Raw genomic sequence first — 137273 nt, 5'->3', positions numbered from 1 at the left:
GGCCAAAGATCTCTCCACAGCCCACAAGGCCCTGTACCATCTGCCCACACTCTCCAACTCACTTCATTCTGCTCCGGCTATACAGGCCTCTTCACTGTTCTCAGAAGACACCTGCCTCAGAGCCTTTGCACTTGTTGTTCCCATCACTTGGAGCGCTCTTTCCCAAGATGCACTTTTTTTTTTTTTTTTAACATCTTTATTGGAGTATAATTGCTTTACAATGGTGTGTTAGTTTCTGCTCTGTAACAAAGTGAATCAGCTATACATATCCCAAGATGCACTCTTAACTCCCTTAACTCTTTGCTAAAACATCATCTCTCAGTGAGGCCTTTTCCTGATTCCCCTATTTAAAATTGCAAAGCCTTCTTCCCGCCTTTATTCTTTCTCCAGAGTGTTACCGCCTTGTGACACGTGACGTAACTTGCTCATCTTGTTCCTTGTTCTCCCGCGCTAGAACATCAGCTGCATAAGGGCAGGGTTTTGCCTGTCTTGGTCACTGCTGCCCCTCAGGGCCCAGCACAGGCTTGGGTTTGTACACATTGGGCCTTTGCTATGCATTTGTTGACAGTGACAGCACCTGCTGTGGGTCCTTACCTTCACCCGCTTTCTTCCCTGCAGGAGCTCCTGCGTTCAGAGCTGTGCCTTGGCATCATGGGGGGCAAGCCACGCCACTCACTGTACTTCATTGGCTATCAGGGTAGGCCCACCCCATCCTGCTTCATCCTACCCCACCTTACCCTCTCCCACCCCTGCTCACGCTTCCTCCCCTGCAGATGACTTCCTCCTCTACCTGGACCCTCACTACTGCCAGCCCACTGTGGATGTCAGCCAGGCTGACTTCCCCCTAGAGGTGAGCTGGGATCCCCAGGGTGGGGTTGGAGGCCTGTGGAGGGTTCCCCCCGAGCCTCCCTTGTTTGTCTGCCCCAGTCCTTCCATTGCACCTCACCCCGCAAGATGGCCTTTGCCAAGATGGACCCGAGCTGTACTGTGGGGTTCTATGCTGGAGACAGGAAGGAGTTTGAGACGCTCTGCTCAGAGCTGACCAGGGTGAGCAAGGCATGCTGGAGGGTGGGAGGCAAAGGGCAGGGCTAGGGTAGAAGAGGAACAGAGGCTTTGAGGCCAGCAGACCTGGCAAGGCCACGTCCAGGCTTTGTTAAGATTATTATCCTGACCACAAGCTGCAAAAGCCCAGCTCTAATTAGAGCAAAAAGAGGCATGAAATGAAAAATTTAAGGGGACAGCTGCTTCCAGGGGGTCAAGTGGTAGGACCCTGCCTTGTCCTTTGGCTCTGTTTTCCTATCAAGGCTTTACCCTTATGGCGGCAAGAAGTGGCCACCAGGCTCCCTGGGCGCCTACGATTTAGTTCAGTGGAAAGGGAGCCCCACCTTCTCAGCAGAGAAAATCCCAGGGCTGAAAATCCCACAGCTGTGGTTCATTGGCTGCACAGGGTCATGTGCTCATCACTGAGCCAATCACTATAGCCAGGGCACAGAAGGTGCTGATTGGCTGGCCTGCATCACTGCCCTGGCGGGATGGGAGTTGAGTTCGGGAAGCACCTGATAAATATACCTGTTAAGATAATTATACCTACTAGGGTAATTAACATAGCTTGGGGGCTGAGCTGTTCTCTCTCCTCCCACCAGGTCCTCAGCTCCTCCTCAGCCACAGAGCGATACCCCATGTTCACCCTGGTTGAGGGCCATGCTCAGGACCACAGCCTGGATGACCTCTGCTCCCAGCCCTCCCAGCCGCCACTGCGGCTCCCTCGCACAGGCCGGCTTCTCAAGGCTAAACGCCCAAGCTCTGAGGACTTTGTGTTTTTATGAAGGGAGGGGATGAGGGAGAAGACACGACCCTATTTATTTTTTTATTTATGTCACGCTGGGTGCGGGAGCTTGAACTCCCCCCCTGACAAGTGCAGCTGAGAGAAGTCCAGGAAGCCTCCGGGCCGGGGCCATTCAGCCAGGAACAGAGCCCGCACACCTGCCTCCCACCAGCTGGGCCCTCCTCACCGGGCAGGGAGGGAGGGCCCCCGGGCACCCACTCAGGGCCTGACTCAGTACTGTAGTTTGCACTGGACCGTCCATGCCCCTCACTGGTCCCAATGCCCCCATCCTGCCAAGGGCTGGTGGGAGGGAGGAGGGGCTGTGACCAATGGGGGCTAATAAAGCCGTTTGACTTGACCTTGGCTATGGCTGGGCCCAGCATTTGAGGGATGGGGCTCAGGGTATGTCTCAAGGTGAGGTTCCAAGTCATCTGGGGAAGCTTACTGAGTAGGCCTGAGCTTTCACATCTCTAAGATGGGAAGACTCCCTTGCCCACAGGTAGATGTGAGGGTCTATACAGTCAATAAGAGGGGGCTTGATTGAAGGGGAGGAGCCCCAAGGCCCCTGCAGGCTCCCTTGAGCTCAGGGGTGGCTCTTAGGCCCCTGCTGCTTCCTCCGTTGCCGGCCCAGCTGGCGGAAGTGCAGCCGTTTGGGGTTGAGGCCAAAGGCCTGCAGTCTCTGGCGGCTGAACTCGCGTCCACCAAGTGTTACTGTGGGGCCCAGGAGACGTGCCTTCTTGCCCCTCCTCTGCCTCCGGGGGGCCGGCTTCTCGGTGGGTGTCGCAGGGGCTGCCTCTTCCTGTACTGGGGGGCTCTCAGGCTGGGGCCACTTCCCACAGGCCCCATCGGGTGCCAGCAGCTGCCCCTGTGGGCCAGCTTTGTCTCTCTGTGGCTTCCCTGTGGCTTCTGTGGGCATCTCTGTCCTGGAGGAGGAAGGCGTGGCTCAGCCCAGGCCAGTCACAATTAGGCTTTCCATCCCCCATTTTTATAGATGTAAAAAGGAGAGGCTCAGAACTCGGGGGCCTGGACTTCCTTGGCGGTCCAGTGGTTAAGACTCCGTGCCTCCACTGCAGGAGGCGCGGGTTCAATCCCTGGTCAGGGAACTGAGATCCCACATGCCGCACGGCGCGGCCAAAAATAAAAAAAAACAATTCAGGGGCCTGCCTGGGACTCAAACGTGGGTCTAATGCAATACCAAACTGGGAGTTTTCTACTGAACTCTGAAGCTGGATTGTGTCACTGACAATTTTGATCGTTGAGCCTGGGCCTACACTAAGCTCTTCACACAAATTAACTCACTTTAGCTTTACATCAACTCCGTGAGCTTTTATCACTCCTGATTTATAGATCAGGAAATAACAGGCATAATAACAAGAGCTAATACCTATCCAGAACTTACTGTTTTAAGCACTGTACCTGAATTAATTCACTTAATCCTCAAAAAACAGAAAAACCCAACAAGAAGTGAGCCATCTTTATCCCCATTTTATAAATAAGGAAGCAGGCCCAGAGGGAAAGTGACTTACCCAACGTCACACAGCTACAGCCCAGCCAGGACTTGATACCCAGGTATCAGAGAAGGGAAACCCCATTCCCAAGGTCATGTGACAGATGGCTGACAGAGCATGACTCAAACCTGGGCCTGGCAGGCCCCCAAGCCCACCCACCCCCTACAACCAGCAATACTTACTCCTCTGGGCAGAGTGACTTGAAGATCTGCCTCTTTTTCCATACGTTCTGGGCCTTCTGGCTGTACGCCCTCTTGTCCTGCAGCTCCTCCTGCTCCGACCTGCAGGCGCCCGGCAGACACACCTGTCACTGGGTGCTCTGGGTGGTGCCCATGCTTGCCTTCAGCCTGCCCGCCCCTCCTCCCGGGGCACCTGGCCCAGCCCCACCCCATCACCTGTACATGCAGGTCTTCTTCAGGGAGCACCACCGGTTCAGCTCCTTGTCATCGGCAGTGAGGATCTGCAAGGGCAGGGAGAGTGGGGTCCCACTCGTGAGCCTCAGGGGGCCCTGACTCTTAAGCCTTAGTCACCTCATGGGTCAAAGCAGGGTAATGCTAGTTCCACCCAGCAGAAATGTCATGATGGTGAGAAAGAACTGATTTCTGCAGAGGCTAATTGATTTTTTTGTTTTTGGGGGCATCGGATGGGGAAACTGAGGCTCAGAGAGGGGATCCTTGCCCCAAGTCACATGGCCAGGAAGTGGCTACTCTCAGATTACAGTTTGGGCCCTTGAGCCCTGACCCATGCACTGTGGTCCCAGCAGCCTCAGACCAGGGCAGGGGTCTCCATGCCAATGACTGGGTTTGCTAATTACAGATGAGGCCCAGGTTCCTCACTTATGAGTTGGGCACCCCCTTAGAACCTGCTGGAAGGTCGTCAGGAAGATGAAGTGAATGCAGATGTTATAAGCTCAATAAACATTGTCTATTTTTACTGTCAAGCATCCATAGCCGTTGTGGCTAAGGCGCAAGTGACATTCAAAGCATATTTTTTTCACATCCACATCCATGAGGTGGGGCTGTTATGAGGCTCATTTTACAGATGGGGAAACCTAGGCACAGAGGCTTAAGTCACATGTCCAAGGTTATACAGCTGGTGAGCAGCTGAGCCAGAATTTGAACCTGTGTCAAGTCTTAATGGTCACCCTGTTGCCGATATACGGTAACAGAATTAAAACTAATATTTACTGGGGCCTGTTGTGGGCAAAGCACTGTTTGAGCCCCTGCCTCACAGAAACCCTTTGAGGCAGGTAATATTATTAGTACTGTCATTAGCACTATTATTCCTATTGTTTTCGAGATGAAAAAACAGGCCGTGTCACAGCACAGATGGCCCCAGGCTCCCCCTTGCCTAGCGGGTGCCCCCAGGGTCCCACCTCCTCGGTGCTGAGCCCGAAGTCGCAGGGCACCACCGTGCGGTACTTGAAGCGACAGGGCAGGTCATCGATGATGTCCTCGTAGTCCAGCCGGTAATACTCGTCCAGGTACTCCTCGAATGTCTTGTCCCCTGAGCGGGGACAGAGCCAGGCTGCCGGGGTGTGCCGGGCCCCGTGGAGCCCCTGCCTGCCCACGGCCGCCCACCCGGGCCTCACCAGGGTCAAACACAGGCTTCTCCTGCCCCACGGCTGTGGCGAAGGGCGACTTTCGCTTCTTCTTGCCCAACGAAGGAGCCTTGCGCTGCTTCTTCTGAGGCCGGCTGGGGTCATAGTCGGCATCCATCTGCCAGGACGCGCAGGTCAGGCCTGCCCTTGCGGTCCTCGGGACCCTCTGAGGACCCCCAGATCCCCGCGCCCAGGGCACCTACATTGAAGTCGGGGTCCTCGCAGTGCGGCTCCTGCTGGCTCCAAGCTCCACCCTGCTCCGGCCCAGCCCAGGTGTCCCAGTTCCAGTCGTCTGATTCCAGAGCACAGGCAGGCAGGGGTGGGCTGGGGGGTCAGGTCAGGCCAAGCATCCCCCGCCCCCAGCCCACTGCCCCAGGTGACCTCACCTTCAAGCCCTTCCTCTTCCTCAAACTGTGGCTTCTCCTCCTCCATGGTTCCGTAGTACTTGTCCCCGAAGCACTTCTGCAGGGTCGGGGCCGGGAGGGTGAGCAGGGCCCACTCCCCCCAGATGGCAGTACTCCTGCACCTTACATGGCCTCCCAGCACCCCCCTCAGCTCCTGATGTCGGGGGAACCCTGTGTGTCTGGGCCCCTCCACACCCACTTTTGGCTCATCTTGCTCCCTTGACCCCCCTGCTCTCTGCCCCCTGTTCCACTGGCTGGCAAAGGCAGATATTGCTAACTGTGCCATTTATAAGCACCTACTACATGCCAGACGCTGGGCTGCATCTCACTATGTTCTCACAAGCTCCCCAAGAGACAGAAACTACTGCTAAATATTGAGAAGCTGAAGCTCAGGACTGAGAAGCTTCTAGAAAGTGAAGGCTGAACTCTGACCACACAGCACCTACCCACTCCAGTTTTCACCTGGCCCACCTATGCATCCTTAGTCTCCTTCCTTGACCTCCCAGGCTTAGTCAGGGGCAGCTTTGCGGTGCCCGTGGTCCCCACTGCTCTCCCATCCAGCCCTCATCGCCTGTTCCAATGGCCTGAAGCTGTGTTTCCCCAAATACAACAATAAACACTAACGGCTCAATAAATGAGTTTAAAGGAAATACCGCGACCCAAAGTTCCTTGAGCATTTACCAAGTTAATTAACATTTAGTATTCCTCTCAGGGTATCTTTACAACAGCCCTGACGTAAATGCTGCAGTTAGACCCACTTTATACACAGAGACACAGGGTCAGAGAGGTCAAGTCACTTTTCTGAGGCCACACAGCCAGGAAGGGACTGCTGATTTCAGAGCCACGCTCTAAGCACTCGGCTGCACAGCCGGGCTGGGGCTCTGGGGCCACACCTGCATGAGCTGGTCGTGCTGGGTGGGGTCAAAGTCGTCCTCAAGGTCCTGCTCCTCAAAGCCCAGTGTCTCGTTGCCTGTGACCTGCCGCAGCCTCTCCAGCTTGGCCAGAATCTCCTTCCTCTTCAGGTTCTTCAGCTGCTTGAGTTCCTCCTGCTTCCTCGCTTTCTCCTGCAGGCGGCAGTTCACGGGAGAGGGAGGGTATGGGCTCCCCCCTCCCCCGGCAGGCTGGGCCCCTCCTCCTCACAGCGCACCGCCCCAACAGACACTCACCCTCCTCTTCCGCTCCCGCGTCTCTTCCCTCCTCTCCTTCCTGCGCTCGTCCTTTTGGCGCACGGAGGATGTGATGTTCCGAGGATAGGTCTTGACCTGTGGGCAGCAGAGATGATTCCAGGCTCTCCCGGCCTGGGCCCTGCGGGCCAGGTCCTCCCCGGAGCTGGCACTGGCCACCCACCGAGGCAGAGTCTGGCTCCTCGAAGCGGAAGTTGTACTTGTGCTCAAAGTCCTCCTGCTTCTTCAGAAACAGCTCCCCCTCGTCTGAGGAGTCATCCACGGCCAGCTGGACAGGGGGGCCAGGGACCCTGAGGGGCGAGATGGGATGGGACTGGGGGCGTCAGCCGAGCTCCTGCACTCCTGCGTACCAGCATATTAACTCATTTAATCCTCACAAGAACCCTCTGCTAGGGTGCCACCATTACCCCCATTTTATAGATGGGAAAACCGAGGCATGGAAATCCAGTGGCAGGGCCCCCTGGCTCCAGAGCCCGCACGCTGCAGCTTTTCCTCAAGAAAGGCTAACTCTTGTGGTCATCCATGTACAATGCTTGGTGTCAGTCTATTTATGTCTTGTAAAAATAAAATACAGTGTGTGTGTGTGTGAATAAAAAAAAAAAAAAAAAAAAAAAAAGAAAGGCTAACTCTGGGGAATTCCCTGGTGGTCCAGTGGTTAAGACTCACACTCCCACTGCAGGGGCCACAGGTTCAATCCCTGGTTGGGGAACTAAGATCCTGCATGCCACACGGCGCAGCCAAAAAGAAAAAGGAAAGAAAAGAAAGGCTAACTCTGCTACCATCTGTGTGAAAAAGTGTAAACGCCTGGTGCCTCTTCCTTTCTGGCCAGTGCTGGCTCCAGGCCCCTGGGGGACACGGCTACTCACCCTTCTTCTTCTCCTTCCTCCTCTTCCTCCTCATCTCCCTCCTCCTCGTAGCGTTTGTTGAGGATGTAATCCCGCAGGAAGCGCTCCCCCTCATCCAGCTCTGGGTTGTTCCAATACTCCTTGAGGTGAGTCTAGGGGTGAAGGGGGGGTGGGTAATAGGACCCGGATCAGGGACTCCGGGACAGGGAAGGAGCACAGATGTGGGCACCCAGTGGATTTGAGTGACTGCAGCTTCACAGCCAGCCTATGAAGTAGGTGGGCTAATCCTCATTTTATAGATGTAGAAGCTGAGTCCCAGAGAGGGGCACACCCCATCTTTAGAGAATGTGCTCCTGGCTACCCTCTCAAGGGCCGGTTTCCAGGGAAAGGTTGGATGGAGGCAGACCAGGTAGTAGTGGGTCAGGGACCATGAATGGGAACTCACCAGTTCTTTCAGGGTGTCGGGGTTCTGAATCTCCTTCTGCCCCTTCAGCCACTCGATGTAATCAGCATCCTCCTGGGCCTGGGGGGAAGGCCAGCGCTGAGGGTCTGTGGGAGCCCCGGGGCCCCCTCTCTGCCACCCACCCCCGTCTAGCTGGGCCCCAGCACCCACCTTCTCCTCTCTGCTTTTAGCGCGTTTCTGCAGCAACCCGGAGCCACCTTCCCCGGCACTGTCCTCGTCCTCACTGTCCTCCACAAATGCCCGGAAGCTGCCCGTGTGAGAGAACAAGCCTCAGGACGGGTGGGCTGGCCCTGCCTGCTGCCCCAAGACAAGCCCTGTCTACTAATCCCTGAGCTCGTCCTGACAAGCCCAGAGCTGTGCTGTGACATAGAGCCCATGACCAAGCCCATTTCACAGATGCAGAAACTGAGGCCCAGAGCGAGCAAAAGACATGCCCAAGGGCACATAGCCATTAAGTGACAGAGCTGGACTTGAACCCAGGCCCGCCCAACCTCAGAGCCTCAACTCCTTTCCATCTGGCCACTCAGCCAGCCCCAGGGCTCACCTTTCCTTCAGCTGTTTCTGTTCTTCCACATAACTTTTTGATGAGGTCTGCTGCAGAGAGAGTGACATGGGCCTCAGGCCCAGCCCTGAGGTTCCAAGCACCCCCAAGCCCCCCACCCAGCCTCCACCCCACTCACCTGGAGTCTCTGATTGGAGGCCTCCCCATCTGAATTCTCCTCATCGACATATTTGCTATATGAAGAAGGAAGAAGGCTTCAGAATAGACTCCCCATGGCCTGTCTGTCCCCATGGGGTAGGGGGCTGTGAAGAGCAACAGCTGGTGGAGGGGGCAGTGGGGTGCAGGCAGGTCACCAAGGCTCCTGCTCTCCAGGGTTCCCTCAACTCTGGTGAGTCACCAGCTTCTTCCCACCCCTACCCCTAAGTGCCTGATGTGTCCACCTGCCCTGGGAAAGTGGGAGCAGAGGGGTCAGGCTTTCTCCTTACCCTCCCTTCTCCAAGATAACCTTCCTCTCGTAGTCCTTCAGGTACATGGACTGCACCTTCTTTTGCTTCTCTTCAGCTGCTGGCTCCTCCTTACTGTCCGAGGACGATGCTGCGGGGACACCAGAAGACACCTGCCATCACCCACATCCACAAACCCCTTCCTCCCCCAGGCAGACAGTAAGACTGTGCTGGGCCACAGTCAGACCGAGGTTTCAAATCCCCGAGCCACTGGTTCCCAGCTATCAAAGAGGCATCACACTTGCTACTACCTGGAAGTACCTGGCAGTGATCATTCAGTGAATAATTCACACTCAGAACAGGGCCAAGCACACAGCCGTTATTAATGACAACAGGTCATAACCTAAGACACTCTGCTAAGCGGTTTTTTTGTTTCGGTTTTTTTGCCTTGCCGCGTGGCATGCCGGATCTTAGTTCCCCACCAGGGATTGAACCCGTGCCCCCTGCAGTAGAAGAATGGAGTCTTAACCACTGGACTGCCAGGGAAGTCCCTTTGCTAATCAGTTTTGACCTGTGGAGATCCATTAAACCGTCAGAACCGCCTATAAAGCAATGAGGAATCTGGGCCTCAGGAGAAGCAGTCCCAGACCTGTTCTCTGATAGAAGGTGGCATCTTTCTGATAGATGCGCGGATCCTTCTTCTTCAGTAAGGAGAGGGTCCTGTAAAAGTCACGCTCCTGCTGAGTGTCAAATTCCTAGGGCAGGAAAAGGGGTGGGGACAGACTTCAGAAAAGGGCTGTGATGGGGGCAGTAAGCAACAGGGGCAGGTGGGCTGAGAGTGTGTGGGAATTAGTGTGCATAGAGGGGTATATGTTAGGAGGAAGGAAGGGGGGGAATCCGGCTGGGTAGAGGCAGGTGGGGGTGGAGGGCTGGATCTGAATGGGGGAGGTGGTCAATTAGGTGGAGGAAGGAGAGGGGCCCTCTTGGGGGTGGGCCACACATAGGTACGGGATATGAGACAGAGGAAGGTAGCAGGCAAGGGGGTGGGTGGTACTTTCTGGTATAAACAAGGGATGGACAACCTAGGGGCAAGTGGGCAGAGGGCACATAAGAACAGAGAGGAAGGGCTAGACTGCTCAGTGAGGCTGGAAAGATCAGGGCTGATATGGGGAAAACCTGGGTGCCCCATGTGGCACACGGATGCCCCACTCTGGGGACAGAGGCAGACACGGAGAAATGGTTAAACTGTTAGGGACGAAAATGTGGACAGAGGGTTCACACCTCACAGATCAAGATGGGCAGGTAGATCCGAGGTAGGGGAGGGGAAGTAGGGGAGATCTGCCCACTCCCTGGGGATGGGGAGGGCGCTGTCTGTCCCTCATGGAAATGGGGGGTGGGAGATGGACGCTCCCGTACGGCGCGATGGGGTTGGGGGTTAGCCGCCCCCTATAAGTCGGGGCCGGGATGCGGTGGGGGGCTTGGACACCTCCCGCAAGTCCGGGAGGGAGGCGGGGAAGCTCACCACGCGCTCGTCGCCGGAGTCAGACTCGGAGCTGGAGTCGCCGCAGCTGTCCCTATCCCCATAGCGATCTTTCACTGTGGGGCACAGATGGGATCCCCCCCCCAGCTCAGCCTGGGGAACCAGATCAACCCCCACTTCCCGACCGCCCTGCACTCGCCGGCGCCCCGCGCGCATGCGCCCCGCACTCACGCCGCTGCAGCTCCTCGCGCTCCCGGTAGCGGCCGTACCGCGCGGCGAACGCCGCGTTCACCCGCAGGGGTGACGACCCGCGCGGCTCCGGCATGGCGGTTCTACGACCCACTGCGCACGCGTGTGGAGAGCCCCCACCCCCAGGAGGCGGGGCTGCTCAGTAGCTAGCTTTAAATGGGGCGGAGCCTCGTGGGCCGCACCTAACCCCGCCCCCGGCCCTTCCGGGATCCCTAGCCCTGTGACCGCAATCCCCGCCCATGGGCCACGCCTCTGCGGGGAAGGCTGCAGCCACCGCCCACCCCACTCCCCCACCCGCCGGGGCTCCCGGCACCCAGCTGACATCTGGGGGCCCTTTCTCCACTCGCGGTTTCCTGCCTCCCTTCCGTTCCGACAGCGCAAACCGCTGCCCCACCCAGCTCACTCACCGTGGCGCCCTGGGAATTACCACTCTCTCCCCTCCCTCAAAGCATCCAGGATCCGCGACCCCGGTGCCCACTCCCACAAACATCCTGAACACGCAACTTTCCATCGCAGCCTCAAAAATCAGAAGCCACCGGCGCTGTGATCATGCACAAGTCTTAATTTAATGGGTAAAAACATTAAATTACACACACAATTTCTTCCATAAATCATAATAAATAGACTTTTTTTTTTTCTTTAACGCTGTACAAGGGACTGGAAACCAAGCTTTCAACAAAATATGAATGAACTCATACTACCCTTTTATTGATTTGGAACACTCCCCCCTCCCCCATGCCGGAAAGCAGTGTGCACACTTGAGGTCTCTCTCTGGGTACAGCCGGCCAAGGTCGACAGGTTCCAGGAGCCTTGGAAGCGATGACCTCACTCTAGGGCTGGGGCTTTAAACGCTCTGCCCTTGGGACTCGTCTGTAGCCCCAGCAGTCGGGGCGTGGAGGAAACCGAACCGTTTAGGTGGCTGTTGCCTGCAGGAGCCCTTCTCTGCCCAACACACCAAAAGGGGTGAGAAAAAAAAATGAGAAATGTACCTCAAACACACACACCCCAGAAATCAACACCAACAAGCCACAAACTGGTGCCCCTCAGCAGTGGGCAGGAGGAAGAAAGGGAGAAAGTGTTTCTTCCCTCCTCTTCTGACACAGAACCCAGCCGGGTCCTGCTGCCGGAGTGGGTGGCCCCAGGTCACAGTGGTGCCACCGTGTGCCACTGCAGTATGTCCATGAGATCCTTAGCGCCTCTCCCCCTTGCCAGCTCCAGAGGTGTGAGCCCCCTGGCGTCCCTGTGATGAAGATCAGACTCAGCAGCCAGGAAGCCGACCACAGCCGTGTGGCCCTCTCTCACTGCCAGATGGATGGGGAGGGCCCCGGTGCCATCAGGTGCATTGACATCAGCGCCATGCTCCACCAACACTTTCAGGGTGTCAAGGAATCCAGTGCGGGCTGCATCATGGGCTGGAGTGGTGCCGGAGGCATCCTGGACGTTGGGGCTGGCACCTTGCTTCAGGAGCTCCAGGGCAATGGTGGGGCTGCCAAACATCATGACCTGTTCGGGGGGTAGAGGGTCAGGGGGTCTCCAAAGGAGGAGGTCCAGGAAAATGGGTGACTGCAGAGAGGGGTCATTCAGGAGTAGAGAATGCCAGAGACGAGGTCCTCTAGCGAACGAGAAACTTCAGGGAACATAAACTCCCAGGCAGCTGTTGAGACCCCATAGAACAAGATCTGGGAATAAGGACCCTCAAAAAACTGGTCACCCCCCCCAAGGATAATACACTCCCCCTAGGATATAGCCCCATGGAAACTTTCAAGGAACCTGAGACCCTCCCCCAAGGAACCAGAGACACTTCTCTCCACAGATGGGAAATCATCAGGAAATATGAAACCCCCGCCAGGAAACAGACCTCAGAGAACAGCCCCCTCAAGGGAAAGGAGATGGCCAGGGAATTTGAAACTCCTTCTCCATGGAATTTCCCCCTCCCATATAGTGAGGATGCTCCCAAAGGTACCTGACCCTCTCAAGAAATGGGGTTCCCCTTTTGTAAATGTCCCCAAGGGAAGAGAGACTCCCATGCAATCTGTAACTATTCTCTTATTGGGATCCCCCCAATAATATGCCAATATGAAAATCCCGCGGGAATGGAGATTCCCCGCCCCCCAAAAACTGGATACCTCTCAGAGAACCCCCCCAGAAAATGGGGACACCCTGGAAACATGAATCCTTTCTTCCTGCGGTCGGATCCTCCATGCAAGCTCCAAGAAACCGGAGCCGTCCTCATGAAACCGGGATCCAAAGAAGCTGAACCCTCACCCAAGGAATACGAACTTCTCCAAGGAAACTGAATCCTCCGCAATCAGAGAACAAGGAATACTCCAAAGATGGAAAGTTCTCCCCTCCCCCAACCTAACCCCATCCACCATCCACCTAAGAAAGGAGACATCAGGGAGCCAAGTCAGCCCAGCGATGGAGGAACAGACCCCAGTCGGCTACCAACGGGAACAAGGAGAGAAGAAGGAAGGTGTCTGGGGTCCCGGTCCTCGCCCCGCTCCCCGCCTCGCCCTCGCTGCGGGCGGGCCGGGCCTCACCTGCAGCGCCGTCTTGCCAAAGCGGTTCAGGGCGTCGGGGTGCACCAGCTCGCGGTGCAGAAGGCGGCGCACCTCCTGCACGTCTCCCCGGGCCGCCGCCCCGCTCAGCCGGTCGCCGGCGCGGACCTCCTCCAGCAGCATGTCGATATTTGCGGCCTGCGAAGCCCCCCGCCCCACCCCGACGCGGTCAGTGCGGGGGAGCCCACCAGCGCTGGCCCGAACAACCCTCCCACAGCGTCCCCGGCCTGCGCGAGGATCCTGGTCCGACTCGCCAGTCCGGGGCTCCTGCGCGACCCCCGCCCTCCCGGCCGGCTCCTCCCCCTGTCGGCCGGTGGGCCCGGGCCCAACCCTCCGAGGCCCGCAGCGCCCGGCCCGGCGCCCGCCCCTTGGGGGCCGGGTCTCCCCCAACTCACCCTCCCTCCTCCTCGACGGGCGGGGTCTGTTCTGAGCAGACGCCGACGCCGCAGCCGAGCCGTCTGCCAGGGGGCGGAGCCAGCGCGCTCGGGGTCCCGCCCCCGAACGCCGCGGATTCGTTTTCTTAAGAACTCGCTACGTTGTAGCCCAGCTGCATTGCCCGGCTCTGGACCCTGTAGTGCCCCGCCCACTCGGCCAGCGCAGCCAATGGCCACGCGTCGCCAGGGGGGCTGTGCGCACCGGCGTGGGCGGGTCCGCTTCTGATTGGACGAACTGCGGCGACCGGTAGACCGCCGGCAATGGCGGGGTTTTCGGTTTTTCAAATGCTCGGGGCGGGCGGGAAAGAGGGCCGGTTTAACTGACCCAGGGGAGAAAGGTCAGGAGCAGGGCAACGCGGGCCGCTCCGGGACCTCGGCACCTCCGAGGGAAAAGGAGGCAGGGCTGGGGCCGCCCTGTTCGGAGTTCTACCGTGCGATAAGTATTTATTAGCTCTTAATGGGCTGAGCGCTTTATTTGATTCATTCACTCTGTGTGCAGGAACCGTTCTGTGTGTGCAGGAACCCGGCGCTGTGGAGCGCACATTCAAGAAACTAAATAATTTTAGATAGTCTTAAGCACGGTGAAGAAAATAAAACGTGGAAATGGGGTGGGTGAGGAAGGAATCACATTCGGCTCAGATGGGGCCAGCCGGGGCATAGCAAGTACAAGGGCGTGGAGGAAAGTTCACGCTGCAGGTGCCACGTGGGTGAGCCTGGGAGGCGAGAGTCGCGGTCGGAGGCTCTTAACAGAGGCCTTCAAACATTTACGGAGCACCTACTGTGTACTAGGCGGCCAAGTGGAGAGCAAGCTGGGTGCCTCCTGCTGCAGGACGCCTACCGTTTAGGGCTGGAGAAGACAATAATTACATATTTTCAGAATGGTATATACACTGTGGAGCTGACAAAACGGGATAAGTAATAGTCTCTTGGGAAAAGAAGGCCGTTGAAAGAGAGAGGTCAGAGAGGGCCACCCGGAGGAGGTGACATTTGATTTGAGACCTGAAGGTGAGGGAAGGAGCCATGTGGATATCTGGGGGAAAGCATACCAGGTGGAGACGCTGCGGATGTAAAGGCCCTAAGGTAGGAGCACACCTAGTAAGTCCAGGAAGAGTGAGGTATAGAGGGAGAGAGGGGGCAGGAGGTGAGGGCAGATAGGTGAGGGGGAGGGGTAATGTTGATCAGGCCTGTGGGCTGCGGTGAGCGCTTGACTTTTACTTTTTAAAAAGAATGGAGCCATGATCTGATTTAGGAGTTAACGGGCGCCCTCTGGCGGCTACGATGGTAACTGGCTGTCGTGGGGGAGGGAAGCCCAGAGCCCTGGGAACCAAAGTGGGGGCAACTGCGAGGGCCCAGATGAGTGACCATCGGGATGAGAAATGGATATGTGTTGCTCACGCTTATCCCAGCACTTCAGGGACAGCCCTGGCACCCCCAGCCCCCAGCCAAGAAACACATAACAGCAGCTAGATTCATTTTTAATGTCATCCGAAAACTCAGAATGGGCCAGCGGGCCTCTGGGCTCAGCAGCTGTGGAGGAGGGCCTCCCCACACCTCCTAAGGCAGGTCACTGCAAGAAGGCACTCATGAGGGGGACTTAAGCCCCTTTTCTATTTCTTCATATAAAATGGGAGGGGGGAGGGGCGGGAGCCTGGAGACAGGGAGACCATCCCTCCCAGCCTATGGGTAAAGGAAAAGGCTGGGAGCCAGCCAGCCCTTAAGAAACTGCTAATTCAGGGACTGCCGTCACACACACACACACACACACACACACACACACACACACACACACACGCACGCACGCACGCACGCATCCCATCTTCCCTCTCTCTCTCTAGAGTCCGCAGTCGGGGCCTGGGGAGAGGACGGCCCGTGTTCAAACCCCCACTTCTTCTCCCTTCTAGCTGGTACGAAGTTGATAATCTGCAGGGAAACAATGAGCGGGGACCATCTCAGAATTGGGGAAAGGAGACAAAGGGACAGGCCCCCCACCCAAATCCAGACCCTTCCCCAGCGCTCATGATCAACCCTACAGGTATGTAACAAGGCTGAGGACGGGCTCAAACATGGGGACTGTAACCATAGCAACAAGCCTGCTTCCAGGCAGTAGATGGGGGTGCTGTGTGTTCAGCCCCTCATCCAAACCCCACCACCACTACCCTGGAACTGGCAACTGTCCCCATTTTAAAGATAAGCAAACCGAGGCCCAGGGTGGCACACTGACAAAGACAGGGTAGACGTGGCGCCAGGCCTGTTGAGTTTTGGAGCCCTCTGAGACAGGATGTATTAAAGCCCCAAGACCATCCCCTTTCATCTCCTTGTCTCTGTCATCCCAGGGAGCTGGGCTGCCTTACCGCCACTCTGGGTGATATAGCGGACCCAGGGCAGGGCCTGGTAACCACTCTTCTCGATGATCTTCATGTATCGGACCTGAAAAGGGATAAAAGGAGGTGGCCCAGGCTAGGGGGAGAGAGCTGGCTGGGGCCAGGGGAAAATATATAACACAACTTCAGGGAATAAGAAAGCACAGGCTTGGGGACTTCCCTGGTGGCACAGTGGTTAAGACTCCGAGCTCCCAATGCAGGGGACCCAGGGTTCGATCCCTGGTCAGGGAACTTGATCCCACATGCATGCTGCAACTAAGAGTTCGCATGCCACAACTAAGGAGCCCGCCTGCCACAACTAAGACCCAGTGCAACAAAATAAATAAATAAATATTTTAAAAAAAAAGAAAGCACAGGCTGGGAGAAATGAAGTAACATGGCTCAGGGCAAAGATGTGGCAAGGACAGTGTGTGGGAGGGTTAGGGGAGAGGTGGTCCAGGACAGTGGGAAAGATGGCCCAGTATAAGGGAATAGACACAACACAGTTTAGGCACAGGGCAAAGTAAGAGGGGGAGGGGGAGGGGACCCAGGCTGAGAGCAGAAAAGGCAACACTGTTCCAGGAAAAGACAAGGATGATTGCAAAGGAGAGATGAGCCAGGCCAGGGAACGGAGGTGATCCAAGCCAAGAGACGGGAGAGCAGGGAACCCACTGAGGTCAAGGAGAGGAGCCACTCTGCCCACTTCTCTCACCTGGATCCCGGAGACGGTGAAATAGGGGATCTCAAACTTGACCCCGATGGGGGGCCGGCCCTCTACCTCCTCCTTCTCCACACTGGGGAGGCCAAAGTGGGCGCGCATCAGGTACTCCTTGCCCCCCTGAGGGCACATGGAGGTATCAGACACACTGAGAGGCCCCTCTATACCCCAGACCATTCTCATGGCAGCCCCTAGGGGTAGGCTCTGCTCTCAGCCCGTTTTACAGACCAGAAAGTAAAGGCTCCTGGCCAAGACTCACAGCCAAAGCTTTTGACTGCAAAGCCTGGTCGGGGACCTTCTAATGATCACCTCCCATTTTCCAGGCCCCGATGAACAGCCCCACCAATATCCCAGGGACAGACCAATCCTCCAGCAGCCCAAGGATGTGGGTAACAGGATATTGCCTATTTTACAGATGGGCAAACTGAGGCTCCATGAGAGGAAGTGGGATTCCCAAAGCTGTCTGGGATTGGGAGAATTTAACTATTATGCTGGTCTGCTTTCCAGCTTTATCATCCCCAAAGGATAGCCATGTGCACACGTAGGTGGCTCTCTGATTTATTCTCTGCCTTGCCCTCAAGAAGCAGGGGCAGGTCCCCCAGATCCGCCGCCCATCCCTGGTGCTCACCGGAAAAGACTTGATACTCCAGATAACGACGTTCTTCTCTGGCATGTACTTGGCACTGCCTACGCTGGTCTTGAAGCGTGGGGAGTCGGCATCGCTGGGTACCGGCACAGATATCTCCACGCTGTTGGCCACCGACTGCTTCTTAAACTGCCCCTTGGCCTGTCAGTGGAGAGAACATGGGGCATGAAGAATTCACTCATGCAAATATTCACCAAGGCCTTTTCAGGTGCCAGCTCATCAAGAGCCCTGAAGTGGAGACCATAATCCAGCCTATTTTCCAGATGAGGAAACAGAGGCACAGAGAAGTTAAAGCATTTGCCTGGAGACACACAGCCAACAAGTGGCAGAGCCGGGGTCCACACCCAGGAGAGACTCCAGAGGTCCTGATTTTGTTTTTTTGTTTTGTTTTTTGGCTGCACACAGAGCATGCAAGATCTTAGTTCCCCGACCAGGGATGGAACTCACGCCCCCTGCAGTGGAAGCGCAAAGTCTTAACCACTGGACCGCCAGGGAAGTCCCCCAGAGGCCCTGCTTTTGGTGCCTTCCGTTTGGAAAGTGTCATACACCTTTGCCTGGTTCAAAAGATCCCTCATTTGAGCAGCCCCTAGGGCAGGCTCTGCTCTCAGCCCACTTCACAGACAAGAAAGTAAAGGCTCCTGGCCAAGACTCACAGCCGAAGCTTCTGACTGCAAAGCCTGATGGGTCCTCAGCCCGTCACAGAGTTTTCATTTGAAAGCTGACATTTACTGACCCCCTACCATGTGCTGGGCCCTGTGCCAAGCAGTTAGCCCTCTCACTAATTCTCTAAAGTAGGAGTCATTCCTAAGGTCCATTTTACAGATGAGAAGACTGAGGCCCAGAGGGAAAGAGCTTTTGCCCGAGTCACGTAGTTGATAACCGGCACAGCAGGGATTTGACCCAAGCCTGTGTTTTCAATCCTCACATGTTCTCCTTACTGATGTTACAACATTATAGCCAGATCTAGATCTGTGTGACTTGGGACAAGCTTTTAACACAAGGACTCTAAGTGTCCATGTGCAGTGACTAGAATTATGATGACTGCTCTTATTTATGAATTTGGTGGTGGGGGGGAATATATGAGAGGTGGGATTGGGGCCAGAGGACCTGGAGGTAAAGCAAAGCAGGGGGTGTTCTTTCTGGAAGGCACCAGCTTTAAGGCCCTTTCCACTTTCCCTGCCTGCAGAGACGGGGACACTGGGGATGTCAACACCCCCGCCCCCCGCCCCGTGACCGTCCACTCCACAACCCAGCTCCCCGAAGACTCTAAGACTGGGGAACAAAGTTAAATCTGAGAACATAGACTCTTGAGCCAGGCAGACCCAAGTTCAACGTGCCCGCTCCCTTCCTAGATGAATGACATCTTAATTCTTCTGGGCCTCAGTTTCCCCATCTGTAAAAGGGGCTAACTATATGCTCTGTAAAAGGGGCTAACTATATGCTCTGGAAAAGCTCTTGCTTGGGGCACTGGGAAACAAGCACAGGGCTATTCAAGGCAAGGTGAACCACAGTAGCCAGGAACTGAAAACAACCCATGCAAGAAATGGGACAGAAGATTCTCACGGTGGAATATTCTACAGCCACAGAAATGGATGCACTAAGCTATGGCTGCTGGGATTCCTCTTAAAAATCCATGTTACCTGAACAAAGCAAATTATACAAAAAGTCATACAGCTCCAGTCCATGGATATAAAGGTCAGAAACCGGAAGAATGAAATATTTGTGGTTATAAATGCAGGTGGCAAAACTATAAAGAAAAGCAAAGAAATTATTTACAGGAAATTCAAAATTGTGATTACCTGCGGGCAAAGGAGGAGCAGTAATTGGAGGAGGGGCAGGTGGGGGTTCAGAGGAGCTGGTGGAGCCAGGCACATTCAAATAAGCTGTGTGGTTTATTATTAATCTTTAAACCATATAAATACACTCTATGGTTTATATATGTGTATTAAAGTAAATAAGTAAAACAGATCATGTGTCAGATGGTGGTAAGAAGGGAAAAACTACAGCAAAGAAGGGAGGTGAGGAAATCAGGGAGGGCTTCTCTGAGGAGGTGACATTTAAGCAAAGAACTGAAGGAGGTGAAGGAGCAAGCTATGTGGATATATGGGTGGCTGGGGGCAGAATGATCCAGGGGACAGCCGGGGACCATGCCTGGCATGTTTGAAAACCAGCCAGAAGACCCACGTGGCTGGAAGGAAGTGAGGAGCAGGGAGGGAGGTAGGAGATGAGGTTAGACTGATGCGGGGGGGGGGGTGCGGGTATGAAGGGGTGGATCCAGCATTGTGAGTAATTATTCCCCAGGGCCCACCTTGACCATGATCTCCACGCGGCTGTGGGAGAATTTCTCAATGACAGATTCAATCCAGATCAGCGGCTTGACCTACAGACAGAGGAAGAGGGAGTTCTCCGAGGCTCTGGGGTCAACTCTCACCCCTTGCCAGGGGCTTGACCCTGCCTTACCTGGGTGCTGAGGCGGTAGGACATGAGCTCGAAGTCACCGTCGGGCGGAATGAAGGAGATGGTACGGTCGTTGTCGAAGCGAGACAGCCGCACACACTGGTGGAATTTCACATCCTCCAGTTCCACGGACTTGTTCTTGCTCCCTGAAACTCGGAGCCGAGTTAGCAGCGTGATCCTGGAGCCTGGGGCGACCCTGGAACCCGGGGCACAGTCCCTATCCTTGTCTTCCCTTTCTACCGCTACAATCACCCCCATTTAACAGATGAGGAAACTGAGGCCCGGAGTGGATGAGTAACTTGCCCAGGGTCACCCAGCTGGCCAGGAGCGGAGCTAGGATCTGAACTACGGTAATCAGGCTCTTGCTGCCAGGTTGTTAAATACGATGCTATTCTGTCTCCTACTGCCGCTAGAATGTCAGATCCATGAGGGCAGGGATTTTTTTCTTCACTATGGTGTCCTTGCGCCTGGCACTCAATAATGAAGCAGTTGTTTGTGCAAGAAACCAGCAGCTGCAGTACTGGTCATAACCAGAAGAGGGCGGGCGAGTGCTATTTCAGAACTGACTGCAAGTCTCTCGGTACCACCCACCCGTGATGGGACGAAGTCTCAGGCTCCCGCTTGCGCCCCCTTCCAGAAACTTACGGCCAGTGAGCTCGAAGAGCACGCGGTCATTGAGGCCCAGCCTCAGCTCTGGCATTCCCGACAGAAACACTTTGAGCTTGATGGTGCCCACGATCTCACTCAGCAGGACACTGCCGTTGGCGTTGACCTGAGGATGCACACATGGGGGGGTCAACAGGCATAGGGCCCACTCTCCTGCCCTAAGGCCGTGGCAGGGGTGGGGAAGAGGTGTAGGGGCTCACCAGCAGGTTGATGGACTCTATGACATCGATGAAGACTTCGTTCTTCTTGTATTTGATGCCCTCCGAGCGCCAGGACACAGCATTGGTGACAGTGGGTGGCACTCGTGACTTGCCCGTCTCCAGCTTGTTGCCCTGCTGCGTGATGTATCTGGCAGGAAGGCAGGGAGATGAGCAGGTAGGCCCAGGGACACTTCCCCAGCCCTCCCCAACTTTCTTCCACCCATGGCCCACCCTGTGGTTGACCCATGGCCCACTCACTCCTGCAGGATTTTGCTGTCCGTGGTCTGTGGGAAGCCGAAGTCCATGAGCTCATCCAGCAGCTCGTAGACGATGACGAAGTTGTCTCGAATGCTTTCCTCCTCCAGCTCCTTGAAGTATTCAGAGAATACCTGCGGGTTCAGGGAGACCGACATCCACAGAGGTGTGGCTGGTGTAGCTGTGGGCTGAGTCCCCACTCACCCAGCCAGCCACCCAACAAGCAACTATTGAGCGCCTACTGTATACCACTGTCGGTATATTAATGGTGAACAAAGCCAACAGGGTCTCTGCCCTCCTGGAACAGACCCACCTCAGAACAAGGTTTGTAAATGCATGAAATAAAATACACAAGATGGGAATTTCCTGGCGGTCCAGTGGTTAGGACTCTGCGCTTTCACTGCCAAGGGCCCAGGTTTCATCCCTGGTTAGGGAACTAAGATCTCACAAGCCAAGACGCGCCACGCAGCAAAAAACAAAAAAAAACAAAAAAACCCGCAAGATGGCAAAGGAAAACTGTTACACAGAAATACGTCTCAGTTCATGGACTCCCTGAATTCTATCCAGGGGCCCTTGGGACTTGGGGGACCCCACGATGGGAGTCCCTGGGATTAATAGGTATCACCACAGCAGAGAACCTGTCAGTCACCCAGCATTGGAAACCCCATCCTTCATCCTGCTCCAGCCTCTCTGGCCTTTTTTCTGTTCCCATCTCAGGGCCTGTGCACATGCTATGCCCACTGCTTAGGACACTGTCCTCACAGCAGTCTCCTTGTGACAGGCCTCAGCTCCTCAGTGAAGCCACCACTATCCCTCGACCCCTGTGAGTATCAGGGTGAGACTAGCACCCCAGTCACTGGTTATCACAATGTCCCTTTGAATCTCCTTCTTGCCCTTTATTTTTTTATATACATATTTATTTATTTATTTATTTATTTATTTTTGGGGTCTTTGTTGCTGTGCACGGGCTTTCTCTAGTTGCGGAGAGTAGGAGCGGGGGCTATTCTTTGCTGCGGTGCACGGGCTTCTCTTTGCAGTGGCTTCTCTTGTTGCGGAGCATGGGCCCTAGAACGTGAGGGCTTCAGTAGTTGTGGCGCACGGGTTTAGTAGTTGTGGCTCGCGGGCTCTAGAGCACAGGCTCGGTAGTTGTGGCGCACAGCCTTAGTTGCTCTGTGGCATGTGGGACCTTCCCGGACCAGGGCTCGAACCTGTGTCCCCTGCATTGGCAGGTGGATTCTTAACCACTGTGCTACCAGGGAAGTCCCTCCTTCTTGCCCTTTAACTCCTCAGCATAGGCAGGGACCGTGCCTGTCTTATGCACAGCTGTGTCCCCACCTCTGCCTGGCAGGGAGGAGACAAATCAATACAGATCTCTTGTTTGTCAAAGTATATTATATTTACTAGGAATTTTTTTTGGCTGCACCGTGTGGTATGCGGGATCTTAGGTCCCTGACCAGGGATCGAACCCGTGTGCCCTGCAGTGGAAGCACGGAGTCTTAACCACTGGATGGCCAGGGAAGTCCAGGACTCTGTGCTTTCACTGCCGAGGGTGTGGGTTCGATCCCTGGTCGGGAACTAAGATCCCATAAGCCGCACGGCGACCAAAGGAAAAAAAAAAAAAGTATTTACTGAGCACTTTCTCAGTCAATGAGAATGGCATATAGTAAGGGCTCAATAAATTACTATATGATAGTATGATACAACATTAGTGGTAATGCTAACAATAATACCAGACCTTTATTGAGCACTTACTGTATACTGAGCACTGTTTTAGGTGCTTTAGAAGTACAAATTTGATTAATTTGTACAACAACCCTGCGGCAGGACTAAACCCAGTTTAGAGGCACAGAGAGAAGTGACTTGTTCAAGGTCACACAGCCAGGAAGTGGGGGAGCTGGGTCTGGAACCCAGTTCCCTCTGGTTCAGATTTGAGCACCGGAGACCTCCTTGGTTCCTACCCTATAGGGCGAGATGATCCCACAGCAGCTAATGAGAACACAGAGTGATGGGACTTTGATGGTGACACCCCCAGGGAAAGCTTCCTAGGAGAGATGGATTCCGAAAAAGGTGGGCAAAACAGGTAGACAGACAGACCAGCCGGCCAATGGAAGGCCAGGACCTACCTCCACTGTCTTGTAGAGGAAGGAGTACACGAGGGAGGCATTGGCGTTCTTCAGCGTGGTGGCCACCACTGCAGGCAGCGAGGTTAAGGAAAAGGTGCCATTTTGGAGGGTTCCAATGGAGCACAGACCCTGAACCCTCACCCTCCAGCCTGAGCCACTGCTGTATTGTGCACCTCTTGTCCCAGCCCACCACCTCTGGGCCTGAGCTGCCCACCACTCCCGGCCCTCAGGGATCCTCCCGTGGCCCCGGATACAGTAGAGGTTGCTGTATTTGATCCACAGGAAGTGGACCCGGCCGTGGCTCATCAGTGGGGCCAGGGCGCCCTCCTCCTCCCGCTGCATGAGCAGAGGCATGAAGTGCTCAATCTCACTCATGGCCACATCGCCCTTGTAGTTGCGGCTGATCAAGGGCTGAGGGTGGGCAGAGAAGGTCTGGTCACTGCTGGGATCCAGGGACTCTACGCCCGGGGGCATCAGAGTGCCAAGCTCTGACCCTACTTGCTGGCTGAGGGGGTGTGGGCAAGGCTCTGCCTCTCTGCATCTCAGTTTCCTCCTCTGCAAAATGGGCACGTGATAATGACAGCTAGAGCATCTAGAGCCCTCACTGACATCTACTAAAGCCTGGTTGTTTGCTGATTTTTTTTTTTTTAAGATTTATTGATTGATTGATTGATTGATTGATTGCTATGTTGGGTCTTCGTTTCTGTGCTAGGGCTTTCTCTAGCTGCGGCAAGTGGGGGCCACTCTTCATCGCGGTGCGCGGGCCTCTCACTATCGCGGCCTCTCTTGTTGTGGAGCACAGGCTCCAGACGCGCAGGCTCAGCAGTTGTGGTTCACGGGCCCAGTTGCTCCACGGCATGTGGGATCCTCCCAGACCAGGGCTCGAACCCGTGTCCCCTGCATTAGCAGGCAGATTCTCAACCACTGCACCACCAGGGAAGCCCCCTGCTGATTTATTCTGTTGTCACCACAACCCTATGAGGTAGGTGGTATCACCATCTCCATTTTACAGACGGGGAAACTGAGGTATGAACCACGCCCATAGTAAGTGAGGAAGCTGGGAATTGAACGAAGATGCCCCGGCTCCAGAATTCCTGCTCTCAAGCCAGGCTCCATATGCACCAAATCGGTGCGGTAGGGACGATGAAAGGAAAGAAAGAGAGAAAAAAAGAAAAGAAACAATTATATCCATATATCTCTTATAGTTCATATAGCTCTGCCTGGCAGGCGGCAAGCGGTCAATAATAATAATACCTACTTGGTGAGGTTGTTTAGTCCAGTGTTTAGAACAGAGAGGGCACCCGCAGGTCCTCACACACCTTAGCTCCCACTATGATTATTATCATATTATTTTCACCGCCACTGTTATTATTGCTACTGAATGACAAGATGAATGGGAGGGGGCACCAGAAAGGGACAAGACAGCCCCAAAGGGGAATTAGGGTCTCCGGCCCCTGCTGTCTTTCCCAAATATTAGTACTGTGGATGATGATGGTGACAGAAATAATAATTTCAATTGATTGAACGCCTAATGTTTGCAGCAGGGCTACTGTGCTAGGTGGTATACACGCACAAGGTTGTATTCGTTCTTCTTGGGTGGGGACTTCTGTTATTCCCATTTGTACGGACTGGGAGACTGAGGCTCAGAGAGGAGAAGCCCCTTGCCTCAGACACGCGGCTAGTGAACAGTGGAGGTGGGATTCGACGCGGGACTCCCAGGGATTGGGGGAGGGGTGTCCCCACGCCCCCAGAGCTTTCCGGGGCCTCGCTGCCTGCAAGGAGGGGCCGCCCCTGGGTCCGGGAGGGTGCAGCCTCACCTGTCCGTTCCCCACTCCCTGCGCCCAGCCTCACCTTGCCCTTGACATCGAGGATGAAGACAGCCGAGGCGGACATGGTGGCGGCCGGTGGACCTGGCTGGTGGGGAGGGAGGGCCTGGAGGCGACGGTGGCGCCGCTTCCTTCTTCCTGCGGAAGCGCCCGCGCGCAGGTGAGCACCCAGGTGAGCACGTCTTAAAGGGGAGGCCACCAGGTGAGCGGCGCAGTCTGCCGACGTGAAGACGCTGCGGGGGCGGGGAGGGGCGGAGCTTCGGATGGGACAGCTGCCCCGCCTCACTTTCCCTTTGCGCCCTGGAGGGCTGGTGGGTGGAGACCCCAGACCAACCAACTATGCATCCAACCAACCATCCACCCATCCATCCATCCATCCATCCATCCATTCATTCATCTATCCATCCAACCAATCAACCATTCATCCATCCACCCATCCACTCATCTTTTTTTTTTAATTAATTGATTAATTAATTTTTAATTTTATTTTATTGTTTTGGCTGCGTTGAGTCTTCGTTCGTTGCTGTGCGCAGGCTTTCTCTAGTTGCGGCGAGCAGGGGCTACTCTTCGTTGCGGTGCACGGGCTTCTCCTTGCGGTGGCTCCTCTTGTTGCAGAGCACCAGCTCTAGGCGCGTGGGCTTCAGTAGTTGTGGCACGCGGGCTCAGTAGTTGTGGCTCGCGTGCTCTCGAGTGCGGGCTCAGTAGTTGTGGCGCACGGGCTTAGTTGCTCCGCGGCATGTGGGATCTTCCTGGACCAGGGCTCGAACTCACGTCCCCTGCACGGGCAGGCGGATTCTTAACCACTGTGCCACCAGGGAAGTCCCCGTCCACTCATCTTGTTTCTTCTGTCACTCCCACATGCATGTGCGCCCCAATAGAGCAGGGACTTTGTCCTTTTCATGTCTGTGTCCCCAGGGCCCAGTGCTGTGTGCTCAATATGTGTCTAATTAATTAATTAATACCATAAATATTTACTAAATAATTTATTCTTTCACTCAATGACAGGAACTGTGAGTTACACTCTTAGCAGGACAAATGTAGCTGCCTTTTTTTTTTTTTTTTTTTTGGCCACAGCCATGTGGGATCTTAGTTCCCCGAGCAGGGATCAAACAAGTGGCCCCTGCCATGGAAGCTCAGAGTCTTTTTTTAATTTATTTTATTTTAATTTATTTTTGGCTGCGTTGGGTCTTTGTTGCTGCACGCGGGCTTTCTCTAGTTGTGGCGAGCGGGGGCTACTCTTGAAGCGCAGAGCCTTAATCACTGGACCGCCAGGGAATTCCCCAAGTAGCTGCTTTTATTGTTATTCTTAATGTTACTCTTTAAAATTTTTTTTAATTTAAAAAAATTTTTATACCGTTTTTAAAGGTCACACTCCATTTGCAATTGTTACAAAATATTGGCTATATTCCCCGTGTTGTACAATACATGCTGTAGCCTATCTTACACCTAATAGTTTGTGCCTCACCCCCATCCCTATGTTGCCCCTCCCCCTGCCACTGGTAACCATTAGTTTATCCTCTATATCTGTGAGTCTGGTTCTTTTTTGTTGTATTCACTGGTTTGTCGTATTTTTTAGATTCCACATATAAGTGATATAATACAGTATTTGTCATTCTCTGTCTGACTTATTCCACTTAACATAATGCCCTCCAAGTCCATCCATGTTGCTGCAAATAGCAAAATTTTGTTCTTTTTTACAGCTGAGTAGTAGTCCATTGTGTATATATACTACATCTTCTTTATCCATTCATCTTTTGACGGACACTCTAATGTTACTCTTTTTTTTTTTTTTTTTTTTAATTGGGGAATTCCCTGGAAGTCCAGTGGTTAGGACTCCATGCTTTCACTGCTGAGGGCCCAGGTTCCATCCTTGGTCAGGGAACTAGGATCCCACAAGCTGTGAGGCTGGCAGAAAAAAAAAAAAATCCCTGATAAAGGTGGGAGCCCTGAAGGCAGGGAGGGAGTTGGGGTGTGTGTGTGTGTGTGTGTGTGTGTGTGTGTGTGTGTTGGAGAATAAATGTGGGGCTGTGAGGCAGGGAGATCAGAGAAGGAGCTGACATTTGAGAAAGTCCTGAGGGTAAATGGTGATGTGATGAGATCCCATTATTGCCAGGGACTATTTGCTGATCCCTTAACTGTGTTGAGGTTCATGGGCTTCCCAACCCTGAATTTCCACCGTGATCTTCAGAGCAGGGGCAACCCAAGAGAAAGTCCCACTGCAGAGCCTGGCACAAAGCTGGTAGTAGTATTGTTTCTGTTGTTGTTCGTGTGTGTGCTGGTTGAGTGCATGGGCTCTGGACCCTACTGCTTGGGCTCAAGTCCTGGGTATGCAAGCAGCCAGCTGTATGGCCTCGGGCACCTGGCTTCCCCTCCCTGGATCTCGGTTTGCGCATCTGTGAAATACAGTTAAAACTGCACTTTCCTATAACCAACAAGGACCTACTGTATAACACAGAGAATATATTCAATATTATGTAGTAACCTATAAGGGAAAAGAATCTGAAGAATAATGTGTATGTATATATATATATATATGGAATAACTGAATCACTATGCTGTACACCTTAAACTAATATGATATTGTAAATCAACTATACCTCAATTAAAACACACACACAAATAAAATAAAAAAGAGAAAAACTAGGGAGGGATCAATCAGGAACTTGGGATTACATACACACACTACTATATAAAATAAGGTAGATAACCAACAAGGACCTACTGTATAGCACGGGGAACTCTACTCAATATTCTGTGATAACCTATATGAGAAATGAATCTGAAAAAGAATGAATATACGCATATGTATAACTGAATCACTTTGCTGTATACCTGAAACTAACACAACATTGTAAATCAACTATACACCAATAAAATTTTCTTTTAAATTTTTTTATAAACCTTGCAAAATGAAAAAAAGAAAAAAAAGGAAAAAAGGAAAAAAAAAACATAACAAAATAAAAACAAACACAAAAAAACACAGTAAAAAAACCCACTGCTCTTTCCTAATGAGGTTACAGTGCAGCTCAACTGAGTTATGACATGCAACACGATGCTTGGAACTGTGCCTGGGACGGAGCCAATGCTCAATAATGTTACTATTATTTGCTATTATTATTATTATTTACTGTATGGCAGTTAAGGATACAGGTGCTGGGTTTGAATCCTGACTCCACCACAGCTGTAAGGCATTGGGCTAGTGATGGCACCTTTTGTGCCTCAGTCTCCCCTTCTGTTAAATGGGTATGAAAGTCGTGGTTGCTGTCTCCTCAGGCTCCATCACTGAGTTACTAGGCATAACTCAATGCCTGGCACAGCACCTCCCCTCCCAGCTCATCAGCTACTGTGGACCCTGGGTTCCACCCCAAGATTGTTGGCAGGGAAGTTTGTAGTGGGGAGGGGAAAGGAAAGGGAAAATAAATCTCAGCCTGCCTGAGAATGATCGTGCTTCACAGAGGGAGGGAGGGTCCTGCAGGGCCTATAGGGGGAGACACTCAGCTCTCCCATGCTTAGTCCCTCCTTCCCCAAACCCAGCCCCAGGTCTTTATCAGCCCCTGAAGGGGGGATGGGCATCCCCACAGGGGACTTGAGGAAGGAAGGAGAGAGGACAGCAGCTATCAGAGCCACCCATTGCCTCTAACATCATTCACTGAGCACTTATCTTCATGTCCTCGTACAGAGAAAGAAACAGAAGCACAGAGGGGTGAAGCCACTTGCCCAAGACCACACAGCAATTGAGCCAGAATTTGAACCTGAGTTGTGGAGTTTGAGACCTGGGTCCCAGCCCTCTTCTGTCTCATTACAGGATACAAGCATTATTGTTACTAACAATAGCTAACCCCTATTTGGTGCTCACAATGCTCAGGGGCTCCCCTAAAAGTCTCCCATGTGGGAGACAATGTTCTGAGTTAGGAAACCTGTTATCTCCATTTGACAGATAGGAAAACTGAGGCTCAGAAAGAGTGAATGATTTGTACAAAAATCACCCAGCCAGCGGAGGCAGAGCTGGAAATTCTAGCCCTGCAAAGCCCAAGGTTTTAGGTTGCCTCTGCCCAAAAGAGGGGTGTCCTTCATGCCTCGACCAGCTCCTTGCTCAGAAGGTAAACTGGGTGGATTGAGGACATTGCCAGACCCTCGCCCCAACCCCAGCATCACTGAACATTGCAAGGGCCCTTCTCCTGGGGCCCTCAGATGTTTTCAGGCAGTAAACAGAACCTAAAAGCCTGGGCCCAGCGCCCTGGAATCTGAAACTCAAGGTCTGTTTGGCTGAAAAATTCATGAGCCCAAAAGCTTCAGTGGGATCAGAGAACAGAGCAGCTCTGTGTGCCCAGCTGCCCCACTGCAGCTGCAACCTCCCCCGTCCCTAGAGGCTGAGGCCCTGCCCCAGTTCCTCCTAGATGCCTACAGGGACCTTGCCTCTAGACACCCCCCTTAATCTCTTCTCCACACCACTAAAGGCATCTCCCTGAAACTCACAGCTCCTACGGCTCTCCCTCACCCTCACATCACCCAGGGCTCCCCATTGCCCTCAAGCTGCCCTGCTTGGCAAAGTTTGACCCCTGATGACCTCTCCCAGGAGGCACGCTTGAATCCATTGTCTCAGACACACTGATGTCCCTAATTTCAGTTCCCCTCTCTCTTTCTCTTCTTCCTCTGGTACATGACCACTTAGTGCACGATGCCTGCCCTTCATGCTTTCTCCACCTGGTTCTCACTCAGCTCTCAGGCCTCCTCTTCAGAAGCCCTTTCTGACCTCCCACCCCCTGTCTAGGTCAGATTCCTCCTCTTTGCTTTCCCAAGTCTCCCGTGCCCCCATTACAACTGTGTTGCACCATATTTTTAAAAAGCTATTTTAAAAACTTTTATTGTGCTATAATATATACTTACCATATAAAATCTGCCATTTTATCCATTTTAAGTGTCCAGTCCAGTAGCATTAAGTACATTCACATTGTTGTACAACCAACACTGCCACCCATTTCCTGAACTCTTGTTCTCTTTTGAAACGGAAACTCTGTCCCCAGTAAGCAATAACTTCCCATCCCCCTCCCTCCATCCCGCGCGGCATGCGGGGTCTTAGTTCTCCAACCAGGGATCGAAACTTCGCCCCCTGCAGTGGAAAGGCAGAGTCCTCACCACTGGACCGCCAGGGGATTCCCACGGAATCTATTTTTTGGGTTTTTTAAATTTTATTTTATTTATTTATTTTTGGCTGCGTTGGGTCTTTGTTGCTGTGTGCGGGCTTTCTCTAGTTGTGGTGAGTGGGCTTCTCATTGCGGTGGCTTCTCTTGTTGCAGAGCACGGGCTCTAGGCGCCCAGGCTTCAGCAGTTGTGGCTCGCGGGCTCTGGAGCGCAGGCTCAGTAGTTGTGGCGCACGGGCTTAGTTGCTCCGCAGCATGTGGGATCTTTCCGGACCAGGGCTCGAACCCGTGTGCCCTGCATTGGCAGGCAGATTCTTAACCACTGCGCCACCAGGGAAGCCCCGGAATCTGTTTTTTGAAATAGAGTTTTCGTTACCCAAGAAACCCTTGAATACTTTCTTCCACTAAAGAGACAGAGAAAGATAGATAGAACATGATAGATTAGGAAAAAGTCCCCTTTGCCTCCCCTCCCCCATCCTGGTCCTTCTGACATCCCCTATAAAGTTGAAATCTTTTTCTGTTGTTATGTGCAGATGTGTGCGTGTGTGTCTGTTTGATGTATCTCTCTCTCTCTTTCTCCTTCTCATACCAAACGTAACCGACTAAAAACAACTTGCTATTTTTACTCACCAATAGGACCTGAAAGCCTAGCTGAGCTACTCTGCAGGGTTATGGCTGAGGGGTGTGGAGTGTATGTGGAATATGAAGTTAGCCTTCACGGGTTCAAATTCTTGTTCAGCTCAGTGCTCACTAACTGTGTGTTTGTGGGTAAATTAGTTACCCTCTCTGTGTCACTTTCTGCAGCTGGAAAATGGTTGCAAGGAGTAACACAAAACACTTAATATAATTGCTTAATCTCCCTGTGTCATTTTCCCCAACGGGAAAAAGGTGATAAAGATTTAATGAGAAGCACTTAATACCTCGCCTGATGCTGACTAATCTCCCTATAAACATTTACTCTTTTTTTTTTTTTTTAATTTATTAATTTATTTATTTTTGGCTGTGTTGGGTCTTCGTTTCTGTGCGAGGGCTTTCTCTAGTTGTGGCAAGTGGGGGTCACTCTTCATCGTGGTGCGCGGGCCTCTCACTATCGCGGCCTCTCTTGTTGCGGAGCACAGGCTCCAGACGCGCAGGCTCAGTAATTGTGGCTCACGGGCCTAGTTGCTCCGCGGCATGTGGGATCTTCCCAGACCAGGGCTCGAACCCGTGTCCCCTGCATTGGCAGGCAGATTCTCAACCACTGTGCCACCAGGGAAGCCCTAAACATTTACTCTTGTACTAACCTGCAGGGCCGCCTCCTTCTTTCTTAAACTATTGAGATAGTTCCCACTTTTAAAATGTAACATATATTAAGAAAGGGCAGAAGTCAAGTAACTGTGACAAACTGAACCCATCTGTTTAACCACAGTCTTGTTTCTGCCCCCCCGGGAAGTCACCCTATGGCCTTTCCTGCCAATCACTACCAACAGCAAAGGCCACCTCTGATCCATGTTCCATAGGTTGATTAGCTATGCCTGTTCCAGAACTTCATATCAAAGTCTCTGGCCTTTTTCACTGGGCATAACGTCTTTTTTTTTTTTTAAGATTCATCCATGCTGTGGCACTTACCAATAATAGTTCATTCCTTCTTCTTGCCGAGGAGTATTCCATGGTATGGATGGACCATAGTTTGACGAACCATTCACCCATTGATGGACACTGGACACTTGGGTTGCTTCAAGCTAGGAGCCATTATGAATAAAGCTATTATAGAGCTGCTATGAACATTTGCATACACATCTTTGCGGGTTTCCTTTCTATTCTTTCTTTTTTTAGTGGTTTTGGTTTTATTTTTCTTGGGTAAATACTTAGGAGTAGAATGTCTGGGTCATATGGTTGATACCCGTTTATAAGAAACTACCAGATCTTTTTTCCAAGTAGTTGTACCATTTTACATTCCCACCAGCAGTGTAGGAGAGCCCCATTTGGTCCAGATACTCACTAACACTTGGTACCCTCAGTATTCTGAGTTAGCTATTCCAGTGGGTATGTAGTGGTGTTATTACCAAGTTTTAATTTGCATTTCCCTGATGACTTCATTCTTCTCATCCATTGTATGGTGTTCTCTTCTGTTGTATTGTGTTGTATGCACCCCTCAATTGGTGGACATACATGTTCTCCACCATTTTTTACAAGAACTCTCAAAACTGCAGGTAACACCTTTTGGCACGTACTCGCCGTGCATATGGTTTCTCCAGGATCAGTGGCAGAGAGGAATCGTATAGGGTGAACACGGTTTGGATTTAATCTTTCTGCCAGAGAACATTCTGACCCACAGCATCAGCTCACCCCGCTTGATGTTTCCGAACTCTAAAATTCTTGCCAATCTGATGAATGAAAAAGAGCATCTTTTTGTCTGTTCACTGGCACACAGTCGACACTCAATATCTATCTGGCGAATGAGTGGTTGGATAGATGATTGAATGAATGACGACTGCTCCTTGCCCACTAAACGAACCTAGAGGGTCTCTCCAGAGCCCAGATAGGAAACAAAGGTTGGGGCTCCACCCCTTCCCGAGCCCGACCCCGCCCCTGAGTCCCGCCCCCACCCGCTCGGGACTCCCATTGGTGGGGTCGCGAGAGGATGACCAGGTGGGAGGGGCGGGCCCGGGTCCGGGGCGGGGCGCTGCAGCCCGCGGAGCCTCTCGCCCTGCCGGGCTGGGGTCGCGCTGGCTCAGACTCCCCTCCCCGCCCGCCGCGGCCATGGTGGACGAGCGGAAGGACGGAGCCTACGGTAGGAGCCGCCTCTGGCCCGCGTCCGCCTCTGCTGAGTTCGGGGGCCTTGGTGGGGGGAAACATCCGAGATCTTAAACACCCGCGCTGCAGCTGGGGGCCTCCTGCTTCCCGGCCTTGCATACTGCTCTGCGCCGCGCCCACACCCACCTGCTCCCGCCAGGTCGCCCTGCATCCGCTCTCGGGATCCCCTGCTCCCCCTCCGGCTGATGGGCCGGGACACACGGCGCATGCTCCGCCCGGGGAGGTCCCGTTATCTGGGCGGCTCGATGCAGGGCGGGGGAGGGGAGGCACGGCTACCGGGGCTCGGAAAAGGACCAGGGCCCCAACCTCCCCAAATCCTCCCCTTCCAATTCCCTTTGCCCACTTCTTCCTCTTGCTCACATCCCCCTAGAAGTAGCAGTCCCGGGCTTTCGGCCAGATGGGGAAACTGAGGCAAGACTGGGCAGACCCAATGCTGGGGTGGGAGGCGATCGGGTCTCGCCCGCCGTCTGGGAAGGGCGGAAACAAGGGCACCACCGGCGAAGGGACAGGAAGGAAACAGGAAACAATTGAGAAACTTTCCCCGCCCTGTGCAAGGAGCCGGGGGTGCTCGCTCCCATTTCGAGGGGTCCCAGCGACAGGGACCCCCTCCCGCGAACCTCTGAGGGCGGCCTTCGCCTCTGGGCCTATGGGATGGGGCAAAGATGAGGCTTCCTCCCCACCCACGCCCTGCAGAGCTTCCCTTCCCAGGGTTCTACGGAGGGGTGTGCGGTCCTCAGTTTCTCTTTTCTCCTTCATTTTGGGTCCCCAGGGCTCAGGTGGGCATACAGCCCATGTGGCACTGCCTTGGGCTAAAGGGGCTCTGCCACCCCTCCTTGTGTGTCTGAAACTTCCTGGAAACTGTGAGACCGAAGGGCCTTGGGGAGGGGGCCGGAAACCGCTCAAAAATAATCAAGAAAAACGAGCTGGCTAGAGCTGTGCCTCCCTCCCCCCAGGGACTGTGGCCTTCAGAGGCTGCAAAGAGAGACAGATAGGGGAGGCTGGGCTCTCCCCGCCCAACCCAGCCAACAGCCTGGCAACTGCACAGCCTCTCCCCTCTCTGCTTGAAGCTGCCAGCCCAGACCTCCTGAGGGGCCCCCTTGCTCTTGGTTTTGGCCCAAGCTCCAGACCCTGTGGCTGCCCGTGCTGTGCGCCCCTTCGGTGTGGCTGGCTGTCTCTGATCTGGGATTCTCTGCCTGGGGTCCTGCCTGCCTGTGGGCAGCACCTGAGGGATCTTTGGTCTCCCTGAGGCAAGCCTGGGGGCAGAGTGGACAATGATATGATTCACCCAGCCTTGAATTTGGCCAAAGGGAGCCAGCCATGCATGGTCTTGCCAGGAACACGCTGGAGACAGGGGACCTATGTGCCCAACAGACCTTGTGCTGGGCACTAGAAGCACATTCCATCGACAAATATGTATTGAGCATCCTTCAGGCACTGTCTAGACACGGAGAACACAGCAGTCAACAGAGTGGAAAAATTCTTGAATAAATAGATAATTTTAGGTAGGGGTGTGTGTGTGTGTGTGGTGGGGGGAGGATCATCTGGGATTATTTTAGGTGACCAAGGGCTGGAGGTTGAGCCAGCCATGGGAAGATTTAAGCAAAATGTGGCAGAGGGAACAGCAAACAAACCACACAGTTGCTTAATTATTTCTCTCTGTGAGGCCGGTGAGTGTGAGATGGAGACTTCAGCTGGGTCTTGCAGCCAGGCCCTCACCTCCTCCAGAGGGGCCACATGGCTTGAATCCTCAGAGTGGGCGGGGGGGGGGGGCGTGTCTTGCTTAGTTTGTAAGTAGTCCATTCTCATCAGAACCAAAAACCTAGGGCCCTTGCTCTGCCCTGTGAAGTCCCTGCCAGATAACGAGATTTCCTTTGGGAACAGTGTGCTTTGGAAAGAGTGGCTCACAAATCCTCCCCTGTACCCCAGTGCCTTCCCATCCGTCGTTGTGAATTTAGTGGGTGATATCAGACAGACATAGGCTCAAATCCTGGTTGGTTCTGATACATACGAGCTGTGTGGCCATGTGCGAGTTGGTGACCTCTCTGAGACTCTGTATCCTCATCTGTAGGGCTGGGTAGACTGTACTGGCTGGTGGGAAGTGTTTTGCACAGTGCCTGGTAAGCTGTACGTGCTCAGGAGGGCTCTGGGACTGGTGATACTGGGGACATGGATTTTTCCCTGAGCTGCTGGAGAAGCAGCCCTATCTGTTGAGGCACATACTTGGACAAGACTGGGCAGGACAGAAAGCTCCTTCCCTATCAGACACCATATCTAGAGGAAGGCAGCATCTCTGAGGAAACCAGGAAATGGCTCTTGACCCCGACGGATGTCAGCAAGGGGCACTGCCATCCTTCCCAGCCCACTCTTGGCATGAGCAGTATGGAAAAAGATTCTAGAACCTAAAACAATAGACTCTGATGGGGTTCGGGGACTGGGAAAAAAGTCATGGTGCTTGTTTTAAAAGCAGATTCCATGGCTCATTCGCTAGAGAGTTCAACTCAGCCAGCAGTAGGGCTCTGGCATCTGAATTGTTAAAAAATATTGTGGAAGAGGGTATTGTTAATTGTAACTTTTTGCAGGGGAAGAGATAATACATTGACATGCTTCAAAAAACAGAAGATACAAGCTTTATCGTGAAAAATCTCCCTCTTGCTCCCTCTCCCAACATCACACTCCCTTCTTGGGATGCATCAGTATTACAACATCTTGTGTTTTCTTCCAAACAAAGTCTAGGCCTTAGACCTTTGCATGCAATTATATACGTATTCTTTATTTAGTGGCTTTGTTCCCCTTTTACAAAAATGTCAGCAAATCCCTAGAGTACTAGCTTCATGAGGCAAGAAGGCATGTCTGTTTGGTTTGAAGGTGTATCCACAGTGCCTGGCACATAGCACATAGTAGGTGCTCAACAAATATTTGTCAAATGAAAAGGTGTTTGTTTCACATCGTGTTGCTTTTTTTTCCTTTTTCTTAATATATGTCGGAGATGATCCCTTTCTCATATCAGCACCTGGAAACCCTCCTCAATCTTTGCTGATGGTTGCATTAAGCTGTGCATTTGTGGGTGGACCCTCTTATATTGAACCAATCAAGGGGAATATTTTAAACATTTTTGTTAAGATGAAATTTCATTTTATGTATTTAATATATTTTGGCCCTGCCGTGCAGCTTGCAGGATCTCAGTTCCCCGACCAGGGATCAAATCTGGGCCATGGCAGTGACAGCACCAAATCCTAACCACTAGGCCACCAGAGAACTCCCTAAAGTTTTTATTGAAGTAGAAAATTCATACGTAAAAGGGCATAGATTCTAAATGTATGAGGTAACCAGCACCTAGATCAGGTAAAAAATATTACCAGCTTCCTGAATCCCCTCATGCCCAAGGAGGGCCTATCATTATTAATATTTTTTAAAAAATTTTTGTGGTAAAATACATAACATAAAATTTACCATCTAAACCATTTTTAAGGGTACAGCTCAGTAGTAGAAGGTATTGTTATTACATTGTTGCACTGTGGCCTGTTTTTGTAAAGCCAATGGACTAAGAAGGGCTCTTGTATTTTTAAAGGGTTCTTAGAAGAAGAATATGTGATAGAGGTGACATTTGAACCAGAAAGCTTAAAATTTTTAATGCCTGGCCCTTAGAAAAAATTTGCAGATCTCTGGTAAGAACCTTCTCATCACTGCAGAAAGTTCTTTCCGGCCCCTTCCCAGTCAATCCCCAATGGGAGAATAATAATAATAATAATTATTATTATTTTGACCACACCACGCAGCTTGCGGGATCTTAGTTCCCCCACCAGGGATTGAACCTGGGCCACGGTAGTGAAAGTGCCAAGTCCTAACCACTGGACCACCAGGGCATTCCCAGGGAGGATTATTTTAAAACAGAATTTAAAGTTTTTTATAACAAAATTAATATATTCTCTCTGCTGGGCTGGGGGTAGGGGCTGAAAATTAAAAATAAGCCCTCAACCGCACAGAAGATTTTAGCTTTCCAAGTGAAAGAACCCTTCACATACCCTCAGCTAGCTGTCCTCACCCCAGAGGTAAGACAGCCAAGAAAACTCTTTCCAGAGCTTAGACTATTTATTTCTGTGTGTATGTGTGGCATCTGTATCTTTTTTAAGCCTCCTCAGGCTGGTTTAATGAGAAAGGGTACTGTTCCTAGCGTGGGCTACTATGTTGCCTTGTGAGATGAAGAACCTTGCAGATGCAAAACAATGTCTAATTATGTTAGTTTGTGAAATAGCTAAGTGGGGAACAGGGTGTGTAACAAAACGGGGGATGAGGGATAACCATCTAGAAATCTGCTTAGGTATGTGCCCTGTGGACAGCATCTAGAAGGGAAACCAGTGAGAGGAGTACCCCCAGGGAGAGGAAGTGAAGGCTCTGGCCCAGGGGTGAGAGGGAGAGGGATTTTTCTTAGTCCAAAGGCTTGTTCTGCCTGAAGTTGTTTTTTTGTTTTAATCTTGATAAGCATACAGGTTACTTAACATAAGCAAGTTCATTCATAACTTCCTTCAGCAAACATTTATTGTGCAGGTACCATGTGCCAGGTTCTGTCCTAGACCCTGGAGACCCAGCACTTGTCAAGCTGAAATTGTAGAAAGGAACCCAGACAAGATACTAAGATGAATGGAGAAAATTCTCACAATGTCAGAGAAGGTGCTCTGGAGAAAAGTTTAGCAGGAAGGAGGGATAGGAGTGATCTATAGGGCCTGGAAGCAGGGTTTAAAATTTCAAACAGGATCAGAGAAGGTCATCCTGAGGTGACCAGAGGAGTGAGAAAGGGAGCTGTATAGAATGTTTCAGGCAGTGGGCAAGGCATGTGCAAAGGCCCTGGGGCTGGAGCGTGTCTGGTGTGTTTGAGGAGCAGCCAAGAGGTGCGTGTGGCTGGAGTGGAGAGATCAAGGGGGTATAATGGGAGGAGGTGGGGGCAGAGTGTACAGGGCTTTGTGGATCGTGGGAGGACTTGGGCTTCTGTTCTTTTTTTTTTTTTTTTGGCCGTGCCACGTGGCTTACAGAATCTTAGTTCCCCAACCAGGGATTGAACCTGGGCAGTGAAAGCGTGGAGTCCTAACCACTGGACCACTGGACTGCCAGGGAATTCCCTGGGCTTCTGTGCTGAGAGAGGTGGGAGTCATTGAGTTCTGAGCAGAGGAGGGACCTAGCCTGACTCAGGGGTTCACAGGTACCCCCTGGCCTTTCTGGGGTGCAATGGCAGAAGCCAGGAAACCAGGCCAGAGGTGATAGCACTAGTCAAGGGACATGAATCGCCTTGTACCAAGGTGCTAAATAAATGAACACATCTACAAAAAAAGTTAAGCAGAGTTCTGATTCTCAGCCAGGTTCTGGAACCCAGGATTGGCTCCGTTCCAGTTCCAGCTCCATTCTTCTAGCTCTGTACTAGCAGAGACCTTTAGTATCCCTGAACCTTTCATATCTGTACCTTTTGCATATCTGAGCCTCAATTTCTCCATCCAGAAAACGGGGTTAATGACAGTATCAGCTCCCTCTCGGGGCTGCCTCAAGGGTTCAGTGAACTCATGTGGGTATAGCACTTAGCTCAGAGCTGGGTCTACAGTAAATGCCTAGTTAATCGGAGTTATTCACAGAGCACACAGTTCAAGAGCATGGTATAGATAGCCAACAAGGACATACTGTATAGCACAGGGAACTCTGCTCAATACTCTGTAATAACCTAAATGGGAAAAGAATTTGAAAAAGAATAGATATGTGTATATATATAATGGAATCACTCCGCTGTACATCTGAAACTAACACAACATTGTTAATCAGCTATACTCCAATATAAAATAAAAATTGAGGGAATTCCCTGGCACTCCAGTGGTTAGGACTCTGCGCTCTCACTGCCAAGGGAGGGCCTGGGTTCGATCCCTGGTCAGGGAACTAAGATCCCACAAGCCTCGCAGTGTGGCCAAAAAAAAAATTGAAAAAATTTTTGGAAAAAAAAAAAAAAGAGCATGGTGTCAGGACCAGAGTTCAAAATCTCAGCTCCTGCCGGCTGTGTGATTTCAGACAAGTCACAAAGCATCTCTGTGCCTCCATTTCTTCATTGTGCCATCTGCCCTCAGAGCCTCATTGAAAGGATAAAATGGATTCCTAGAAGGAAATATCTGCTTTGGTGCCCGGCATACAGTAGGTGCTCTGTCTTTGGTCCTATCATGGTGGCCAGTAGAATCACTTCTAGCTTTCCTACCCCAACCTTTTGTCAAAGGGGTTTTTCTGGGCAGCTGGGATGCGCATTACCCAGGCAGAGATTTCTGGGAAGGCAGTGGTGAGCTGGCCTGGCTGCATGGGCGAGGCCTTTGGCCATTGCAGGCCTTGGGGACTTGGCCTGTATCCAGAGCCCTCAGGCTGGGTAGCACTTGATGTCCTGGCACGAGCATCGTGACTGGGTAGCCTGTATCTGTTTCCTTATCTCCTACACCCACTGAACTGGGTGCGCTGGCCTTCGTACTCAGCAAGGCTGGGACCCAACGGCCGCCTCCCCTCCCCGATCCTGGTCTAACGGTCCAACTTTCCCATGCCTTCTCCCCCACCATTGTCACATCTTTAGCTCTGCCTCTCCCAGTATCTGCCCCCAAAAGGTCTGGGTTGGAGCCAGAGGGACCTTGGTTTGATTCAGAGCTCCATCCCTCACCAGCTATGTGGTCTGAGCACGTGGCCTCAGTTTGCCCCCTCTGTCAAATGGTACCGTGCTCCTGGGTAGCATTTCTTTTCTCTTATTTTTTGTTTTGTTTTGGCCGTGCCGTGGCTTGCGGGATTTTAGTTCCCTGACCAAGGATCAAACCCAAGCCCTCGGCAGTGAAAGCGAGTCCCAACCACTGGACCACCAGGGAATTCCCCTGGTTACCATTTCTTAAAGCCTTGTACCCCAGACCTGTGCTAAGTGCTTTTTGAGCACCAAGCCCTGGCAACAGCTACCAGTAAATGCAAGGATGAGTCCCATTCTCCACACAGGAAAACGTTAGCCTGGAGAGGGAAAGGGCTTGTCAATTTCCCCACCCACATTGCCGGGAATGAATGACATGCCTTTACCACTGCCGGTTGTTACAAGCAGAGCACATGAAACATGCTGGCACAGACTTGGGCTCAACACGTGTGGGTTCATGGCTTAGAGACCAGGGGGCAGCGAACTTCTGTAAAGGGCCAGAGAGTCAATATTTTCACATACAGTCTATGCCTGCTACTCGAGTCTGCCGTAGGCCACAGACAACATGAAAGCAAGCAGCCGTCAACAGTAAGAAAACAGGGGCTTCCCTGGTGGCGCAGCGGTTAAGAATCCGCCTGCTACTGCAGGGACATGGGTTCGAGCCCTGGTCTGGGAAGGTCCCACATGACGCGGAGCAGCTAAGCCTGTGCGCCACAGCTACTGAGCCTGCGCTCTAGAGCCCGTGAGCCACAACTATTGAGCCCTCGTGCCACAACTACTGAAACCCGCGTGCTTAGAGCCCGTGCTCTGCAACAGGGGAAGCCACCGCGATGAGAAGCACATGCACTGCAATGAAGAGTAGCCTCTGCTTGCCACAATTAGAGAAAGCCTGGGCACAGCAACGAAGACCCAATGCAGCCAAAAATAAATAAAATAAATTTATTTAAAAATAATATGAAAGCGAATGAGCATGGCTGTGTGCCAAGCAAACTTGATTTATAGCCACTGACATTTGAGTTTCACATGACAAAATAGTCTTCCTTTGATGTTTTTCAGCCACTTAATGGAAAGACCATTCCTAGTGCTGAGCCATATGAAAACATGGTGGATGGATTTGCCCCACAGGGGGACGGATGGTTTGTCAACCCCTGGCCTAATGGTTAAGACACCGTGGTAGGGACTTCCCTGGCGGTCCAGTGGTTAAGACTCCACCTTCCAGTGCAGGGGGTGTGGGTTCAATCCCTGGTCGGGGAGCTAATATCCCACATGCTTTGCGGCCAGAAAACCAAAACAGAAAACAAACAATATTGTAACAAGTTCAATAAAGACTTTAAAACTGGTCCATGTCAAAAGAAAAAAAAAATCTTAAAAAAAAAACACTGTGGTAGGCAGGATAATGGTTCCCCCAAAGACGTCCATGTCCTAATTCCTGGAACCTATGAATATGTTACCATACACGGCATAAGGCACTTTGCAGATGGGACTAAATTTAGGATCTTGAGATGGGGAGATTATTCTGGATTATCCAGGTGGCCCCAAGGACAAGGGTCCTTATAAAGAAAAGAGGGGGACTTCCCTGGCTGTCCAGTGGTTAAGTCTCTATGCTTCCACTGCAGGGTGCGTGGGTTCGATCCCTGGTCAGGGAACTAAGATCCTGCATGCTATGCGCTGTGGCCAAAAAGAAGAAGAAAAGAGGGAGGCAGGGGAGTCAGAGGAGGAGGTGTAGCAATGGAAGCGGATGTGGGCTTAATGAGAATGCTGGCTTTGAGGATGGAGGAGGAGGCCACGAGCCAAGGAATGAGGGGGGCTTCTAGAAGCTGGAATAGGCAAGGAAACACAGCTCCGCCAGCACCCTGATTTTAACCTAGTGAGATTCACTTTGGACATCTGATCTCTAGAACCATAAGATAATAAATTTGTGTTTTGAGCCACCAAGTTGGTGTTAATTACTTACAGCAGCCATAGAAAACACTAACTCAGGAGCTGGGTGGCCCAGCTCTGTTGCTCACCATCTTTGTAGCCACCAGCATGTGTTTCTCTCTGGGCCTCAGTTTCCGCATCTGTCAAATAGGGGTAATGATGGGATCAACCTCACAAAGTTGCTATAAGGGTGAGCTGAGGTAAACCGTGTAACGTTTTAGAAAAGTGCCTGGCACACAGTAAACGGGTCAGAAATATGGAGGCACTGGGGACATTCTACTGTTATTATTTTGCAGCATTTTTGCAAAGATTCAGCAAGTTTCCATCCTCAGGCTCAATTATCAAACCATTAGTATTTGCCTTGCCCCTCCCTCCGTCCCCACTTGGCTAATGTTAAAATGACAGCTAATGGAACCCATCAGATGACAGTACCATTGTTCCCTCTTATATTTCCTGAGCCACCCACAAGGCAACGCCCTGACCCAAGGCTACACCAGGTGCCTCTCTCTGCTTCTTTAGTTCCATCTTAAAGAGGGATAACTCAAGTTCACACAGCAAGGCCATAGCCCATCTGTCCCATCCACGGCCACCAATTTCCCTGAGAGCTGTCTGAGACTTCTCCATGTGTCTTCCCCTCCCCAGCCTGGCCTCGTCATGCTCCTGCTCAAACACCCTCAGTGGCTCCCACTCATTCATCAAAACTGGAGTAGGGACTGACCACTTGTTGCTAGGTGACTGGGGGGGCCACTTCCTCTCCGTGAGCCTCGGTTTCCTCCGCTGTAGAATTGATTGTTGTGTTTTGGCTGCACCGTGCGGCTTGTGGGATCTTAGATCCCCGACCAGGGATTGAACCTGGGCCCTCGGCAGTGAAAGCGCTGAGTCCTAACCACTGGACCGCCAGGGAATTCCCTAAAATGGGTTGTTGATAGGATCACCCGTATTGTAAAGAGCTCTGCGCCAGTGTCTGAAAGATATTCCTTGGTTCTTAACTGCTGGACTGCCAGGGAAGTCCCAGCCCCAGCTGTTCTTATCTGATGGTTCCCACTCTGCCAGTTTGGCTGACATAAGAAACTTCCGGCGCTCCTTTCTCTCTTCCCCCACCCACCTTACCCGTCTCACCTGCTATCAGATGGTAGAAATATGCTCTTGTGTTTTCCCATCCTACTTGTCATAGTTTTGAGTTTTATATAGTTGCATGATTAATCCATGTGGAATTTGTTTTGCTATGTGGTGGGAGTGGAGTTAACTTTATTTTCTTCCAAATGAGCAGTCAAGGCTACTGACTGATTTATCCTTTCCCTGCCAACTGGAAATTCCACATTTATCATGTATTCAATTCTTATATGTATAAAATTCAAAAATTAATTTTTTTAAATACGTGCACCCGGAAAACTCTAAGCTGCATTTTTATTTTCAGTTTTAGCTATATTATACATGGATTATGTATCGTGGTTATTCATTTAACAAACTCTGACTGAGTGCGTGTCTTGTGCCAGATGCTATGCTGGGCTCTGGGGGCAAAGTTATGAACAAAACAGACATAAATCCCTGCCCTTGTGCAGCAAACAGACATGGGGGCAGACAATAAATGTGTAAATGAGTCAGAAACAAAATAAAATAGGGTAACAGGAGAGAAGGGGGAAAGGGTGCTGTTTTATTTATTTTTTTTAAAAATTTATTTACTTTATTTATTTTTATTTTTGCCTGCATTGGGTCTTCGTTGCTGTGCGCAGGCTTTCTTGCGTTGAGCGAGGGCTACTCTTTGTTGCGGTGCGCGGGCTTCTCATTGTGGTGGCTTCTCTTGTTGCCAAGCACGGGCTCCAGGCTCGCGGGCTCGGTAGTTGTAGCGCACGGGCTTAGTTGCTCCGCGGCATGTGGGATCTTCCCTGACCAGGGCTCGAACCCGTGTCCCCTGCATTGGCAGGAGGATTCTTAACCCCTTCCTCACCAGGGAAGCCCCAAGGGTGCTGTTTTAGACAGGATGGTCAGAGAAAGCCTCTCTGAGGAGGTGATGTTTGAGCTTGAAGGAGGTGGAGCCAAACGGCTGTCTCAGGGAAGAGCTTTCTGGGGAGAGGGAACAGCCAGAGCAAAGGTCCTGAGGTGAGACTGTGCCTGGTGAGTTATAGTCTAATCAGGGGGGGACATGGGCTGGTGGTGGCCTGGGTGAGGGCAAGTCCACCATCCTCCTGGGCAACAGATGCCCATTGAAGGAGACCCAGCCCAACCTCCCCTGATTTTTTTTGCTGGAATATTTTGAGGGTTGAAATTCAAAAAGGAAAAAAATATAAATACATCATTCTTTTCTCAAAAAATTTAAAAATTTTTCCACGTTAAAACGGTTGCTATACTAGTGTTTGTCTCCTATTTAGAAGTAGACGGTTAGGTGGCAAATAGAATTTCATGACATTTTATGAAGCCCTCATGGTCAAAACCTTTAATAAATGTGAAAAAGTTTAAAAAGCAGTGTACAGTGTAACCAGTATAACCTACAGTATAACCAGGGTGCCAGTGAGGCTGGAACGGAGCAAGGAAAGGGGAGAGTGGGAGGGGGTGAAGGCAGGGAAGAGGGGACAGGGCAGAGCAGGCAGGGCCTTGTGGGAATGGTGAGGAGTTGGGCTTTTCCTCAGAGTGAGATGGGAGCCATAGAGGGTTCAGGGCAGAGGAGGGAGTGCCCTGACTCGGGTGTTCAAAGGCTCCTCTGGCCCCTGTGGGGGAATGGACAGTGGGGGACAAGTGTAGGAGCTGAGAGACCAGGGTGGAGGCACCTGCACTGTCCAGGCAGGAGACGACAGCCGTGTGACAAGGGTGGGAGCCAAACAGGGGGTGAGGGTGGTTGGATCCTGAATAGATTCTGAAGGCAAAACTGATGTGAAGCAAAGAGAGAGGTGTCCCAGGTTTCCAGCCTGAGCACTCAAGAGGACAGAGCAGCTTGGGGGACAATGGGGGCTCGATGTGGTCATGCTGAGTGGGAGGTGCCCATGAGACCCCCATGTAGGGTGCTGGGGGGCAGGTGTCACAGGGTCATGCTGCTCAGGAGTGAGGCCCTCCCCAGGGACCCCTGGGTCCCTCCCCAGGGACCCATATTTGAGCATCATCAGGGTGGAGCTGGTGGCTGAAGGCCGGAGTTTGCAAGAGTGTCCCCCGGGGACCTAGCGTATCTGGGAAGAGAGAGGCTGTGGCCTGGGCACTGCTTGCACTGGGCGGGGTGGGACCAGCCGGCCTTTGGGCTGGCAGGGACCGTGGCAACCACAGGGCTACTTTGGGAGGCCTGGTCACCCAAGGGCATGGCTTGGAGCCTTGGGCCTCGCCTGTTTGCTGAAGCCTGTGGGCCAGGGGGCAGGTGGGGCCTCCACAGCTAGAAGCCACTGGGGGGGGTGGTGTGACATTTCTCTAGGGACAAGCTGAGTTGGTGACCAGAGTCCCGTCAGGGGGTGCCTGACTCTGAAGCAACAGGTACGATTATTGAGCACCAACTGTTCTCTTATAACCCCATGCTGGCTGTATGCTCCACACTGGATAGCTCTTCCTGCTGACTACACCCTGACGCCGACTGTATCATGCCACATCACCTGTAGAGCTGGTTGTACTATGACGTATACAACTGGCCCCAAGGGCTGTTGGGAGATGCAGTGTGAACAGGCACATGATCAAGAGAGTATACAGCTGGCGCAGGGGTGGATGGTTGGTGTAGGGGGTGTAGCCAGCTGACTGGGAATGCTATGCTGACTGTGTACCCTCCCACCAGCTGTACAACTCCCCGCTGACTGTATGCCTCCCACCAGCTGTATACCGCTACCCCTACTGTACACCCCAAACTGATTAAACACCCCAAATTGTATACCTCCATGTGGGCTGTATACCCCATGCTGGCAGTACCCCCATACCTACTGTATACGTCCACATCCGCTGAGTATTCCTACACTGACAATATACTACATCCATGCCAACTGTATACTTCTTGGTATCCCATGCCTGGTCTTTGGCTGGTTTTGGTTTTATGCTTTAGACCCATTTCACAGTTGAGGAAGCTGAGGCTCAGAGAAGGCAAGGCCCTGGCCTGAGTATCCTCAGGCTCAGATGGGGCAGGAACATTCAAATCCAGGGCCACCCGGTAGGATATCAGCTCCACAAGAGCAGACCCACAAGACTGGGTCTCTCACATGCCACTGTACCCAACAGACGCTCAATAAATACGTGTTCTTCAAAGCAGTGGCTTCAGGATTATCGACTGTGAGAGTGTGCAAGGGTGGTGAGCTGAGGTGTGTAGCCTTGGGGGCCACAAAGGGACCAGCTGGGGGCAATGCCAGGAAGGGATGTGGCACTGGGGGCTGTCAGTCCTAATTTGGCAGTTTTCAAGAGACAAGGATGTGGATTTTTATATGGACTGTCCCAATATTTAACTGTTGGCATTTACTTTTTAAAAAAATGCATCCACAGGTTGGAGAGTTTTCAGCCCAAATACTCTGTCATTGGTTGTTCGGGTTAAGCCATCTGCCCGTTTTGCTGTGCCTGGCTAGACACTGACCTCCCTATGCCTCAGTTTCCATACCTGGAGAATGGGACAATTATTAGGCGCTTTCCAGGGTTGAGAGATGTTCTAGGGCGGTGTCGCCTGGCTGGGGGCAGGGGGCTAGCCCAGGCCACAGGGTGAAGCCACAGAGTTCCCCGGGTGGGGGCTGGGCGGGGGGGGGGTGCGGAGAGGGCTAAATCGGGCGGCGGGTGAGTGACGGGAGCAGCTGCCGCCCCGCCCGGCCCTCTCCTCCCTCCCTCTCTCCCTCCCTCCGTTCCGTGGTCCAGTCCGTCCGAGGCAGCCGCTCTGCTAGGGCCGGTCTGACCGGTTTGGGCCGCCCCGCCTGACTCTGCTGGGAGGAGCCGCCGTCAGTCGGTCCCTCGGTCCCTCCCTCGGGACTCCCGTGCGTCCGGACCCGAGGGCTGAGAGGGAGCGCGATCCGGCAGGCGCTCGTCGGGGCAGGGCGCCCGCAGGGATGGGGGGCGAGCGGCAGCATTACTACGGGAAGCACGGTAGGCAGCGCCCCGCTCCCGCGCCCGGGCCTGGCAACTTGGAGGGGGAGGGGGCAGCGGGAGGACCTGGGGTGGGAGGACGAGGGGGGAGCGGAATTGCAGATTTCAGCCTGTATCCCCCACCCCCCATCGTCACCTGGCAACACCCTTCACCCCAACGCCCGCCCGGAGGTCCCTCCAAACTCCTTCATCCGAAGGGTCTGTCCTCGCAGCCTCCCCAGGACTCCTGTGAGAACCATCTCCAGATCCCACCTTGGACTCTCCCCTCTCCACCGGGCTCGCTGGTAGCCCTTTTTCCAGCCCCCTCCCAGTGAGTGGTCGCCAGGTGATAAATCGGGCTGTTCACAGAAAATCCGCAGGATCTCTGAATCTTACTTCTCCGTGGCCAAGACACCCCTAGGAACATCTGGGGAAGGGTGGTCTGCCAGCCCCATCTTGGATCACTCAGCTCAATCTTGCTGAATTTCAGGAACACCACAGAAGTATGACCCCACCTTCAAAGGACCCATTTACAACAGGTAAGCCGTCTGGGTTCCTGAGAGGGGAGGGGTCTCTACTAACACTGCCTCCACCCCTGTTTCTTTACACACCTCCACATTTGTACTCCAACAACCTGGTGATAAATATTTGCAACTTAACGATAAAAGAACTTAAAAGATAAAAGAATGATAAAAGAACGATAAAGGAATTTCCTTAATATACAAAGTCTTTACAAATGAATTTTAAAAATTCAGGCGAAAGACTGGAACAGATCATTTATAGAACAAGAAATACTGTAAACAGTGGAGTTATGGAGAAATGCTCAAACTCACTGGAAAGTAAAGGAATGTAATTTAAAACAGTAACCAAATAGAATTTCCCCATCACAGATTGGCAGAGGCTAAAAAGATTGACACACTAGGGTATACAGAAGTAGAAATATAATGTTGTACACATGAAACTTACATAATGTTATAAATCAATGTTACCTCAATTTAAAAAAAGATTGACACATTCTGCTCTGAAACTAATTGATAGTATTTTTTGGAGGGAATTTGGAAATATGACTTTTTCTTTTTTTTTGATGTACGGCTTTGTTCCAGAGATTAAAATTCTATGAAAACAATTCTCTCAGTACACCTTGCATAGATGGGCAAAATTGTATGATACTGCTGCCTTTTTGAAAATGGCAAAAACCAACAATATGAGTTGCATCTCTTGGAACTAGTTAGATACATTACAGTGCATCCTTAGGTTATTTTATTACACAGCTGTTAAAATGTGCAAGAGCCTTTCTAAATAGTCACTTGGATCCCTCTCAATATATTAGTAAAAAAAACAAGACACAAACAGTGGGTGTATCATAATCATACTTGAGTTAACCAAAAAAAGTTTTTTTTGAAAACATTTGTACCAGTGAATAAAGAACTCACTAGAGGGCTTCCCTGGTGGCGCCTTGGTTGAGAATCTGCCTGCTAATGCAGGGGACACGGGTTCAAGCCCTGGTCTGGGAAGATCCCACATGCCGCGGAGCAACTAGGCCCGTGAGCCACAACTACTGAGCCTGCGCGTCTGGAGCCTGTGCTCCGCAACAAGAGAGGCCGCGATAGTGAGAGGCCTGCACACCGCGATGAAGAGTGGCCCCCGCTTGCCGCAACTAGAGAAAGCCCTCGCACAGAAATGAAGACCCAACACAGTCAAAAATAAATAAAAATTAAAAAAAAATAAAAAGAACTCACTAGAAATCATTAACACAGGTTACTCCTGGAGAGGAGGGTTATGTGGGAGACAGTTATTGGTTATGTACATTCCTGTATGGTTTAAATTTTATCATGTTCGTATTTAATCTTATGATAATAACAATAGTTTAATTTTTTCTTTTTAGTAAGTGCTAACATGGTGAAACTTATCGGTTTTTGTTTTCATTTTTTCTTCCAGTTTTATTGAGATATAATTGATATACAGTACTGAATAAGTTTAAGGTCCACAGCATAATGATTTTTTAATTTTTAAAATTTTTAAAAAATTTTTGGCTGCGTTGGGTCTTTGTTGCTGCGCGCGGACTTTCTCTAGTTCCCTCGAGTGGGGGCCACTCTTCATTGCGGTGCGCGGGCTTCTCATTGCGAGGGCTTCTCTTGTGGAGCACGGGCTCTAGGCGCGCAGGCTTCAGTAATTGTGGCATGTGGGCTCAGTAGTTGTGGCTCGCGGGCTCTAGAGCGCAGGCTCAGTAGTCGTGGCGCACGGGCTTACTTGCTCCGCAGCATGTGGGATCTTCCCAGATCAGGGCTTGAACCTGTGTCCCTGCATTGGCAGGCGGATTCTCAACCACTGCGCCACCAGGGAAGCCCCAGCATAATGATTTGATTTACATATATCATGAAATGATTACCACAAAAAGTTTAGTGAACATCCATGATCTCATATAGATATGAAAGAAAAGAAAAAGAAAAAAATAACTTCTCCTTGTGATGAGAACTCTTAAAATTTCCTCTCTTAACAACTTTCATATATATCATACAACATTATATTTACCATGTGTACATTACATCACTTATTTATCTTATCATTGGAAGTTTGTACCTTTTGAATACCTTCATCCAATGCCCCCTTCCACTCCCCAACTGCCACCTCTGGTAACCACAAATCTGATATCTTTTTCTATGAGTTAGTTTGTTTTTGAAGTATAATTGACCTACATCACTATGTTAGTTCTGGTGCACAGCATAGTGATTCAGTATTTCTATACATTACAAACTGATCACCACAAAATAGCTTCACTTTTAAAAAACATTAATATGCTATGCTGGTAAGGATGTAGGGAAATGGGCACTTAATCAAGAGAGCTGAACATTGCTGCAACCTGCTTTGAGGACAGTGTAGCATGAGGTATTAAAATTTATTTTTTTTAATAATAATAAAATAATAAAATTTATTTATTTTTTATTTTTTAGTTTTTTTTTATTGAGTTATAATTAATATACAATGTTATATTAGTTTCAGGTGTGCAACATAGTAATTTGATATTTTTATACATTATGAAATGATCACTGCAATCAGACCAGTTACCACCCATCACCATACAAAGTTGTTACAATATATTTTTTAAAAATATTTATTTATTTATTTATTTGGTTGTGCTGGGTCTTAGTTATGGCAGGTGGGCTCCTTAGTTGCAGCTCGTTGGCTCCTTAGTTGCAGCATGTGGGTTGTGGCTTCTTAGTTGTGGCTCCAGGGCTCCTTAGTTGTGGCATACAAACTCTTAGTTGTGGCATGCATGTGAGATCTAGTTTCCTGACCAGGGATCGAACCCGGGCCCCCTGTATTGGGAGCACGGAGTCTTATCCACTGTGCCACAAGGGAAGTCCCCAAAGTTGTTACAGTATTTTTGACTGTATTCCTTATGTGTATATTACATCCCCATGACTTATTTATTTTGTAGTTAGAAGTTTGTACCTCTTAATCCCCTCTACCTGTTTCGTCCATCCCCCACCCACCTCTAGTCTGACAACTGCCAGTTTGTTCTCTGCATCTATGAGTCTGTTTCTGTTTGTTTTGTTTGTTCATTTGTTTCATTTTTTAGATTCCACATATAAGTGAAAGCATACGTTATTTGTTTCTCTGTCTGACTTATTTCACGTTGCAGAATATCCTCCAGATCTATTCCATGCTGCTGCAAATGGCAGATTTCATCCTTTATGGGGGGCTGAGTAATATTCTACTGTATACATATACACCACATCTTTATCCATTGATCCATGGATGGGCACTTAGGTTGCTTCCATATCTTGGCTATTGTAAATAGTGCTGCAGTGAAAGGTATTAATATTTAAAATGCACGTGCCCTTCGGCACAGCATTGGTACCACTCAGGAACATGTGTCCAAATAACACATACCTATATGTGTGTACAAGGCAGGATGGGTCCATGATATCCAGGGCACCAGTACTCCCACCCTGACACGGTCTCTTGCTCCCCAGAGGCTGCACAGACGTCATTTGCTGTGTGTTCCTCCTCCTGGCCATTGTGGGCTATGTGGCTGTAGGCATCATAGGTGAGCAAAGGAGGGGATGGGATTGGGGTTCCAGGGTGGAAGGGCAAGCCACCGCCTCTGGGGCAGAAGTGGGGCTGGTGCTAAGGAATGGCAGCCCCTCAGCATCCCTGGATCCCTCCACAGCTTGGACTCATGGGGACCCTCGAAAAGTGATCTACCCCACTGATAGCCGAGGCGAGTTCTGCGGGCAGAAGGGCACGAAAAATGAGTGAGTCTGGCTCCTTGGGGCCTGCTGGGTCTGGAGAGGAGTGTGCGGGAGAGCTTCATGAGCACTGGGGAGAAGGTTCTAGGCTTTCCTCGCCTCCATCCATCCACTAGTCCAGTCAACAAGTATTTATAAAACTCCCGCCATCCCCAGCCTCTGTTCTAGGCCTTGGGGACATAGCACTAAATGAGACATTCAAAGTCTTGTCCTCTGGTAGCCCACATTTTAGGGGAGAGACAGAGAGGAGACAGTCCCGGATCTGATGTCCGCGGGTGATGAATAGTTGAGGTAAAAGAGCAAGTTCAATCCAAGCTGTGCCATTCCCTGGCTGTGTGACCTATGGCAAGTGTCTCAACCTCTCTGGGTCTCATTTTCCTTATCTCTGAAATGGGGATCATGACAGTCCCACTCTCATGGGGCTGTTGTGATGGTTAGATGAGCCAGCACATGTCCAGTGCTTAGAAGAGCACTTGGCATGGAGTTGCTGCTGCTGTGGTTATTATTGTTGTTGTTGTTTTCATTAAGATAGTCTATATAGGCTGATTGAGGAGTCTTGACAGTTTCCATCTCCCTTCCCCAACCCCAGGAACAAACCCTTCCTGTTTTATTTCAACATTGTGAAGTGTGCCAGCCCCCTGGTCCTGCTGGAATTCCAGTGTCCCACCCCCCAGGTAACTCGTCCCCTCCCCCCCTCTTTCCTGTCCCCCCCCTTCCACCATCAGGTCCTTTTCCCCCTGTAGTGGCAGCTTCTCTCCCAGCCCTTTCTCTCTCCCTGGTGAATAGGGGGAAGGGGGTGGGACCTCTGTCTTGAGAGGCGATCAGGTGTCTATCCGGACCCCACTCAACCCCTGCCTCCTGCCCCCCCAAGATCTGCGTGGAGAAATGTCCTGACCGTTACCTCACCTACCTGAACGCTCGCAGATCCCAGGACTTTGAGTACTACAAGAAGTTCTGTGTGCCTGGCTTCCAGAACAACAAGGTAAGCAGATAACTGCCCAGGCAGGGGCAGGTCGAGAGTGCTGGCCCGCAGGATTGACCCCCTCCCTGTCTCTTGGCAGGGTGTGGCCGAGGTCCTCCGAGATGGCGACTGCCCCGCCGTCCTCACCCCCAGCAAACCCCGTGAGTCTGGGGTCCCGTGAGCTTGGGAGGGGCGTGGGGAGGTTTCAGGGGCTCAGCCTGACTGGTCCTATCCCCCGCTCTGTGCAGTGGCCCGGCGGTGCTTCCCAGCCATCCACAGCCACAAGGGGGTCCTCATGGTGGGCAACGAGACAACCTATGAGGATGGGCATGGCTCTCGGAAAAACATCACAGAGCTGGTGGAAGGCGCCAAGTGAGGACCATGACCCACCATGCTGGCATCGCATTTTCCTGGGTGGGACAGGGCATCCCCTGGGGCTGGCCCAGTCAGGGAGCGGGGTCCGACCTAAAGCCTTGTCTGCCTTCCCCCAGGAAGGCCAATGGAGTCCTGGAGGCCCGGCAGCTGGCCATGCGGATATTTGAAGATTACACAGTCTCCTGGTACTGGATTATCATGTAAGTTGAGAGGGAAGGTAGCCCTCATTGGGCTGCCCTGTCTGAGACTGGCGAGGGGATGGGGTCCGCTCATGTACCCATTTTATCCCCCAGAGGCCTGGCCATCGCTATGGTATTGAGCCTCCTGTTCATTGTCCTGCTCCGCTTCTTGGCTGGCATTATGGTCTGGGTGATGATCGTCATGGTGATTTTGGTCCTAGGCTACGGTACGTCTCTCCCTCCCTGTGTCCTCCCCTCCCCACAGTCTGCAAAATGCCTATGCCCTTTGAGCTGTCATTGGCCCATCAAGAATCTTCTCTTGAGGAAAGTCCCTGGTGGTCCAGTGGTTAGGACTTGGCGCTTCCACTGATGGGGCCTGGGTCTGATCCCTGGTTGGAGAACTAAGATCCTCCAAGCCCTGTGGCACAGCCGAAAAAAAAAACAAAACAAAACTTCTCCTGAGCCATCAGACATCCTCCATCTTTTATCTGGAATATTTGTGAAGATATTCATCTCAACATTGTTTATGAGAGCAGATACTTGGAAACAACCATTAAATCATAATCTTCCCAAGCAGGACTGGATCTGTATTTCATCAACAGCAAATTCATTCTAAAGTATACCATTTTGCACAGTGGTTAAGGCCACATGCTCTGGCACCAGAAAGCCCAGGGTTCAAATGCTGGCTCTGCCAATTCCTTGCTCTGTGACCTTGGGCAAGTGACTCAACCTCCCCATGCCTCAATTTCCTTCTCTATAAATTGGGGATAATTAGTATTTATTAGTTATGAGATTTAATGAGAAGAAGACAGTCTGCGGATGAGATGCGGGAGGGCCTGAGGCCTGTGGAACTCAGAGGCAGTGCTCGGAAGCCAGTGCTTCATGTTCTGTTTATTCATTTAAACTTTCCAGGAGGAAAGATGCTGGATGTGCAACCTACACTGGAGACACAGATGTTAAAATATTCATTTAAAAAAAATTTTTTTTTTTTATTTTGGCCATGCCGCGCAGCACGCGGGATCTTAGTTCCCTGACCAGGGATTGAACCCATGCCTCCTGCAGTGGAAGTGTGGAATCCTAACCAGTGGACTGCCAGGGAATTCCCAAAATATTCATTAATAGTGGTTTCTAGCTGGGTGCTGGCAGTTTTGGTGACTAGCTTTTTGTACTTTATCTGTACTCTATAACTTTCTTCTACCAGAGCTAAGGGGAATGGTGAAAATCCCTAATGCTACCCCACTGTATGTTAGCACCCGTGTCCTGCCTCCCCACCCATGAATCATTGTTACAAGATGGCAGAGGGGTCAGGAAAGCGTCAGGCCACACAGCATCCTGGCATCTATTCACTCATTCATTCATCCGTCATGTACTGAATGACTACTATGTTCTGGGCAGTCTTCTAGGTCCTGGGCTTACAGCAGTGAATAAAACATGACAGATCCTTACTTTTGTGGACCTTATATTCCAGAGGGTATGGGCAAGATGGGCAAGAAACAAACCAGAAAACCTCTGGGATGTCAAAGCTGTGAAGGGGGATAAGAAATTGGAATGTAAGAGGGTATGATTCTAAATGGGGGAAGAGATCCCAGAAGGTCTCATGAGAAGGTGACATTTGAGCAGGGACGAGAAGATGTGATGATCCAGTTGGGGAGAGACTGAACCAGGCAGCAGGAACAGCAAGTAAAGGCCCTGAGGCAGCAGCAAGCGATGGCAGCCCCTCTCAGCCTTGGTTTTTGTTTCTGTTACATGGGTGTGGTTGTACATGCTTTGTAATGTTGGGGGAGCCGTCGGAGGGCTGAGGTCAGTCGTAGCACGGTGGTTCCCCACGCAGGAATATTTCATTGCTACATGGAGTACGCTCGACTGCGTGGCGAGGCCGGCTCTGACATCTCCCTGGTGGACCTTGGCTTCCATACGGACCTCCGCGTGTACCTGCACTTGCGGCAGACCTGGATGGCCTTCAGTGAGTCCCAGCTCCCCATTCAGTGAGGCCTGGGTGGGAGTGGGGAGCCCAGGCAGGTGGCGGACTTGATCACTCTCTGTCCCCCCCGCAGTGATCATTCTGAGCGTCCTCGAGGTTATTATCATCTTACTGCTCATCTTTCTGCGGAAGAGAATTCTCATCGCCATTGCACTCATTAAAGAAGCCAGCAGGTGGGTGCCGGGGTGCCAGGGGGTCAGGCTGGGGTGGTCCCAGGGCTGCTCGGGCCTTGATGTCTGTGTTTCTACTCCTCCCAGGGCTGTGGGATACGTGATGTGCTCCTTGCTGTACCCACTGGTCACCTTCTTCCTGCTGTGCCTTTGCATCGCCTACTGGGCTAGCACTGCTATGTATCCACCATCAGACCCTGATCTCTGACCCCGGGGCTGGGGGCTAAGTGCCACACTTGCCTGGAGGTGACCTACATCTTGGGGGCAAAGCCTGAACCTGGTGTGGGAATGGATTCTTTTCCACATGCCCCTGTGGGTCCCTAATCCCAGACGTTGGGTTCCTTAATGAGCCTCTAGCTTTCTGTCCACTTCCAACGAAGCTGTCTATAAGATCTTCAATGACACCGCTTGCTCAGTTGCTGGAAAAACCTGCAACCCTGAGGTGGGTGTCCGGAAGTTGGGGGGTGGCTATTTCCCTAGCAGCCCACAGTCGATCTGAAGGCCTCTCATCCCCACTTGGGGACCATTCAGCAAACATGTGGTGCCTGCTGTATGTCCTGTGCCAGATGTGGGTGGCATGGAGAGGAAGAGATCCAGCCTGGCACCTACTCCCCCCACCCCCTAAGTGCTGATCTACCCACCTCCCCCTCCGCCTTGACTTCATTTCCTGCCCCGACACCCCTCTCTTAACCCAGTGACGGTCAGTCCTTCCTTTAGAGCCCCGTCCTTGCCTTTCACAAGCCCCTAACCTGCCTTCTGTGGTCCTCATACTGATCTCTGCCACTTGTGATCTGTCCACATGGCCACTCCATTGATCCCCAAGAGAGCTTATCCTGCCTCTCTGACACCCATTGGGATGATGATCCCTAATCTTGTTTCTAGAAGCCCTTTTGAAAACCCCTATCCTAAACCCCCAATTCCTTGACTTAACTCTGTTCCCCGTGACTCCTGTCCCATCTCGTGGTCTACCTGACAGGTCTGACCTGATGCCCAGAGCCCACTCTGAACCCCTAGCCCCTATGATGTGACCAGGTTCTGCATCCCTCCCGCAGACCTTCCCCTCCTCCAATGAATCCCGCCTGTGCCCTGGAGCCCACTGCCAGTTCGCCTTCTACGGTGGTGAGTCGACTTACCACCGGGCCCTGCTGGGCCTGCAGATCTTCAATGCCTTCATGTTCTTCTGGCTGGCCAACTTCGTGCTGGCGCTGGGCCAGGTCACGCTAGCTGGGGCCTTCGCCTCCTACTACTGGGCCCTGAACAAGCCGGATAACCTGCCTGCCTTCCCGCTCTTCTCTGCCTTCGGCCGGGCGCTCAGGTGGGGCCCCCGGTGGGCTGGGGGTAGGGGTGAGATGGAGTGGAAGAGGCCTGGCTGGACCACTGACCACTCCCTCGGCCCAAAGGTATCACACAGGCTCTCTGGCCTTCGGCTCCCTCATTCTGGCCATCGTGCAGATCATCCGAGTGATACTCGAGTACTTGGATCAGCGCCTGAAAGGTATGGCCCACAGAGGGTTGGCAGTAACTCCCGAGGTTGGGGGGGGGGTGCTAAGGGGCAGGTTAGGATTGGTTCCTGTGGGGGGGTGGGGCTAAGGTGGTGGGACAGAGATTGGTTTCTGCCTATGGTGGGGAAAGGGTGGGGCTGAGGGTCTTGAGTGATTGGTTCCTGTGATGGAGGGGGTGGCTGAAAGAGCCCACTGGGTGTTCTTACTGCTGAGGGGGCGGGAACGAGAGGCCTGGGCCACCATTGGTTCCTGACGAGAGGGTTGGGCTGGGATTGGTTGTACTTCGGGGTGGAGCCAAGGAGGCATCAAGGATTGGCTTCTGCCCTGGAGGCGGGGCCAGGATAGCAGTGTGGGTTGTCACTGCTTCTTGTCTTGGAGGCTGGGCTGAACGCCCGTTTTATGGGGTGGGCCTGAGGTCCTGGATCAAGTCTCCTCTCCCCATCTCTTTGAGAAGGTGGGCTCTAAGGGTCCTGGACTATGGCAAGTGTGTGTAACAAGGAGGTAGGGGGCTCCTACCAGGCCGAGTGGGGTCTCCTCTCACCTCTGCATCTCTCCCTCATCTACCAGCTGCAGAGAACAAGTTTGCAAAGTTCCTCATGACCTGTCTCAAATGTTGCTTCTGGTGCCTGGAGAAATTCATCAGATTCCTCAACAGGAATGCCTACATCATGGTGAGTAAGCCTGGGACCAAGCAGTAACCCACCAGCTCCTGCTGGGTGGAGGAGCCCTCATTCCCCACCCACTGGGCCTGATCCATCCCTCCCACCTCCCTCCAGATTGCCATCTACGGCACCAACTTCTGCACCTCAGCCAGAAACGCCTTCTTCCTGCTCATGAGAAACATCATCAGGTCAGGGAAAACACCGTCCTCTGGCCACCTCCCTCTTCCCCCAGGCCCTGAGCCAGCATTCACGCCTGTTTACTACTGTCCCCTGCAGGGTGGCTGTCCTGGACAAAGTTACTGACTTCCTCTTCCTGTTGGGCAAACTTCTGATCGTGGGTAGTGTGGGTGAGTGCTGCTCACCGAGCCTGTCCAGCTGCGGGAGCCTGTTGGGGGCCACTTGTGAGCTGCTGTCGGGCCCCCACGTCTTCTCTGATAACTGTCTTCTTCTCTGGGGTCTTCTTGAGGGGGGCTATTTCCTTTACCCAGAACCCTCAACCAGCCCGGTTTCTTCCCCCTCTCCAGGGATCCTGGCTTTCTTCTTCTTCACCCACCGAATCAGGATCGTGCAGGACACAGCACCACCCCTCAATTATTACTGGGTCCCTATACTGGTATGAACTTTTGGGGACAGACAGGGGTTGGGGAGAAGATGTTGGGACTAGCCTCCTTTGACTAGACAGATGTGGATGGGGGTCAGAGGTAGGGAGTAGTTAATTCGGGACACAAACATTAAGTACCGACCACGTTCCAGGCATGACCTTTAAAGGCCTTACAGTTTGGGACTTCCCTGGTGGTCTAGCAGTTAGGACTCTGCTTTTCCACTGCAGGGGGCACGGGTTCGATCCCTGGTCGGGGAACTAAGATCCCACATGCCGCGCAGCCAGAAAAAAGAAAAGGGCCTTACAGTTTAGGAGTAAATCGACATTAACAAATGATGATCCGCATTGGATGCATGCTTGCAAACCTGTACGTGCCACAGGGCAGAATTACAGGGAGCCAATTGTTAGAGCTTGTGGTGGAGGATGTGGGCAGGTGTGGGAGTCCAGGGGGCTTCCCCGTGGAAATGACGTCACACCTAAGATCTGAAGGAGATGCAGGCAACATCCAGGCAGAGGCATCAAGTACGGAAGCCCTGAGGCAGGACTATGCCAGAAACAGTGAGCAAATCAGTGTGGCTGGTGTGGAGGGAGTGAAGTGGCGAGGAGATGGAGATAAGGGCAGGGAGGAGACGGAGCCGTGGAGGGGTTAGGTCATCACCCTAAGAGCAGTCCAGTATCTGAGTGCAGGCCTTGGCACCCAGGGACCTCGATTTTTTTTTTTTTGAATTTTATTTTATTTATTTTTTATACAGCAGGTTCTTATTAGTTATCTATTTTATACACATTAGTGCGTATATGTGACCTCGATTTTTATCTTAGTTCTTTATTTGCTAGTTCTGAGTGACTCTGGGCAAGTTATGTAATCTCTCTGAAGTCTGCTCACTTCAGTCAATAAATGCTTATCAGGTACCTACCAAGGCCCCGTGAATTTCCAGATTGCTGGGGATATAGTTATTTTTAAATTAACAAAAATTTTTAAAATTATTTATTTTTTTGGCCGCACCTCACGGCATGCGGGATCTTAGTTCCGTGACCAGGGATCGAACCCGCATCCCCTGCAGTGGAAGTGCACAGTCTTAACCGCTGGACTACCAGGGAAGTCCCAACTGGGGATAGAGTTATAAACGGGATAGACACAGTCTAGTAGGGTTGTGAGCATTAAACCTGTCTTGCCCTGAAGATGCATAAAATTGCAGCCAGAGGAACGACTAAGAGGAGGGGCTTTTTTTTTTTTTTTGGCTGCACTGGGTCTTTTTTGCTGCGTGCGGGCTTTCTCTAGTTGCGGCGAGTGGGGGCTACTCTTCGTTGTGGTGCGCGGGCTTCTCATTGCGGTGGCTTCTCTTGTTGCGGAGCACGGGCTCTAGGGTGCGCAGGCTTCAGTAGTTGTGGCACGCGGGCTCAGTAGTTGTGGTGCGTGGGCTCAGTAGTTGTGGCACGCAGGCTCAGTTGCTCCAAGGCATGTGAGATCTTCCTGGACCAGGGATCGAACCCGTGTCCCCTGCATTGGCACGCAGATTCTTAACCACTGCGCCACCAGGGCGGTCCAGAGGAAGGGCTTATCAGCGGGGAAATGCCATAACCCCAGCTGGGGAGGGACATGGTGGTGAGTGGGGGGTTGCCCTGGGCAGAAGCTGAGGTGGAAACAGCTTGTCTCTCCTTGCCTAGACGGTGATCATCGGCTCCTACCTGATTGCCCACGGCTTCTTCAGTGTCTATGGCATGTGTGTGGACACACTGTTCCTCTGTTTCTGTGAGTAACCCCTCATCCCCACCCTTCCTGGGCCCTGACTCCCTTCTCCCCTCTGGGCAGAACATCTCCCTCCGATGGGGGTACACATGCCAACCCAGTGCCCGCAGCCTCCCCTAGGGTCTGGCTGTCCCTCACCCTAGGGCCCCGGCGCGCCCCCTCTCAGCTTCCCCCTGCACTCAGAGCTTCTCCATCCTGTTGTCCCCTGGTCCAGGCTGCAACTGGAACACTCTGTGCCCCTGGGCCCTCAGCTTCGGAGTTTCCGGCTTTGTTGCGGGGCGGGCGGGATTGGTGGCTGCCACTAACTCTGGTCTCTCCATCTGTCTGTGTTTTTTTGTTTTGTTTTCTCTTTTCTCTTCCTCTCCTCCATGCCTGCTGGCTTCCCTGTTCTTCCCTGCCTCCCTCTTTCCTTCCCTTCCTGACCACCCCCATTTCCCCCCTGCTGGTTCCTGGGGGGAGCCCAGGTGAGGACCTGGAAAGGAATGACGGCTCTCAGGAGCGACCCTACTTCATGTCGCCCGAGCTGAGAGACATCCTGTTGAAGGGGAGTGCGGAGGAGGAGGGGAAGCGGGGCGAAGTCGAGGAGTAGAGAGGGAGGCTGGCTTGGAGGCCACGCAGGCCTCCTTGTTTCCTCCCTGTAGATGGGGGTGCACACGGGGCTTCCTGGCCTGGGAGTGGGGAGCGTGTGTGTGGGGGGGTGTGTGTGTGTTGAGTTCCCAGCCTGCTCCCGTCCGCCCCCTCCAGTCCCAGCATGTCTTGCTTCCTAACCAACCCTCTGAGGCTTCTCTGTGGCCCCTGTCCGCCAACCCTGTCCCCTGAGGCCCCTGCCGTGGGCTCCCCTCATGCCACCTGCTCTGGGGCCTCTCTCTCCGCAGTGGAGGACCTGGAGAGGAACGATGGCACCGCAGAGAGGCCTTACTTCATGTCTCTCACCCTCAAGAAGCTTTTGAACAAGACCAACAAGAAGCCAGTGGAGTCCTAAAGGCCCCGCCCTCCTACCCCCCATCCCGGGAAGTCTCACAATGGGTGCCCGGCAGCTGGGTCAGAACCCCCAGCCCATCGGGCTGACCTGAAGTCCTATCACTGCCGCCCCCTTCCTGCCCCTCCCCATCATCCAGTTACCACCAGTTTCTGGGAGCCTGGAGGATTTGTGGGATCTCCTCCCTATGCCAAGGGCCAGTCTGTGTTTTCACGGCCGCCCCCCACTCCCCAAGACTGTGCAATGAGTCTCTCCGGCCCCCACTGGCCCGGATGAGAAGCCCAGCGAGGCTTCTTGATGTCTGACATGCAAGGGCCCTCTGCGGGCTGCCCTCCGCTTCCTGTCCCCCTCTCATGACAGGACAGCGTTTGTGTCTGCAGCAGCGGTGGCCACAGGAAGGCCACCTTTCACTTGCGTCTGCTCCGGCCAGGATGCCAGGACCCTTTTCCGGGGCTGAACAACTGGCTACCGGCTGCGGCAGGCATTTATTATTATTTTTTTAACCTGGACATGCGTTAAAGGGTCTGTTAGCTTTTTTTCTGTCTGTCATCACGGCTGAGATGGGGCCACTGAGAAATGCTTTCCGATGTCCCCTCCTCGGGTATGGCTGGGGTGGGGGTGTGTGTGCCAGGTAGGGGTGTCTCCTGGCACGGAAGGCAGGCTGTCCAGGGAGGGAGGCTGGGATCAAGCTGGTGTGGAACAGGGGGGAGGAGGTCGCTAATAGCAGCTTAATGGAAACCGGCTGGCTGGCAGGGTGGGCCGAATCCCGCCGCCCCCAGCCGCCCTTCTCTGCCAGTTATTGACACAGCTCTCTTTGTAAGAGAGAAAAGAAACTGAATCCACCCAAGGGATGATTTCAGAGGAAGTGGGGAGATGGGCAGATGCTCTGGGCAAATGGGGGGACCCCCCCCCCGCCCAGTCACCTTGCCTTGAGGATCCTTTTGCCAAATTTGTTGAACTCGGGGGGAACGGGTGTGCTGGTTCCCGCTTCGCCATATCCCAAGGGCGCCCCACCCCCCCAATCCAATCCAGGATCCCAATCCGGGATCTGGAGAAATCCCAGCCTGGGGTTTCTGTCTCCAGTGCCTGCCGCCCCCTCCCCCATTCTGTCCGTACACCCCTACTTGTAACTGCATTCCAACCACTAATAAAGTGCCTATTGTACAGAGCCCGAGCCTGGAGTGTTTGTGGGGGGGAGTGGGAGGCTGGTAGGGGGAACCCCAGCTTCAACCGCCCTGGGATCCTCTGATCTGGGGCTACTCTCCCCAGGGAGAAGGAGGGAGGGCAGGAAGCCTCTGTCTGCTGGCCTCCGCCTGAATTCCACCATGCAGGCGGCTCAGGTTTCTCCTGAACAAATACCCCTTATTAGGCTCTGAACCTCGGACTCCAGAAGGTGGCAGTGACCTGCCTACCTCCTCAGCACACAGCCTGGACATGTGCCCCCAGGCCTGCTTTGTCCCTGGCCGGGCACCTGTGCACCATAGTCTAGTCTAAAGGGCTTCAGACCTGCCAAGCTGCCCGACCCTGCTAACCTGGAAGCTCGCTACTGCCCCCTTGGTGCCAGCTCGCTTACTGTCACCTCTGGGCCAACTGCTCCACCATGTTAAGTGCCTTTCTCCCTCCTACATTCCTGCCTCCAGAATTTTTTCTTAAATAACTACCATTTTTGGAGTACTTCTCATCTGCTTATGTACTGTCGCCATTCATTAATTAAGGCAGGTAAGTTGGGCGACGTGTCTGAAGGTGACCCCAGCAGGAAAGGGGCTGAGAAGGTCAGGTCTCCAAAGCCCTCACCCGCTATTCTGTACAGATGTTCTTTGGGTTTCCTTGTTCATTTCGATCTTGTAGGTTTGTTCCTTTCTTACCCCCCAGCTCCTGTTAACCCCGCCTCCAAAACAGCTCCTAAACCTCACTTCTCCCCATATTTTCAGCTCCCAGCCTTCATTATCAACTCATCCGTCCCCGCTCCTTCACTGTTTCCCCTACAGGTGCGGAAGGGCGCCTGCTAACACCCGAGTGAGTTCACACCCCTCCTCTGCTCAAGAACCCTCCATGGCTCTCTTTTACTGAGTGAAAGCCAAAGTCCTCATGGCAGCCCACAAGGCCCTGCCCCATCCACCACATTAACACCCTCTTGCTGACTCATCCAGACACCCTGGCCCCAGGGCTTGTGCCTGAAATGCTCTCCACCTGGCTCTTTCTATAGCTAGCTCCTCATCCTCCTGCTTTCAGCTCAGCGGTTACCTCCAGGAAGCCTTCCCTGCTCATCAAAAGTTGGCCTTGGGACTTCCCTGGTGGCGCAGTAGTTAAGAAGGTTAAGAATCCACCTGCCAATGCAGGGGTCACGGGTTCGAGCCCTGGTCTGGCAGGATCCCACATACCGCGGAGCAACTAAGCCCGTGCGCCACACCTACTGAGCCTGCGCTCTAGAGCCCGCAAGCCACAACTACGGAAATGCGCGCCTAGAGCCCATGCTCCGCGACAAGAGAAGCCACCGCAATGAGAAGCCCGCGCACCGCAGCGAAGAGTAGTCCCTGCTCGCCGCAACTAGAGAAAGCCCGCATGCAGCAATGAAGACCAGCGCAGCCAAAAATAAATTAATTAAAAAAAAAAAAGTTGGCCTCTCTTAGTGATGACCACATCACCCTGTTTCTTTTCCTCATGGCACTTGTCACAGTCTGCAATTACTTCTTTGTATTTTCACTTGCTAATTGTCAGCCTCCCCACCCAGAATGTCAGATCTTGCCTATTCTTTAGTATTGAGACTTTATCCCAGGGCTGGGCAGAGTGCCTGGGAGAGAGCAGGCACTCAGTATAGAGGCATGAAACAGCTGAATGAATGTAAAGGGTTTAGCACAGTGCCTGACCTGCAAAGTGCCCAGTGTTAGCAAAAGTAGAAGCAGGGAGACCAAAGAGGGGGCTACTGCTCTAGTCCCAGCACACATTCTGATGTGTCTTGGTGATAAAAAGTGTGCAGATTTTGGATATAATCTGAAGAGGAGCTGACCTGATTGATTACACGTGGAACGTGAAAGAAAGGAGCTGGGACTTCCCTGGTGGTCCAGTGGTTAAGACTCCGCGCTCCCAATGCAGCGGGCCTGGGTTCGATCCCCTGGTTAGGGAACTAGATAGAGCCTGCATGCCGCAACTAAAAGATCCGGCACGCAGCAACAAATATCCCGCGTGCCTCAACTAAGACCTGGCGCAGCCAGATAAATAAATAAATATTTAAGAAAAAAAGAAAAGAGCCAAAGCAGCAGGAGGAAGCACAGCACTGAGTGGAGGCAAGCCCAGGCAGAGTCCTGCAGAGGGCACATGTCGCCTGATTGCCAGGGAGCTCTGGAGGTTGACTTACAGCCTGCCCTGGTAAGTCATTGATTAAAGGTGGCCCCAGGGGAAGGTAAGCTCCCAGGCACTTCTGATTTCTCTGAGTGTGCTAGCAAAGGTGCATTGGCAACGTGGTCCAGAGTCCAGGGGTAGTTCTCTGAAGGAGAGTTGCAGGTACAGGCGGTGGTGCAAAACCACACAAAGCCCTGGCAAGGGTGCAGAGAAATGATAAAGTGGACCCGAAGGGATCTGGGTAGGTAGGTTGGGTTTTTTGTTTTGTTTTTGTTTTTTGTTTTTTGTTTTTTTAATTTATTTATTTATTTATTTTTGGCTGCGTTGGGTCTTTGTTGTTGCACACCAGCTTTCTTTAGTTGTGGCGAGCGGGGGCTACTCTTCGTTGTGGTGCACGGGCTTCTCATTGCAGTGGCTTCACTTGTTGAGGAGCACAGGCTCTAGGCACGCAGGCTTCAGTAGTTCTGGCACGTGGGCTCAATGGCTGTGGCTCACGGGCTCTAGAGCGCAGGCTCAGTAGTTGTGGCACACAGGCTTTGTTGCTCCATGGCATGTGGGATCTTCCCGGACCAGGGCTCGAACCCGTGTCCCCTGCATTGGCAGGCGGATTCTTAACCACTGAGCCACCAGGGAAGTCCCATGTTTTTGTTTTTTTTAGCTGCACCACGCAGCATGTGAGATCTTAGTTCCTCAACCAGGGATTGAACCCACACCCCCTGCATTGGAAGCGTGGAGTCTTAACCACTGGACCGCCAGGGAAGTCCCAGGTAGGTTGATTTTGGACCCACTGAACACAACACCTCCAAGGGAAGCTGTCACATAGATGTTTGCATGGGTGGATCTGGACCACAGAGGAGAATTTCAGGCTGGAGGCATGCCATCAGGAGTGCTCAGTGTTTTGGATGGTCTTTCAAGTCCCCAGGGCTGGCTGAGACTACCTGCCCTAGACAGAGGCCAGTCTGAGCCCTGGGGAGAGGAGGAGAAAAAGTGGACTTGAGGAGAGCCAGAGAGGGACATCCGGAGCTGGGGGAAGGCAGGGATGTGGGCACAAGTGCTCATGGCTTTAGTGGTGGAAGAATATGCATGGGAGCAACTGTTTGCTCTTGAAATAAGCAGGAAGGTCATCAGCTGAGAGCGGAGCGTGGGGAGATGGCAGAAGCTGTGAGAAGAATGAAGGTGTGAGAAATCATCTTTGCGTGCGGGAGAGCACCATGTGAACAAGGAATGTTATGAGGGTTGTGGGAGTTTCTTTTTTCCCCCCAAACTCACCGGGGTACGAGGTGCAGGTGGAAAGCTAGATTTAGTTGGGGCTAATGGAGAGGAGCAGGGACTTGAGGGTATGGGCAAGGGAGAGATGCAGGATGGATCCTATCTCTCCTCTCTCCGCTGCTCAAGACCCTCCTATGTAGCTAATAAGAACCTGCTGTATAGCACAGGGAACTCTACTCAATACTCTGTAATGGCCTATATGGGAAAAGAATCTAAAAAAAAAAAAAAAAAAAAGAAGAAAGAGTGGATATATGTATATGTGTGATTCACTTCGCTGTACACCTGAAACTGACACAACATTGTAAATCAACTATACTCCAATAAAAAAAACCAAACCAAACAAAAACAAAACCCTCCTATGGAGTTCAAGGCACCCAGAGTGAAAGCCACTGTCTCCATGTGGGTCCAGGGGGCCCTATAGGACCTCTTCGCCCTTTCCTGGATGGCGCTTCTTCCCCTCCTCCCTCTCTGGCCCCGTTCCAGCCCCTCGGGCCTCCTCCTCGCTGCTCCTTCCACAAGCACAGACAACCTCTGGGACTTTGCACTGGCCGTTCCCTCTGCCTGGAAGACTCTCTACCCAGCAATCCGCTTGGCCTAGGTCCTCTGGCTCCCTGTAAGGGCTTTTCTGCACACCATCTGACTTAAAATTGCACCCACTCTGGCCCTGCACCCCCCAGCTTTACTTTCGCCACTGCACTTGCCACTATGGACATCTTACATACTTCGCTCATTGTTTATTGCCTTCCTCCCTTTCTAGGTCAGCTCCATGAGGACAGGCCCGTGGGATGGTTTTTCTCACTGGGTCCCAGCAGCTGCTCCCAGCTGCACGGCCTCTAAGGCCAGCTCCTCTGCCTCCAGAGACAGTCTGTAAGTTACTAGCTCTGGTGGCCGGCATTCACTGCTGCAGTTTACCTCTCGGAGAGGTATGGATCTAGAATGAGCCAGGACGAGGCCAGGCCAGGGGGAGAGGACCGCTGCCCTTTTAGAAAGGAGGTACAGATGTGCGGGCCAGTTACAAGCTGGCAGAAAACTCAAAAGTGGCCCAGGCAAGGGACAGACACAAAGATGTCTTCCAATTCTGTAACATTCTAGAACAGGTAATGTTCACCCTGGTGATGTAAGAAAAGGCCTGGCAATTGGCTGGGAAGGGCAGGAGGTAACTTCCTGGGGTGGTGACAATGTTCCTTGTCTTGACTGGGGTGGTAGTTACACAGATGTACGCTATGTAAAAATTTACCAAGCTCTACACTTAGGATTGGGTAAATATTATATTACTTATCTGTGAGGTTGGCCTGATTTGGGCACAGCGGTGGGTGACCCATGTACTAGCCATTCTGAGTGCACTCAGCCATGCACTTCATGTAGTAGATATAAGGGACTGAAGAAGAACTGTGTTGGAACTTCCCTGGTGGTGCAGTGGTTAAGAATCCGCCTGCCAATGCAGGGGACATGGGATCGATCCGTGGTCCGGGAAGATCCCACACGCCACGGAGCAACTAAGCCCGTGCGCCACAACTACTGAGCCCGCGCACCTAGAGCCTGTGCTCTGCAACAAGAGAAGCCACCGCAATGAGAAGCCCGCGGACCGCAATGAAGAGTAGCCCCCGCTCACTACAACTAGAGAAAGCCGACACGCAGCAACGAAGACCCAACACAGCCAAAAAAACAAAACACTGTCGTAAAATACACGTTAAATTTACCACCATAACCATTTTAAAGTGTGCAGTTCAGTGGCATTAGGCACATTCACATTGTTGGGCAACCACCAGGCATCTCCAGACCTTTTTCGTCTTCTCAAACTGAAACTCTGTCCTCATCAGACACTAACTCCCCATTCCCCTCCCCCGGCCCTGGCACCCGCCATCCTACTCTGTGTCTATGGACTTGACTCCTCTAGGGACTCAAATGAGTGGACTCATGCAGTATTTGTCCTTTTGTGACTGGTTTACTTCACTTAACAAAATGTCCTCAAGGTTCATCCCTGTTGTAGCATGTGTCAGAATTTCCTTTCCTCTTAAGGCTGAATAATATTCCACTGTATGGATGGACCACATTTTGTTTATCCATCCATTCATCCATCCATGGACATTTGAGTTGCTTCTACCTTTTGCCTATTAATGCTGCTACAAACATGGGTGTACAAGTATGTCAAGTCCCTGCTTTCATTTCTTTTGGGTATATACTCAGAAGTGGAATTGCCAGGACTTCCCTGGCAGTCCAGTGGTTAAGACTCCATGCTTCCAATGCCAGGGGTGCAAGTTTGATCCCCGGTCGGGAAACTAAGATCTCACATACCTTGTGGCACGGCCAAAAAAAAAAAAAAGATAAAAAGTGGAATTGCAAAAAAAAAAAAAAAAAAAAAAAAAAAAGTGGAATTGCTGGATGACATGTTAATTCTATGTTTAAGTTTTGGAGGAAACACCATAATGTTTTCTTGCCCCATCTTTTGGCTCGGCTTTCTTCCAGGTCAGTTTCATTCTCTGTCAAACACTCCCTGTCCCCCAACCACACCTTGTACTTTCTTGGCTTCAAGATCAGAGAAATAAAGGCTTCTTTTACCCCCAAATCCCAAGGCTGGTGCTCACTGGCTCTGACTAGCCCGACTTTGGTCAGTTACTGCTAAGCCAATCATTGTAGCCAGGCCATGGGGCTAGTTTCAGAGTCCAGCAGTGGGGACCCAACAACTGAACTACAGACTGAGCAAAGGAGCGGGGTGGTTCCCCAAAGCACGGCGGTCAACCTATGTTCACTCTACTGAGAGGGTGGGAAAGCAGCAGGTGTGGTTCAAAAAACTTTCAAGCGGAGTTCTTGGGTGTGATCAGGGGACTTTGGGGTTGGGGGGCTGAAGTAGGAGAAATCTCTGAAGTTGAGGAAGGCAAGGAATGGAGAGGATGTTCATGAAGACACTAAAGTCCCAGAGGATGGCAGAACCTGTTTAGATCAAGGGCCTGCAAGAGGAGAGGGACAGACCTCACTCTTCAGCTAATGAGGGAGTGGGTGTAATGGAGACAGCAGAAGGTAAAGCCAGACGACAGTGGGCAGGGGTCAGCTAAGGCAAGGAGGTGAGAGAATTGTTATGCATACAGGGGCTTGCTAACCATGGAGTAATGGAAAGGCAACGGTGGGAGACTGGGTCAGGGTGGAGGTGTAGGGACGAGAGGGCAGATGACATCTTGGGTCTCCATCTTGTATGGAGAGAACATGGACAAGGAAGGTCGGGCTGAAAACCTCTTACCCAACAGCTCCTGGTGGATGGCGTACAGGTGGGTCCACGGGAATACACTCTTAAGGGAGTTCTGGTTTTCTCATCCCCTCACCTGCACTTTAATGGACCACGTCCAGAACCAGAAAGAATCTGGTTGGACGGGGCACCAGTCCAATAGGTAACAATCACAACCACAACTGTTTCTTTAGCATTCACTCCATGCCAGCCACCCCAGCAACCCTTTGAGGTTCAAAAACTCTTCAAGTCCATCCTGGGCTCCTCCATGGAGCCTTGGCCTGTAATCATGATCTTATCTGCCCATATATCAAAGGAATTTGGTAAGGGCTACCTTAGAGGAATGAGATCCGCAAAAGCCAGTTCTTCAGAAATGTAACCTTGGGAATTCCGTGGCAGTCCAGTGGTTAGGACTCAGCGCTTTCACTGATGTGGGCCCAGTTTCGCTCCCTGGTCACGGAACTAAGATACTGCAAGCTGCGTGGCGCAGCCAGAAAAAAAAAAAACGTAACCTTGGGTCCCTCCCAAGAAAGGTCTATGGGCTTGCCAATCAGAAAACTAGAAACCTTCCTTGTTCTGCCACTTGGTAGCGCTATTAGCTTAGTCAGCTTGCCCCACCTCTGAGCCTCTTCCCTCAAGTGTCACGCAGAGGAATAGCTGATCTCTAACTCAGTGTTAAAGCCAAGTTATCACCTTTATTGTCATGGTGACCTTGAACAATCTAAATTTATCTTAGCTAATTTTGTCTGAATACTGCCCCATTAATTTAACCAAAACTTTTTTCAATCTCAAGCTTTATTTAAAGAACGATCTCCAAGTCGGGGAAAAAAAAGCAAGATGCAGAGCGTCTATTATTTACGAGAAAAACTCTAATAAAAACATAATTAAGCATCTCTGGAACTAAAACATCTCTGGAGAGATACACAAAAAAAACTTCACAATGGTTGCCAAAAAGGAGGGTGTCTGGAGGAGACAAACTGACTTTGTTTTCTCACATCGTTTTGCACATTTGACATTTTATTTATATCATATGAATAGATTATTGGTTCAAGATCTAAGTGTAAACAAAAATGAAAAGTGATAGGTACAGCATGCACTCATTCTGTAATCACATTTTTACACCTTATCTTGTTAATAACAACTATCATTTTGGGGCATTTGTTCTGCGCAAAGAATTGTGCCAGGTGCTTTTAAGAAATCATCACCATTTTGTAGATAACAAAACGGAGGCTCAGGGAGGCGCACTATTCTTGGTCACACCGGGAGACTCAAACCTAGGGCGACCCTGGATCTTGCATTCTTAACAAATTAGCTGCACCATCCCTACGTTTTTGCAAAGAAAATCCGTTATTAGGCCTTAAGTTTTGAACGACTTCTCGCCTTCTTTAGGAAGGAAACCTTCTGAACTACTCCTTGCTCCAAATCTCGGCAGTGTCTGAATCACAGACTCGCACACGACAACCTGCCTAACAACGACGCCTGTCGAGAGCCAACTTGATCCCGACACTGGAGGTGAGTGGGGTTTAGTTTATGCATAGGTTGTACATCGGGGATCTCACGAAGCGCTCGGGAGGATTCAACGACACCAGGCTTGTAAACAAAAGGCGCTCGGTCCCCGGTAGCTTTACTTATGAACCCTGAGAAGTGGTTGGCCGAGCATCTCTGTCGCAGCCCCAGCTCTCCCACCAAAGACCGTTAAGTCTCCAGTTGGGTCTTTTTCTGGATCGGGCGTCAGTTTCTCCATCTGTGAATGGACGACTGGAAGATCCCGACCGACTCGGTTCTGCCCTTCAGAAGCTAGGCAATCCGGCTGGGCGCTACACCGGATAAAGTTTTAACACCAAAGACCCCGGGCGCGCGCTGGCACCAGTCCCAGGGCAGCAGCGAAGAGCTCGGCCCGCCCGTTCCTCGCACACGCACCTCGAGTCTGCTCTGCCTCTCGCAGGAGATGCGCACAGTGGGGAGGAAGTTCCGCGGGAATCCCTCGATTGGAGGCCGAACCTCCTCTACAGAGAACAAGCCACTATGAGTACGCTCACGCGCAAGCTTCTAAGACCCGTTTCCGCCAACGTACTTCAACGAGTGTAAGATGGCGTCCGCGCAGGCGCGTGAACTAGTAGCCGCAGAGAGAGACTCAGCCGCTCGCCCTGCCTCACGTGGTAATGGCCTCTCAAAAACCGCCATTGAAAAAAAGAGCCGCGATGTTGTCACATGACGCAGGCCTACCAATACGACAACGGGAAGGCGCCAAGGTCCTTGTCACGTGACCAAGGAGAACGCTGAATTTGCCACTGTCACATGATCAAGTAGAGGCGTGGAAAGGGGAGGGAAACGTTCCGACGCCACGTAACGCCTACGGTTCTGTCACGTGACTAGGGCCCGCCTCCTTCTCTCTCTTTGTCCCTCCCTTCCTCTCCGGCTGGGCCTGCGTCGAGCGGCAACGCGGCGGCGAAGGGGCGGGGCTCCGACCGGTCACGTGGCCCCGCACCTCCCCGGCGCGCGTCCGCCTGCTCGCCCTCGGCCCCGGCTCCGGCTCCTCCTCCTCTTCTCGCCATTGCAGTTGGACTCAGCAGCCCGGTGCGCACCGCGTGGCTTTTGGGGCGAGACCCCGGCGGGCTCTGGCAGGAGGGCGGCGGCTGCGGTCGGAGAAGGGGACGCGGACAAGGTAAGAGTCAATGTGGCGGCGGCCGGGCCCGCTCCCGCCTCTCCCCCTCCCCCCGCCCGTCCTCCCACTCAGCGCGGGCTCGGCTGAAGAGTGGCGGTGACAAGGCCTGAGGCGCCCCGCGCTCCCCGTTTCCGCCCGGTCCTCTCCCTCTGGCGCCTGGCTCATTCCTTTCTTGCCAGCCTTGCTCCCGCGCTCGGCCGTTACTCTCCCCCATTGTGCCGAGGAAACAAAATGGCGGCGGCGAGGGCCCGGTGCGCGCGCATCCGCCCCCCCTCGCGGCCCCTCGGCCGGCGGCGGCGCCTCTCGCGGGGGGTGCGCGCGCACCGGGCCCCCGGCCGCCGCCTCCCCCGAGCCGGGCTTTGTCTGTTGTGGCGCTACGCGCGCACGCGCGCACGTGCCGGCAGCACACACCCCCCTCCGGCCGGGAGCATCCTGACCCGCGCTGCGGGGGCGACCCCCCTTCCCATCTGTCCTCCTCTTTGTCCCAGTCCCGCCCCGAGTTCCAGGAGGGTCGCAGGTTCCCGAGGCGGGAAACGTCGCCTCCTTTGTTCTTACGTGGGGCAGAGAGGCAGACCCCCTCCTTGGAACCCTGTCATTATTTGGACTGCAAAGGAGGCTTCATGGGGTTCCCAAATCTCTGGCTACCTAGGCCTCCCCCAGATCAGGAGCCAGATTTGGCGGAGGGTTTAAGCTTTTTTTCTTTTTAATTCAGGTGTTTCATTGATGTTGAATTTTTCTCCAGATTGCTTAGGACTTGGCATTCATTCTCCCCCAAAACTGTGATCTGGTGCGATATTTGAGTGTCCTGCAAGATTGGGACCCAAGGATGAGAGCTTGAAACCCTTTCCCTTTTCTACCTTATTTTCTCAAGTAGTTGAGTGACAGATTCTTGGGGTTGCTCTTGAGGTTCTGTCCCGGGTAATACTCCGCCTGGGAGAATTATTTGGGGTGTACAGTGATCAGCGTGCTCTCCCCGAGTTCACTGTCTAAACCTAGGGAGAGTAAGCCATCTCTTCTCAACATTTCCAAAACTGTTTGAAAGTTGCTTGGCGTTCTGCCTAGGGGACCTGATCGATCAGCAAGGAAGCATTGGTTAACCTTTTCCAGACTCAGACATTTCAGTGATTCTGAATCTTTTTATGATTGCTGAGGACTGTGATGTCTTTAAAATGAGTGGTCTGGTTGGCATATTTGGAGTCCATGGGAAAACACAAGGTGTCACCCGAAGTTAGGACTGAAATTTACGACTTTAGGCTCTTTTTCTCAGGTATTTGTGGTCTGGAATCTCCACGGATTGCTCACAGTGCTGCCACTGTGCTTTGTGTGTGGTCTCATGGGATGTAGCTACAGCAGCCGCTCAGACTGTGCATGAAATGTGGGAACCAGAGGCTCATTCACAGCTGGAATGGGGGGGAAAAGGCCCCAGGGCACTGGCAGATGCTACTATCCCTGTCACTAGTCCTGGGGTCTTTACCCCTGAGCTGTCTCTTGGCCTTGTGGACAGCTCCTGGTCCCTGGGATTTGTGAATAGAATCTCTGCAGACCCTAGCGTTGTCTGAATTGATTGGAGGCAGGCAGTTAGTGCCAGGCTTGGCCTTGCTAGCACTGGGCACTGATTTATCAGGGTCTCCCTACCCTGCTGAAGCTTGGGCCAGCCTGGGAATCTCCCTGTTTCTGGAGTGGAGTGGTGCCTAATCATTTGCAGTTTTTCTTTATTTTTTCCTGATTGAACTTGTCCAGTGCCTGTAGGTAAAAATTCCTTTAACTCCTTCCATTGTACTCGAGGAGATGCCCATATTCCTGGGAGTGAGGAATCTAAGGTTGTCTCTTATTTTTCTTAAATTTTTTTCTTGTCAAAACAAACAAAAAAATATTGGCAGGAGTGGCTGCTAATGTACATATATATTATGTATTTTTAATTTTATTTATTTTTTTGTCTGCGTTGGGTCTTCATTGCAGTGCGCGGGCTTCCTCTAGTTGCGGTGATCGGCGGCTACTCTTCATTGTGGTGCGCGGGCTTCTCATTGTGGTGGCTTTTCTTGAGCACACGCTCTAGGCGCATGGGCTTCAGTAGTTGTGGCTCACGGGCTCTAGAGCGCAGGTTCAGAGCTGTGGCACACGGGCTTAGCTGCTCCGCGGCATGTGGGATCTTCCCAGACCAGGGCTCGAACCCATGTCCCCTGCATTGGCAGGCGGATTCTTAACCACTGTGCCACCAGGGGAGTCCTGGCTGTTAATATCTTTTTTTTTTCCTCAGTTTAAGGAGAACACTTTGGGTTTTTTATTTATTTATTTTTGGCTGCGTTGGGTCTTCGTTGCTGCGCGCAGGCTTTCTCTAGTTGCGTCGAGTGGGGGCTGCTCTTCATTGCGGCACGCAGGCTTCTCATTGCTGTAGCTTCTCATCGCGGAGCACGGGCTCTAGGTGCGCTGGCTTCAGTAGCTGTGGCTCGCGGGCCATAGCGCACAGGCTCAGTGGTTGTGGCGCACGGGCTTAGTTGCTCCGCAGCATGTGGGATCTTCCCAGACCAGGGCTCGAACCCGTGTCCCCTGAATTAGCAGATGGATTCTTAACCACTGCGCCATCAGGGAAGTCCACTGGCTGTTAATATTTTGATGTCACAAATATGGTGCTCATGTTCTCCTCGTTAAGTTTGCCAGGTAGGGACAGGTGGAGTTGCTGATGAGGAAAGAGCCTTTTACAAGTCTATAAGCCTCTTCTCTTTGGTTAAACATAGGCAGCACTTGTAGGCTTCAGCAGGATGTGGGAGTTGGAAATGTGCTCACTTTTTAAAAATTATTTATTTTTGTCTGGGTCCTTGCTGCATGTGGGCTTTCTTTTAGTTGCGGCGAGCAGGGACTACTCTTCGTTGCAGTGTGCGGGCTTCTCATTGCAGTGGCTTCTCTTGTTGCGGAGCACGGGCTCTAGGCGTGCGAGTTTCGGTAGTTGTGGCGCATGGGCTCTAGAGCGCAGGCTCAGTAGTTGTGGCGCACGGGCTTAGTTGCTCCGCGGCATGTGGGAATCTTCCCCGACCAGGGCTCGAACTCGTGTCCCCTGCATGGGCAGGCGGATTTTTAACTACTGCGCCACGAGGGAAGCCCTGTGTGCTCACTTTTGAAAAAGGCTTTAGAAATTTTCTTTGGGCTGAGGCGGCTCCCTCTTATTTACCTTTCTCATCTTTCTCCCCAGTTCCTCCTGATTTCACCTTTTACATCTCAGAGGAATGATTCCTTTCCCCTGGAAACTTGGACTTGCTCTCCTGCTACGTTTTGTCATTAAGTTGCTTAACCTTGTGCAGTCTTGAAAGATGTGTAAGGTGTCACCATCTAGTATTAGCAGGTATGGCCCACAAAATGGTGATATTTGATTTGCATGTTGCTTTGATCGAATATTCTCAGGAGTTAGGATTTTTAGGCTCTGGGTATTGTTGTTATTATTTTAATTAATTAATTAATTTATGGCTGTGTTGGGTCTTCGTTGCTGCGTGCGGGCTTTCTCTAGTTGCAGCAGGCGGGGGCTACTCTTCGTTGCGGTGCACGGGCTTCTCATTTCAGTGGCTTTTCTTGTTGGCGGAGCACAGGCTCTACGTGCGTGGGCTTCAGTAGTTGTGGCTCGTGGGGTCTAGAGTGCAGGCTCAGTAGTTGTGGCACACGGGCTTAGTTGCTCTGCAGCATGTGGGATCTTCCCGGACCAGGGTTCGAACCTGTGTCCCTTGCATTGGCAAGCGGATTCTTAACCACTGCACCACCAGGGAAGTCCCTCTATATATTATTATACATTATATTTGATTTTAGCAAAGTCCTGGGCCAGAAAGATTTGATTTCTTTTTCCAGTGGCAGGGTTCGGAATGAGAGTCAAATAGTGGTTTGACGGGAGCCTACACACTGTTGGTTAGTGAAATGGGGTTGCGGCCCTGAAGAGATGAGGCGGACTTTAGTCTTCTGCTGCAGCATTTGACAATTTTGTCTGAAGCCACTAGTTTCCCTCCTACTTTGTTATTTAGGGTAAGTCGGTGCTGCCTCTGTGGTGTTAACAGTGTTACAGAAATAATAATGAAAGCAGGGTAGGCATATATTTGTTGGGGAGGCTTGTCAGTGTGCTGACTTTCTAAAAGAAATTGTTCTTTGCCATTGTTATGTTCTATTAAATCTCTGTGGGATTTTTCCTAGACATCACTTTTTAGGTGATACTATTATAAATAGCAATTGGAAATTCAGTCAGACTTTTTTTTTTAATATTTATTTATTTGGTTATATTGGGTCTTAGTTGCAGCATTTGGGATCTAGTTCCCCGACCAGGGATCGAACCTGGGCCCCCCTGCGTTGGGAGTGCAAAGTCTTAGCCACTGGACCACCAGGGAAGTCCTTCATTCAGACTTTTAACATCAGCTGTTTTCAGATGTTTTGTGAAATGATGTCCAGTTGAAATTTAATTTTTTTCTCTTCTCATTGAATGTCCACATAATGAAGAAGTTGAAAACGTGGCTCTAGTTTTAACAATAAAATGAGTTTACTGTCCAAGGGATATTTTCTTGTCCATATAAGATCACAAAGGATCATTTACAAAGTTGAATGTGTGTCCTTTTTAGAGTCTGTAAATTTGTTCCAGATTATTTTTTTAATCTTAGGTGATTAATGAGAAGAGGTGCTATTGGCAATTTGAGGTTCATGGTAATTTTCCTTGAAACAGCCATTCATATGATTTCCATTAGGATTGTGGTTCAAGCTCAAGGATAAGGTCTTACTGGGATAATCTGCTAGGCCACTTGCTTTTGTGCTGCTTGCCTTTGAACTGATTTCTTTCTTTTATCTGAGTGTGTGGTGTGTGTGTGTAAAGGATGAATGTGGCAAGTTAGGCTTGCTTTTCTTTTCAGTGGTACATTCAGAGCTTTTGCAGGTTAATAATTCTTACTGTGTATTCATAATTCAAAAAAAACAGTCTAAATTTCCCTAATATGGAAATAAGCCCGGCCCCATGGCTCATAGTGGCTCTTAATATTTATTTATAACAGTCAAGAACTAGAACCCACCCAGATGTCCTTTAATGGGTGAATGGTTAAACTATGGTACATCCTTATCATGGAATACTAGTTAGCAATAATAAAGAACAAACTGTCAATACACACACAACTTGGATGAATCTTGAGGCAGTTACGCTGAAAGAGACAAGCCAATCCTGAAAAGTTGTATGCTTTACAATTCCATTAATATAACATTCTTGGAATGCTAAAATTACAGAAACCTTAAAAGGATTAGTGGTTGCTAGGGGTTAGGCATTGGGGAGGGGGGACAGTTGGAAGGTGAATGTGACTATAAAGGGCAACAGGAGGGATCCTTGTGACCGCAGCAGTCTGTATCTGATTGCGGTTGTGATATTGTTCTAGAGTTTGCAAGATGTTGCCATTGGGGGAAACTGGGTAGAGTGCAGGGGGGATCTCTCTGTTATTTCTTACAGCTGCATGAGAAGCTCCAATATCTCAAAATTAAAAAGTTTCATTTGAAAAAGAAACTCTTACCCACTAAAATAATTTAGTTTGTATGTTAATATTTAACATCCTTTGAGAGACAGTCATTTTTTTGTTTTTTTTCTTAACTAGAAACTAGTTTTTAAAAAACCTGGGTATTTCCCTGGTGGCTCAGTGGTTAAAAATCCGCTTGCCAATGCAGGGCACTCGGGTTCAATCCCTGGTCCGGGAAGATCCCACATGCTGTGGAGCAATGAAGCCCGTGCATCACAATTACTGAGCCCACGTGCCACAAGCTAGTGAAGCCCGTGGGCCTAGAGCCTGTGCTCCACAACAAAGAGAATTCACCGCAGTGAGAAGCCCGTGCACCGAAACGAAGAACCCCTGCTCTCTGCAACTAGAGAAAGCCCTCGTGCAGCAACGAAGACCCAACACAGCCAAAAATAAAATAAAATAAATTAAAAAAAAAAAAAAAAAATCTGAGGCTTTCCCATGGGAACACGGGACGGTTGCCTCTGCCTGCCCCTCCCCCCTCAAGGATTTCTAAGCTGGCTTCCCTTCCCCCCCCTTGCTGCCTGAAGGGCATGTTGCTAAAAGAGTTTAATAATTCCCACTTGGAGTCACGTTAAACCTTTTTGCTGTAATATTGTTTTTTTCACAGGCAGATGTTAAAGTATTTCTGTTGGTTCAGCCAAGAGTAGCTGAAATTACTCCTTCAGTACATTGCATTTGTAGTTCTACAGCTGATAGAGCATTTTCCCACCTTGTCACCTTTAATCCTTACTGTTTGCGGCTCTGAGGTGTAGGTAGTGTTTTAATCTCATTTTTGACCCAGCTCTGAAAAGATAAAGTGATTTGTTGGAGGTTCCATAGTGGCCAGGTTGGAAAGCCCAGGTGGGCACAAACCTGGGGCTTCTGTTTCTGAGACCTGTGGCTGTTTCACGGTGTCATTGGGCCTGGAGGCCTGGGTCTCACAGACCAGTTATAGTTCCAGAAGCAATTTAGGAAACATCCTGCATTTGCCAGTTACAATATCTTTTTAATTAGTTAACATACTTCATCTCCACCTTTTCATAAGAAAAAAGGATGTTTTAATACTGAACATATAGGAAGAAAATAAGTTTAGAGTAAAGGACAGTCCTTTCTTCAGTTAATTTTATTTTTGGCTTTGTTGGGTCTTGTTTGCTGCACGCGGGCTTTCTCTAGTTGTGGCGAGCGGGGGCTGCTCTTCATTGCGGTGCGCAGGCTTCTCATTGCAGTGGCTTCTCTTGTTGTGGAGCACAGGCTCTAGGCACGCGGGCTTCAGTAGTTGTGGCACATGGGCTCAGTAGTTGTGGCGCACGGGCTTAGGTGCTCCGCGGCATGTGGGATCTTTCTGGACCAGGGCTAGAACCCATGTCCCCTGTGCTGGCAGGCGGATTCTTAACCACTGCGCCACCAGGGAATTCCCAAGGACAGTCCTTTAAATTGAAAATATTTGTGAACATCTTTATTCCTAACTTTATACCTCCCTATGGACCAGTAAAAACACTGTTGGGGACAGAACTGGGAACCATTGCACTGGGCTTAAGATATGTCTTGAATTGAAAAATTTCTCAGAGTGGCATCCATAATCAGATTTTAGATTGGCGTCTTCTGGCTGGGTTGCTTTGTTAAAATTATTTTCCATATATCCTCGATGATGTGAATCTGTAAAAGTTTAAGGAGTCACTTACAAGTTGTATGTGTGTATTATTTCACTTCGCGGTCCAGGATAGGATTATATCTCCAGAGGTCAGGGAACCAGCATTGGGTCCTGTACCTTTTAAAGCCTATTTAGGTCTCTTTAAGAGGAGCATCCAGTTTGGGACCATTCCAGGAGTGACTGGGCCTCTAAGGTTTTGTGAAGTACCCTGGATGGGGGAATTTACTCTGGAAGATAGGTGGGGCCATACCTGTTGGGGTGTTGTCACTACACCTGTTCATTCATTCTACAGACATGTGTTGATCCACACATGCTGACTTGGGAACGTTTTTTTCCCAACGGCAAGTGGTCATGAACGGCATACTCCAGTTAGTGAGAGGTCAGAGAGATGGTCATCTCACCGCATGCTGTGGTTTAAACTTCTATAACTCTGCATGCTCTGGGTGGGCTGGTTCTGAGAACAAAAGAAAGGAACCTGATCCCTGCATGTTAGAACATCCCAAAACCACACAGAGGTTGTTTAAGATCCTGATTCTTCGCTCTTCACTCGTTCTTTTCTTGGACTTCTTTTCAGAGAGGCTGGGCTGGTAAATATCAGGCTTCAGTTGGGCCTGGTTTGAATCCTGAATGAGGTTGCAGGAGCAGCTCTGTGAGCCTTTCAAGGCTTGGGTTTAAAGTTATATTGGCAGGGGGCAGTGGAGTGTTGCATGTATAGGTGGGTATTGTGGGTTTCTTGCCAGCGGTATTCCTCAAAATCTTGAAAAGGAGGTTAAATGAGGTGGACTCTCTGGTATTCAAGACTGGAGCAGCTGGCTTCCAAGAGGCTGATTTGGGTGACAGATCTAGGCTTACACAGAGGCAAGTAAGGCTGGTTTTGTTGCCCTGCAAAGAAGTATTGACTCCAGTTTTTATTATTTATTTATTTTTGGCTTTGCTGCGCAGATTGTGGGATCTCAGTTCCCCAACCAGGGACTGAGCTCATACCCTCGGCATTGAGAGTACAGAATCCTAACCACTGAACCACCCGGGAATTCCCGACTTCAGTTTTTACGTGTTTGCTTTAGTTCACAGAATAAGTACTCTTACTCACTTTGTCCCCCTGAATCAAAAGCCATCGCCACTAAGGCCTGGCCTGAGGGAGGAGGGCCAGGGGATGAAAGGATCGCAGATGGGCCAAGGGTGGTGATCAGAGTTAGCCACAGCCCAGTGAGCCTTTAGGGGTCCCTTCTTGGGCCTGCCTCTCAAGTGAGGCAGCCTGCTGGAGCAGAGGCCACAGCCATGCTCCGAGTTTTGGCAGTGAAGACAGCAGATGGAAACCTCGCTGCGGGACGTTTGCTGAAGACAGGAGCATTTGGGGGCGCACAAATGTCCTTGAGGGCTTGTGATGGGCTGATGTTTTACACAGTGAATATCTTTTTTTTTTAATGTTTCATTTAATTTTATTTATTTATTTTTGGCTGCGTTGGGTCTTCGTGGCTGCGAGCGGGGGCTACTCTTCGTTGTGGTGCGCGGGCTTCTCGTTGCAGAGCATGGGCTCTAGTTGTACGGGCTTCAGTAGTTGGGGCATGCGGGCTAAGTAGTTGTGGCTCGAGGGCTCTAGAGCGCAGGCTCAGTAGCTGTGGCGCACAGGCTTAGTTGCTCCGCGGCATGTGGGATCTTCCCAGACCAGGGCTCGAACCTGTGTCCCCCTGCATTGGCAGACGGATTCTTAACCACTGAGCCACCAGGGAAGTCCCATCTGCCATTGACATCTGACTTCAGTTGTGTTTCACATCTCTCTTCATCTCTCTGTTCTTTTCCTCTTTCAGTCCACTTCATTTTATTGAAATATAATTAACAACGTATCTTTACGATGCTTTTCAAAGTAGCAGAAGGTTGTAGTCTTTCCTCTAAATATTAACTAGAGTCCAGTATTTATTTACATTTTTTTTCTTTTGAAGTAAATGTACAGATCTTGAATATCCAATTCAATGGATTTTGACCAGTGCATGTCCCCACCAATACTACCAAGATGTAGACCATGACCATCACCCCAGAAGGTTTCCAGGACCCCTTCCCAGGTGTTTCCTGCCACCATCCCCCAGAGGCAACCGCTGATGAGTTTTGGCTGTTTTGCTGAGTTCGAGAACTTCATCTGGGTGGAAGCTTTTTTTTTCCTTTTTCTTTTTTGATAGTTGCCCCAAATGTAGCCAGTGGAAGTCCTACAGGTCAGCTCATTTGTCCTTTGGACAAGCCTGCAGTAATCTGTGCATATTTCCTTGCTTTCTGACACTGCAGTGTGACCCAGGCTCACCCACCATAGTTGTGCATGAGGTGCCAAATCAACCATTTCTTCCAGGAGCTCCCTTTAGAAGATTTTAGACAATATCAGTCCTACAAAACCCTGAATAAAAAAGTCTTAGTCACCTGGGATCTCAGTTTAAGCTCTGTTATTTTCAAGTCTCTATATTTGATATCTGTGGTGGAGGAAGAATGTAAGATGAAGAGATGGTAAGTGTACAGTGATGCATTGGCTCCGGGCACCATGTTGGATTTGGAGGGAAGGCGTTTCTCCTTTAAGGTACACTCGCTGGCCAGGTCCACAGGAATGGGGGACTTGCGTGCTGTGTTCATCGCTGTCCCAGCATCTGGCTCAGGGCCTGGCACAGGGGAGGTGCATGCTGAATACTTTTGAATAAGTAAATACAGTTTTAAACATCATCCTTCATTATCAGATTGATGAAGTTTCAGTATAGATATGGCCAGGACTGGTGGCTGTTTAACATGGACTCCTCACCAATCAGCTGTGATTTCTGATGGCCTGCCTCTTGTCAGTTTAGAATTGGTTTTCTGAGCTTTGCTTTAAATTTTAGATTACCTGCCATGGTGGCACTTTTGTAAGAATTCTTGTTTACTACTCACTTAAAAAAAAAAAACAAAAATTATTATGGAAATTTTCAAACATGCACAAATGATCCCAGTATACCCATCCTTATCTTCAGCAGGTATCAGCATTTTCCAGTGTTGGTTTATCCTTTTCCCTTCTCCACTCCCCACCTCACTGGAGTATTTTAGAGCAAATACCAGGCATGTAGTTTAAGCCATAAATTTATCTTAAATATGTACCTAACAGATAAAGACATTCTTGTCTTTTTTTTTTTTTAATAAGGTATTTTATTTATTTATTTTGGCTGCGTTGGGTCTTCGTTGCTGCGCACGGGCTTTAGTTGCGGCAAGCAGAGGCTACTCTTCGTTGCGGTGCGCGGGCTTCTCATCGCAGTGGCTTCTCTTGTTGCGGAGCACGGGCTCTAGGCGCGCAGGCTTCAGTAGTTGTGGCTCGCGGGCTCTCGAGTGCAGGCTCAGTAGTTGTGGCACACGGGCTTAGATGCTCCGCGGCATGTGGGATCTTCCCGGACCAGGGATCGAACCTGTGTCCCCTGCAGTGGCAGATGGATTCTTAACTACTGCGCCACCAGGGAAGCCCCAAAGACGTTCTTTTCAAACACAACCATAATATCATTCGTTCCTAACTGAATGAACAATTATTCCTTAATACAGGATGTGCTTTTGCATGTGCTCTGCCCCTACAACAGCCAGTGATGTACATCTTGTGTAGCAGATGTTGGTGCTGTTTTTGCGGGTCTGTGGGATGTGTGCTCCATGCTTTCCATAGGTCAACTCATTTAATTTTCACAGTTCCCTTGAAGAGGTAGAGGAGTAGATTCATGTTGCAGGTTAGAAGGAAACTCCAATGAAACTTCAAGGCCACACAGGTAGTGGCCCAGCTGGCAAAGTTTCAGGCCCACATCTTTGCAGAAGCTTCCACTTGGTGACTACCAAGGGCCCAGGCACAGCCAGGAGCTGAGCCCAGGGACTGGTCCTCCACTCTTCCCTTCCCTCCCTCCCATGTCAAGAAGCATTTGACGCCACCTGTCCTTTTGCCTGGCTCTGCAGGGGCATCGCCTGTCATTCCACGCTTAGATTTTCAAGTTCTACTTTGGAACCCTTAAGTTTTCGATGAGATTGCTAGGTAGTCCTGAAGCATTGTGGGAAATTCTTGTTCTGGCTAGTCATGTCGGAGTTTATCCTTGAAGGGGGTGCGTTTCCGAGATGAACCTGCTGCTCTGGCTGGTAACTGGTGTGGATCGAAGGGGCTAGCTGTTATGTGGCTGGAGGGAATGGGTGGATTCATCTGTTGCCTATTAAGCTGATGGGGTTTTTTTGGTTGTTTACTCATTTGGAAGATTTCAGTGTGGACCAGACTGTTTGCATAGAGTGGGAATTGAGTAGGTTGTAGTCAGCATGTTATTTAGAGTCCAAAATTGTAATTATAGCTACGTTTGTCTTGAAGACTTCTGTTGTGTATTTCAGTTGTCTCAACCACTCCAGAATTGAACCCACAGGTGTGTCCACGTGCTGCGGTGGCCACATCCACCTGACGTTTCACAAGGTTCTTGCCTCTCCAGTTTACAGAAGCCTTTTGAGCCCCTCTGTTTCCTGCTTTCCTTCCATTACCCTCAAGGACCAGAGCTCTTTCCCTCTTTTTTTTTTTTTTTCTTTCCCTCTCTTTTTTTCTCCAAATACCAAGATTTTGCTGAACATTTTCGCCTGTACCATTTTCTGGAGGCTTGTTATAAGGTTTATTTTTTATTTGTAAAAATTGGCATACTTATATAAAGATAATGATGAAAAGGGATTTTTTAAAAAGTAAAAATCATCTGAGTGTGGGCCTGAAGTGAGACGCGCCTTCTAGAAACCAGCTGTTTTCATTTTTATGGAATTTTATAATTAGTTGTTTGTACCGTGGCTTAGTGGTTACTTGGAAATAAAGATGTGTCCTGCTGTGTGGACGGACCTCCTTCCTGAGGCAGCGCCGCTTGCATCCTGCTGAATATCTGACTGCTAAGATTCATCCATCGATGAAATATGTGAAACTAAAAAGATTTTCTGATCTTATAGATAGTTGAAGTATTGATAACACCACGGAAATCTGTCACAATTTGAAAAGATAAGCAAAAATTTGATTTCCAGACACTACAGAAAAAGAAGTAAAAATGGTAAGAAAGTTTTTTTCTTAATCATAGATACTGTTTCTTCATTCATGTACAAAAATGTTTGTAGTGTTTCCCCAAAGCATTTGATTCTTTTTTGTAAATTGAAGTAGTTGACTTACAATATCATATTGGTTTCAGGTGTACAACAGTAATTTGATACTTATTGTAGATTATATTCCATATAAAGTTTTTATAAAATATTGGCTACCTTCCCCATCCTGTTCATTGTGTCCTTGTAACTTGCTTATTTTATACTTAATAGTTTGTTCCTCTTAATCCCCTTCACTATCTTGCCTCCCCAAAGCATTTGAATCTGTAATCATTTTTCATTGGACTTTTTTCAAGTACATAGTGTAACAATTCTAGTAATACAGAAACGTGTAAAGTAAATGCCCCCATACTCCCACCACCTAGAGAAAGCACAGCTGTTACGTTTGGTTGTCCTTCTCAGGCTTTCAGATATGTTCATACAGTTTTATTTTCATATGCATAATTCTCAGGTGTACATCTTAAAAGATAAGCGTCAAGTTGCATTGTTTTTAACTAATTTTTCACATTTCCAGCGTCCAGTGAGAATTTTTGTGAATGATGATCGCCATGTGATGGCAAAGCATTCTTCCGTTTATCCAACACAAGAGGAGCTGGAGGCAGTCCAGAACATGGTGTCCCACACGGAGCGGGCTCTCAAAGCTGTGTCCGACTGGATCGATGAGCAGGAGAAAGGCAGCGGCGATCACGCCGAGTCCGAGAATATGGATGCGCCCCCAGAGGACGAGGCCAAAGAAGGGGCCGGGTAAGTTGGTTTTGTAGGGGGGTGGTTTTTTGTGTGTTTGCTTTGTTTTTTCCTTTCTCCTTTCTAGGGAGACTGGCCAGGGTAGGGTTGAGCACCTCCTTTTCTAAGAAACTCCAGCCTTTCCAGGACCCCTGGGTTCTGGCCAGACGGAATCTCACTGAGCATGTGTTGGGCTGTTCCTCAGGGAGCAGAAGTCAGAGCACGTGACCAGAACCCTGAGGGGCGTGATGCGTGTTGGCCTCGTGGCAAAGGGCCTGCTGCTCAAGGGGGACCTGGACCTGGAGCTGGTGCTGCTGTGTAAGGAGAAGCCCACGACCGCCCTCCTGGACAAGGTGGCTGACAACCTGGCCATCCAGCTCGCTGTGAGTGTGACCGCCACCACTGGGGTTGGAGGGTGGTCAGGGGAAGAGGTGCCCAACCGCGCTGTGTGCCAAGAGGCACGCTCCAAACCCAGCCTTGCACCTGCTGTGCTCACACCTTCTGTAGGTAACAGGCAGGACGCTGCAGAGCCACCCAGATGCTCTGGCAGCCAAGAAGGGCCCAGTGCCTGCCATGCACAAGGCTGCACTGTTTTTGGGCCGCACTGGGCATGACCTTCACATCCAGACTCCAGTGATGGATGGGCGGGTGAGTGGATGAATAGGTAGCACAGTTGTTAACTCTTCCTCCCTGACGCAAAGCTGGACATAAAAAAATTTTTTTAACCGATTTATTTGTCTCATTACAAAAGTATTACGTAAATAATAGCCTCTGGCATTTCTTGAGCATTGACTACACCAGACTCTAGGCCAGAAGAGCTCTATCATTTCATCATAATGACTGAGATAGGGCTTTATTTTTATTTTTTATTTTTTTAAACATCTTTATTGAAGTATAATTGCTTTACAATGGTGTGTTAGTTTCTGCTTTATAACAAAGTGAATCAGTTATACATATAAGGGCTTTATTATCTAAGTATTTTCGAAGACGTGGCTGAGGTGTGGGGAGCTCAGTAACTGACCCCACATACCCAGCTGGTGAGGTCTGGGGCTTCAGAACCTCTGAGTGTCACTGCCACTCGGTGCCTCTTCGGGACACATTTACCCTGGATTTAGTGACAGGATAAGCAAAAGAAGAAAGTAAAGACTTCATTTCTTAGACACACTGTTCGTTTTCACGTGTGAAGGTATGTTCTGTCACGTGTGAAGGCACGTACTGTCACGTGTGACTGACAACTGGGGATTCAGGACAGAGGTCAGAATTGAAATGGTCAGTTAATTTTAATCTTTGTCTATAAAAAGTATATTAAGTGAAGAAAATTAAGTTGACGTAAATGTTTCTAAAGGAAAGACAATTTTTGTAAAGAGTATTTAAAGATAGATACAAAGAAAGTATATTTTTATCAATTTAGCTTAGTGTTTTTTGACTGGGGCAGATTTTGCACCCCAGGGGACATGTGGCAAGTCTAGAGGTAGTTTTAGTTGTCACAGCAGGAGGAGTGGGGTGCTACTGGCATCTCCTAGGTAGAGGCTGGAGATGTTGCTCGAGGTCCTCCAGTGCACAGGACAGCCCTACAACCAAGAGTGATCTGGCCCAGAGCGTCCATAGTGCTGAGGTGGAGAAAAGTCAACTTAGGTTTTCCATAGTGCCTTTGTCCTCCCTGTAATGTGGTATTTACTTTGTTTTTCTTGACAAAAATCAAAAACGCTCGAGTTTTCTTGATCAAGGCATATAAACTGGTATAAAGAAGAAAGCAGAAGTCACAATTGTGAACGTCCTCTTATAGACACGTGCATTTGCAGCAAGTACGTGCTTTTATAGGCGTCATATGATGAAACTGTTTTACCGCACACAGTTTTCATCATCCCACGTTCTGTGATAGCTGCTCAGCCTGGTGTGGAAATAGCGGTGGCTGGATGCCCACTCTGTGCTGGGTGCTGTGCTTTCCATGCAGTGTCCGGTTCAAGTCCTCTGCAGCCTCGTGCTGTCGGTCGTGTCACTGAGTCCATTTTACAAATTAGAAACCACAGTCTTGATGAGATGAAGTGATTTGTCCAAAGTTACACAACTGCCAAGCAACAAAATGAGGATTCACACCCTCATCTCCTCCCAGACCCTAAACTCTCTTACCGTTGGCATTATAAAGCTTCCCGTGAAAATCACCCCTCTAAGTAGTCACCTCCTCCTTGGAGTGCCTGGAAGATGGCCAGAGACCTGTCCAGCAGGAGGGAGGTCCTGAGCCCTAGCTGAAGGCACTGCTGTCAGTCACAGCCCAAGAAACTGGCCTGTCTGCTGTGGTAACCAGGAGCTAAACAGAACTGTCGATAGCCCTGGGGGGGAAAGTGCGTTTGAAAGTTGCATTTTCTTTTGTAGGCTGTTACAGATGACAAGTACGAAATACTCCAATCTGTCGACGATGCCGCGATTGTGATAAAAAACACAAAAGAGCCTCCATTGTCCCTGACCATCCACCTGACATCCCCTGTTGTCAGAGAAGAAATGGAGAAAGTATTAGCTGGAGGTAGGGAGGCTGAGAAAGGCCAGCAGGACACTGGCAACTTGGTGTTCCCTCACGATTCAAACGTGCTATTCAGTTTTAGACTGCTTTGATAAAAGGATAGTGGTGTAGCTTTGACCACCTTTTGCTCTGAGATCACATCTCCCACTCGGTTTCAGTCCTGGGAGTTTGACAAAACGGTTGCACTAAAAGTGAGTAGCACTTTTCCTAGAGGATTGCACCATTTTTGTTTGTCTTAATCCTTGGATGTTCTCATCGGTGTTAAATGTGATTTTTTTCTGTTGAGTCAGTCTCTGGCCTTGGAAAAGCGTGTCCCTGGTGATTATAGGCTTTTTAAATTATGGAAGACAACCAGATGGTTTCTGCATGAGCATCACGTTGGACTTGTGCAAACAGCTTGTGTTGCAGCAGAACTGAGGGCTTCTTCATTTGTCCTCTTCCATTGGCTGCTTTTATCAGTTGCAGTGATTGAAATGCAAAGAGCTGATGCAGAGTTTTGGATAAAGTTTTAAACAATTGAGCGATTTTCAAATCAAGTCTTTGAACCTCAGACAGTGATAATGCTTTCACGATTCAAAGTCCACCCAGGGCCCCTCATACATCTCTGGGTGGATGTTTTTCAGTCACAACTCTCACACCTCAAAGTAAAGGTGACAGGCCTTATCCAAACCCCTGATGCACAGATGGCGGAAACGACAAACGCTCTGGTTTTGCTGCAGCACAGGCTCACGCCGTGCCCTTGTTGCTGTTCTTTGATTACCTTCGGTTCCGATACCTGATTCACTACCAGAGCCCTTCTAGTTTATCAATTTAGGGACGCTGGACCTTTGACCAACAGGACTCTCTCTGTCAAGGGCTGGGACTAGGGCAGTCCCACCTGGTGGGTGGAGGTGGTCCCCTTTGCCGTAGACGCCTCAGGGGAAGGCCTGTGGGAAGCAGAGAGGGAGTGCATTTCTACTCCCCCCCCCCCCCCCGCCTATTTTTATTTTTTGGTTTTTGGTTTTTGGTTTTGTTTTTCTTTTTTTGCTAATGAATTTTTTTAGCATAGCTAATTTATTGGGAGATCCTGGGGAGGAAGCAAGGTAATAGTCTCTACTAGAAGATAGGATCCACCTATCTGTCCCCCTCCCCCATGGGATTATTCCTTTTAGAGTAACTTCCCACTTTTGTTTTTGTTTTTCTTATTGTTGTTTTTTGTTTCTTGTTTTTTTGTTTTTTTGGAGGGGGCCTCTGATTTTTACGATCTCCTCTTGGGGCAGAGTTAAATGCACTTGAGCATCTCCTTCCCTGGTCAAGGGTGGAGATGACTTGAGATTCTGGGAGCCTCAGCTGCCCTTTTAGGAAGCTGCCACATCCCCTTTCCACCTGACAGAAACCCCTTGGTCAAACTGTACCTTGTCTTCTTATTCCATCCATGAATAGAAACGCTATCAGTCAACGATCCCCCGGACGTTCTGGACAGGCAGAAATGCCTTGCTGCCTTGGCGTCCCTCCGACACGCCAAGTGGTTCCAGGTTTGCATTTTGTTCTTCTATTTGTCTTTCGGTAGAGAATTCCTAAGTTTTAAGTTGGCTAATTTTCACCATAAAGTTTCGGTAACATTGAAGAGCACCGTGCTGAACTTAGCACCTGCAGGCGTGCAGTTGCTAAAGGAGCACGCATAGACAAATTTGACACCCCCAAAGGAGGCTTGTGACTGAGTAGGTGGGTAGCTGCTGCTTTGTGCCAAGAGTAACATCATTCTCGTCCACTCGGTGAAATCGCTGCCGACCACACACTTGATGGTCGTGAACGTTCACCGTTTACCCTTGACAAAGTAGCACCCTGAGACTTGCGTTTTTCATGTTTGCCTGTGTTCAGGGAGGTGCCTTGGTGTGAAGAGCCTGTGCTTTGTTCCTCTAGGCCAGAGCCAACGGGCTGAAGTCGTGTGTCATTGTCATCCGGGTCCTGAGGGACCTGTGCACCCGCGTTCCCACCTGGGGTCCCCTCAGAGGATGGGTAAGGCACCTTTGTAGCTATAGCCACCCTGGGTCATGTGTGCAGAGACCTCCCAGATCCCAAGAATATGTTAATGGTAAACAGGCTGGAGTGGCCCGTCAGGGTGGGTGTGGCCGATACTCCAGTCATAGCTGCTCATTGAGCAACTACTGTGTGCCACACCCTGGGTGGGGATGAGAGCGAGACCAGACTCCCATGGAGGGTACACAGCTCAACCTAGTCAGGGGCCGGCCAGGTGGCACACTTACTATGACGGATTACACTCCGTGAAGACGGTTTTGTAGCTGTTCTTGGACAGGGGTCAGCAAACTGAGGCCCACAGGCCAATTTTGGCTAGTTGCCTGTTTATCTGTAGTTAAGAATGCTTTTTATGTTTTTAAATGGCTACATTTTAAGTATAAGTACCTATGTAACAGCTTCAACTTTGCCTCTTGGCCCACACAGGCTGCCCCTTTAACATCTGGTCCTTTAAGGAAAAGTTGGTTAAGACCCACTCTAGGTGTCCTGTCTTCGACGCGCGTGCGCGCGCACATACACACGCGCACACACACACACACACACACACACACGACAACAGCTCCTCAGCATCAGCCAGCTCCCTCCTGGACACTGGCTAACTGTCCCTCTTGCCTTTCAGCCCCTCGAGCTTCTCTGTGAGAAGTCCATCGGCACAGCCAACAGACCAATGGGTGCCGGCGAGGCCCTGCGGAGAGTGCTGGAGTGCCTGGCTTCAGGCATCGTGATGCCAGGTTGGGGCCTTGTGCTTTGCAAGTTGCAGGGAAAGGACAGGGATTGAGGCCCTGAGGCCACTTCCTGGCGGGTCCCCTGACCGGGTTAGGGCAGCAGCAGCCCCGTGTCCCCCTAGGGATGAAGCATGTGACTACCCTCTTGCACCATCATATCCAGCCCTGTGCCGGCTCCGCAGCTGTGACTCAGGGCGGATCCGGGGCAGTGGTGACCCACTCCCACGCGAGCTCCACGCTCTGAGATACATGTGGATTATTTCTCTCACAGGCTGGATGCCGAGTGGGTCACCGAGCTCGGTGTGTTTTCCAGAGCTGGGTGTGGATGGGGCGCGGGGGGTAACGCACTTGGTTCCCTCAGCCAGCACAACTCTTCGGAGATGCTAAAAGATAATCCTCTGCATATCTTCCTTGTTTCCTGCCTTCAGATGGTTCTGGCATTTATGACCCTTGTGAAAAAGAAGCCACTGATGCTATTGGGCATCTAGACAGACAGCAACGGGAAGATATCACACAGAGTGCGCAGGTATAGTCATCGCCATTGCCAACGTGAGCCCTTACCCAGTCTGTAATCACTGGCTTCCAGTTCCATTACTGGGTATTCTCAGGGTAGCCACTGGACTCATAGGCTCAGGCTGGGGATTCTGAAGGTCAAGGGATCGTGCCTGATACAGGGTGCCCCAATCTGGGTTGCTTCTTTCCCCTGGCGCCACGCGTGGTTGTCGCCTGCCCCCTCGGCCTGCTCGAGTGCTGTTTTCAGACACCGAGTTCAGCGGGGAGATGTATTTGCTGTGCGGACTGCTCCAGGGGTCCTTCCCTCGCAGGCCCACCACGTGGCTCCGTGTGGCAACCAGTCCCCAGGTTGGGGTCTCCTGTAATCCTCTCGAGGGGGGTGGTCACAGGCTGGCCTTCCCCCACAGCAAGGCTGGGCCCTGGCTGTCGGGGGACCCCTCACTGTTATAGGGGAGACCGTTAGCAACCCCTCAGCTCCCACCCCTTCCAGAAGGCATTAGTGAGAGCACACACGTTGGCTGGGAACACAGGGCGGCTGAGTCAGGTTCCTCTTCCCCTTCTCCAGCACGCTCTGCGACTTGCTGCGTTTGGCCAGCTCCATAAGGTCCTGGGTATGGACCCCCTGCCTTCGAAGATGCCCAAAAAACCAAAGAATGAAAACCCAGTGGACTACACAGGTAAGCATGGCGCAGTGCCCATGCCCAGGCGGGCGGTATCATCGCACGCTCCCAGCAGACCCCTGACTGGAGTCTCAGCTGCTTCCGTCCTTGTCTCGTTTCAGTTCAAATACCCCCCAGTACCACCTACGCCATTACGCCCATGAAACGCCCAATGGAGGAAGATGGGGAGGAAAAGTCTCCCAGCAAAAAGAAGAAGAAGATTCAGAAGAAAGGTACCAGCATTCATTCATAGTCCTTGTTTTACCCTCCACGTGGCTTCAATTAAGGTTCACCCCAAAGTCAGTGGGATACTTCCTTTTACCTTCTCTTTCTCGGACATGATACTTAAGTCCTTTTAAGAATGGTTAAATAAATACAACATGGGTATGGAACGCAAGTGGGGTGCCTCAGCTGGTGACCGCAGGTGTGGTGTGCCCCTGGGAGTGGGGCAGGTAAGGCCTCGGCACGTGTGGCCGCCCAGTCCCCTGCCCAGTCCTCCACGTCGTGCATCAGGGCGCAGTCAGGAGAGGTTCCCCTGCCCGGTTCAGAATTGACTGACTTTCCAGAGCAACATTGGTGTGTTCTCTCTAGAGGAGAAAGCAGAGCCTCCCCAAGCGATGAACGCCCTGATGAGACTGAACCAGCTCAAGCCGGGGCTGCAGTACAAACTGGTTTCCCAGACCGGTCCAGTTCATGCCCCCATCTTCACCATGTCTGTGGAGGTAGACGGCAACTCATTCGAGGCCTCTGGGCCCTCCAAAAAGACTGCCAAGTTGCACGTGGCCGTTAAGGTGAGCACGGCGGCAGCGTCGTACGACAGCAAACCACTTCCTTCATCTTGCGCCCCTTTAGAGCCATCGTCCCATTTAAGCACGAGGCTAAAGGAGGGCATGCGCATACTGAAATGGTTAGATTTCCGAATGGTAGCCAAGTCACACGTGGCAAGAACGCCATCATCACTGTGGCTGATGGGCAGAGGGCCCCCTAGTGTGGCCGGGCATTGAGGTGGTCTTGGGAGCTACAGGAAAGCTCCTCCAGTTGGCTGGACGCCACCCTAGGCGCTTCTGATTCAGGATCCCGGGTGTGGGAGGGGTTCTGCGTGGTTGAGCCCTCCCTCACTGGGGGCCTGGGTCTCCCTCCTGCAGGTGTTACAGGACATGGGCTTGCCCACGGGTGCCGAAGGCAGAGACTCCAGCAAGGGGGAAGACTCAGCTGAGGAGACAGAGGCGAAGCCAGCCGTGGTGGCCCCGCCACCTGTGGTGGAAGCTGTCTCGACCCCCAGCGCTGCCTTCCCCTCAGATCCCACTGCCGAGGTGAGCACGGGGTGGGTGCTGGAGTGCCCGGCAGGAAGCAGCAGGCGGTCCTGGGTCCCGTGAACCAGGACAGTTCCTGGTCCTCGTTCTCTTACCCCAAGAGTGTGTACCTTCCAGTCCAGGGGCCTGTGGAGGGAGTTGGGTGTGAGCTGTTGAGCCATGGCCGAGAGGCCCTTGCTGGTGTTGACCCAACATCTGGGGCTGCACTGGGGTGGTCTGCAGTCGAGGATGTGCCGTTTCCCCGGTAGATGGGGTGTGGGTGGAGGCGGTCCCATTGCTGGGAAGGCCACAGATGATTTCTGGAGACAGGAGTTGCGAGGGCGACAGCAGAGTAAATGGAGCGGAGGGCCTCCTCAGCCATGACGTAGGGGCGGCTGCCCTCCTCCACGTGCTGGAAAGCCCTTAGCTGAGTTTGTTGGTTTTCTTTTCTGTTTTCCCTGAGAACGTAAAACAGCAGGGGCCGATCCTGACCAAGCATGGCAAGAACCCTGTTATGGAACTTAACGAGAAGAGGCGTGGCCTCAAGTATGAGCTCATCTCAGAGACAGGGGGTAGCCATGACAAGCGCTTCGTCATGGAGGTTAGTGGTCCTGGGGGCGGTTCCTGTGGGGGCCTGGAGTCTTTGGAGAGTCCCCCCCGTCCCAAGGGGGGTGTTGGGTCACCCCAGACACGCATGTGTTCTTCCCAGGTCGAGGTGGACGGACAGAAGTTTCAAGGCGCTGGCTCAAACAAAAAGGTGGCCAAAGCATATGCCGCCCTTGCTGCGCTAGAAAAACTGTTCCCCGATGCCCCTCTGGCCCTCGAGGCCAACAAGAAGAAGAGAGCCCCCGTGCCTGTGAGAGGTGGACCGAAATTTGCTGCTAAGGTGAGCGGTCACCCCGGAGCTCTCCGACCTTGGCGTGTATTCTCTGGTGATTCGAATGGGAGGCGAATGTAACCCGTCTGTCTTCTCTCCCGTTCAGCCACATAACCCTGGGTTCGGCATGGGGGGCCCCATGCACAATGAAGTGCCCCCGCCCCCCAATCTCCGAGGACGGGGAAGAGGAGGGAACATCCGAGGTCGAGGGAGAGGGAGAGGCTTTGGTGGCGCCAACCATGGAGGCTACATGAATGCTGGTGAGGACCATTGTCCTGTGCTGTCCCAGTGGGCCCGGCCTGCTCCCTGGAGTGGGTGGGACCCCTGGGGCCAACTGAGATGCCAGAAGAGGCAGGGGGGCTGGCAGACCCACCTCCTGCCCTGGTGACCCTGTCTGTTCCCTTTCAGGCGCCGGGTATGGCAGCTATGGGTATGGAGGCAACTCGGCAACCGCTGGCTACAGTAAGTGTGTGTTTCTCTTTGTCTGAGCTTGGGGAGAAGCTGCAGCTTAGCTCCCGTGGCCTGAGTTAGAGCAGGGTGGCCCAGCAGCAGGAGCCTCCCTGAGGCTTCAGGGCAGCTGGCACCCATTCTCGGTGGTTAGGTCAGGCGGTCCTCCAGCACCCCCCATCCTGCAAAAGTGTAATTTACTCTTTAAATGTTAATGCACACACTTGTGTGACTTGAAAGTTCATTAAAAGTCAGAATTTTAAATTTCTCTGCTTTAAGCCATGCGAAGCACCAATCCTGTGAATATACTTTTCCTGACAGTGCACAGCTCTTGTCTTGAGAAGGAGCCTTCATTGGGGGGTTACAGGAGCAGAGAAATCTAAAACATGAATTTCAAATGTGGCGCTCTGTGCCATTTTTCAAAAGAATTCTAATTTTTTTTCTCTGCTCTGTCTCCCCCTTTTGTAGGTGACTTTTTCACAGACTGCTACGGCTATCATGATTTTGGGTCTTCCTAGAGCATCTAAAAGTATTGCACACAAAATCAACTTTTTACTCCAATTTTCTCGAACTCCAAAACCCAAAGTGTCCGTGCTGTGCCCTGTGCTTCACTGGGTTTCTCAACCGTGGCTTGTCACCGCAGCTTGTCTGAAACTCTTAGCCTGCAGAATTTAAGACAATGGCAGTTTTTATCGTGATTTGCCTTTGAACTTGGTCATATTGAAGTTCACAATAAGTGGAAAACAATTTTCAGAGAATGCGTTTTTTGTGCAGAATTGCACAGAATTCTAGAGCCAGCGTTGGTCAGCATCAAGGCAAAAGCCCACCTTTGCTTTTTATGGAAAGCATTACTTTATTTAAGAGACAGATAATAATGCATTTTAATCTACCTTTGTCTTAATTTACAGCAGGTTTTGTATGAATTTTTAACCTTTTAACAAATTCCCAAATCTGGTTGATGCCTTTGACAGTAACGATTTCACCACATCTGAATCCAGAGCAACCGGCCTTTTTTCTTTTGTTTTTTCATAAGCATGTGAAACGTTGGGAACGTTGGGAAATTGTATATTGTGCGAAGTTAACCTCTTCCACCTTTTGTAAATGCTCTGGTGGGTTCTTGTTCCGGGATGCAATGTTCTGTGGCTGCTTTAGCTAGAGGTGAACTCTCAAAGGTATCAAAACTGTGCTTCCACTATTAGTGCAAGAAACAGACAGGCTTTAAGGAAGAGAGAACGTGGAATTTTGCAAGTCGTAATCACACCTGCAAATGCATGGGATTCTAGAGGTTTTTTTCCTTTTCCTTTTCTTTTTTTTTCTTTTCTTTTTTTTTTAATGGGGCTTTAAAAATAATCAAGCTGGAAGAGCTTAATACATAGCACAATTCCTCCAGTGAAGAGCCAAGCCTCAGCAGGGCCTGTGCTGCTGGGCGCACATCCACGGCAGATTCCAGAAGGCCTGGAAAGCTTCTGCCCTCTTACCTTAGGGTGCAGGCTTGAGCTTGTGTGGCTTCTCCCTTGTGCGCAGAGGCACACAGAGGCGTTCTGGCTCTTGAATGAGACCCCCGTCTCTTGGCGGGAGTCCTTCTTGGGAATGAGTATAGTTTTGGCTCTGGTCAGCAGACTTCTCTGCAGCAAGGCCTGCCTCTGCGTTGACTTGCAAAATTTTGCGTTTATTCAGTCAGGCAAAAAAATTGGTCAAAATGGTTACTACATAATTTGTTCCCAGGGGTTTGAAACATTCAGTGAAACTTTTTAAAACTTTGATTGCATGATGTATTTTTTTTTTTTCCTAGAAAGTTATTGTTTGAGAATAATGTCTTTTTATACCAGGAAATAGTTATCCTGAAATGACGTTGAAAATTTCCCCTCCCCTTTATTATTATTATTATTTTTTTTTAATCAATACATGTTAAAGTAACAAGCCCTCAGTCCTTGGCGTCTTCATTCATTCCCACGCTGGCGGAGGGGCGAGGATGCGCTCAGTGCTGGTCGTGGGCAGCCGAGGTGGTGGGCTTCCGAGAGGGTGTCTGCAGGGGACCTCCCGTCCTCCAGCCTCCTTGAGAAGCCTTCGCGCGTTTACTTTCCTGCATTGTGGGACTCGTCCTTCTCCTTGGTGTTTTTGGCTTTGGGTGGGGTGGGTGGAAGGGTCTAGAGAAAATTAACTGATGTCGCAGATCAGTTCTATCCAAATTATTGTTCTCAAAACCACCCAAGACACAGCGGTGTGGGGCGTACATCTGCAGCGGGTGGAAGGAATTAACCCCCATTCAAAAGGCAGGAGATCCTTGGTGCTAAATACGGGAAGGAAGGACGGGGTGTGTGGGGAGCGTCCTCTCCCCGTCCCCCCACCCTGGGCACAGTGGCCACACCAGGCACCAGCCCCGGCTGTCTGTGGCAGGGGCAGCAGCCAGCCAGCACAGGTGCGCCCAGGCCCGCCTGCTCCAGGAGCCCAAGAGTTCTGCAGCCCCTGTGTGAGTGCTAGGGATTGCCCGGCTGGGTCGGAGAGCCACCCACGTGACCTGTCTTCCTCTTCCTGTCGCCTCTCCTTAGCTGACCCATGCCCCGTCAGTCCATCTGAGTGGTGGGGCTGTGTTAACAAACCTGTCTTCCGGGGTCTGTACCTCGTGACCAGAGGGGGGACCCACCGTGACATTCTCCGCTCCAGGGCCTGAGAATGTGGCGGTCTGGCTGCACGCTTGTCAGTCCTGCCCCTGGGTCCTGCCTGCGCCCGGCAGCTGTGCTGGGAGTAAGGAGGGGCCCTCTGGGGGGGCCACCCAAGGCAGTAGCTTGAGGCCCCACCTGGGTGTTCTGAACCCAGCCGTAGTGTTTCATTCCCCCACGAGGCTGTGGCAGTCACACCAGGGAGATGCCCCAGATCATTGGGCTAAGTCTCCATTCGGTCCTCCCAGACCCAGGTGGACCAGCTGGTCTTCCAGGAACGACTCTGGCTTTTAGGGGCATCGTTACAGAGCATCTCCTGGGGTCACCCAGGACTGGGACTACAGAGCCTCTTCCCAGCACAGCAGGGGGGAGGTGGCGGGGGCCAGCTGCTTCTTTGGGGCTTTGCTTTTCCTCTCACCGTTGGGGACATCTGGGTAGCAGTCAGCTAGTCGTGATTGTCATCCCGCGCTTGGAGCCCATCCCATTGTAATGTTGACATCCGCTGCGAAAGCTGCTGCTGGCCTGCTGTCGTGCCGCTGCTTGGGCAGAGAGCCATTGTTGTCGTCAGCTGATGGGTGAGTGGGGCTGAAGGCTGGGCCAGCCCATACCAGGCTGCTTCAAGGACCGGAGCCGCTGCTCCTCGCTCTCCTGCCTCTTTCCGTCTCTCCCGGCCTGGCCAGTGGGCTTGTGGGTCAGCCTTCAGGGCCCACAGCTGTGACCTTCCCTCTCCTTCCCCTCCCCCGCCTCTCGATCCTCCACCTGACCCGCTGCCTTCCTGTTTAGGTCAGTTCTACAGCAACGGAGGGCATTCTGGGAATGCCGGTGGTGGTGGCGGCGGCGGGGGCGGTGGTGGCTCTTCTGGCTACGGTTCCTACTACCAAGGTGACAACTACAACTCACCAGTGCCCCCGAAACACGCCGGGAAGAAGCAGCCGCACGGGGGCCAGCAGAAGCCCTCCTACGGCTCGGGCTACCAGTCCCACCAAGGCCAGCAGCAGTCCTACAACCAGGGCCAGTACAGCAACTACGGCCCCCCGCAGGGCAAGCAGAAAGGCTATAATCATGGACAAGGCAACTACTCCTCCTATTCAAACTCCTACAGCTCCCCCGGAGGCGGGGGCGGATCAGACTACAGCTACGAGAGCAAATTCAGTGAGTTGGCTTCCAGAGCCGCCAGGGGTCCAGGCCAGCAGCAGATCCCAAGGAGTGGTGGAAGCTCAGCCCTGCCCCAACCTGACCTCTGGTGGAGGGACCGGAAGGAAGCCGGGTGGTGCTGGCTGCAGGGCGGGCGTTAGGAAAATCCTGAAAGTAGGGTCCCCTGGCCCAGGTCTTTGCTGGTCCCTCCCTGTTGCCTTCTCCGAGGTCCCGGAGGCTGTGGGCTGAGGCTGGGGCCCAAGGGTGGATAGAGCCTGTGAGTCTGGGCCAGCTGTTGCGAGGTTACCTCCAGGGATGGGCTCTGGAGACAGCCCCCAACACATCCTGAGTTACTTCTGTGTCCGCCGGTCCTTCCACCTCGTGCACAGACCCAGCAGGCCTGGGGAAGCGTGGGTGTGAACTCCTGCATGGCAGGATAGCGGGCAGCTGCGTGCCGGGGACCTTAAAGAAGCTGTGCTGCCTGTGCGTGGGCCTGGCGGTGGGCCTCGGGTGCCTGGCTGGGTGGGAGAGGGGAGGAGGCTGCTGGGGAGCCTGGGTTGGAGGAGCAGGTGGGAAGGCAGGATGGACCTGGGCTTCAGAACATGATGACGTTACAGGGCTCCAGTGGCCCCTGGCGCTTCGTGGTTGGACTGAGTGTGCCAAATTTCAGCAGTCAAGACGGGGATCGGGCAAGGCCCAGACCTCAGCCGAGCGCCTGCCACTGCCAAGGCCGCGCACAAGGAACCTAGATCGCCCTAGCCGCAATTCTTGGCCACAGCCCCTTAACTGTGTTATCTTCTCTTCCCCCAGACTACAGTGGTAGTGGAGGCCGAAGCGGCGGGAACAGCTACGGCTCAGGCGGGTCGTCCTACAATCCAGGGTCACACGGGGGCTACGGCGGAGGTTCTGGGGGCGGCTCCTCATACCAAGGCAAACAAGGTGGGCTTGGGGCAGCAGGCAGCACAGCATGGGGGGCCTTAAACTCAGAGCCAGCAGGGGCCACACGGATTCCATGAGGAGGGGGCGTGGCCTGGCCTGGGCAGATAGCAGCACAGGTAGGGGGGCCCCGGTGGCAGCTGCCGCTTGGCTTCCATGTGGGGTAAGAACAAGGAGTGAGAGACACGGGCACACCAGGACCCTGTGAGAACACGGGCTTAGGCACACCTCCAGCTTCGGGTTCTTCCGGAGCCAGACGTTCAGAAATTGCCCTACTCTTAAATGTTGGCACCAACGGGAAAAAATACGGAGAACAGTGAGGGCCAAACAGAGCCTGACGTGGAGCTCTGGTTTGGGGTGGTGAGCTCAGCCTGTGCTCAGGCAGCCCCCGGTTACAGCTCCCGCTGCCCATGCGTCGTGGCTGGGCAGCTCCCCACCCCTCATAAACACAGGGCTGATGGTTCCACCTCAGGGCTCGTGGAACAACTAGACCCAGTGACCCTGGAAAGGCACTTAGCAGAACAAGGTGGAGCTTCCATGGCTGCCCTGCTGCGATCTCCCCGGCAGACACAATTCCGGTGTTGGCTGACGTCCTGCTCTCTGACTGCGGGGCAGGCCTGTGCCTCTCACCTCTAACCCAGCCCTCTCTCCCTTAGGAGGCTACTCGTCACAGTCGAACTACAGCTCCCCGGGGTCCAGCCAGAATTACAGCGGCCCTCCCAGCTCCTACCAGTCGTCACAGGGGGGCTACGGCAGAAACGCAGACCACAGCATGAACTACCAGTACAGATAAAGCCCCCAAGGGGTGAAGATTTGTACCTTCTGCACTTACTCCCCCGTTGTAAGATTCAGTTTTATGCATCACAGTTAACATGTCAACCGGCCTCTCCAGGCCCCTTCCGCCCTACCCTGTCCACGTTGCTGTGTTGTGAGGTGCAGCTGGTCACTCCCGTGACCCGTCCTGTGACCCATATTTAGCTGTGTTTGGGACTCCGTGTCTTCAGTGGTTTGTTAGTTGCCATTACAACTTTGTCTGAGTAGAGTTTTTTTTGAGTTCTTGCAATTAAGTATCCCTCTGTCTATTTACAATTGGTGTTAGTGTTAACTCAGTTTGTCTTTAAATAGTAACGGAAGGGATACGTCATTTGTTAATGCTTTTGTGAAGTGAGTTAAACGAGCTTTCTGTATTTTAATGCTTTAGTGTTTCAGTTTTATAAGTGAAGATTTTATTTTAAAAACCAGTGGGAAAGAGTGGGGTTTTTTTGTATGTCTGGATCATTCAGGCAGTACATCTGAATTGAGCTGAATGTAGACGAATAAAGAAAAACAAAACTCTGTGCCTGTCGTAGGCCTGGGTGTCTGGGCCACCAGCAGCAAGATGGGCAGGTTCCTCCACTCTGTTCCCAGCACAGGAAGGCAGGGTGTGGGGGGCAGGGCAGTCCCTGGTCACCGGAGAACGGCCAAGGCCAGCAACCCAGTTTCCTGGCAGCTTGCAGAACCGGTGTCCCAGCGGCTCCATAGTCCCAGCTCTCCCCGTGGGCTGCAGAGTGACTTCCGGAGACCCACACTGCTGTAGGGGGTTTGCTCACACAGTTGGGCATGCTTTGTTTTCTGCTCCATGAAGTCTCATAATTTTAAGTGCAATTTCAAGTCACCACGGAGTAAAACATCCTTGTAGGTTGGGTACGTGTAACCTAAAAAAGCCCAGTTGAATCTGGCTGAAAGATGCCAAGGTGTGGGGAACCCAGCCACAGAACCATCCATGCCACGATGGCGCTTTGTGTCTGCAGCAGCTGCGGCCTTTCCTCTGGTGCCGCCCCACCTCGAGTGTGTTCCACGGAGTGCACTGTTGGCGTGCTTCACTATCCTGGGTAATTTTGCAGTGGTTGGGAGACATCTTGTCACCTAGTGGGTAGAGGCCAGGGATGCCGCTGACCATTCTACACTTAAATGTCAGCAGTGCGCAGGTGGAGGAGCCCTCCCCAAAGCAGCCCTTCTCAACTTTGGCCCTGCTCCCGGGAGAGAGTGGGGGTCACGCCCGGAGTGCTTTACCCGCCTGTCTGGAACGAGCCCCTCAGCGAGGCCTGGGGCTGCATCTCTACGGGAACCCACCTAGTCTTGCCGCCTGTCCACTCTCTCAGACCAGGTGCTGTTCAAGATTGTGGCCCCTTGGCCTCCCGTGCTTGGTTAGCCATGGCCACTGGGAGGAGTGCGAACCATTCTTGACTCAGAATCACTCAGCTGAGGCAGAAAGTCCAGTGTGCCTTCAAAGGATGAAGATTTGCCTTCTTGGGGAGGTGAGAGAAAGGTGTTCTCCACTAAAAGAGGAAACATTGGAAGAATTTTGCTTACTGTCAGAGCAGAGGAGGTCCGGGATGCCAAATGGTCCAGCCCGGGGAGCGGGTCCCACAGTGCAAACATTCGTGTTGGCCTGAAGTGCTCTGGGATCCCTCAAGCATGTGCACTTGGAGACCAGAGACAGACCTGAGGGATGGCTGGCTTCCAGCCTCGACTCCTCTCCCTGACAGGTCCAGGGGATGGAAAAAAAGAGACCCACACAAGATCACTTGGACCTTGTGTTTGAGAAGATAGGATAAAGGTGTGGACGGAAGCTGTGTCACTGAGAAGTCCATGGCGAGGAACACTCCTGCACCGCCTGCCAAATGCCTTCAACTATGGACCTGCGTTCTCAACACAGGTTTCACCATTGGTTTCCCAAGCAGCAGCCACCGCCACCGTTCACATTTCTGAATGCAGAGTCACCGCAAGGGAAGGAATCTCAAGGTCAGAGAAGGCAGTGGAAAAAGATGTACCTATGGTGACAAGTCCTCAGGGAGTCGGGACTTGCTGCCATATTCCTCTGTTGTGGGGAAGGGCTAGACCCCGGGTGGCTTATCTTTGATGGATGCCTGTCTGAGTCTTTGCCATGGTCAGGACAAGTTTATTGCCAAAAAGAGGGCGTTAACTGGCAAGCAAGCAGGATTTCCCCTTGCCTCTTCCAGCTTCTGGTGGCTCCAGGCGTCCCCTGGCTTGTGACAGCATCACACCAGTCTCTGCCTCTGTCTTCACATGACCTTTTCCTGTGAGTCTCTGTGTCTTAAATCTCCTTCCTTATATAAGGGCACCAGTCATTGGATTTGGGGCCCACCCTAGTCTAGGATGAGTTCATCCCAGGATCCTTAAAAACATCTACAAAGACCTTTCCAAGTAAGGTCACGTTCACAGATATCAGCTGTTAGGACTTGGACATACCGTTTGGGGGGCAATATTCGACCCAGTACAAGGCTGGGTGAAGGTTTCATCTTCATTGATGCAGGCACAGCCCTGGGAGTTTGTGGGACACAGACAGGGTTACCGTAGTCAGGTCTGGACGGCACAGAGCCAGCAGCATCTTTGCAGCATGGGTAACTGTCCTGAGGAGACAGCTCGTGAGCCCAGATCCTTGGCACCCTGACTCTGCTCAGGGACCTCACTAGTGGTGATGCAGCTGGCCAACAACAGTATCCCAGCCCTCAGGACCACCCCAGGAAGCTGGGTTCAGGAAGATGTGGCTGACACCTTGAGCACGAAGAAGGCCTTGCTGCTGGTGCGTCACTCCTTCAAAGCTGACTGAGGCCTTCCCCCAGGCCTATTGCCCTCCAAATCCAGGAGGCCAGCCTGGAGGAGGTCCTAGCAGAGCTGCTTCTCCAGCTCCTCCTCAGCCAGGGCCATGGTGGGCAACAGCTGGCTTATGAAGAGACGTCTTGGCCCACGTGTTGCTGGAGGAGGGTGTCATGCGTCCTGAGTCACCAGCAGAGAGCACCAGGAGTATCAGCAGAAGGATGGATGGCCCACACCCTCAGCGAGTTGACGGGACAGGGTACTTGGTGGATAGGCCCTGGCGGTCAGCGATCTGGGACTGGGCACCACCCTGGAGGGTGTCCTTGGAGGGAAGGTAGGAAGGGAGAAAGCACATGACTGACACCTCATGGTGGGGTGAGTGACGTCCCAGGGAGGGGCAGGGCCTTGCCGGGAATTTGAACTGATCCCAGGGGAGAAGTATTGGGGATGAGAGACCTAGGATGAAAGGGGGCTTCTGAGCAGGAATGGGGGAGGCGAATCCAGGATTTGCACCTCTAGATTTAGCAGTCACTGGGGCCCTGGTTGTCCCTGGGGTCCAGCCTGACCTGAAGTCACCACCCAGCTGCCCGACTACTCTACCCTGGCAGGGACCTCCGATCATCAACCATTCTTGTGTAACCAGCGGGGCTCGCCCTGCCCCTAAGGACCCAGGCCTGGACCTCTCTGCAGCTGGGCTGTCCAGCCTCAGGAGTCCGTGTCCAGGTGTGAGCACCACGCCGGCTCTTCCTTCCCTTTGCAGGCCTGTTCCAAGACCTCTGGACACAATTTTGGGCAACAGTGCAGCACGCGTTTTTGGCTGAGAGGCTCATTCTAACCCATCCCGGAATAAATGGAAACTTCATGTGCTCACTTGTTTCATTCACGCAACATGTATTTATTGGGTCTTGCTTACGTATCAGTCTTATACTGCACGCTGGGAATGTGGCAGTGAGCCTGGCCCCTGCCCTCATGGAGCTTCCAGGCACCAAGAGGGCCCTGTCCCAGCTGGGGCAGGGAGTGTCGGGAAAGGTGTTCTGTGTCTTGAGACAGTGTTGTTGAGTGGGACCGAAAGGTGTTTTGGGCGGTGGGGGGAGCCGGGGGGAGCCAAGGGTATGCCATGCCAAGGGAACAGACGGCTCAAACCGTTCTCCTGAGAGGTGGGAATGGACTTCAAGGAGCTAAAGTCAGATGAGTGAGGCGTTTTGGTTGCGAAAAGGGAAAAGTGTGGTTTGATGTAATCCTGGAGCCACCCAGTGCTGGGCCTTGACAGGCAGGCAGAGGACTTCTAACCTTTATCCTGAGGACAATGGGGAGCCGTGGAGATTCTGAGCTGGGAAGAACCCAGGCTGACTGATGCTCAAGAACAGTCCCTTTGGCTATTGGGCAAAGAACAGGTGTGTGGGAGAGGTGAAAATGGAGGCTGAGAGACCAGGAAAGAGGCTTGAGTTCTGGAACATCTGAGCTGAGGTTCAGAGTGATTTGTGTGGCAGAAGTCCACTGGACTTGGTGAGGGACCAACTTCCAGACCCAAGAGGGGATAAAACTGAATATCCCAGACAGCTGACTGGGACCAAGAGAGATGCATTACCTTGCCCCAGGACACAGGAAGGAGAGGGGTCCAGACTCACCAGCTCTCTGCTGTGTTGTGGGAAAACAAGCAGGAATGTTTAAGAAGTGGCCACAGAGGTCATTCCACACAGGTCGCAAGTCCTGGGCCTATGGCCTTCCCAGTGTTTCCCAAAATGCTGGCATCCTGGCACCGGGTCTGTGGGGGCAGAGACTATCACAAGACAGCTCCCACCCCCAGCTGGATAAACCAGAGAAAACACTGACCATTCAGGCTTCTGGGACCCCTATTTCAACATCAGAGGTATTCAAACCCCCAACTCTCATCCAGAGGTTCTGGATTTTCCACTCCACGCCCAGAAACTCCTGCCCTTCTGGGTCCCAGGACCTTAGTACCCACTCCTTAAGGGCAACCCCCTACTTATAGTTTTGGGGGGGGTCCCCTGCGCAGTTGCGGGGACCCCAAGGAAGGGGAGGTTGGGGAATCTACTGAGAGTCCCAACCCCGGTCACGCAGGTACGCGGGCTTCCACTTGAGGGGAGCAGAAACCACCCGAGGACCTGCTTGGGCAAACACCACCCTTTCAAAAACGACGTCCTCCTTGCCCCTAGGGCCGCCTCTTGGCGCACCGCCGCTTCAACAGGGCCAATCAACAGGCCCCGCTCCGAATGGGAGCTTTTCACAGGCTCCGCCCCTTGACATCTTACGCTGTGTCATCGAGCCAGCGCTTCTAATTGGACAGTTTCTCAAGCTTCACCCATGGCCCCGCTCCTATGGCATGAGCCCTTGCGCAAAGCGCACCGCTTTTAATAGGCCGCTTCCGCAGGCTCCGCCCCGAGGGCGGCCGCCTCCCTGGTCTCCGGGCAACGTGCGCGGCTCTGTCCAGAGTGCTGAAGCCTCGCTCCTAGCGCTGCCTCAAGGGGCGGTCTTGTGGCCCCCCCACAGCCCTCCCTGCTGAGCGGCGCCGAAACCGTAAAACAGATGCCACTGCACCCCACCTCCAACCCCGACTTTACCTCTGGTGATAGAAAAGGCTCCCTTCACTCCATGATCCTATCTAGCTCAGAGGAACGCCAAAGTCCCCACCGCAAACCAGAGGCCTTTCAGGATCTCACGCTGTGACCTTGCCACACGCACCTTCCGCTCCTTCCCTCACTCCCTCCAGCCACACTGCTCTCCCTGCTGCACTGCAAACGATCCAGATACATTCCCACCTCACAGAGCCTTCGCTCTCTCTGTTCCCACTGCCTGAAATGCTCTCTCGGATCTCATTTGGCTCCTCCCTCATCTCCTTCAGGCCTTACCTCAAATCTCACCTTCTCAGTGAATCTGGTCCTGACCACGCTACTTAAAATAGTCACTTCCCAACTCCTCTCCTTTCCTGTCCACTTTATTCCCCAACACTCATTACCACCTGAGACATGATGTGTTTTACAAATTTTTCTTGTTCACCCCTCCAGGGAATGAATTTTTGTCTGCTTTTTCACTGCTATGTTGCCAGCTGTGAGAACAGTGCCTGACACAGAGTGGGTGCTCCATAATGTTTATTCATGTGTGTATGTTGGCATTTACTGTGTATCTTCATAATGACCCTGTACCCCAATTTAAAGATGAAGACACTGAGAGTCACAGAGTGGCCATCGCCTGACTAAAGTCACCTGGCTTCTGAGTGGCAGAGCCTGAATCCCCTCTTCCACTGCCTCTGGCTGTAACCCTTTCACCCCTGCTCTGTGCTGCAATCCCTAATACTGCCTTCTTCAGGAAAAGAAGCTGTATAAGAGGACGGCTTCACAGGGCTCAGACAGGACTAGATTTCAATTCCTGTTCCAGGGTTACTACTCCTGTGACCAGGAGTGAGTTAGTAAATATCTCTGCCTCAACTACTTTATTCATAAAATGGAGATGATAATAGTACCCACCTCATTGTCCTGTGAGAGTCCAATAAGGCAATGACAGCATATGGCTTACCAGACACCTGACACACACTGGCACCTGCTCCATTAGTGTTGGCAGCGTTGGCTCTTAATCATCATATTATAATTTTGGGGGAGAACAAAAAGAAATATTGGAAAATCAGGAGAATGAGGCTAGAAAAGCTATAGGAAGAATGTTTCAAGAAGGTGGGAGTGAAGAATAGATGCAAGATCTCACCGGGAATAAAAGAAATGCACATTAAAAATAACACGGAGAAAAAAAAAAATAACATGGAGGGGCTTCCCTAGTGGCGCAGTGGTTAAGAATCCGCCTGCCAATGCAGGGGACATGGGTTCGAGCCCTGGTCTGGGAAGATCCCACATGCCGCGGAGCGGCTGGGCCCGTGAGCCACAATTACTGAGCCTGCGCGTCTGGAGCCTGTGCTCCGCAACAAGAGAAGCCGCGACAGTGAGAGGCCCGCGCACCGCGATGAAGAGTGGCCCCCGCTTGCCACAACTAGAGAAAGCCCTCGCGCAGAAACGAAGACCCAACACAGCATAAAAATTAATTAATTAATTAATTTTAAAAAAAATGTTAAAAAAAAAAAAAAAAGAATCCCCCTGCCAATGCAGGGGACATGGGTTCGAGCCCTGGTCCGGGAAGATCTCACACGCCATGGAGCAACTAAGCCTGTGCGCCACAACTACTAGGCCTGTGCTCTGGAGCCCACAAACCACAACTACTGAGCCCGCGCACCACAACTACTGAAGCCCGCGTGACTAGAGCCCGTACTCTGCAACAAGAGAAGCCACCACAATGAGAAAGCCGCGCACCGCAACGAAGAGTAGCCCCCGCTCGCCACAACTAGAGAAAGCCCATGCACAGCAACGAAGACCCAATGTAGCCAAAAATAAATTAAATTAAATTACTTTTAAAAAAAGGAAAAAAAAAGAAAATGCATGTTTAAAATAATAATAATAATAATAACACGGAGTTACCAGAGTTCTCCTGTTAAGGGGGCAGGTGAAATCACGTTGCAGAGGCTGTGCAGAAACAGGCACTTCCATATACTGCTTGCTGGTGAAGGTGCAAATGCCACAAACCCTATAGAGGGCATTGGGTAGGATTTATTATTCTCTTTGACCTAGTCATCTAGCTGCTGGAAAATCTTCCTAAAGAAATACTTGCTGGGCTTCCCTGGTGGCGCAGTGGTTGAGAATCTGCCTGCCGATGCAGGGGACACGGGTTCGAGCCCTGGTCCGGGAAGATCCCACATGCCACGGAGCAACTGGGCCCGTGAGCCACAATTACTGAGCCTGCGCGTCTGGAGCCCGTGCTCCGCAACAGGAGAGGCCGCGATGGTGAGAGGCCCGCGCACCGCGACGAAGAGTGGTCCTCGCTCGCCGCCAACTGGAGAAAGCCCCCGCGCAGAAACGAAGACCCAACACAGCCATAAATAAATAAATAAATAACTTTAAAAAAAAAGAAAGAAAGAAATACTTGCTGCCCTGTGAAATGACTTAAATACAAGATCATTCATTGCAGCCTTGTTTGTAGAAGCAAAAGATTACTCAACACAAGTGAGAATCAACAGGAGACCCCATAAGCGAGAGATGGTCTACCCATACTTTGGGATACTAGACAACTTTTGAAAAAGAACAAGGATGGGAATTTCCTGGTGGTCCAGTGGTTGGGATACCTCACTTTCACTCCAAGGGCCTGAGTTCAATCTCTGGTTGGGGAACTAAAATCCCACAAGCCACGCAGTGTGGCCAAAATCTTTTTTAAATAAATAAATTAATTAAAAAAGAAAAAGAACAGGGAGACTATGTACTGACATGGGATGGCCTCCAAAGTGTACACAAAAAGTGAAGTGCATGCCACACGGTAACTAGCAAGCCTCCTTTTGTGTATAAAGGGATAAATGTAAGTATTTAAGTTAATATTTGCTTCTGTTTGCATGAAAAAACACTAGAAGGACACAAGAATCTGATAAAACACGTTACTAGGAAAGGCTGAGTTGGAAAGTGAGTGTGGGGGGGGATGAGGTGGTACTGAGTTTGTTCACCTTTTGTACTTTCTGAATTTTTTATACATTCAGAAATGTGAAATATTACAAATACAGAAAAGTACATAAAATACAAAAGTGCCGTTCATTGAACACTCTTGTAGTTACAACCTCCAAAGACCAATATTTTGTATTTTTGTTCCATATGAAGATTTTATATATATATATATATATATACACACACACACATATATATTTTATTTTATTTTAAAATTTATTTATTTATTTATTTAGGCTGTGCCAGGTCTTAGTTACGGCATCTTAGTTAGTTCTTAGTTACGGGATCTTTAATTGCAGCATTCAAACTTTCAGTTGCGGCATGCATGTGGGATCTAGTTCCCTGACCAGGGATTGAACCCGGGCCCCCTGCACTGGGAGCACAGAGTCTTAGCCACTGGACCACGAGGGAAGTCCCAGTACACGTATATTTTAAAAAGGAGTGTTCAGCTCAGCTGTGTTGAATTCTGCTGCCAAATCATCTGAGTAATGAAAGATGTCAGTAAATGGCTCAAACATCTGAAAAAGTGTTCAACCTCAGCAGCATAAAATCATAGAATGCACATTAAAGCCAAAGGAGATGCCATTTCTCAGGCACCTGATCGGCAAATTGAACAGTTCTATAAATATAGTTGGTGAAAACCTGACACGAGGCAGCTTATCTACACTGCTGTTGTGGATGTCAATTAGTGTGATCACCTTGAAGTAAGTTGGTCCTGCCTTTTAAAGTTGAATATCCACCTGATCTAGGGTCCTGCAGTTCTATTCCTAGGATTCTTGCAGAACTGTACAATGAGATGCACACACAAATGCTCAGAGCAGCACTGGTTATAATAGCAAAACCAAACACACAAAAGCTGGGGACTTCCCTGGTGGTGCAGTGGTAAAGAATCTTCCTTACAATGCAGGGGATGCGGGTTCGATCCATCGTCAGGGAACTAAGACCCCACATGCCGTGGGCAACTAAGACTGTGCCACAACTACTGAGCTCGCATGCCTCAAATAGAGAGCCCGAGTGCCGCAAACTACAGAGCCCATGCACTCTGGAGCCTGTGCGCCACAACTAGTGAGAAGCCTGTGCACCACAACGAAGAGCCTGCGTGCTACAACGAAAGATCCTGCATGCCTCAACGAAGATCCTGCATGCTGCAACTAAGACCGGAAGCAGACATAAATAAATAAATAAATAAATAAATAAATAAATAAATAAATAAATAAATAAATGATGAATAAATCTTTAAAAACAAAAACTGAAGAGTTCACAAGTCCATTGACTGGAGAAATGATAAGTACATTGCGGTATATTTATACCAATACATAAAAAAGATCACAACTACATACAACACAAATGAATTTTAGAAACATACTTGTAAGGAACATTAAACAAGTCACAGGGACTAGATGTGGTGTAATATTTTATTAGTGGAATAGCTGTGGGACAGACAGCAATTTCTCCCATACCTCCTTTTTGCTATTGAGTTTTTAAAAAAACTATTATGAAACTTATACTGGAGTAAGTTGTAAGGGTTTTGAAATTTTTAGACAATTCCATGAGTCACTGATCCATGACTAGTGGAAAATGACAGTTCAAAAGCTCCATTAGTCTATGAAAGATTTCAGAAAATTAAAAAAAACAAACCCCACCATTAGTATATTGAGATGAATCAACCCCAAACACAACAACTGCAACAATAAAGTACATATTTTCTTTTATATGCTGAAAAATATGTAAGTATAGACAAGAGTGAATACTAGGGACTTCCCTGGTGGCGCAGTGGTTGAGAATCTGCCTGCCAATGCAGGGGACACGGGTTCGAGCACTGGTCTGGGAAGACGCCACATGCCACGGAGCAACTGGACCCGTGAGCCACAACTACTGAGCCTGTGCGTCTGGAGCCTATGCTCCGCAACAAGAGAGGCCGCGACAGTGAGAGGCCCACGCACCGCGATGAAGAGTGGCCCCCACTCGTCGCAACTAGAGAAAGCCCTCGCACAGAAACGAAGACCCAACACAGCCAAAAGTAATAAAGAAAGAAAGAAAGAAAAAAGAATCCGCCTGCCAATGCAGGGGACAGGGGTTCGAGCCCTGGTCGGGGAAGATCCCACATGCTGTGGAGCAACTGAGCCCGTGCGCCGCAACTACTGAAGCGCCCCGCGAGTAGAGCCCGTGTCACCGAAATGGGAAGCCACCGAAATGAGAAGCCTGAGCACCGCAACGAAGAGTAGCCCCCCATTCACCGCAACTAGAGAAAGCCAGCGTGCAGCAACGAAGACCCAACGCAGCCAAAAAAAAATGAAAAAAAGAAAAAGAATGAATACTAAACATCGCTTAATATTAAGAGGTAAAAAAAAAATTAAGAGATGAGAACTATTTACATGGGACAGGCATGGGAAAGATAATTCACAGTATACACTTTATGTGTATTTTTTAAGCATGTATTATCTATTTTAAAAACTTAAATCTATTTAATTAAAATGGAATCATAAGTCAAGTTTATTAAATTCCTGAGTTTTCAAAATTTTCTTTGTATTTCATACATTTTTTGTTAGTGCACACATATTTTATTTACATATATATATTTACCATATACTGTGGTAAAATATGTAAAATATAAATTTTACCATTTTAAACTTTTTTCATATTTTCTAAAAGATTTCTTTTCCCCCCCTTTTATTGAGATATAATTGACATATAATATAACACTGTACTAGTTTAGGTGTACAACATAATGATTTGATATATGTATATACTGCGAATATATTTAATTTTTTGAATGGGAAATAAAAACATCAAAAATATTAAAAAGGTAATCGATCTCCTGCATGCTAGCTTGAGGAGCTTCACAGATCCACTTCTTAGTGAAACTGGTGAAAAGTATTAAAAAACAATCATTTAAAGTCTCTGGAAATGATCTCAAGGGCATACAGTAAATGAGGAAACAACTATTGAAAAAAATCTATGAGTAAATTTGGTTAGAACAGGGAGCTGGTACTTGATATCTCCTACCTCCCTCCTTTATACCAGTTCAGCGAGATGGAAACTCCAGTCCAGACTGGAGTAACCAGTAGCAAGAGGTTGCTCCCCAGTCGGAGGGTTAACTTCTCAGGAGGCGCAGCAAGTCAGTATTTCTCATTCTACTCACAGCTACCTGTGTTGAGGCTTAGTTACAGACAAGTGCTGCTCTCCAAAGAGAGAATAACTGAGAATTTGCCAAAATTATGGAAAGACCGCAATCCTCAGATCCAAGAAGTCCAGGGAATCCCAAACAGGATAAATTAAAATTATTAGATACATCATGTGAAATTGCAAACTGGCAAAGATAAAGGAAAAATTTTTAAAGGAAACCAGAAAGACAAAAACAGATCACAAGAAATAGCATTTACACTGATACTATTTCTTAAGTGATAATAGAAGCCACAAGTGGAATAAATTCAATGTGCTAAGAGAAAATAATTGTCAACCTAGAATTCTATATTCGGTGAAACAATTTTTCAAGCACCAGGGCAAAATAAATTTCTTTTAAGTAAACAGAAATTTAGAAAGTTTATCAACGCAGGGTTCTTATTATTGAAAAAAGTGTCAAAGAGGTACTTCTGACAAACAGAAATTGATCTGAGGTCTGTGAGTAGAAGTTATAAGCAAAGATATTGCTATATATGTGAATATATTTATAAACATTGATTGTATAAAACAACAAGAACAACAATAATGCCAAATTTGTGAGGAAAAAAACCCCAATCAAGATATCAAGCACTGGACAGACAAGTCTTCTGTGTTCTGAGTTAAATTGTCTAGAAGCCTTATGTTGATTGGGATCATGGTAAAAGTAAAAATCTATAATTTGTTAAGTATGCCACTTAAAATTGCTAGAGCATCTACCACAAAAATATAAAGTGCACAAAAGTTTCATAAAATAAGAGGGAAAATGAATTGAGAAAATTTTTTTGATTGATTAGAAAGAAGGCAAGAGAGATGGGAAAGGGCTTCCCTGGTGGCGCAGTGGTTGAGAATCTGCCTGCTAATGCAGGGCACACGGGTTCGAGCCCTGGTCTGGGAAGATCCCACATGCCGCGGAGCAACTAGGTCCGTGAGCCACAACTACTGAGCCTGCGTGTCTGGAGCCTGTGCTCCGCAACAAGAGAGGCCGCGACAGTGAAGACCCAACGCAGCCAAAAATAAATAAGTTAAATAAATAAATAAATAAAGAAAGAAAGAGAGAGATGGGAAAGAAAAAACAAATAAAAGAACCCCGCAGAAGCTACAAGAGTAGAAAGCCTGTAAAAAGATGGTATCAGATCCATTATAAATGTATATTGGTAACCATTATAAATGTAAATTGACTAAACTTGTCAATAAAAGGCAAAGATCATTGGAATGGTGGAAAAGTACAAAATCCAGCTTTTTGTTGTTTTCTAAATATACACAAACGAGGCAGAAAATTTCTAAGTCATGGGATATACAAAAATATTTAAGGGTTATCATAACATGAAAGTAATTGGAGAGGTTATTTTATTTTCTTTTATTATTTTTTTATTTATTTTTAAAAATATTAAAATATTTATCTATTTATTGGCTGCATAGGGTCTTAATTGCAGCACGTGTGATCTCTCGTTGTGTCTCACGGGCTCTTCCTTGCAGTGAGCGGGCTTCTCTCTAGTTGTGGAGCGCTGGCTCCAGAGCGTGTGGGCTCAGTAGTTGCGGCGTGCAGGCTTAGTTGCCCCGCAGCATGTGGGTTCTTAGTTCCCTGACCAGGGATCGAACCCTCGTCTCCTGCACTGGAAGGCGGATTCTTAACCACTGGACCACCAAGGAAGTCCCCTGGAGTATTTTTTTAAATTAATTAATTTATTTATTTATTTTTGACTGTGTTGGGTCTTCGCTTCTGTGCGAGGGCTTTCTCCAGTTGCGGCAAGCGGGGGCCACTCTTCATCACGGTGCGCGGGCCACTCGCTATCGCAGCCTCTCATTGCGGAGCACAGACTCCAGACGCGCAGGCTCAGTAGTTGTGGCTCACGGGCCTAGTTGCTCCGCGGCATGTGGGATCGTCCCAGACCAGGGCTCGAACCCGTGTGCCCTGCATTGGCAGGCAGATTCTCAACCACTGCGCCACCAGGGAAGCCCCATTTTTTTTTTTTTAAATTTATTTATTTAACTTATTTATTTTTGGCTGCGTTGGGTCTTCATTGCTGTGTGCGGGCTTTCTCTAGTTCCGGCGAGCGGGGGCTACCCTTCGTTGCGGTGCGGGGGCTTCTCATTGCAGTGGCTTCTCTTGTTGCGGAGCACGGGCTCTAGGTGCGTGGGCTTCAGTAGTTGTGGCTCGCGGGCTCTACAGCACAGGCTCAGTAGTTGCAGTGCACAGGCTTAGTTGCTCCGCGGCATGTGGGATCTTCCCAGAGCAGGGCTCGAACCTGTGTCCCCTGCATTGGCAGGCAGATTCTTAACCACTGCCACCAGGGAAGTCCTGTATAGAGGTTTTTTGTTTTAAAGGTAGAATAAGAGGCTCTTTTCTTCTTTTTTTTTTTTTAAATTAATTAATTAATTAATTAATTAATGGCTGTGTTGGATCTTCGTTTCTGTGCGAGGGCTTTCTCTAGTTGTGGCAAGCGGGGGCCACTCTTCATCGCGGTGCGCAGGCCTCTCACTATCACGGCCTCTCTTGTTGCGGAGCACAGGCTCCAGACGCGCAGGCTCAGCAATTGTGGCTCATGGGCCTAGTTGCTCTTCGGCATGTGGGATCTTCCCAGACCAGGGCTCGAACCCGTGTCCCCTGCATTGACAGGCAGATTGTCAACCACTGCGCCACCAGGGAAGCCCTGTATAGAGGTTTTTAAAAGCATCATATCAATTACAGGATATGTGATATAAAGTCATCGGTGGTGGAGGGTTCTTAAGATTGGGGGAGTCAGGAGCAACTGACTGTGAAAATATGAGCCAGTCGTGGGAATATCAGATGAGTGTTGCTGACAATGGCAATCGCAAGTTCAAAGGCCCTGAGGTAGGCTTCATTGGTGGGCGTTTTCCAGACGTGGACTCAGTGAGGACTCCACCACACTGAGAAACAGCATTAGCCCAAGGCTTCTAGGTCAGGCTATTGCTGAGATCAGCGGGGCATTAGGCGGGTGGTCCCGAAAGGAAGGCTTTTGGGGCAAACGCGCCCTCTGCTGGCCAGGACAGATATCAGCTCCATCCAACCATAAGATTATTAAAATATTAATATATATATATACTGTTATGTTATTATTATTATTAGTGGGACACAGCCGGTGCTTAATAAATCCGTGACCCATCCTCTCTCACCCCTGTGCGGCATGGAGGCTGGCACTGGTGGGGCTGTATTATATATGTATGTATACGCTAAATGAATGGCCGAATAAATGTAACCAGGTTCTGTACCTCAGTCTCTCCCTCTGTAAATCTGTGATTCCTTCTTCCACTGAATAAACTGATGTTTATTGAGTAGGCACTATGTGCTAGGTCCTGTTCTAAGCCCTTGGAGCAAGGCAATGATCAAGACAGACAAAAGAGGGAATTCCCTGGTGGTCCACGGGTTAGGACCCAGGTTGTATCCCTGGTCGGGGAACTAGGATCCCGCAAGCTGAGAGAGGCGGCCAAAAAAACCCAAAAAACTGACAAAAGATTACGTCAGGCACCGTTTAAAAATCTATACACATCCATCCTGTCATTCAATATTCGCAACGTCCCTATGTCTAGATACTATTATTCGGCCCATTTGATGGAAGATAAAATTATAGCTTAGAGAGGCTTTTACTTCGAGGAATTGGCAGGAATGGGCCTGCAAACACACACAATTTTAATACTTCGCAGCAGTGTGCTGCCTGTGGGAACTAACTGGGCGCAGCGCAGAGACAAGCGCGCAGACGTCCGTTTCCATGGTTCATCTGACGCTCTCCCCAAGCTTCGGCCCGCGTCGCGCGCCACGTGACCTCAGCCAACATGGCGCCGCCCAGGGTGTTCCACGGCCCACGTGGTTCCGGCAGGCAAGATGGCGGCAGTTGCCAGCCCGACTTCCCTGGAGTCGGCTCCGCGCATCATGAGATTGGTGGCCGAGTGTAGCCGCTCTAGGGCCCGGGCAGGGGAGCTGCGGCTGCCACATGGGCCGGTGGCTACTCCAGTGTTCATGCCAGTGGGCACGCAGGCCACCATGAAGGGCATCACGGCCGAGCAACTGGACGCGCTGGGCTGCCGCATCTGCCTGGGCAACACCTACCATTTGGGTCTGAGGCCGGTGGGTGGGCTGTGCCCTGGGCTGGGCGGCGGCGAAGCGTGGGGGAGCCCAGGAGATTCCCTAGACCCGGGCACGCCTCCCAAACTCTATCGACCAAACGCATATCGAGAGTCCCGGGTGGCTCAGGCCTTGTGCTGGGCGTGAGGGACCAGCGAGGATGGAAGTTGGCCAACCCTGTCGCCCCCAATATGAGCCCCAAGGGTTGCTCTCACCCCTAGCCTGACCCTTCTTCCCCCAACCCAGGGCCCCGAGCTGATCCAGAAAGCCCGCGGTCTCCACGGCTTTATGAATTGGCCACACAATCTGCTGACGGTAAGGCGGGGTCAGCGCCGGGATCCGAGAACCCTCCTTGGGCGTGGATATTCCCAGTCCCGTTCTTGACAGCCTTGCGGTGGGGTTTCCCTCAGGACAGCGGCGGCTTCCAGATGGTGTCCCTGGTGTCCCTGTCCGAAGTGACGGAGGAGGGCGTCCGCTTCCGCTCCCCTTACGATGGTGATGAGACCCTTCTGAGCCCCGAGAGATCCGTGGAGATCCAGAACGCGCTGGGTGAGTGGATACCGGGGAGCCGCCCCTTCCCCTGCCCTTCGGAGGTGGAGGTGAGGCGGGCCTGCTCCCTTCGTGCTGCTTGGCTTTGGGCATGTCACTCCCCCTCCCTGAGCCTCAGCTGAGGGGATAGTTCACAAAAATAACGATGTAATGTCAGTAAATCTCTTACAATGCCTGACATGTAATAGTAGCTTTTAGTATTATCTTTCTTGCTACTGTTTCTCTTAGATAGTAAATTAGCTGGGCAAAGATATGTTGAAATAATGGGGGCAACAAGGGAGGTATCGGGGAGGCTTTGGACCCCTCCCATCTCCATCAATATCCCCTATTCCTTGATAAGGACAATTAACATTTCTCAATCTCATAAAGTGCTATGGAAACAGGTTCAAAACTTCCCATCTTCCAAACAGACTGGTGCTTTTAGACCCCTCTATATACAGATTCTGTGGCTTCTGCTTATAGCAATGGGCCTGGGTGCTGGTGCTATACCATCTGTGGAACTTACAGTCCAAAAGGGAGGCAGGCATTTGTGAAAACATCTTAATTAGACAGGCGGAAAAAAGAGAAAAAAAAAAAAACCCAAAAACAGTGCGGGTAGAGTGCATGGTATGTTTCCATTTGTATTGAAAAAACAAAAACAAAAACCCCAAACACATGATTTGCTTTTATTTGCATACGGTATCTCAGGAAAGAAAAATAAGAAACTGTAGTATAGGTTCTCTGAGGGAAGGGAACTGAAGAGCTGGTAGACAGGGAGCATTTAAATTCTTTTCCTTTTTTTAAAATTGGGATATAATTGACATGCAATAAACTGCACATATTTAAAGTGTACCCTCTGGTACGTTTTGACACATGTATACACCCATGAAACCTTCACCACAATCAAGTGAACATGTCCATCACCCCTAAAGGGTTACTTGTGCCTCTTTGTAATCCTTCCCTTGGTGGGCAAGAGACTTTTCACCAAATATCCTGTTGTATTTTTTAAAATTGGGGTGCATTTAACATTTTGAATAATTATATATTATTATTAAAATAAGTTATTAGGGAATTCCCTGGTGGTCCAGTGGCTAGGACACCGTGCTTCCACTGCAAGGGGGCACGGGTTCGATCCCTGGTCAGAGAACTAAGACCCTGCAAGCCGCATGGTGCAGCCAAAAAAAAAAAAAAAATTGTTTTAAAGGCACAAATAGATAAAAGGTTGGGACCCTGACTGTGAAGGCCAAGTACATAGGACTTTTGGCATGATTCAGTCTGTAGGCTCAGGGAATGTTGCCCTGGGCCTAAAACCTATGGATGAGGAGGAATAAACTAGATGTCCAAAGGGGGGAAGTATGTTCTGGAAAGAGGAAGCAGCCAGTGCAAAGGACCTGAAGCAGGACCAAGACTGGCATGGCTGGAGCCGAGTGGGGGAGAGTGTGTGTGTGTGTGTGTGTGTGTGTGTGTGTAGGGTGAGGACAGGGAGGTGTTGGGGACAGGTCCTACAGGACCTTGTGAGTTTTGGTCTGTCCTTTAAAGAAAAACATTGAACAAGAAAACATTTTGTATGTATTTCTATATAAAGATGTGTGCAGGAAACAGTGCTCTTCCCATGCCTATATTCTATCCATCTCTTTCACAAGTCACCACTGTTTCTAGTTTCTTATGTATTCTTCCTGAGTTTATGCAAATACAAGCAAGTTCAAATCTATTCTTATTTTTTCTGTGATGAGAGCATGCTATTTATGGCACATTCTTCTGTACCTTGCATTTTTATTAATTTTGGAAAATTTCAAGTATATACCAAAATAGACACAACCCCATTGACCTGTCACCCAGCTTCAACAATCACCAGGTCACAGCCATTATGTTTCATTAGTATCCCAGCCCACTTTGCTTCTCCCATGTTATTTTCTGTTGGAATTTGCCTAAGATTGGTGTTATGTTTCATAGAATTGTCCAGTAAATCCCCCTGGGCCTGGAGTTTTGTTGTGGTAAGGTTTTTAATGATGAATTCGATTTATTTGACATTTTGATTTGGCTATTCAGATTTTGTGTTTCATTTTGGGTCAGATTTGATAAGTTGGATTTTTCAAGGAATTTGGCCATTCCTTGAACTTTATTTCAACTTTCTTGGTATAAAGTTGATCATAATATTCTCTTATTAACCTCTTAATGTTATAGTGTCTGTAGTGATGTCTCCTTTTTCATTCCTGATGTTAAAAACTTGTGATCTCTTCTTTCTTGATGTCTGTTAGGGGTTTATTGATTTTGAGTTTGTTGATCTTTTCCAAAAACCAACTTCTGGCTTATTCATTTTCTTCATTTGTTGGTTTTCTGTTTTGTTGACTTTTTTTTTTTTTTAATGGCTTTATTGAGATATGATATACAGACAATTCACCCATTTAAAATGTACAGGTTGGGACTTCCCTGGCAGTCCAGTGGTTAAGACTCCATGCTCCCAATGCAGCGGGCACAGGTTTGATCCCTAGTCAGGGAACTAAGATCCCACATGCTGCACAGTGTGGCCAAAGATAAAAAAAAAAAATTTTTTTAAAGAAGATGAAAAATAAATAAATAAATAAAAATGTACAGTTCAGTGGTTTTCAGTGTATTCACAGAGTTGTACAACCATCACCACAATCTAATTTCAGAACACTTTTATCACCCCCAAAAGAAATCTTGTACCCATTATCAATCACTCCCTATTCCTCCCTCCTCCAGCCCTATCTAATCTACTTTCTGTCTCTATAGATTTGTGTATTCTAGACATTTTATGTAAATGAAATCATACAATAGGTGGTCTTTGTGAATGGCTTCTTTTACTTAACATAATGTTTTTCAGGTTCACCTATGTTGTAGCATGCATCAGTACTTTATTCCTTTTTATAGCCAAATAACATACTAGTTAATAGATATGCTTCATTGATTTTATTTTATTTTTTGATAGTTGCAATCTTATGTATCTTGTTTATTTTTAAATTTTTAGCTGATTTTGCTTTGGTTTTCTTTTTCTAGCTTCTTAGTCTCCGTAGATCATCTGTATTATATCAAACCGAATCTCAGACGTCCTACCACTTCACCTATAAGTATTTTAATTTGTATCTCCAAAACATAGTTTTTAAAAAAAATTAATTTATTTTATTTATTTATTATTTTTGGCTGCATTGGGTCTTCGTTGCTGCGCACAGGCTTTCTCTAGTTGTGGCGAGCGTGGGCTACTCTTCATTGCAGTGTGCGGGCTTCTCATTGCAGTGGCTTCTCTTGTTGCAGAACACGGGCTCTAGGCACGCGGGCTTCAGTAGTTGTGGCTCACGGGTTTTAGTAGTCGTGGCTCGTGGGCTAGAGCGCAGGCTCAGTAGTTGTGGCGCACGGGCTTAGTTGCTCTGCGGCATGTGGGATCTTCCTGGACCAGGGCTCGGACCCGTGTCCCCTGCATTGGCAGGCGGATTCTTAACCACTGTGCCACGAGGGAAGACCCATAGTTTTTTTTTTTTTAAACATAATCACAATACTATCATCCCACCTAAAAACAATTAACAATAATTCATTAACATCATCAAATATCTGGCCAGTGTTCAAAGTTCCAGTCGTTTCATAAATGTCAGTTTTTCTTACAGCGTGTTTACTTCAGGATCCAAATAACGTGCAGATACTGCAGTTGTTTGAAAGATCTCTTAAGTCTCTTTTAATATATTATATATATTACATATCATATAGTTTCGCCTTCCAATTCCATTTTTTTTTTTTTTTTAGCAATTTGCTTCTTTTTCTTTGCTTTTTCTTTTTCATTAAAATTTTTTTTTTTTGGCCGAGCCGCGTAGCTTGTGGGATCTTAGTTCCCCGACCAGGAATGGAACCCATGCACCCTGCAGTGGAAGCCCAGAGTCATAACGATTGGACTGCCAGGGGATGCCCCAGCAATTTGCTTCTTTTTTTAACAATATTTATTTTATTTATTTATTTATGGCTGTGTCGGGTCTTAGTTGTGGCACGCGGGATCTTTCGTTGAGGTGCATGGGCTTCTCTATAGTTGTGGTGCACAGGTTCCAGAGCATGCGGGCTTAGTAGTTGCAGCACACAGGCTCTCTAGTTGTGGTGCGTGGGCTCAGTAGTTGTGGCGCATGGGCTTAGTTGCCCCGCGGCATGTGGGATCTTAGTTCCCTGACCAGGGATCGAACCCACGTCCCCTGAATTGGAAGGCAGATTCTTAACCACTGGACCACCAGGGAAGTCCCAGCAATTTGCTTCTTGAAGAAACTGGTTACTTTGCCCTATAGTGTTTCACTGGGTCTGAATTTTGCTGGTTGCATCCCCTGGGTGTCGTGTAATAGTTTTCCTCCACCCTCTAGATTTCCTGTAGGTTGGTACTTGGATCTAGAGGTTAGAGCCAGATTCAAGTCCTTCTTCCTTTTGGCAAGAAGTCTTCACAGTGTGTCTGTCCATCAGGGGGCATCTGATGTCTGCCTGTCTCTCCCAGTGAGCTGTCATGCTCCTCCCCTGGAACCATTATTAGGAATTGCAAACCGGTGATGTTCCAATTCTGTCATCCTTTCTTCATTTATTAGCCAGATTACTTCTGTAAAGAGAAACATCTCTCACCTACTCCTGGGAGACCAAGCAGTTTAGTTCACACAGGAAGAGTGGGATTCATTCTTTTCCCTCATTTACTAGTTTTCATGGGTTGATTACGTAGCATCTTCTAGCAATGACAAACTAATGTTTAGTTTTTTAGGATCACCATGAACTCATGGGTTTAAATGTATTCGATACGTTTCAATCCATTGCAGTTAAAATCCTTATTGCTTCTCAAATCGCCCCATCTTTGGCTAGTGTGGTACACTGTGCTTTTTTCCTATAATGATACATCTTGGCAATATTTCCTTGCGATTTCTAACCTATAAGTCCACAGTCTCTAATCTGAAATTCTTGGGGCCAGATAGGTGTCAGAATTCAGAATCCCCACATTTTAGAAAGATAGTAAAGGGTACATACCATTTATTATACAGTACCTCAATTGGGTCTGGGGCAGTACCCTGTGGTATTACACTTCACTTCTTTTTTTCAATAAAAAAAAAATTGTGTTAAAATACACATAACATAAAATTTACCATCTTAACCATTTGTTTTTTCTTTTTTTTGGCTGCACCGTGTGGCATGCCGGATCTTAGTTCCCTGACCAGGGATCAAACCCGTACCCCCTGCAGTGGAAGTGCAGAGTCTTAACCACTGGACTGCCAGGGAAGTCCCTACACTTCACTTTTATTGCATTAACACTTATGAACCTTCACAGTAAATGAGGTTTTTAAAAAGATGACAACTGTCTCAGGTTTTGCTGCCAAATGAGGATACCATAAGCATAAGAAAAATCCTATGATTTTGAGAATTTTCTGGATTTTGGAATTGTGGGAAAGAACCTTCCATTAAGGCCTGGACCATGGTTTACTTAACTAGACCCCTGTGACACTTGGACTCCCATCTTGCTATTACCCAACACACTATGAAGAATCACTTGTTACACACATCATTTTGTTCTTGAAGGGTAAATTTGCAGAGGTGGGATTTTTTTTTTTTTTTTTTTTTTTTTTTGGCTGCACCGCACAGGTTGTGAGGTTTCAGTTCTCCGACCAGGGATTGAACCTGGGCCCTCGGCAGTGAAAGCGCTGAGTCCTAACCACTGGACCACCAGGGAATCCCTGAGATGGGATTTTATTCTACATGCCAGGGCAGGGTTTTAGCTGGGGGTGGGGTGGCAAGATCAGATGTGCATTTTGAAAAGCTTCCTCTGGTTGCTGTATAAGCAGATTGGGGGTTAAATGGGAGTCAGCAAGACCTGGAGAGGGACTTCTGGGGTCCAGCTTGTCCTCAACATGGGGGCTTTCCCAGTGACTGTGTTCCTGTCTCACTCTCCAGGCTCAGACATCATCATGCAGCTGGATGATGTGGTCAGCAGCACTATGACGGGGCCACGTGTGGAAGAGGCCATGTACAGGTGTGTGTGTGTGTGTGTGTGTGTGTGTGTGTGTGTGTCGGGAGGGGGAGAGGGAGAGAATCCTGGTCCTGCAGCCTTGTCTCCCTACCCCTCACCAAGTCCCTATGGCTTACAACCAGGGTCCTCTTTCAGATCAATCCGCTGGCTGGACCGGTGCATTGCAGCCCATCAGCGGCCGGACAAACAGAACCTCTTCGCCATCATCCAGGGTGGGCTGGATGCGGATCTCCGGGCCACCTGCCTCAAAGGTAAAGCCATGTGCCAACAGGACCAGGGCTTTTCCATTGCAGAGAGCCCCACATGGGCCTGGCATGCGATGGTGCTGAGAGAGTTGGGGTTTTTTTTGTTTTTGTTTTTGGCTGCGCTGCGGCTTGTAGGATCTTAGTTCCCCAACCAGGGACTGAACCCAGGCCCTCCGCAGTGAGTGTGGAGTCCTAACCACTGGACCGCCAGGGAGTTCCCAAGAGTGATTATTATGTGTTTTTGTTTTTTATTTTTTAAAATAGTTCCTTGTTTTTTTTGATGTGGGTTGCTTTGAATTTTATTTTTTTCTGATGTTAATATTGCAACTCCTACTTTTATTTATTATTTTTTCTCTCTTTTTAAAATTTTATTTATTTATTTTTTGGCTGCATTGGGTCTTCATTGCTGCGTGCAGGCTTTTCTCTAGTTGTGGCGTGCAGGGGCTACTTTTTGTTGCAGTGCATGGGCTTCTCGTTGCGGTGGCTTCTCTTGTTTCAGAGCACAGGCTCTAGGCACATGGGCTTCAGTAGTTGCAGCATGTGCGCTCAGTAGTTGGGGCACGTGGGTTCAGTAGTTATGACTTGTGGGCTCTAGAGTGCAGGCTCAGTAGTTGTGCGGCACGGGCTCAGTTGCTCCGCGGCATGTGGGATCTTCCTGGACCAGGGATCAAACCTGTGTCTCCTGCATTGGCAGACAGATTCTTAACCACTCCGCCACCAGGGAAGTCCAAGAGTGGCTATTAACGGACAAAAGAGCACTCTAGGTGGAAGGAACAGCTGAAGCAAAGCCCCTCAGGCAGCATGGAGCAGAGTGTATTTGGAGAATAAAAATTCCAATAGCTATCAATTTTCGGGTGTTCACCAGGCACTATGCCAAACGCTGGTCATGGACTGACCCATTGAGGTTTCATAAAGATCCTGTAAGGTGGAAACTACCAGGTTCCCAAGGTTACAGGAGGGGAAACTGAGGCACAGAGCTGTTAAGTTACTTACGCCCAGCCACACAGTGTGCATGTTGCAGAGCTGGGATTTGAACCCAGACCTTGGGCTCTGGAACCTACAGCATTAACAGATACATAGAGCTGCTCCATCCCTGGGGAGTGAGACATGCAGTCAGGAGCAAGGGGTTGGGCCCGAGGCATTGTGCTGATGGTGGAGGCCCTGGGACAGCACACCGAGGTGCTGGGGAGCCATGGAAGGCTGTTGAGTGGGAGAGTGGGAGAAAAAATCCCAGTGAGATAGGAAGCATAAGGCCCATAGAGGAAGCTGGAGTAGTTGCCCAGGGGGAGGGTGACAGTGAGGCCTGAACCAAGACCATGGCCATGGAGACAAAGTGGAGGCAGAGATGGGGGCTCAAAGGCAGTGAGGTGTCACGGGCAAGACTCTGGGTTCTGGAGTCCATGCAGCTGGATCCAACCCCCTGATCTGTTGCCTCACGGCTATGCATTCTTGGGCTAGTGGCTTGGCCTCTCTGAGCCTCACTTTCTTCCTCTGTAAAATGGGAACATACTCCCAATGTCATGGGATCGAAGTGAGGAATAAATGGGAAAATTTGTTCAAGGTGTCCCGCCTGCACCTGGCATCAGTGTATGCTGTTGTGAAGACTGTCCTGTTGTAATTCCTTTTGTCCTCAAACTGCCCACCACCCCCCAGTCCCCGTCCCCACCCCTGGTCCAGTAAGTCTTTTTAATGGAGACCCACAGTCAGAAGTACATTTCATGTCATGGCTCCGGATGTGTGCACATATATGAGAGCGGAAACCAAGGCTTCCTGAAGCATTTACCATTGTACACGAGATACTCTTTGATACAATATTTTCTGTTCTCTCTCATTAAAAAAAAAAAACAACAGCAACAGCCCTGATCTCGTCCCATGAAATCAAATTCATTTCTCGGCCACCTGCAGTTTGACAAGCACTGTGCCGGTGGTGCTTCCCGGTGCTCTAAGGTTCGCCCGCACCAGAACCCCCCGGGCTCTCCCTGCGACTGGGTCGGAGTCTGGGGCCAGGGCGGACCTGGGAAGCTGCATTTGAACGACTCATCCCCAGTTGGTTCTGCTGCTCACTCCGGCTTCAAAACCCAGCCCCAGACCAGGCCTGCTTTGTCAGTGCTGTGGCCTCCCCCCTAGTTGAACTGGGCAGCTGGGGCCAGAGATAAGTCTTGGTTTTGAGGCTAGACCCGGGTTCGAATCCAGCCTCTGGCATATGTGGCCTGGGGCCAGTGGTTTAAGCTCTCCATGCCTCAACTACAGTGCAGATCCGTAGCCCCTGCCCTGCAATTCTGGAGCCTAATTGCCCACTTCTTTTTTTTGTCTTACTGCGAGGCATGTGGGATCTTAGCTCCCTGACCAGGAATCGAACCTGCACCCCCTGCAGTGGAAGTGCAGATCCCTAACCACTGGACCTCCAGGGAATTCCCCTGCCCACTTCTAATATCCAAAACACACAAGAATTTGCAATTCATTTGGTAGCAAGACCAGACTTACTGACCCCAGTTCGTTAGGGCTCTTGACACATTTTGCTGTCAAAATGTTAACAGCGTTTGATGACAGGCTGTTCTTCAGCATGTAGGATGTTCACTGTTCTAAAATCTGGAAAACTCTGAAACATATCTGGCTTCACCTTAGGTTTCAGCTAAGGGAGTGCGGGCCCTGGGCCTCTCTCCCGAGGATTGAAGAAGAGGCCCTGACGTGCAGCAGGCATTCTATAAACGGTAGCGAGGTCACCAGCAGCCCCCAGACACACACACACTGCACACGCACTCTCTCTCTCGCTCTCTGTCACATTCTCTTTTCCTGATGGCCTGTGGAGGTCTGGGCAGGGTCTGCCCTGAGGGTGAGGAGGAAGAAGAGGAGGAGACTGAGGCCTATTTCCTTTTTTCTGATCACCCCTGACCTTGCCCCTGCACCCCCAGAGATGACCAAGAGAGACGTGCCAGGCTTCGCCATCGGGGGCCTGAGCGGGGGTGAGAGCAAGGGCCAGTTCTGGAGGATGGTGGCGCTGAGCACCTCAAGGCTGCCTAAGGACAAGCCCCGATACCTGATGGGGGTCGGGTATGTGGAGGAGAGGGGAGACAGCCCCGCCTGCGGGGAGGGGATGCCTGGGAAACCCTGCTTCTGGGGGTCGGGGAGGGGGAAGGACACAGCCCTGCTTGGGAGGGAACTGAGGAGGACATGGCCCTCTGCTGGGGGTGGTTCTGAGGGTGCCAGTCTTGGGGAGGGGGGCCCTGGGTATGTGACCAGGGCTCGAGGTTCTCTGCTCCCCTCCCCCACGGCCCCACCCCCAGCTATGCCACTGATCTGGTGGTCTGCGTGGCTCTCGGATGCGACATGTTTGACTGCGTCTTCCCCACACGGACAGCGGTGAGGCCCTTGGCAGGGGAAAGACCGGAGAGGGACTGCGGGGGCCAAGGCGGGGGGAAGACCTGGTTGACCCACCTTCCCCTCCCCCTGTCCACCCCCAGCGCTTTGGCTCTGCCCTGGTGCCCACGGGGAACCTGCAGCTGAAGAAGAAACAGTATGAGAAAGACTTCCGCCCCATAGACCCAGAGTGTGCCTGTCCCACCTGCCAGAAGTAGGGGAGGACGGAGCCTGGGGGCAGGGGGAGGGCAGGGAGGGGGGAAGGACCCGGCACTGCTGAGCCCCCTCCTTCCGTCCGCAGGCACAGCCGGGCCTTCCTGCACACACTGCTCCATAGCGACAACACCGCGGCCCTGCACCACCTCACTGTCCACAACATCGCCTATCAGGTGGGCCTGTAGCTGGGAGGGGTGAGGCAAGGGGGATGGGGGTCTCCCCTATGCTGGTGGCTGATTGCTGACCCCCCCCCTCCCCACTGCAGCTGCGGCTGATGAGCGCTGTGCGCACCAGCATTGTGGAGAAGCGCTTCCCCGACTTCGTGAGGGACTTTATGGGCACCATGTATGGGGACCCCACCCTCTGTCCCTCCTGGGCCACTGAAGCCCTGGCCTCTGTGGGAATCACACTGGGTTGACCCCGCTTGGGGGAGGGAGGGAGGGAGGGGATGGGAGATATTGAAGGATTTTTTAATTTTATTTTTATTATAACATAGAGTGTGTCTGTGTCTTCTTGGGGAGGTGGCCTGTCTAGGTCCCCTTCCTGGTCTGAGTGTCACTGGGTCCCATGTCCCCCCCACCCCCAATGGATAATAATAACAGGTAACCATAGCAGCAGTTGGTATCTGGAAACTGAGCATGTAGGAAGTGCCCAGAGCGGGAGCTGCATTCCTTTCCTGTGGCTCAGGCCCACCAGCCATCCTGGGGGTGGGGAAACAGGTCCAGAGAGGGGGAAGTCACTTGCCAAGGTCACCATCAAGGAAGAAGCAGCTGGGCTCCAAAGCTCTGGTTCTTGACCTTGACTCTTCAGACATGTGGCTTAATCTAGTTGTCAGTAAACACAGTGATGATAATATGTGTCATCTAGAAGGTGCTTGTACTGTGCCTGGCACTGTTCTAAATGGTCGTCAAGTGTATTTAATTCTTGCAACGTTATGGTTCCCCATTTTACAGATGAGGAAACTGAGAAATGAAGTCACTTGGTCATTATCACCCAGCAAATAAACAGGTCTAGGATCTAATCCAGATATGGCCAATTACAGAGCTGGTGGTGCTCTTAGAAGCTACAGTTTTTTAAACTGAAAAAGTAACACGTGTAGGATCTACAATTCAAATATCATAAAAATGCAGCTACTTTTATCAATTTGTGTATTCTTCCATAAATTTTCCATGTGTACATTTTTTCATGAATGTCAGCATCCTTTACATGCAGTTCTGTACCTTGCTTTTTTCCCTTCTCTTAATATATCTCAAATTGTTTACACGTCAGTACACGAAAACTTCCTCCATCTTGTTTACAGCTGCTGCATAGTATTTATTTAATGAGCTCCATGGATGAGCAGTTAGGGTGTTTCCAGGTTTCTGTGATCGTGGTCAAGGCTGCAGTGCCAAACATTGTCAGTCTTTTTTGCCTGTCTCTGAGACTAGTAGTTTTGGGTCATGGAGCAAGCATATACCTTTGGCCACTCTGCCACCCTCCTACTCCTTCTTTCTCCATTCCCGTTACCGCCCCGCTCTGTCAGACTACTTCCCCACCTCCTTTGCTGCTAGCTCCTTACTGGGCTGTTTCTGGCCTATCTATGCCCAGCATAATCAAATCACTTGTCTTAAAATCGTTCCACCTATTCCCGGCCTCTTTTCCAAGTGGTCAAGAGTTCCCAGTTCCCAGAACCCCCAACGTTACCTGCAAAATAACTTGTCTTTTCCTGGGAAAGGGTCCGTTGAGTTTCATTGCGTACTCAAAAAGATCCAAGATGCGCTGAAGTTCAAGAGGCAGGGGAACAACGTTGGAGCGTTAGCCGCATCAAGACAGGCGTGAGCGGAAGGTATTCCTAGGGGAGAGCACAGCGTTTGCAAAGGCACGGAGACGACTTAATAGGAATGAAAGTGGGAGCCAGCGAGACCGGGCTAGACTGCCTCTCCCTAGGAACCATTAACAGCCTGACTCTCATCTTCAAAGTGCATTGGGACCCCGCGCAGGGAGCTGATTTGCAAGCCCGGGCCCGAGACGCATTCTGGGACTTATAGTTTTCTCTAGAGCCCAGAAACTCACAAGTGACGATCACCACTGCGTCCTACCAGGAGGTGGCGCGCGTTGGCGAGTACTGCGGGCCTACCCTCTGCTCCGGAAGACTCCAGTAGACACGACAATCACAAGTAAGAACGGGAGGAGGTTCTTTGATGGACAGGTACGGTTTTCAATCAGAGTCAAGATTCGGAGGTTAAGTCCCACTCTCTTGACTTGTTGGCTGATGGAACGGGGTGATATTTATATAAACCAATGGGAAAGTTTTAGGGAACTAGGTAGCGTCAAGTGACAGACCGTGGTTAAGAGCCGATCCCTAGTATCATTGGCCAGCTTTGTTGACTGGCGGTCTCCCTACCAATAAGATTGGCGGATGTTCCTGCTATCCTGGAACTGCCCCTAATAGGCGGGGCCAAAATGCCTTTTCCCGAAACACCGCCTCCGGGCCTGGATAACTCGCTTCCCGCCGCTATTGGCTCTAGCACAATAGCGACAGTTCTTTCGTCCAATGAGTCCGAGAGAAGGTCCCCAGGGGGGAGACCCATTTGGCCGTAGGCCCGTGCTTCGCTTTCATTGGCTTGTGTGCACGAGTGACAGCGCGGCCGACCAATCGGGAGTGGCGCGAAGGCTTTGGGTGCAGCCCCAGGGCCCGGGTGGGAGGTCGCTTGGGTCGGGTGTCGCCTGAGAACCGGATGAGGCGGCGACCGTGAGGCCGAGCCGGGAGCGGGCGTCGCGCCGAGGCCCGGGCGGGCGGGGAGCAACGGCCGCGGACGCCGCGGGGCCGCATCGTCGAGGGCCAGGGGCGGGCGGGGAGCGCTGGGCTCTCGGGCCGGGGCCGCCGACGCCATGGGCAACCGCGGGATGGAAGAGCTGATCCCGCTGGTCAACAAGCTGCAGGATGCCTTCAGCTCCATCGGCCAGAGCTGCCACCTGGACCTGCCGCAGATCGCCGTGGTGGGCGGCCAGAGCGCCGGCAAGAGCTCGGTGCTCGAGAACTTCGTGGGCCGGTGAGCGAGCGGGGCGGCGACAGCGGGCAGGCGGCGGCCTAGGGCGCGGAGGGCGGACCGGGAATGGCGCGTCCTGCGCCGCCGGCGTAACTGCGGCGCTTGCGTGCCCGCGACGGGGACGGGGACAGGGAGGCGGGCCCTGTGGGACGCCCTGGGCGGAGGGCTCCCTGCAGGGGCTGGGGGGCGTGGGCCAGGAGGTGCGGTGAACCCCCGCCGACTCTCTGGCCCCCGGCTGTAGTGGGTGAATTATGCCATCTGGTTGTCTGTGGGTCAGGGATAGGTTCCCCTTCTCTGTCCGAAACCTGTCACCTAGATATCTATTGGGCCGATCCCTGCGGTCTGGCTGGCTGTTCATTTATCTGGAGCAGTTTCTGTCGTCTGGTTGGCTGTCTCTCTGTCCTGGATAGGCTTCCCCGCCACCACCATTTGGCTATCCATCTGTCCAGTACCGCAGGGCAGCCCCCTGCTGCCTGGCTAGCTATCCAGGATGACCTGTCCTGTCTGGTTGCCCATCCGTGCCCCTCCCAGACTTTAATACTTAGCTATTCCTCTGTTGGGTTACCCAGCTGGCCTCTGCTGTCTCACTGGCTGGCTGGACCTAGGAGACCCTGTTGTCTGGTTCTCCTGGGCTGACTCTTCAACTTGGTGCCTGGTGAACGCTGGCTCCTCTCTTACAAGTGGACCCTATTGTCTGTCTGTCCTTGTGTCTGTCCTTCTCCTAATCTGCCTGTCAATGCCCTAGCCGTCACCTCTGTGGCAGGGGGTGGTGGGAGCATGCAGAGGAGAAGGGAGTTGAAGGATGAGACCTGAACTCCTTTCTATTGGAAGTAGGACCCCAGGCAGAACTTTCTCCAGGAGTCTTTCCTGGCCCGTGCAGGGTGCCTCCGAGGCCCTGGAACATAGGGTCCAAAGCCCAAGCTAAAACCTGAAAAGTGGGGGCCCTCCTTGGATCCTGGGAAGGAACTTCTTGCTTGATCAGGTTGTGGTGGCAAGAGCTGGTATACAGCCTTCCTTGGGCAGCCCTGAGAAGCCTCAGATTGCCCATCTGTCCAGTGGACAAATTCCACTCTCTGGGCTGTTTCCAGGATTCAGGAAGCTAATGGATGAGAATGGACCCTGTGGCCACTGAGGGCGGTTGATTCTCCCCTCTCCCTTCCCCCACCTCTTGTCCTTCTGCCTCCCAGATGGGTGGCCACTTCTGCATTCTGGGAAGGACTCCATTTGTGACTGTGGCTGCCAAATAATAATGTCATAGTCATCATTATTATTGTTGTTATCAGTGTTAAGAGGTAATGTTCATCCAGCAGGCCCCAAGCTGAGTTGTTTCTTGGTTCAGCTCAGAAAAGACTTGCTATTTGCCCAAGGCCACCAGGCTGGCACTCAGTGGAGCCCAGCTGGGCGCCCAGCCCCGCCCCTGCCTTCCCAGAGGCCTGGGGTTTTGCTCCCAGCAGCATGAATTTCCTCCTTTGCTGCTTTGTCTCTGGCGCAATGCCCTCTGTCTACTGTGGCGGAAAGGTGTGTACTTGGGATCAGCGCGGCCTGGGCTGAGCCTCGGGCTGGGCTGTGGGCCCCCTGCTTGGCCATCTTCCTGTCTGCCCAGGCTTCCGGTGAGCGTCTGCAAAGCTCTGTCCATTTCATCTGCCTTGTGACCTCGCACAGATTGTTTGACCTCTTTGAGCCTTAGTTTCCCCTCTGAAAAATGGGATGATGGACCCTCAACAGGACTGTTGCAAGGATGCAGTGACATGGTATGTTGAAAGTGCTTACTTAGCATAGTGCCTGGCACACGGTAGGTGTACTTGGATGGGGCTGTTACTCCCCAGGCTGGTTCCTTTCATATCGACAACAAAGGCTAGTCAGAATTAAAGTGCTCTGAAGTTACACACTGGACTTCATTTAAGCCTTATGAGGCTGGCACTGCTGTGATCCCATTTTCCAGAGCAGAAAACTGAGGCTCAGAGAGCCGAGCCTTCTTGCTCGAGGTTGTTCAGTGAGGGATTGAGGGCTCTGGGTTGGAGACCCCGGGTCTCTCTCCCATCCCCACCTCTTCTCGGGCCCGCTGCCCTTCACCTTTCCCTCCCACCCACCCTGGCATCTGGCAACTGCCAACTGCTATTGAGCTGGCTCCTGTGGCGACCTCTTCCTAGAGCCTGCAGCGTGACATCGGTCGTTAAGCGCATTAATTCAGGGCTCGAGAACCAAAGCTGTAAAAAGGTCTCTCTTTGGGTATGGGGTGCTCAAACAGGAGCCAACTTCTTTTTATTTCTGGAGTGTGGGTAAGGCTTCTCAGTTACAAAGCCCTGCCATAGGCGGATGGCAGGCAGGCCTCGCTTTGAGTCCCACTGCTTGCTTCTTTTTGTGACTTTGGCTAAACTGTGCTGCAGCTAAGGACCCTTTTCCTCCCTTGAGCCCTGGATCCACACAGAGGGTCTCCCGGCTGGTTTCAAGGAACAAACAGGAGAGCACGTCAAACTCTGTGCCTCGGGGGCAGCACGGGCTGCTCTGTTTCCCTGCCTCCTCCTTGTGGCTTTTCTAAGAACTTGATCCGAGAGTGAGAATAGCCCAATTAGCCCAGCCCCGTAGCAGGGGTTGCAGGTCCATGGCCACGGGGGCCGAAGCCTGCTTGCTCCGTCTTTTTTTTTCACCAGCATGGAGTTTAAAATGTTTTGTTTTGTTTTGGTTTTTATAATTTATTTATTTAATTTATTTATTATTTTTGGCTGCGTTGGGTCTTTGTTGCTGTGCGTGGGCTTTCTCTAGTTGCAGCGAGCGGGGGCTATTCTTCATTGTGGTGCCCGGGCTTCTCACTGCAGTGGCTTCTCTTGTTGCAGAGCATGGGCTCTAGGCGTGCAGGCTCAGTAGTTGGGGCGCACGGGCTTAGTTGCTCCGCGGCATGTGGGATCTTCCTGGACCAGGGCTCGAACCCGTGTCCCCTGAGTTGGCAGGCAGATTCTTAACCGCTGCGCCACCAGGGGAGCCCTAAAATGTTTTGTTTTTAATTAGCTGTCAACATTTAAAAGTGAGATTTTGCATCAAAATCAGATTTTGGTCGTGCTAGCAAAAACCCCAGAGATCTTTAGGGTTTAGCGGTGTAGCGCACAGGCTCTGGGCCCTAGGCCTGGCTCTAGCATGTTTGGCTGTGTGACTATGGCCCGGTTCCTTTTCCGTAAAATGGGGTGATTACTAGGCCCTCTCTGCAGGACAGGGTGAGTTAGCGTGTGTTGAGTGCATGGACCCTGTACCCGGGGCTGCTGCTTTTATTTTTATAATCATCGTATTCTGGCCTCCGTGGGCCTGTGCCTGGCACCAACTGCCTGGGTCTCAGAAGCAGCAGCCACTGGCTGCCCCATCAGACTAGGAGTGGCCCCTTGAGCTGCCACAGTCCCCACTACTCCCTAGTGCTTGCCCAGGCCCATTTCATATTTACCCAGGGCCTCCTGGCCCCGGAAACCTTTGAGTTTAAGGCCCAGGGCTTGTCCTGCCCTGTACCAGCAGATAGACCTGTGGCCCTAAAGAGAGGGGAGGATGTGGCTCCCTGGTGACCCTTGTCAGTTAGCCTCAGGGGCTGGCAAGAGGGAAGGGCTTTAGAAATTTTCCCTTGGGAGAAGAGCAGGAAGGGGAGGCAGAGGTTGAGGCCTCCAGCTTGGAGTCTCCCAGTCTTGGACTTGATCCTGTCAGTCTTTGTCCTCCGAGCCTCAGTTTTCCCAGTTTCCCCAGCTCTTAACATTACCTACTCATGGGCCCCATTCAGGCCACCAGGTTAGGTGTGTTTCACCTTTTAGGGCATTGAGGGTGGAGTGAGGATTAAATGAGTCTCGGAAGAGTGTCTAGTGCGAAAAAGCACTTAAAAAGTCATGCATTTTTCATTCGTTCATTGAAAAATGTTTTCTGAACATGTTCACTCTGTGCCCGGTTCTGTTCTAGGGCTGCAGACACAGCCCTGAGCAAGATACCAAAGCCCCTGCCCTGGGGGAGCTGACCCCAGCAGGACGCAGATAAAGAAGAAACAAGGTAGAAGATAACCGTTTTACGGAAAAAAAGGAGGAGATTATGGAGAGGGCAGGAGGAGGTTACAGGTTTAAATGGAGGGTCAGGGAAGGCCTCCATGGGCAGGTGACATTTGAACAGAGACTTAAGGAGGTGAGGGAGGACCCACCAGTGGAGATCTGTGGGAAGAGCGTCCCAGGCTGTGGGAACAGCCAGGGCAAGGGCCCTGAGGTGGGAGTGTGCCTGGAACACGGTATAGTGGGCGAGTGGGGGGGAGATGAGGTGAGGGAGGTACTGGGGTGGGGCAGGGTGCAAGCCACGTGGCGACTTGGGGGCCAGGGAGGGCCCTGGGTAGAGGGAGAGCTGCTGGTGGCACTGTTGTGATCCTTCTGGATCTGGTCCTGGGCAAGCTGAGGGCTCTCGCCTTTGATGTGCAGCTCTGCCTCGATGCTCTCAGTGAGTGGTGCCTGTGAGCACATGTAGGGCCCGGTGCCATTTTTCTTTTGACAAGAAGCAGCTGCCCATGGACTCTACCGTCTCCAGCTGCGTTTCCATTTGGTCTCGGGTGATGGATCCCTGCAGGGAGACGTAGCTGTGTCATGGGGCCGCTGCGGGGCACACAGTGGGTGCTGGATGAATGTGTGTCAGATGACCGTTGGCTCACGTCCCTGCCAGACTGAGGGGTGGGCACATGGCTTGCTCTTTGGGCTGGTTTGTCCCTTAACAGCTCTTCGGTGTTCAAAGACACTTGGAAATGACAGCTGCTATTTCCATGGTCCTTCCTTTCAGGCAAAGCCGAAGGGCCTTTGCCTGTGTGATCTGTAGTACCCGGGCCAGCCAGAGCAGGCAGAGTCCAGAGGCACCTGTGGGAAGGTGGCATCCATCAGCTGAATGACCTCACTTCTTGGGCCTCAGTTTCTTTGTCTGGAAAGTGGGGATCATGATGGTTCCTCTCTCCTGGGAGCTGGCTGAGCATTCAAATGAGCTAATCCTTGTGAAATATTAGACCTGTGCATTTTGTATAGCCCTGGGTCAGGACCCTGAAGATCAGTTGTTAATTTCTCTTTCCTTAAAGAAAAGGAATTCATGATCACTTTGTTAATATAAGTAACATCTCATTTTAGCACAGGCACTCATTGAGCACCTGTCAGTGTACTTTGAGCTCTGGGGATGCAGCTGGAACCAGCTGGCGAACCAGGTTCTGAAATGCTAGTGGGAGCCCGTTCCTGCCGTTTCTAAGTGGGATAGTGACTGTGAACAAACATTTGGCCATGAGAGTTTTTTTATGCTCATTCAGCATATGATGGTGGGAAATTGGGAGCAAAAAAGCCCAACAGTATCGAATTGACTAGACAATGTGTCCAGACAACCAACTACGAAATAACTACTCAGAGTGATCTAGAAGAGGATTGAATGACCCAGAAAACCTATGCAAGACCTGTTAGGGCCCAGACCAAGTGGACGTGTGAGCCCATCTTATTCCAAACAGTTGTATTTTCGTAGTAAAAAGCCTGGAAAAATGTACAGCTTCGAACCCTACATGTGGGTTGTCTCCCCACATAATTCTTTGTTCGTTTTGGCTCGTTTGGGGATTATGTTTATAACCAGGAGGACAGATTTCTCCAGAGCTCAGCTCTGGGCTGCCCAAATGCTTTTCAGAGTTATTTGTCTGGGGATAATGGCCCTCGCTAGGTACACAGATTGAAATCCTCTGGTAAAAAGTCCGGTTCATTGTGGGTGAGGGCAGAGGATGGCCTCGTGGACAGTTCCAGATTTGGAGTTTTCAGAGGTAGTGCGGGCAGAGAGCGCTGGGCATGGCATGGAACCCTGTGTCTCTCTGGTGTTTGCATTTGGTTCAGAGCCGCATCTGCCAAGCTTTTGCCCGATTTGAATGAAAATGCCGAAATTACAGGCCCCTCAGCTGCAGAAAGAAATGGGGACATCGGCTAACCCTTAATTTACTGGGGTTGCCAACCGCATGCTGTAATTAAGCCCTTATTGTTAGAACTTTGGAAAAATGCAAGCCAATAATGAGATATTTATAGGCCATTAGCCACAATCCGAATAAAGAAAAAAATTACCCTGCCTCCTAGGCAAAATGGCACTAGAGAGAAAAGACTCCTGCTTCCAGGTACATTGGGGTTCCTGTTAGTATTGGCAATGAGGTCCCTGCTAGATGCTGGGGATTTTCCCCTTTGGAGTCACCCTCACCTTGAACAGGGTGCTGGGTGGCCCTTTCGGTTTCACCTGCTGCTGGATGTTTATAACACAGTAAGAGCTGATGTTTGTGTGGAGAGTCACTGTGTGCCGTGCCCCAGGGACTTATGTCTAAAATCGGACCACGTGGTCCCAGCAATCCTTGGGGGCAGATACTGCTCTTAGCATCCCTGCTTCACAGGTAGGGAAACTGAGGCCTCAGAGGTGGACTGGCTTGAAGTCACGTAGGGAGGAGGGCAGGAGCGGGCCCTGAGCCGGGCCTGTCTCCTCCAGAGCCCACTGCCCGGGGATAGTGGGGTTGGGAAGGTGGGGCCATGGCTTTTGGCCATCAGGTCAGTCGTGGACACTACGGTGCTTGTATCTGGGGCTGGGGCCGAGGTGACGGATGGAGCGATTTCTGGCTTTCCGGATCCTTGAGGTTGTTAACTCTGTGTCCGACAGCATGCCGGGTGCTGGGGACCCAGCGGGGACCGAGATGGGCAGAGGTGAGCAGAACGGTTAAATGAGCAGTGACATTCTGAAGATGGAGAAGTGCAGTGAAAATGGTGGGGAGAGTGAGAGAGTGGCTAGGCAGGGGCTGCCTCCGACGGGGTGGTCAGGGCGGGCCGGCAATGGATCCAGCCCCTTGAAGACCCCAGAGAAGGGAGTCCCAGGCAGAGGGCTCCACAGGGGCCCCCTTCAGATATGGAAAGGGGCCTGAGTCGAAGGCAAGACCACTGGGCCCATGAGGGTCAGGAAACTGCCTGTCAGATGCCTGTCTTTCCTAAGTTTTAATTATGTAAGTAGAACACTGAAGACTGAGTTCTCGGAAAAAGGGAAACCGTGACAGGTGAGGAAGGATACGTTGCCCGCCCTGTCCCTTCCTTCCAGCTCCACGTGGAAGCACCATTGTCAGTTTGGCATACATCCTGTCAGAGCCCTCTCGTGTTTACGTACGTGTGGACACGCTGGTACCTGTAGAAAATACACAGCACTATTCGGGGTTGCTTCTTTTGGGGGTACATCTTCTTTCCAGAACTGGGACTACCCTGTTTATATCGTTCAGAAACTTGTTTTCCAACCACGCAACACATCCTAGGGGTCCTGCTTCGTCGAAATGTTTGTAACTGCTGCTTGGAGCTTCCTGACCCTCCCAGAGGGGTAAGAATGGAGGTGGGGGGCCAGCAGGAGTCACTGCGTCTGTCCCAATGAGAGAGGACAGTGCTGTCTCACGTGCTGTTTGCCAGGATCCGTGCGGGGACCTGGGTACAAGGCGCCTCACCTCCTTCGAGGCCAGTGCTTGATCTCCGTCTACTGACGAGGAAACTGAGTCACGAGGTTTGCCCAAGTGGCCAGACTTGAACCCAGAGCCTCGGCCTTCATGGGTGGCCCCCTTCCCCCAGGCCTGCTGGCCTGTACCTGAAGTAGCATCCTCACCCCTGGCTCCGTTGGATTTTCCAGCCTCCCTTTTCCCCTTGGCTCCAGCTTCACAGGGTCCAGTTTTCCCTCCCTTTGCACTGCATTTGTACCTCAGAGTGGCCTCAGAAGTTTCTGGAACAAAGCCGGGTGTTGAGGAGTAATTGAAGCCCTTGTGGGGATTCTTGCAGTACCCATTGGGGTGCCCAGTGCCACGGCTCAGCTGCTCGAGTTGCCTCCTCTGGTGGCGACTGGGGGGCGGCTCTGGTCTTCCTGTCACACTGAATGGACTTTCCATGCCCTTGACATACTCACCATGTGCTAGGCACTGAGTGCTGTCTGTACGTCCCCTCAGCTTGGCCCCATTTTACAGATGAGGCCGTTGAGGGGCAGAAATGGCGCAGGCGGTGGGGGTGAGGCTCTGAGCCCCACCCTTACCCACTTGTTCACTCTACCCGAGAGGCCCTAGAGGTCCTTCTCTGAGGAGGCACTTTCCAGTGAGAAGGGAGTGGAGGCATGTGGGAGACGGCGGCCCCATAGGGAGCCTTGGGGTGGAGTGGTGGTCAGGGAATGCTTCTTGGAGGAGGCAGTAGGTCTTTCTGTCTAGACGAGGACAGGCGGCAGCTGCCTGGAAGCAGGTAGGTGACTGCTGCATGAGGACCTTTGTGCCCATCCTGCCTGGCTGTGGGCCCCGGCTCGAGGCTCATGGCCTGTTACACAGGGTGCTTTCTTGTCGTTGTCTCGGCTGCATAGTACTCCATGGTACAAAGGCACCTTTGTTTGTTCACCAGCCTCTTGGTGCTGATGGATGCTCAGGCTGTTTCTAGTCACCCACTCCCAGGATTTGCACGTGGACATGGGACACCTGTGTAGAGCACGTGTCTACACAGAGGAGGACAGGGGGAGATTGATGGCCAGCACTGGGTGTGTGGCCCTCCCCTCCCTGGGTGTGGAGGCCAGGATGCTGGCCGGCAGCTGTTCACCTGGGTTGAATGAGTGGACTCGGGACTGGCCAGAGAGCCCATCCCAGTGCTCCCACATCAGCGTGTCCTCGCCACGCTTCACCCGTCCCGACCCCTTCCACGGCCTGGACCAGTGCAGTCGCCTCTGCCCTGGTCCCCTGGCACCCGCCCTGCCTCCCCCACCGCCCACAGTGTCCGCAGGGTACCTGTGAACGCCTGAGTCTGGGCATGTCCCTCTTCTGCCCACCACGCTCTGTGGCCCCCACCTCACTTGGGCTCAAAGTCCAAGTCCTCCACTGGCCCCCCCAACACCCCCGCCCTCGCCTGCTCCCACTGTCCCCCAAACTCATCCCGCCGGCCACACGGCCTCCTGGCCGCCCCTGAACCCCCCAGGCTCACGCCTGCTCGGGGCCTTTCTCTTCCTTCCTCCACATCTCCTCTTTGTCCAGAGTTCTCCACACCCTGCCCCTCTCTCCTTGGGTCCCTGCTCAAACCTCACCCCTCTGAGAGGCCGGCCCTGACCTACCCTGGTTCACACAGGGCCCTGGCACTCAGACCGCGTGCCTAGATGTGTTTTCTTCAGAGCTCATCTTAGGACCTGAAACTGTTTTGTGTTGTTTCCTCCCCACCCCCCAGACGGCAGGTCCACAAGGGCAGGGATCTTCGAGCGTTCCTCGCCACCCTGGCACAAAGTAGGAGCACGCACATTTGTTCCGTGAAGGTACCTTAAGCCCAAACTTGGATTAATTTCACTGCACGGATGTCCATTGAGAAGGGGACCGGCGGACAGCCCTGCGACTTGCCTTTGGGGGCTCGCAGCCCACCTGGGATGTGTGGGACTGAGAATAGAAGAGGGGTTTGGGGTGCTCCAGGGGGGACAGAAGCAAGTGTATCCTTTTTACGGGGAGGGCTGTGATTTGCCCTTTGGGCACACAGTAATAACAGTAACAGCCTAAGACCTCGGGGCCGGCCAGGCATGGCTGTCTCTCTGGACTGGCTTCCTGGCTATGAGATGGGGCCGAGCAGGGCCCCCTCCCTGGACTGAGGTGACTGAGGCCCTGCACAGCTTCCAGTGAGCCATCCCTTCCGACTCTTGCTTCTTGCCTGGGTGCCAGGCAGCCCTGGCAGGAATGGGCCCCACTCTGTCCGGGCACTGGCACACTCTCACAATGGGGAGAAGGCAGCTTCCCTCCCATCCCCACCCCCCTGCCCGTGGATACCCAAGTGCCTGCTTAGACCAAGAACCAAGGAAAGGAAGCTGCTGGGGTCATCGCTTCTCAGTCCTGGCAGCCCATTAGTATCTGTCACGGGGAGATGCCCAGTGCCAGACCCCTCCCCAGACCAACTTAAAACTCCCAGGGGGATTCCAGTCAAATGCCACAGCATGGAGAACCATGCTGTTTGTCCTGGGAGACCTCCTTTGCCTAAACTTGAACCCGCTTGGACCACAGACCCATAGCGTGTGGACAGGTGGCCAGCAGAGCTGTCCAGGGCCCCGATGACACCCTCACGCGCAGACGGAGGAGGAGGAGGAGGCGCCCTGGAGACTCTGCCCCATGACACATTTTCCCAGCGATAAGAGTCTCTAGGGACTGGCAGGCCGGCAAGCGAGCACAGCAGGCAGGAACAGTCCCAGCTGGCGTTACGTCTGCTTGCCGGGTGATACGCCCTGGCACAGCCAGGCCAGCCCTGGAGGAAGCCCCGGGGTGGGTTGGGGACACAGCCCCTACCGTCCCAGCCACGGGGCCTCTGTCTTCTGTGCTCGTGGCCAGGATCCTTCTAAAGGGTCACAGCCTGCTTGCCTACAAGGCCCTCAGCAGGCCCTGCAGCCAGGGAGCCAGTGGCTTTGAGGATGATGCCCTCAGAGTTGTTCTTTTCTGGCTGGTGGGGCGATGGAGTCCCAGGGATCTATAAATCAAGATCAGGGGCCTGTGACCGGAGGCTGTGAGCCACCCACTCAGCTTGAGAGAGGCTGCCTGTGGTTTGGGCTGACACGTCTCCTCATCTTGCAACACTTCCCCTCGTCTAGGCGGAAGCCGTTC

At 51.1% G+C, this 137273-nt stretch overlaps 8 protein-coding genes across 34 annotated transcripts in view; 5 read left to right on the top strand and 3 right to left on the bottom strand.

The window, feature by feature from the left end:
• The window catches only part of ATG4D (autophagy related 4D cysteine peptidase), a 6398-nt gene extending 4215 nt beyond the window's left edge, over positions 1 to 2183 (top strand). The window contains exons 7-10 of one of the 2 annotated variants that reach the window (XM_036847115.1): positions 619 to 697; positions 774 to 850; positions 928 to 1047; positions 1644 to 2183. In XM_036847115.1, the coding sequence (XP_036703010.1) occupies positions 619 to 697; positions 774 to 850; positions 928 to 1047; positions 1644 to 1826 (459 nt within the window). In that variant the 3' untranslated portion in view covers positions 1827 to 2183. The remainder of the gene's footprint in view (positions 1 to 618; positions 698 to 773; positions 851 to 927; positions 1048 to 1643) is intronic. The other variant, XM_036847114.1, reaches the window with a different exon arrangement.
• On the bottom strand, positions 1847 to 10617 carry KRI1 (KRI1 homolog). Of its 3 annotated transcripts, none has more exons than XM_036847111.1 (19): positions 10486 to 10617; positions 10297 to 10370; positions 9424 to 9529; positions 8817 to 8925; positions 8510 to 8564; positions 8374 to 8423; positions 7980 to 8076; positions 7812 to 7889; positions 7388 to 7518; positions 6685 to 6811; positions 6504 to 6599; positions 6231 to 6401; positions 5320 to 5395; positions 5137 to 5225; positions 4925 to 5051; positions 4709 to 4839; positions 3729 to 3793; positions 3516 to 3614; positions 1847 to 2748 (listed from the first exon to the last, which is right to left on the bottom strand). In XM_036847111.1, the coding sequence occupies exons 1-19, from the start codon at positions 10577 to 10579 to the stop codon at positions 2409 to 2411; spliced, it is 2115 nt and encodes a 704-aa protein (XP_036703006.1). In that variant the 5' UTR covers positions 10580 to 10617; the 3' UTR covers positions 1847 to 2408. The 3 variants fall into 3 exon arrangements, with proteins under 3 accessions (XP_036703006.1, XP_036703007.1, XP_036703008.1); XM_036847112.1 differs by having other exon boundaries at positions 6685 to 6812; positions 7392 to 7518; XM_036847113.1 differs by having other exon boundaries at positions 8374 to 8420.
• Positions 10618 to 11050: 433 nt separating this feature from the next.
• CDKN2D (cyclin dependent kinase inhibitor 2D) lies at positions 11051 to 13579 on the bottom strand. Its single transcript, XM_036848945.1, has 3 exons — positions 13457 to 13579; positions 13044 to 13199; positions 11051 to 12006 (listed from the first exon to the last, which is right to left on the bottom strand). Exons 2-3 carry the CDS (start codon positions 13182 to 13184, stop codon positions 11647 to 11649), a joined length of 501 nt encoding a protein of 166 aa, XP_036704840.1. The 5' UTR covers positions 13185 to 13199; positions 13457 to 13579; the 3' UTR covers positions 11051 to 11646.
• Positions 13580 to 13712: 133 nt separating this feature from the next.
• On the bottom strand, positions 13713 to 24900 carry AP1M2 (adaptor related protein complex 1 subunit mu 2). 4 transcript variants are annotated; one of them, XM_036848940.1, is made up of 12 exons: positions 24772 to 24900; positions 23175 to 23331; positions 22921 to 22988; positions 20801 to 20931; positions 20543 to 20690; positions 20322 to 20448; positions 19680 to 19828; positions 19528 to 19599; positions 17202 to 17360; positions 16568 to 16693; positions 15847 to 15922; positions 13716 to 15415 (listed from the first exon to the last, which is right to left on the bottom strand). In XM_036848940.1, exons 1-12 carry the CDS (start codon positions 24811 to 24813, stop codon positions 15393 to 15395), a joined length of 1278 nt encoding a protein of 425 aa, XP_036704835.1. In that variant the 5' UTR covers positions 24814 to 24900; the 3' UTR covers positions 13716 to 15392. The 4 variants fall into 4 exon arrangements, with proteins under 4 accessions (XP_036704838.1, XP_036704835.1, XP_036704837.1 ...); XM_036848942.1 differs by having other exon boundaries at positions 24738 to 24863; XM_036848941.1 differs by having other exon boundaries at positions 13719 to 15415; positions 19680 to 19822.
• A 7633-nt stretch (positions 24901 to 32533) lies between these two features.
• SLC44A2 (solute carrier family 44 member 2) lies at positions 32534 to 60862 on the top strand. Of its 4 annotated transcripts, none has more exons than XM_036847620.1 (22): positions 32534 to 32660; positions 46774 to 46822; positions 50261 to 50334; positions 50458 to 50542; positions 51126 to 51210; positions 51408 to 51518; positions 51598 to 51658; positions 51746 to 51869; positions 51989 to 52072; positions 52166 to 52278; positions 53883 to 54014; positions 54106 to 54205; positions 54290 to 54382; positions 54560 to 54644; positions 55255 to 55517; positions 55603 to 55697; positions 56272 to 56375; positions 56481 to 56554; positions 56643 to 56713; positions 56891 to 56979; positions 58633 to 58717; positions 59590 to 60862. In XM_036847620.1, exons 1-22 carry the CDS (start codon positions 32630 to 32632, stop codon positions 59694 to 59696), a joined length of 2115 nt encoding a protein of 704 aa, XP_036703515.1. In that variant the 5' UTR covers positions 32534 to 32629; the 3' UTR covers positions 59697 to 60862. The 4 variants fall into 4 exon arrangements, with proteins under 4 accessions (XP_036703515.1, XP_036703512.1, XP_036703514.1 ...); XM_036847617.1 differs by having other exon boundaries at positions 59179 to 60862; XM_036847619.1 differs by lacking the exon at positions 32534 to 32660 and adding an exon at positions 46092 to 46304.
• A 9125-nt stretch (positions 60863 to 69987) lies between these two features.
• ILF3 (interleukin enhancer binding factor 3) lies at positions 69988 to 98251 on the top strand. 6 transcript variants are annotated; one of them, XM_036845778.1, is made up of 21 exons: positions 69992 to 70186; positions 73374 to 73523; positions 82271 to 82368; positions 82929 to 83158; positions 83343 to 83520; positions 85511 to 85658; positions 87078 to 87169; positions 87558 to 87653; positions 88291 to 88402; positions 88825 to 88922; positions 89475 to 89586; positions 89691 to 89801; positions 90160 to 90359; positions 90714 to 90881; positions 91324 to 91461; positions 91570 to 91746; positions 91844 to 91997; positions 92146 to 92199; positions 95628 to 95996; positions 96789 to 96917; positions 97571 to 97707. In XM_036845778.1, the coding sequence occupies exons 3-21, from the start codon at positions 82366 to 82368 to the stop codon at positions 97705 to 97707; spliced, it is 2706 nt and encodes a 901-aa protein (XP_036701673.1). In that variant the 5' UTR covers positions 69992 to 70186; positions 73374 to 73523; positions 82271 to 82365. The 6 variants fall into 6 exon arrangements, with proteins under 6 accessions (XP_036701675.1, XP_036701676.1, XP_036701673.1 ...); XM_036845780.1 differs by lacking the exon at positions 73374 to 73523 and having other exon boundaries at positions 69988 to 70186; positions 91336 to 91461; positions 97571 to 98155; XM_036845777.1 differs by lacking the exon at positions 73374 to 73523 and having other exon boundaries at positions 70008 to 70186; positions 97571 to 98251.
• Positions 98252 to 113040: 14789 nt separating this feature from the next.
• QTRT1 (queuine tRNA-ribosyltransferase catalytic subunit 1) lies at positions 113041 to 124129 on the top strand. 2 transcript variants are annotated; one of them, XM_036845393.1, is made up of 10 exons: positions 113041 to 113306; positions 113550 to 113618; positions 113714 to 113852; positions 119745 to 119823; positions 119956 to 120071; positions 122978 to 123116; positions 123350 to 123425; positions 123527 to 123636; positions 123724 to 123811; positions 123904 to 124129. In XM_036845393.1, exons 1-10 carry the CDS (start codon positions 113064 to 113066, stop codon positions 124054 to 124056), a joined length of 1212 nt encoding a protein of 403 aa, XP_036701288.1. In that variant the 5' UTR covers positions 113041 to 113063; the 3' UTR covers positions 124057 to 124129. The 2 variants fall into 2 exon arrangements, with proteins under 2 accessions (XP_036701288.1, XP_036701289.1); XM_036845394.1 differs by lacking the exons at positions 123350 to 123425; positions 123527 to 123636 and having other exon boundaries at positions 123904 to 124073.
• A 2225-nt stretch (positions 124130 to 126354) lies between these two features.
• The window catches only part of DNM2 (dynamin 2), a 90083-nt gene continuing 79164 nt past the window's right edge, over positions 126355 to 137273 (top strand). For 4 of the 12 annotated variants that reach the window (XM_036845730.1, XM_036845733.1, XM_036845725.1 and 1 more), the window contains exon 1: positions 126355 to 126670. In XM_036845730.1, coding sequence (XP_036701625.1) covers positions 126510 to 126670 — 161 coding nt within the window. In that variant the 5' untranslated portion in view covers positions 126355 to 126509. The remainder of the gene's footprint in view (positions 126671 to 137273) is intronic. The other 8 variants (XM_036845736.1, XM_036845732.1, XM_036845727.1 and 5 more) reach the window with 3 other exon arrangements.

This window comes from Balaenoptera musculus, chromosome 3 (genome assembly GCF_009873245.2).
Source record: "Balaenoptera musculus isolate JJ_BM4_2016_0621 chromosome 3, mBalMus1.pri.v3, whole genome shotgun sequence".
In the NCBI taxonomy this organism is placed as follows: Eukaryota; Metazoa; Chordata; class Mammalia; order Artiodactyla; family Balaenopteridae; genus Balaenoptera; species Balaenoptera musculus.
The sequence above is the reverse complement of the archived record's forward strand: the minus strand, read 5'-3'. Positions and strand labels throughout refer to the sequence as shown.

Excerpts from the sequence above, each read along its gene's own strand:
- KRI1 (XM_036847111.1), bottom strand. The coding sequence starts at position 10,579 with ATGCCGGAGCCGCGCGGGTCGTCACCCCTGCGGGTGAACGCGGCGTTC. Across the intron at positions 7,890-7,979 it reads CTAAAAGCAGAGAGGAGAAG|GCCCAGGAGGATGCTGATTA; the intron begins GTGGGTGCTGGG and ends CCTTCCCCCCAG. Across the intron at positions 5,052-5,136 it reads GCGAGGACCCCGACTTCAAT|ATGGATGCCGACTATGACCC; the intron begins GTAGGTGCCCTG and ends GCGTCCTGGCAG.
- SLC44A2 (XM_036847616.1), top strand. The coding sequence starts at position 46,268 with ATGGGGGGCGAGCGGCAGCATTACTACGGGAAGCACG. Across the intron at positions 54,383-54,559 it reads TACTGGGCTAGCACTGCTAT|CTTTCTGTCCACTTCCAACG; the intron begins GTATCCACCATC and ends ATGAGCCTCTAG. Across the intron at positions 55,518-55,602 it reads GCCTTCGGCCGGGCGCTCAG|GTATCACACAGGCTCTCTGG; the intron begins GTGGGGCCCCCG and ends CTCGGCCCAAAG.
- CDKN2D (XM_036848945.1), bottom strand. The coding sequence starts at position 13,184 with ATGCTGCTGGAGGAGGTCCGCGCCGGCGACCGGCTGAGCGGGGCGGCG. Across the intron at positions 12,007-13,043 it reads TTGGCAAGACGGCGCTGCAG|GTCATGATGTTTGGCAGCCC; the intron begins GTGAGGCCCGGC and ends CCCCCCGAACAG.
- QTRT1 (XM_036845393.1), top strand. The coding sequence starts at position 113,064 with ATGGCGGCAGTTGCCAGCCCGACTTCCCTGGAGTCGGCTCCGCGCATC. Across the intron at positions 119,824-119,955 it reads GTGGAAGAGGCCATGTACAG|ATCAATCCGCTGGCTGGACC; the intron begins GTGTGTGTGTGT and ends GTCCTCTTTCAG. Across the intron at positions 120,072-122,977 it reads CCGGGCCACCTGCCTCAAAG|AGATGACCAAGAGAGACGTG; the intron begins GTAAAGCCATGT and ends CTGCACCCCCAG.
- ILF3 (XM_036845777.1), top strand. Across the intron at positions 90,360-90,713 it reads AGTTGCACGTGGCCGTTAAG|GTGTTACAGGACATGGGCTT; the intron begins GTGAGCACGGCG and ends TCCCTCCTGCAG. Across the intron at positions 91,462-91,569 it reads ACAAGCGCTTCGTCATGGAG|GTCGAGGTGGACGGACAGAA; the intron begins GTTAGTGGTCCT and ends TGTTCTTCCCAG.
- AP1M2 (XM_036848940.1), bottom strand. The coding sequence starts at position 24,813 with ATGTCCGCCTCGGCTGTCTTCATCCTCGATGTCAAGGGCAAG. Across the intron at positions 20,932-22,920 it reads TCCTCTACAAGACAGTGGAG|GTATTCTCTGAATACTTCAA; the intron begins GTAGGTCCTGGC and ends CTGAACCCGCAG. Across the intron at positions 19,600-19,679 it reads CCTACCGCCTCAGCACCCAG|GTCAAGCCGCTGATCTGGAT; the intron begins GTAAGGCAGGGT and ends CTCTGTCTGTAG.